Source organism: Alosa sapidissima, chromosome 4, assembly GCF_018492685.1.
Source record: "Alosa sapidissima isolate fAloSap1 chromosome 4, fAloSap1.pri, whole genome shotgun sequence".
Classification (NCBI taxonomy): Eukaryota; Metazoa; Chordata; class Actinopteri; order Clupeiformes; family Clupeidae; genus Alosa; species Alosa sapidissima.
In genome coordinates this window covers 8,035,094-8,171,815 of record NC_055960.1, presented here as the reverse complement: position 1 = coordinate 8,171,815, position 136,722 = coordinate 8,035,094, and the positions used below count along the sequence as shown (strand labels likewise).

The window sequence follows — 136,722 nt, the reverse complement described above, 5'->3', positions numbered from 1 at the left end:
CCAATATTCTATTTAACGTGTGTGTGTGTGTGTGTGTGTGTGTGTGTGTGTGTCCTCCCCTTGTGCAGGTCAGGGGACAGCAGAAGGAAGAGGTCATTAAGTGGAAATTATTTTGACATTTCAACTCTTTAACTTGCTGATGTGTTTGATTGTATATCTGTAATAAATACTGCAATCCTAGCATTTGTCTCATGTTCATACTGTTCAGAGGATTGTCAGTTGAAGACAATATGTTTATGAAAGAATATGAATGAAAACAGTATTACCGTACATCCCTGCTGAAAAAAACGGCAAGAAACCAGCTTCTGCTGGTCTTTGCTGGTTTTCTTCCAGCTATTGCTGGACTTTGCTGGTTGGGCCACCAGCTGGATATGCTGGCGTGACCATCTGAGGAAGTTGGTCATGCTGGTGTGACCAGCCTGTCTTGTGGGATACAGCTGGTGCAAGATGGTCATGCTTGTGACCAGTCTGTCAAGCTGGCCATGCTGGTTTGCTAGAATGACCAACATAAACTGGAATGGCCAGTTAAACCAGCACTATAGACCAGCAACACCAGCTAAAATGACCAGCTTGAGGTGGTACGACAAACAAAACCGGCTGAATTACCATCATAAGCTGGGAAAACCAGCCGAATTTATGTTTTCGCAAGAGTTTTGTTGGTCTAGCAGGTCAACCATCATAGGGTGGTCAAACAAGCTGGTTAACTGGTCTTGAATTTCCCCTTGAGGATCAATAAAGTATCTATCTAGCTATCTCTATCTACTGTATCTATCTAACAAGCTGGTCAACCAGCAAACCACCTTTAGCTGGTCAGGCTGGTTTTTTTCAACAGGGATGTAGAGCTCAGCATTGTCATTTTATGAAGGAATATGGTTGAAAACAATATTATGAAACAAGGAACATTGTTATATATGGCTTCACGGCATCCTGATCCATAATATCCACAAGCGGTGATCATCAGGGACTTGAGATGGTATCAAAACATATCAGTAGCAGCTCCTGCTACGGACAGGTGGTTTTTATTATGATTTTAAATTTGCCTTGCAACTTGAGCTTAATAGAAGTGGTTGAGAAGAGAAGTGGGCAAGTGGGCCACGCTGCTGAGAAGTGGGTTTGACGTCACTTGGCAATGTTTGCAGTGATTGGTATTTTCTTCTAGCTGTGGTACCTAGGTTTAAGAAGAAACACATTAACAGCAAATCTACTCCTTCCCATTGTACTTGGTACAACTCCTTTTAACCTGGATCTTTATGTTTAACCTTCTATACTAATGAGCCCATGAGTGCGTTCACATCTTTATTTGTAAGAGAATATCCTGGGGCCCTCACCCATGACTCGTCAGGGTTGACTCGGTTGGAAATCCAATAACTGCTTTGCTGCTGTACCCACAGCTGGACACAGCATTCTCATGTAGCAACATTAGTTACATTACTGAGGCCCTCCGCTGGACACAGCATTCTCATGTAGCAACATTAGTTACATTACTGAGGCCCTCTGCTGGACACAACATTCTTATTCAGTTCCATCTCTAGAAGTCCCCTGAACATTCTAAAGGGTATGAGAGGTGGGGCCTGTTGGTCACATGGCACTCAAACTAATCAGAGGGCTGAATGTGATTGATTGGTTTGGGGCCTTTATCCAGAGGGCTGAATGTGATTGGATAAAGGCCTCGGGTGCCACATTTGGACTGAAGAGTGTATAGAGCAGCAGAATGAGCAAGAACACGGAACCATTAAAGGGATTATCATCAAGAAATACAGTATACGCTCTATAGGGGGCGCTGAGTAGAAATACAGTATAAGCTCTATAGGGGGCGCTGAGTAGAAATACAGATACGCTCGATACGCTCAAATTATCGTCGTCGCAATTCAAATTCCACTGGAGCTCCAAGTGGATTTGTACGCAGCCTTACAACACTTTACAGCTCTTCGAGTCACGGTAAAATGTAATTTTTGGTACATAGCTAATTTAGATAAACTTATGGTGTAGGTGCTAGTGTTTTTTTAGGAATCCGCTGTCTTGGTTTGTATAGAAATGAATATTAAGTGACCTACACGTAAGAGGTTGGAGTCGACATACATGACGGTTGGTAATATGTGACGTTCCTGTATATTTTTTCTAAAAAAACGAGCTATGGAAAATCCATAGACAGCAAAAATCCCATTCATTTTGCCAAACTGTAGGAACGCAACCAGTAGGGGGCGATGAGATGACTTTTCCTCCCCATGTGCCCCTGTGTTTTGTGTCTGGCACCAGAGGCAAATTAACTCCTGCAAGCTCATTTCTCAGTCCAGCAGGGCCCGTATTCACAAAGAATTTTAAGGCTAAAACAGAGCCCATCTACGGAGAGCCTGGCCACTCCCTATTAAGTCCCATTGTACCGAATTTTGGTTTCTTGAATTTCCCCTTGGGGATCAATAAAGTATCTATCTATATATCTATCTATCTAGTTCCACCAGAGTTCCACTGGGGGCGATCGCCATGAGTGAAAAATGAATGGGAGTCTATGGAGCTAGACAGCAAATTTGTCTCCTTCACCTGATTGTCTTTGAGAAATCTCAGATTTGATTGTAGTTTTTACAACAACATGGGTTATAGGTCGAAAGTACTTGTCCTTTCTATTTCTTACAGGTTGGGTCGTTGTTGCCCATAACACGCTAGCATTGTGCTAATGAATGACATCATTAACACGTTTGAAAGGCTTTTTAGAACAATTAAGTGACTTTAAACAATATAATAGTCAACAGTGTGTAGGCCTATTTTATTTGCCTCCCCTGAAATATAACAAAAAAAATATTTCATATCCCGAGAAAAGTGGATTTTGAGGGGTACAGCTCCATAGACCTCCATTCATTCTGCACTTGTGGACGAGCGCCCTCACGTGGAACCAGAGAAGGAACTGCAACCAGTTCAGAAACCGGAAGTTTCGCCTTATTCACCCGGCCGGTGGTGACTACACTTGCCATAGACCTCTCCAGAATAAGTCCCGCCTCCGTAACTTCCGTATCCATCCAACTTCCGGTCGTCAAATGTCTATGGGAAATAACATGGCATTTCGAAAGATCGTACCCGTCAGACTCTGTAGGTGACAAAGTAGAAAAAGCTGGTGGGCCGATTGGCCTACACCAGGGGTGGCCAACCTGCGGCTCCTTGCCTCCTCTCGTGCGGCTCGCGGCTGCTCAACTGATGTCACTTCTCCTTGGATTTATAGTTTGTTTTTTTTTTGAAATAGCCTATATTTCTAGTAAATGAAAACAGATAGATAGATACTTTATTGATCCCCAGGGGAAATTCAAGGTCTCAGCAGCATACATACAACACAAACACATTCTTTAACAGCAGAAGAGTAATTAAAGTATATCATATATAAAAACACAACTAAGCAGTAAGGACAGTAGAAGATAAAGGATATGCTAAATATAATAAAATACAAATTATACTAACACTTAATACAATATATAAAAATATACTAAAATACAAATAACAAAATTACAAATTATACTAACACTTAATCTAAATAAATTCTAAAAACAGTATCCACATAGTGGTGATTAATAAATCAGAGGCGCTTGCAATGACTGAGGCAGGGACTGAGCCTGTGATTCTCTGTGCATAGTAAGGTATGGTAAGGTGCTCTAAGGTGCTCTGTGTGAATGAGTGTCATGGTGGTAGTGCAATGGTGATAGTGGTCATGGTGATAGTGCAAATGAGTAAGTCAACAGTGCAACAATGCAGAAATAAAGTAAAGTCTATATATCTATATATTTAACTATTTAAGAAAATGTATAAGTGTGGCCACAGTTCGGCTGTGGCATGGAGGGGGGGGGGGGGGGTATGCATATGTGCTAATGTGCTAATATAGCACGCAAACAGTGAGGCATAAAGACAGTGGTACAAGTGGCTAGTGGACAGACAGTACCAAACATGGAGGCAGACAGACTATGCAGAGAAGTCTATCTCTCCTCTTCCCGTAAGTGAGGCATTGAACAGTTCAATGGCCCTGGGGACAAATGACTTTCTCAGTCTGTCAGTTGTGCAAGGCAGTGAGCGAAGTCTCCAGCTGATCAGGCTCTTCTGTTTAACAATAGTGCTGTGGAGTGGGTGACACTCATTGTCCAAGATGTTGATCAGTTTGTTCAGGGTCCTTTTGTCAGATAGTGAAGTGATCCACTCCAGTTCAGCTCCCACTACAGAGCCAGCTTTCCTTACCAGCCTGTCAATTCGCCCCACATCCTTCTTCCTTGTGCTTCCACCCCAGCATACTACTGCATAGAAGAGGACGCTGGCAACAACAGACTGGTAGAACATCCTGAGGAGCTTACTGCACACATTGAAGGACCGCAGCCTCCTCAGGAAGTACAGCCTGCTCTGCCCTTTCTTGTAGAGTACATCAGTGTTGGCTGACCAGTCCAGTTTATTGTCCAGGTGGAGACCCAGATACTTGTAGGTGCTAACCACCTCCACATTGACCCCATCAATGTGAACTGGTAGCAGAGTGGGCTTAGACCTGCGGAAATCCACCACCATCTCCTTGGTCTTTGAAGTGTTAAGTTGAAGATGATTGAGTTTGCACCATTGCACAAAGTCCTCCACCAGGCTCCTGTACTCCTCCTCCTGCCCGTTCCTGATACACCCCACAATTGCAGTATCATCAGAAAACTTCTGCATGAAAATACTTTTCATAAGTTGATAGTACTGGCAATAGTTAGGCTGCAATATTTAAATTAAAATAATTTTACTGTCATGTTATGGATAGAAGTCTAGCCCATAAAGAAGCAGAAACATTTGTTTCTTTAGCCAGGTGTAATGCTACTGTTGCAATCAGGAAAACCCTGATGCTAAGAGTAGCCTAAATAGAAAGAGGAACACGGACATTCAAAGGGAGGATTAATCTTTTTTGTAGGCTAGCATAACCCTTCTGGTTTAACATAAACACGTTATTTTGGTTAACACGTTAGTTTGGTACTTGGTATACCAGACTTAACTGATGCATAAAGCTTCAAACCTGAACATTTCCCAAAGGCACTGACCTTCGCAAGTACAAGGTAAAGGTAGGATACATAGACGTCAGTCAGAGAAGCAGACACGGTCACATTGGCATCTTATCAGTTGTTACATCGGAGCATTTCTCATGCTAATAAGTCATTCAGTGATGGGGAATTTGTGATGTGTCAGATATCTTTGCTCTTTTGAGTTGTGTTGAATTTTTTTTTGGCTCTTCATGCTGGACTGGTTGGCCACCCCTGGCCTACACACTTCTGCCATCTAGTTTCCACTGGATTTTTTGATTGTCGGTGCCGTTTAAGTAGTAAACGATTATTAATGCTAACCGGGAGCTAGTTCCGATGTACGCGGGTGGAGGAGGGCGTTAGATCTTGCTCTTAACCAACCAGTCACAACCTAACTGATGGTCATTTTCACATGTGATTCATGCGTGGTTTCAGTGGTCTATAAATGTAAATCGTTTGCAAGGTTCAGCCTCTTTTCAACATGACTTAACTTTGGTTTGACTGTGGGAGTTTGTTGGCTGTTATTGAGATATTTGAAAAAGAAAGAAACTGCCAACGAAGACACTAAAAACATGACGAGATGAGATTTTTTTTCACGAATAACAGATCATGATAAGCAGACTAGGAATCGTATTGAGTCGATAGCTTTATTTTGCATGACCTTGATCAGAACAGTAACGTTTTCAGAATGTATTAACAACCTATCAAACATGATGATTTCACGCAGGGTTAGTGCCACCTCCGTAGACAGGCTCTGGCAAGGGCGTCAGTTTGTTTTTAGAAGTGGTGGGGACAATAACCATAAGCTTGAGTGTGGTTTGAAAAGTGCGGGGTACCCTTATGTAAGCTATTCATCCATTCAACGCTGCATTACAATATGCACAACAGTAGTGTTGCACCGGTTAAGGTTTTTTAACATCCGTACCCACCCGACCTGTCAGGAGAGTTAATCTGCACCCACTCGACCCTCAAAAATATGTACTTATTAACTACCCGAACCTGACCCGACAAAAAAAAAAAAAAATGTGCCTATAGCCTAGGCTATCCTTTGCAGTTCATATTGAGGTAGAGACAATGCTTTCTTATTAACTAAACACTAAAACAAGAAGAATTTGCACTGTATGATATGCTTCAACAAAAGGCCTTTTCACACAGAGATCACGCTAAATTTGCGGGAAGAGGAGGCGTCTTTTTGCCGCAACATGTGTCTGAAAACGAGGTGAAAATTTGCAGGCCTGCTGATCTGTTCACATTATGCGGCATTTTGGGGAGCCAGAAGGCAGGATCAGCTAGTAATGTGACGTGCAACAGGGGCGTGTGGAGTGATAGGCGAAGGCCTTATTATGCGTGGGCCTTCAAGGTCACATTCACTGAGAAACCGTTTAATACTTGTTACTTTCGAAATACTATAGCTCACTCCAAGTTGCATATGCATGCTGCACGTGAAAATGATCATTGCCCGCATTAGCCAATGAAAGAAAATACACGGAAAAACAAGCGAATCAGAAAGAGCCCTTCCCAATGACGCCGAAGGGAAACTGACTACTCATGGCCTCGCCCACCTTGGCTTGTGACCGCCTACAGGAAGACTGGAAGATTTTGCGGCTAGGGGATTGTCTCTCTGCAGCTAGTAGGAGCTAACAGCAAGTTGCCAACATGGCGGGAAAAAAAATCGTGCCTGTTTTATTTCTGACCACCAGCTCACAGCTGTAAGTACAAACAAACTTTTCCACCTAACGTCTGTTACAAAATAGCATGTTCATATTCTTCACGTTAGCATGCATGAAAAGGGTACGAGCTAGGCTTAGGCTAGCCTATATTACAGGAAGCTACACCAGGCACGTAACTGAAGTGTTCTGTTCGCGACGTGTAAAATCAGAGAATGCCTAATAGGAAGGGCTCTGGTAAAATCCATTAGAGGAATGGTCTATTTTCCCGAACGTAGCCTACAGGCCACTAACACGCCAGGTGTAGCTACTTCCATTGATTAGGCCTATTGGAAGCTAATTGTTGCAGTACATAACGCGAACGGAATGCTTCAGTTACGTGCCTGGTGTAGCTACACTCATAAGAAATTGACCACACTACCCAGAGATTTAGCTTGTTGAACCTATAATCTTCAAACCTAAGCGTTAAACCACAAATAATAATATTAGCAACAATATTTTATGCTCAACTAAGTACGGGTATTGTTCTAGTCTAAACAGGGAAAATCAAAAATACCCCTGCACTATTAGGCTAAGTTGCTATCACTAGAGCTCAGGTATTTACACTTCAGTCTAATTTGTCTTCTTGCCATTGACATACAATGATGTTTTGTTTGATTACTTGCTGTTTACTTAGTGTTTTGTATGTCTTCCAGAGCACATCCTCATGTCAGGCTACACAGCTTTCTAGCCTACATTAGGTCATCACGTTAGAAGCAAAGGTTTGTGATCTAACTTTTATTGTTGTGCTAGTTAGTTTCTAGAAGTCTTTTTCTAGTAGGCTAATACAGGTTCTTATGTGCTCGTCAATGTTTTGGAAAGTCAATTCATGGGTTTCTTCAGGTCACTTTCCACAGGTGTATAAAATCAAGCACCTCGATTATGAATGCAGACTGCATGGTGCTTGATTAATACACCTGTGTAAATGGACCTGATGAAACCCATGAATTGCATAACAGATAGAATTGATATTACTGAATGTCTTCTTGTGGGTGTGCTACTTAGTACATCATACACCTTACCACAGTCACTAAAATATTTTTGTTTCCATTGTGCCAGTACAGTTTTGTGAGATAGTGAATGTCCTGTGTACTATAAGTATATTGTAACTTGACAGTAATACACATTTATTTACTTTAGGAACCCAAACAGAATACTTCATGAAAAGTATGAGTATTGATACAAGCACTTCGGATACACCATGGGCATGGGGGCCTGCTACCTCTACTGCCATCAAGCCTGTTCATCCAAGGCCAGCTAGAAGACCTCGGGTTGATCAAGAGGAGGAGGAGGATGAAAGCGACATCTCCACAATAACACCTGATGGCTCCACCTATGGCCCAGCGCAATCAAAGAGCAATGTAATAAAATCATCACAGCCAACGAATGTGTTTTGTGTGTTGTCCCTTCGGATCCCCAGGACAATACAAGCCGAAACAACAACTCAGGCCTTTTTCCCTAAATAATCCCAGCACTATCTTACAAAGGATCTGTAGGCCAGATGTCTGCATTGTCTGGCAAAAAAAGGACATTGTTAATTCTGTGCATAGTTTGGATGTTCTTGTTTTGTGTTTGCATTATTTTAATAGACTGCAATATTACTATTTGTCAGTGTTTCATGGACCACCTAGCAAAAAAAAAAAAAACAGTAGACCTACTTCAACAGTATATTACACAATAGGCCTTCTTACTGAACCACCTTGCTTATTGTCTTTGCACCTTGCTTATGGTGTCGGAGGATTCATATGATTTAAACTGGCATAGGTTACATCAGTGTTGCAGAACTGTTTGGATTTACATACAAGTTGGTTCAATATTGCAAACAACTCATCTATTATATTTTACCACATCTACTTGTGGAACACTTGAGAGAGCTTGCGGACCACACTTTGAGTACCACTGCTGTATGTAAATATAATAAAAAGTTGTTTATAGAAAATTGACCTGTTTTGTATATTTGTTTTAGGAGTTTCATCAGTTTTTGTCCCTTTTAAGCTAAAGGTTTATCTTACCTTTCATATCTTCTGTCTCACAGAGGGCCATAGTCGTCATAGTCGAATGTTTAGTGCATTTTGAAGGGAGTACATTATGCTAAGGCAAACTGGTTCTAATCCTGGGTACAGGGTCATACAGACAACAGGGGTACTGGTGTTGCCCATTTTTCTAACCACATGAGCAATCTCCTTACGAAAAAGTAGTATAGGAATCTTATAGTATTTGGGACAAAATATTATAGTAATCTTATAGGAATAATTGGGACATACTGTAGAAGTACTACTAATAACTCTATAATATCCTGTAACCGCTATAGTTTTTCTATATAGTAGTCTTATAGTATGTCCAAATACTATAGTGTTCCTATAAGATTACTGTAATATTTAGGCTACTTTTTCTGTCATACGTGACGGAAAACAACTAGAGTAGGCTAACCTGCCAATGTCAGGCTATCAAAGCCATAGTTCTCATTACCGGAGAAGTCTTGCAGCACACATTCTCTGCTTCTGTAGGCATTCTGGTACAATTCCAGCAAAATATAGCTAGGTAGGCGTGTTTGCATTTAGATCTATATATATATTGGGCTATGACCAAGTGGTCTTTCAATGATAGTATCATGGAATTCAAACCATAACTATCTAGCTATTCCGATAGCATTAGCAGGCTAGGTCAGTGGCTGAACTGCATTTAGGGTGCTTACCTGTGTTGTGAAGTAAAATATCTACTAGGAAGATTGCAAAGACTTTTGACTGTGTAAAGAAATAGGTCTTTATTTTAAAACGTTTCCAACTGTTTATTACTTGAAAGCAAGATGACGATTGTCACAAACGTTTACCTCTTTTAGGAGAAATTTTAAGCTGACAGGCAATTGTTACCATTCTATTAAACCAACGTTCACCGACAAACGATCAGGAAGCGGTTCTTCTTCCTACTCGAATACTAGGATCAAACACATGAAGTTGTATCTCCGAAGACATTTTGTGCAACAGTTTTGACTCGAGTTTTAGCCAGGTTTTAGCACTGTAAAGTTGAATATGGAGCACAGGCAGAATCGGATGAGGACGCACTGGAGGAAGCGTCACAGTACTGTTAGCCAATCAGAGGTGAATTCATTAGCATGTCATTAATATTCATGACTAGAGGCGAAATCCAGTCGTTCCTCCCCGCCCACCTTCCCCACCAAACTAGAACAGCATGAAACAGACGCAGGAGCATTTTTTTCACCAGAACCGGCTCACAGGGCATTCATCAACACTACAGACCACTGCAACATTAATGAAGAAACCATGAGATGAGACCTTTCAGCAAGTGTGTGATTTCCAAAACCAGAACCGACTGCACTTTGGTTAGCTTGCATTTGCTTTGCTGTTGCTTAGAATGTTAGATTCTTGCGATAGATGTCTTCAGACAATAAAAAGTAATTTGGAAGGGAAATTGAAGAGAAGAGTTGCCCCCTGCATTGGCCGTGATTCCCCTTTGAAAATCAGAGGTTCACAGGCTACTGTGGCCTTGGTCAGTGGCGCCGCCAGCCGTAATCCTGTAGCCTATGCACCAGAGGTGGGACCAAGTCACTGTTTGGCAAGTCACAAGTAAGTCCCAAGTCTTAGCACTCAAGTCCAAGTCAAGTCCCAAGTGAATAGAGAGAAGGGCAAGTCGAGTCCAAGTCCAAGTCTCATCAAAGCCAAGTCGAGTCCAAGTCCAAGTCCCAATCTTTTTCAAGTCCTGAACAAGTCATCAGGTACTCTTCACTTAATAATGGCATTATTAGACTATCGATCATAATTTTAACACTTCCATCTAATCCACAGAATTTTTTTTTATAAATACAGATTAAACTACACATACACACTACAGGTGCACACTACACATACACACTACACACTACACACTAAAGGTGCACACTACACATACACACTACACACTACAGGTGCACACTATACATACACACTACACACTACAGGTGCACACTACACACTACACAATACACACTACACACTACACACACACACTACACATACACACTACAGGTGCACACTACACATACACACTACAGTTGCACACTACACACTACAGGTGCACACTACACAATACAGGTGCACACTACACACTACAGGTACACACACACACTGCGCACTACAGGTGCACACTACACATACACACTACACACTACAGGTACACACTACAGGTGCACACTACACATACACACTACACACTACAGGTACACACTACAGGTGCACACTACACATGCACACTACACATACACACTACAGGTGCACACTACACACTACAGGTACACACTACACACTACACATACACACTACACACTACAGGTACACACTACACACTACAGGTACACACTACACACTACAGGTACACACCCTACACACTATAGATACACACTACACATACACACTACACACTACACACTAAATGTACACACTACACATACACACTACACACTACAGGTGCACACTACACATATACACTACACACTACAGGTGCACACTACACACTACACAATACACACTACACACTACAGGTGCACACTACACACTACACATACACACTACACACTACAGGTACACACTACAGTTGCACACTACACACTACAGGTGCACACTACACACTACAGGTACACACACACACACTGCGCACTACAGGTGCACACTACACACTACACATACACACTACACACTACAGGTGCACACTACACATACACACTACACACTACAGGTACACACTGCAGGTGCACACTACACGTGCACACTACACATACACACTACAGGTGCACACTACACACTACAGGTACACACTACACACTACACATACACAGTACACACTACACATACACACTACACACTACAGGTGCACACTACACACTACAGGTACACACCCTACACACTATAGATACACACTACACACTACACATACACACTACAGGTGCACACTACACACTACAGGTGTACACTACACACTACACACACACACTACACACTACAGGTGCACACTACACACTACAGGTACACACTACACACTACAGGTGCACACTACACATACACACTACAGGTACACACTACAGGTGCACACTACACGTGCACACTACACATACACACTACAGGTGCACACTACACACTACAGGTACACACTACACATACACACTACACACTACACACTACAGGTGCACACTACACACTACAGGTACACACTACACACTACAGGTACACACCCTACACACTATAGATACACACTACACACTACACATACACACTACACACTACACACTACAGGTGCACACTACATGTGCACACTACACACTACAGGTGTACACTACACACTACACACACACACTACACATACACACTACACACTACAGGTGCACACTACACATACACACTACAGGTGCACACTACACACTACAGGTACACACACACACTGCACACTACAGGTGCACACTACACACTACACATACACACTACACACTACAGGTGCACACTACACACTACAGGTGCACACTACACACTACAGGTACACACCCTACACACTATAGATACACACTACACACTACAGGTGCACACTACACATACACACTACACATACACACTACAGGTGCACACTACACAATACAGGTGCACCCTACACACTACAGGTACACACACACACTGCGCACTACAGGTGCACACTACACACTACACATACACACTACACACTACAGGTGCACACTACACATACACACTACACACTACAGGTGCACACTACACGTGCACACTACACATACACACTACAGGTGCACACTACACACTACAGGTACACACTACAGGTGCACACTACACACTACAGGTACACACTACACACTACACATACACACTACACACTACAGGTACACACTACACACTACAGGTGCACACTACACACTACAGGTACACACCCTACACACTATAGATACACACTACACACTACACACTACAGGTGCACACTACAGGTGCACACTACAGGTGTACACTACACACTACACACACACACTACACATACACACTACAGGTGCACACTACACATACACACTACAGGTGCACACTACACACACTACAGGTACACACACACACTGCACACTACAGGTGCACACTACACACTACACATACACACTACACACTACAGGTGCACACTACACATACACACTACACACTACAGGTGCACACTACACGTGCACACTACACATACACACTACAGGTGCACACTACACACTACAGGTACACACTACACATACACACTACACACTACACACTACAGGTACACACTACACACTACAGGTGCACACTACAGGTGCACACTACACACTACAGGTGTACACTACACACTACACACACACACTACACATACACACTACACACTGCAGGTGCACACTACACATACACACTACAGGTGCACACTACACACTACAGGTACACACACACACTGCACACTACAGGTGCACACTACACATACACACTACACACTACAGGTGCACACTACACATACACACTACACACTACAGGTGCACACTACACACTACAGGTGCACACTACACACTACACATACACACTACAGGTACACACTACAGGTACACACTACACACTACAGGTACACACTACACACTACAGGTACACACCCTACACACTACAGATACACCCTACAGATACACACTACAGGTACACACTACACACTACAGATACACACACACTACAGATACACACTACACACTACAGATACACACTACAGATACACACAGGACCTTTTCAAGGCACTTAGGGGGCCTCAGGTTTAATGGGACCTAGAGGGCCCTACATCCAACCACATAATCTTTCCTATCTTGTGTTTTATTTATAAAGTGCGTACAGTGCATACGCATAAAATGGTAACATTTGAACACAACCCCCCCCCCCCCCACACACACACACACACACAAACACACCAACCCCCCACCAAAATCCCGTATAATTAAGCAATATAGCACGAGTGAGAGTGGGGTTGGTCATGGATATTCCCACGGGTGTTGTTCGGCCGTAGCCACGAGGCCGGAGGCCCACTCTCACTCGTGCTATATTGCTTAATTATACGTCAAATTGTGTCAAATCTTCGCATTGTATCGCGGAGTGATTTATTATTAGCTGTGCAAAGTCTGAGTTGAAATGTCCAGGGATATTCCAACTCATGGAAAGTCTCTCGGCCAATCAGAAACAAATAAATAGTTCCATAGAACCCAATTGTTGTATAATCTTTTTTGTAAACATTATATCGAATTTTATATGTGCATACACATGTAAAAAATAATAACTGACCAAAATAATTGACCAAATGGTCAGTGGTTATATTGCGTGCTATGTCAGTGTGCACCATCCCATTGTAGATCGCTGGTCTGATTTCGTTGTTTTGTCGTCCTGTGTCCAGACTATAAAGCCGGCGGACATCGCCACAGTGCGGAAGCTGGGGAAGCCGCCTCACCTGATCATGCGCATCATGGACGCAGTGCTGATCCTCTCCCCAGCGGCGCCCGGCCTCCTGTACGTACCGCACGGGGAGGCGGTGAGTGTGTTGGACCCCAGGAACCTGAAAGAGCCCGTAGAGCATCTGAGCGGAATCGGTGAAGATGAGATAAACGGGCTGTCGTTCAACGATACGGGCACCATGCTGGCTGCGGGTGACGACTCGGGCGCCGTGAGGATCGTGGAGGTGCAGAACGGGAAAGTTGTCCGCACGCTGCGCAGACACACAAACATCTGCTCATCTGTCGCCTTCCGACCGCAAAGACCGCAAAGCCTGGTGTCTGCTGGACTCGACATGCAGGTAAGGGTGTGTGTGTGTGTGCTTGGGTAATGCCTGTGTTCCATGTACTATGTACGATGTATAGTGAGTCTATGTAAAATGGTCTATAATTGTTGTAGCTTGTATGACATCTTTTTTATGTATGTGTCACCGATGCTCTCTGGTTGCCCAAAGACTTACTTACACTTACTTACTTGCTTACAACCATCACATCATACAACCATCACATCAGCAGACAAATACATCTCAATGCCCACAACTCCAGAGGAACTGTATTCAACTCGACTCCAAACACGAATGATTAGCACTGGTCAGAAGAATTGGCCTGCGCAGATCAGAGCACGGGTCACTCTGCTCCAGAGTCCTGCACAGGTCCATGCCCACACCTGCCAAGTTCAGCACCAGATCCGACCCGTCACCCGTGTTAATATCAAAACCGTTTTGGTTCTCATCCGTTACCCGCCAGCACAGATGCTCAATAGCACACACAGTAAACATGCTCAATAGCACACACAGTACACAGATGCTCAATAGCACACACAGTATAAACAGATGCTCAATAGCACACAGTATAAACAGATGCTCAATAGCACACACAGTAAACATGCTCAATAGCACACACAGTACACAGATGCTCAATAGCACACACAGTAAACAGATGCTCAATAGCACACACAGTAAACAGATGCTCAGTAGCACACACAGTAAACATGCTCAATAGCACACAGTAAACAGATGCTCAATAGCACACAGTAAACATGCTCAATTGACCGATCCCAAGCCCCGCCCCCTTTTGCTATGTCACAATGAGGACTTCGGAGGACCTCGGTCAACCTCGGTCAATTTTGAAATTTCTAGTGGCCATTCGGTATGACAATACGCCAGTTATGCGAATGCTATAATGCTTCTTTTGCGAGTAGCTTAAGTAACTAAATAACTAAAGAGCTCAAAAAGGTTCAAAGATAAGCCTGGGATACTTGTAGAAGTGACATCCGATATCCTGACCGTGTGAAACGTTAACACACATAGGCCTAACTTTGCATAACAACCTTTGCATAACTTTGGATAGGCTGCTACTTTTCAGTAAAGAAATCTGAGTGTGTACGAAAATGTTCCCTTTATTTGTGTTCATAACTAGGCTACACACAAAAACATAACTAAATATGGTTTCCACTGATGAAACGACAACATAAGCCTACGCAAAAAATTATACCTACCTTGCAGGAACTGAACTCGCATATTCATACGATTGGAAGACGCGCAAAAGAATACACCTTCAATCACGTATCGCCTTACACACAACAAGAATACTTTCAGCTTTGCTACCTTGCCATGTTTAACTTGGGATAGAAGACTGTTCACAGAAATAAGCTAATGATCATTTTTTCAACAAACGCAATAATAGCCTATACTGCGATGCATTATTGATGGCTGAACGAGAGATAGCCAATGTCTTCTAAAGATCGAATCATGTGCAGATTCAAAACTATGCAGTCTCGAAATCGCCCATATTAGACAAAGGCTACTACATTGCCCACGTTTAAATTAATTATAGCATAAGCGGGCAAGTCTAGTGCAAGACAAATCACGTCTGCAAACTGCAGATATGTCAAACGTGATAGGCATGGGTTTGAACTCGGAGTGGTTTTTTTTTTCAATACACTTGTATCATGTTTATTTGAACTCTTCCTTCTAAAGCAGCCATTCAAAATAATAAGTAGGCTATCGGCCTACCGAAGAGAAGCTATCTCTCCACCTCCCCAACATGAGCTGCTTGGCTAGTCACTCTCCCAAGTTGCGTGGGAACTTGGATCTGCAGCACTTGGTCCCGTCTTCTATTAATCCTCGAAATATGGTTAGATTTTGTTATGGACACGTCAACACCATATTTTTGCACAGACCTGTTTATTGAATCAGTCACATCTGCAGCAAATAAGGTAAACTACCTGCTCGTGATAACGTGCTAATTGTTTATCCCCAGTTAACATGCATCCCATTAAGATCCACGACACCGGATTTGTTTGTCCTCAATTTGTGGTGTTCCACCTCGTTGATAACAGCAGACATTGTGAATGTGTACATCTGCATACTGAAGGCCTTTCTGGCCTCTGTTTTTTGAATATGTCAAGATTACTTGACCCCCAGAAATCCAGCATACACTGTTGCACTCGGCTAAATGGGAGTGCTGCGTCCCCATGTTGAACACGCGTTCTCGCACACTTTCCTGCAAACTTGTCCGACTTAGCAACAGTAACTATGGGACTGACAATGGGAGGAGGGGCTTGGGATCGGTCAATAGCACACACAGTAAACAGATGCTCAGTAGCACATACAGTAAACATGCTCAATAGCACACAGTAAACAGATGCTCAATAGCACACAGTAAACATGCTCAATAGCACACACAGTAAACAGATGCTCAATAGCACACACAGTAAACATGCTCAATAGCACACACAGTAAACGTGCTCAATAGCACACACAGTAAACATGCTCAATAGCACACACAGTAAACATGCTCAATAGCACACACAGTAAACATGCTCAATAGCACACACAGTAAACAGATGCTCAATAGCACACACAGTAAACGTGCTCAATAGCACACACAGTAAACATGCTCAATAGCACACACAGTAAACAGATGCTCTGGGAGAGGGTCAGCTATGATTGGTAGCCTCTTCATCTGTAAGCGCAGGTGTTACCTTTGCCCCTAATGTGCACGTCATGGTGTTAAACTTTACTGCTATTAGATACTCCTAATGTGCACGTCATGGTGTTAAACTTTACTGCTATTAGATACTCCTAATGTGCACGTCATGGTGTTAAACTTCACTGCTATTAGATACTCCTAATGTGCACGTCATGGTGTTAAACTTTACTGCTATTAGATACTCCTAATGTGCACGTCATGGTGTTAAACTTTACTGCTATTAGATACTCCTAATGTGCACGTCATGGTGTTAAACTTTACTGCTATTAGATACTCCTAATGTGCACGTCATGGTGTTAAACTTTACTGCTATTAGATACTCCTTTACCCCTCGTGCAGGTCATGGTGTTAAACTTTAAGGGCTCAACATGCTTCTACGTCAACTCCACGGCGTAGCTATGCTGCCATTCCTACAGCGTCGTGACCATTTTATGGCAACTAAACGTGTGTGTTGCAGGTGCTGCTGTGGAACCTGCAGAAGACTCGGCCGCTGTGGGCAGTGGACCTGCAGGACTCCCATGAGCAGGCGGAACAGGCGGGTCGTCCCGGTCAGCTGTTCAACCCCCCGCTGGCCCACTGCCCATCCAGTTCAACCCCCCGCAGGCCCATCCGCCTCCTCCTGTGGGGATCTGCTGGCCTGCGCTGCCGAGGATGGCCGTCTGCACCTGCTGCGCGTGGGCACAGGGTCTCATCTGGACCACCAGGGGGCGCTACAGGGCCACAGCCAGGGCGCCTCGCAGGCCCACTTCGTCCACTTCCTGCCGCACCCCTACTGGCTGCTCTCCGCCGGCAACGACGGCCTGGTGGCCCTGTGGGACGTCAGCGCTCACGCGCGCCCCCCGGAGGCCAAGGCCAGCAACAGCAGCCGACCGCCAGCCAGCCGCAGGAAAGCCAGAATCAGGCCGAAGGGCCGACACCCACCAGCCACAGCCACGCCCCTGGGGGAGGAGCATGCAGGTGGCCCAGAGAGTGCAGCCGCGGGGGAGGGTGTGTGTGAGGGGGCCGAGGCGGGTGTGTGTGGGGCAGGCCCAGGGACACAGGAGAGTACCGGACCCGCTCTCAGCTTCACACACACGGACAAAGTGAACTGGGTCTGCCCCGCCCTGCTCCAGGGCACACCCAGCGTGGTGGTGGCCGACCAGAGCGCCGATCTATACGTGTACCCCCTGACCCTCTAGTGCTGCCCCCTACTGGCCGACCAGAGCGCCGATCTATACGTGTACCCCCTGACCCTCTAGTGCTGCCCCCTACTGGCCGACCAGAGGGCCGATCTATACGTGTACCCCCTGACCCTCTAGTGCTGCCCCCTACTGGCCGATCAGAGCGCTGATTTATACGTGTACCCCCTGACCGCGCTCTAGAGTGTGTGTTTATTAGTGAAAGGTAATAAACTGTGGGCTGCAACATTCACAAAGTATTTCTAACAGAAAGAGAGGTGATGAGTCTGTGTGTGTGTGTGTTTGTCTGTGTGTGTGTGTGTTTGTATGTATGTGTGTGTGTGATGGTGATGATGATGATGATGGTGATGACCTGATATGTGTGTGTGTGTGTGATGGTGATGATGATGGTGGTGATGACCTGACGTGTGTGTGTGTGTGTGTGTGTGTGATGGCGGCGGCGGTGATGATGGTGGTGATGTCCTGATGTGTGTGTGTGTGTGTGATGATGATGATGATGATGATGATGATGATGTGTGCCCCTGATGGAGCTCACTGCACCTGAAGTGTGTGCAGCACGAGACTCACCTGCAGCACGAGACTCACCTGCAGCAGAACTACTGGCTCCTGGTCAGTGAATCCTGATTGGCTGGGATCTTAGATCAGTGAGCCCTGATTGGCTGGGATCTTAGTTTGGGGCAACATATCAACCCGTTCAATCTTATCTGACATCACTGGCTTTGAATAAAAACAAAAACTGTGCCTCTGGCAGAAAGCCTTGTGTGTGTTATATTCTTTATGAAAGACTTGTGTGTGTGTTTGTTATATACTTTAGGAAAGTCTTGTGTGTGTGTGTGTGTGTGTTATATTTTTAAGAAAGCCTTGTGTGTGTGTGTGTGTGTTATATTTTTAGGAAAGCCTTGTGTGTGTGTGTGTGTTATATTTTTAGGAAAGCCTTGTGTTTGTGTGTGTTATATTTTTTATGATAGCCGTGTGTGTGTAGTTTTTATGTGTCTTGTGTATTTCAGTAGGTTCTTTGTTCCAGTGATGCTAATTTTGAACAGGTGTAGTATCTCACTGATAAATGATTATAAACAGGTGTAGTATCACTGATAAATGATTATAAACAGGTGTAGTTGTGTGTCACTGATAAATGATTACAAAACAGGTGTAGTGTTAGAGTGTATGTTTACTGTGTATCCATTCCATGACGAGAATATGTTCTAACTAACACACTGTAGGAGTGAGTTGAAAACGTACTCAAGTAGAAGGTTGGTCAAACAGATCTTTGCCACCATTTACTGGATTCACTCCCCCTACGCTACCCTATGCTCCGGAACAGCTGCTGTGTTCCACCACGGTACAGGTGCTGCTGTTAATTTGCATATATAAACATAAAATCTCAAAAACTTGTAATACATTTTGTCTTTGGTATGATGTCATTAATCAACTGGAGAAGTTTCATAGTGATATAAATTATTCCCCCCCCTATTAGAGTGTTGAGCACAACTTTGGCCTTTAATCTAAAAAAATAATAAAAAAAAAATATGTTCCACTCCATCCTCGGCGGAAGACTTTTAGTATATGATTCAGGAGGGTATTAGGACCAATAAAAACTATAAGGCATTTCTGTTGCAATTTTCTTTTTGGGCTAGATTGACTGGCCTAATAGGCCTATTCTAACTTTCGCACTGCACCATGGACTTCTCTTCGTCATTCACACACACAGAACACAAACACGCTGAATTAAATGCCCATGGCTGCACATGTCATTTTACATTAAGTCGTCCACTCTCAAGTGAAGGGAATAGGCCTACATTTCTTGCACATCAGACTGCCAGTAAGGCTCGCAGCGAAGGACGTTGCTGAGCACGCCCACATACCGTTTATCTAATGTGGCGCAGGCGCAACACAGCACCGAACACTTGGTAGACGCGGTCCCGTTCCCCAACGCCGCACTCTCTACAGGTGAGACACTCTACACGTTTAACTTCAGGCTCTACCGCGGTGCGACGCCAGCCTCATAGATATTGGAGCCTATCAGGTAAAGCAAGCCTCTACTTCAGACTCACTGACGAACACGTGGTAGACGCGGTCCCGTTCCCCAACGCCGCACTCTCTACAGGTGAGACACGCTACACGTTTAACTTCAGGCTCTACCGCGGTGCGACGCCAGCCTCATAGATATTGGAGCCTATCAGGTAAAGCAAGCCTCTACTTCAGACTCACTCGGGAAAAAGTTTGATAAAACAATTCACATTGTGGATTTCATAATTGTGATATGTAGATGGAATAGACGCATTAACATTCATTTATCTGGACCACAAACGAGCGCTTTCCTTTATAATTTACATTAAATCCGTCCAAATGTTTGGGAAAGTTGTTGCGTTGTGTTCAGCCGCGCAAGAGGGGCGATGTGGAGGCGTTTACCTGCATGCTGGTTAACTCGGTGTCCTCAGACTGCGCAGTAAAGTTTGCCCTTCGTAGGCCTCCGAAAACCTCGCGGACATGTTGAGATGGGGTGGGGGCCAGGAGATTCAAATGGAGAAGTTTATGTTTGCGAGCTTTAACAATTTAAAACCCAACGGTTTATCCATTGTGGCTACTTTCATCTCTGCAGACTCTTTAAAAAGTAAGCTACTACCAGTCAGCCATTCAAGTCCTTTGTGTATCTTTATGTTACAGTCCTGGTCCTTTTTGGGACAAAAGTATTGATCATAGGCCAAGTCATCCCACGCAGCTATTGATATCTGACGACACGCTGACAGGGATCCGATTGGCACGATTGCATTCATTCCTTAAATGTGAACAAACATTACACTACCAGCACACACACGTTTATTACATTAAGCACATTGGAGGCTCCACTTAGATAGATAGATAGATACTTTATTGATCCCCAAGGGAAAATTCAACTTTTATTTACCATGATCCCTAGCCTGGCGAGCCAGACCCACATTAAAATGTAGGGTCTGGGCACTCACCGTTCGCAGTGCTCAGTCCGAGGGGCGGAATAATCAGTTGTCTTTCAAATTCCCTCTGCAAGCAATAGGACGCAATAGGATATTTGTTTTCAAGTAGCAGGGAATTCAAGCCAAACCGTTGAAGCTCTGCCATCAATCATTATGTTAAGCCCACCAAACGACTCTATACACAATTTCAATGCCCTGATTAAGTTTCGATTTCTGGAGCTCACAAGCCAACGGAGAGTTGCTAGACTAGCCCTGGCAGCAAATGTAATTGTAGCCCTGCTGGGGAGCGTCTAGATTTCTAGGCTACATGATCCCCCTAACTCAGTGATTTTCAACCAGTGTGCCGTGAGAGATCAGGTGTACCGCGGGAAATTGTCCAATTTCACTTAATTGGTCCTAAACATTAACTATTTAGTTATTGCAAAGTAGGCTAGGATATTGTTGAGTAGGCTATCTGTGCCTGCAATGTAGCCTTGAGAACTGGCGGCGAAAATGGATATTAGAAAGCTACAGTGGGCAGTGCTTCGACTCACTCGCGGTCCATGCGGTATCACGCGACTTTAATTTGTATTTTTCCAGTGAGACGCTGCAACAACCCAAACAACCGGTAGATGGCTCAAGTGAGCAGGGTGTCTCGTAAAAAGAAATGGAGCCTGGAAAACCCTACACAGACTTCACTACAGACTTTAGCAGACTGGTTTAGAAATAATGTAATAGCCAGAAATATGCCTGCCCTGCCCTAATAAAGAAATATTTGGTTAACTGCGAGTGAATCCCGTTTGCAGCCGTAGACGCAGGACAAATGAAACATTCTGGTCTTCTCCGAGTGCAACGATGATAGACAGACATCATTTGGAGTATTAACCTCCGTTGCTCAGCCAAATGCCTTCCTGTTACGTCCTGTTATCACGGAGTTACAGGCGATAAACGATTTTTGATGGTCACAAGTTTACTTCATTAGGGACTGTTCGTTATTTATTTAAGGGGCTACCGGAGGAGTTTTGGGAGCATTAGTCCAAAAAGACGTGACCCTCCCTCGCCAGCAATACATTTTTCTATGACCCTCCAAAGTGATTATGAAAGAATCACTGTGAACTTTTTCCGGATTTATCGCCTACTGTATTTTAACGTTTTCACATATTTGGCCATAAGCCGTTTATCATAGGCTATCACGAAACCAAACTACAAAGGCGAACACTTTAACAGGGGGAATTAATTGGGCATGAATCATGCTGAACGCTATTTCGCTACCTTAGAATAATAAGGTTCTATCTGCGTTTTGAGTAGGTAGAATCGGGATGATTGAAACGGGGACGAATGAAACATTCCGGTTTTCTCCGAGTGCAACGACAGTCATCATTTGGACAAAACATGGAGCATATTAACCTCCGTTGCTCAGCCAAATGCCTTCCTGTTACGTCCTGGTATCACGGAGTTACAAGCGATAAACGATTTTTGATGGTCACAAGTTTACTTCATTAGTGGTTTATTTTTTTGGATTATTAAAGAGTGTTTTTCATTTAAAGGGTTGACTTCGTGCTTATTCAGTAGAGCATGTAGTGCTCTCCCCAATCCCAGACGTTCACATTGCATGTTTGTTTGTAATGGATGCAACCGCGAGATAGGCTATGCATTTGACAATGAGTTGTTAACAGAACCAAGACCTATAGCCCAGCAGCAATCTAGTGACTGATCGTTATTTATTGAAGGGGCCACCGGAGGAATTTTGAGTGCTTCAGTTGGAAGTTGCATGACCCTCTCTTGCCTGCTAGAAATTGTTCAATGACCCTCCGACAGAATTGTTAAAAAAGACATGACCCTCCCCTGCCAATTGTCTTCCGCCCGCGCCACAGCCACACACTTTGTGATAACGTTCTTAAATCAATCTTTCCCGTGAGCTTGCATACCAGTCCTTCCTTTTCAAATGTGTTGCGCCTGTTTGCACAATTTCACAAATAATCATATGTGATTAATAGTATGACAAATAATCCCTGTGCACGGGGACCGAAACAATGCATGCCAACTTTTTCCGTGTTTATCAGGTATTTTAACTTTCCCCGCTGTCTTGCCGTTTTAATGTTTTCCCGTAGAATATCCCATATTTTAATACTCTCATAACAGCCCTGCCATCGGGCCTGTCTCTGTGTTGCTCTGTTGCTACCCCTTGCCCTTCCAACGAAACAGATGTCTTCAAATAATCGTTTTCTTTGCTTGAAGGCGAACTTAGAGTGATGTTAACCTATTTAAGTTTAACGGCGCGATTGTCGCGAAAGCACGATTCATTGGCGCTTGCATGTTCGGCCTTATGTCTACGTGCGCACCTGAGGCTACTCGGCTGCAAGAGAAATAATTTCCCCTGTTTGTATGTTCACTGCAAGTTGGCCTACCATAACTTACCAACTCTGCACTGTAGACTGGCTATTTATATTTTTCTGTGAAATAAGCAAATGTATTTGTTCAACTTTATGAAGCAGAATTACGCATAGGGTACTTGGAACATAATACATTTGACAAAGGAAAGATGAATGTTGCTAGTGACAAAATATTAACTTTCAGTGTTTTACGATGTCTTTGTCATGGGGAAGTGTTTTTCCCCATGCATTTATTCTAGGTTACTGTCAGTGACTGCCGTGAGAGAAGCGGGTTCTGTGTTTCGTTCATGTCAGTGACTGACGCGAGAGAAGCGGGGTCTGTGTTGTGTTGCGTTGCGTTGCGTTAATTTATTTTCATTGGGCATACCGTGCCGTGCCGTCCACAGCTCTTCAGTTCTGACAAAGCCAAAATTACTCCTTTTGAAACAATGAGTGCAGGAAGCGCGTTTGTATGGTTATATTGCTTGACGGAGGGGGGGGGGGGGGGGTGGTGTCCCAAGCAGCTTTCAGCCATAAGGCTACTTTGAGAACATTTCAATTCACCCGACACTAATATTCAAAATGTTGAAAACTATTTCGGCATAGCCTATAAAGCAGTTTAATTAAATGGAATGTTAGTTGTAAACAAACGAGCTACTTGGTGAGGCTTGGCCTCACAGATGCGCTCGTGCCTTAGATGGCAGGAAAAATCTTCACGATAGGCCTATTAAATAACCACCCGATTCACGTTGGCTGGGGGGAAGGGGGGCCATCAGACAATTGTGCCCAGTTAATCCGGCCCATCCCCCAAAAAATCCCACCTTCCCACCTCTGACAGCTTAAAAGAAGTCAAGAGGACTCCTTACTCACAGACCTATTCACAAACCTGCTGTTTTGAAATCCTATGCAGCTACAGGAGCTTCCAATCGCGAGGAAGCAATTTTGCATTGTAGGCATAACTAACATGCAATAACGCCGCCAACAACAACCAAAACTAGGCTAATCATTGTCAACATGTACATTAAATGTAACATTATTGTGAATCAAATTAAAATGTTCTCTTTTGCAAACGTAGGCATAGTAACAGAATAATTTAATAATGTTACAAAGATACTACATCAATCCGTATGTTTCATTGGGCCACTAGGCTATTTGTTTTGCCTTGATTCATTTAGGCTAGGCCTTTTTATTCAGGGGCCGTATTCACAAAGAATTTTAAGGCTAAAAGTAGCTCCTAACTGGCGAATTTAGGAGCAACTCCTAAAAATAATGGGCGTGGCACTCCTAACTTCAGGACTCCTAATTTTTTCACAAAAAGTAATTCACGAAGCATTTTAGACCTAAAAGTAGCACCTAAGTCTGGGACAGCTTAAGTCGAGAGGACTCCTAACTCACTAAGACCTATTCATAAACAGCTTTTTTGTGGCATTTTACGTTGCGATGTTTTGAAATAGCCTATGCACAACAGGAGCTTCCAATCGCGAGGGAACAATTTTGCATTCATAAAAGGGATGCAATAACGCCACCAACAACAACCAAAACTACTCATTGTTAACATGTAAATGAAATGTAACGTTTCATTGTGAATCAAATTAAAATGTTCTCCTCTTTGCAAACTGTAGCCTAGGCATATGGTGACAGATTAATTTAATAATGTTGCAAAGGTAGGCTACTGCATCAATCCATAGGCCTATGTTTCATTAGGCTACTAAGCTATCTGTTTTGCCTTACTCTTTATTCATTTAGGCTAGGCCTTTTTATTCAGTTATTAATCATCTTCCGTCCTTCGCACTACTTGTGTAGCGCACGCATTCTCCGACCTGTCACCTGTCAGTCATCATCGGAAGAGAGGTGTTGGGAATTCCCGCGTTACAATCGTCAGCCAATCAAGGTGGTCACTTCAGTCAAGCTCGTGCATGAGTAATGACGTCATCCATAGCCACGAAGACTCACTCCTAGTTTAGGAGTTGTCTGAAAGGCTTTGTGAATAACTTTTAAGAGAAAACTCCAATCTAAAATCTGTAAGTGCGATTTAGGAGTAGCCTACTCCTAGTAGTAAGATAAAAGCCTTTGTGAATAGCCTACGGCCCCAGTTATTCATCATCTTCCGTCCTTGTGTAGCGCACGCATTCTGAGACCTGTCACTCATCATCGTAAGGGAGGTGTTTGGAATCATGCCCGCCAGCCCGCGTTACAATCATCAGCCAATCAGCCAATCAAGGTGGTCACGCTTGCCCATTTACCCAAATTAATGTTCGAATATTACTGATGATCATTGTTATTTAAGAACATGCAGTGTGCGTAGGGTACCAAAAACATCTTGCTCGTAAAAAAGCATCATAACGCACATTCTGGCGGGTCTGTTATTTACTGTAGGCTGCGCAAACCACATGCCTTTATTTTGGGCAAGCCTGCATTCATTCAACCTTTATTTATTCTCGGAGGGTCATTGAGGGAAGCCCTCATTTTCAATGAAGCCGAAATTACAGAAGCGAAGCAAAGCGCCCCACAAACAAGACAACATTCGAGGCCTTCTGTTGAAGAATTTTATATAAAGCCTGCGCTGACAGTAATCCTCCAGCCCCTGATAGGCCTACCACAGCTGTGGATAGTGTGGAATGTTCAAGTAATAACACAATCCAATGTGTGTCTCAATTGTCCCCCGCTGACCACCTCACACATTTCTCTAGATTTTGCAAAGAACTTACATGACACAATGTCATAAAATATGCCAGTTTTAGGACACAGAATAATGTTTGTAATGATGCCAGGTATTGTCGAAGGTGCATGGTGAAGTGAAATTCTTACTTTGGAAAACAAACATTTGCCGATATCATCGCCGATCATCAGAATATTGCAACAGATTCTGTGTTCTGGACTGTAGGTAACTTGTTAAGCCAGTGGTTCTCAAACTTTTATTTCATTCCCCACTTTGATCAAGGGGCATGACTGATGATAGTGGAGATAACGTGTTATCCCGAGGCTTTTGCAAGTCAGCATCTTCGACGGTAGTCTATTAAAAATATAAGTTTTCAATGTCCTAAACGGAGAGCCATACTTTATTGTTTTTAACGATCTCTATGCTACTCACAAAAATGTAGGCATGGGGACATGATGAAGTAGGTTATCCAACTGTCGTGTGTTAAATTATTGTGATTACGAGCCAGTGGTTTTCAAACATTATGCGTGACTCGGACATCTAACTAAATGCAACAGGCTCATATCGTCCTCGCATTCGCAAAAAGAGGACCAGTGTTTTGTCAAATTGCAAATAGCTATTCGTTTTAACTATTTTTTTATGATGGTAGCCTATACAAAAAGCACTTCATACTATCTTAATCTTGGAATATGGGGAGGGAAGTGGCGCGTCTGCAGTCAGCCAAATATGAATGTAATTCTGTGGCATAAAGCAGATGTAATTGTTTATTGTACAGAAAAATAAAAATGACATGTCAAGCAGTCAATTGACTACATTGCAGTCAAGAAGTAGGGCAAATTAATTTACGAAACCAAAACGTGGGTCATAGTTGTCTAAGCCTCTATTGCGTAGCCTGTTAAAAACGTCGCCAGATAGTATTAAATCGGCAACAACATTGTTTTCTGCAGAAGCCTACCCAAGGCTACAGATTAATTCTGAACAGTTATTTCTCTACTGGCTCAATTATCACACCACTGTTTTGATTTGCGTAGTTGCGTTAACCCCAACACTGACAATAATGTAGACGGCACATTTCGATTTTCGTGTAGTCAAGCCTTAAGCACCCAAGTAGCCTAAATCGAGGTAATGTTTAATTATGCATGATTTATTTTGTTATTGAATTGTAGGCTGGGATTACTCTCGGCAACAATTATGTAAGGGACGGCAGGCAGAGCGACGCACAGTGGCTGAAAGTGGTACTAAAGCTTCACGCAGCTTCACGCCGCGTAATGCGCGAATGAAGTGGTCATTTGAAAGCGATGCCCACTGTAGATACGCATTTGGCTCCAGAACATAATCATGATATGGCGGCGACAATCAAGGCCAAAGAAGTATGGAGCTAAATTTGTCTCAATCAGGCTTGGAATTTCACCATTCTGGGGGCAAGGCCACTTGGCCTTCAGTTGGGCATATTTGGTGGGGGGCACAAAGGCCCCATGTCAGGGCCCCAAGGCCAAAGTTAACTATACAGTAGTAGGCTATAAAAATGATCAAAGTTGTATTTAGCCTATTCACTGCAGTAGACCTGCATCACTGTATGAAACATTACAAAAACATGAAACATGACATATTACATAGAACTGTAAATCATCTGATCATCTAATATTTACAGATATATAGGCTATATATAACATTTATTTTATATTTGGCCTGTTATGAAATCATGTATTGAACAATTTAAGCACAGCTCAGCTTTAAGAAACTCAAATAGCCTAGATGCATGCTTAGCATTTTGTGATCATTAATGCTACTTTCACATACTCTTAGTCAGCTGTCCTCTGATTTACCAATATCTAGGCGATATTTGTAACATTTATTTTGTATTTGGCCCGTTATTAAATCATGTGGAACAGTGCAAAAGCCAAAATTTGGAGACATCCATGGATGTCGAACTTTACTGCAAATTCAAAACTGGATTACTCTGGAACGGCTAACTGTACAGGGGACTGCTTTACACCTTTGTGTTCGGTAAGGTCTCCTGTTTATTCTGATATATGGTTTGTCATGTGTTAAAAGAAGGGTTCGTAAAGTATTCCACCGAGATGAATGGGTAGGGAGATCATGGGACGCAAAACCTTCAGTAGAATGTATGATTAAATTGAATGATATTATTTACTTTTCTCGCGAACCGTTCAACACAGCAATTATCGGCTAACATTGTTTAAAAGGTGAGAAAAAGCTCTTTCATGTGATACTTGTGATGTCTGTGTGATGAATAGGCTACGTCGCGAGTAGTTCAACTGAAAAAGGGTGAATTTGGACGCACTTTCTTTCTTGCGCTGTCACTTTCTCCACTGCGTAAAAGACTAAATTAATTTGCGCTGTGAATGCCAAGATTATTTTGACAGGCCACAGGCTAAATAAAAATCGCTATTAGTAGGACGCAAAGCAGAATATTGAAAGAAGGGGGCACCAAGGCCACCGTGGCCTGTAAACCTCTGATTTTCAAAGGGGCCTCACGGCCAATGCAAGGGGCTACGACGGCCATGGCCGTCGTGGCCGCCGTGAAATTCTTTCCCTGGTCTCAATAATATTTGTATATGTGCAGAGGGGGATCCACAAATATTTCTTGATTTGCATGTGTGTTTTGATGTCTACAAATAAAAAAAATAATATTTGTAACTCGTATATTGATTTTTACAAATATAGATGTGCATTTGTAAATACAAGAAATTCACATTTATAAAACCGAAAATTTCATTTGTGAAATGTGATTCTGCATTTGTGGATCACCAGCACACGCATTCTTCGCTTTCCAAAGTTACGTGTTTTTGAGACTTTCTTCACATGAAAGTCACACAAATCCACACATAAATAGGCCTACTTTAATTCACCGGCACACAGAAATCGCAATCCAGTAGATGGCGACATCCACAAATATTTCTTGACTTGCATTTGTGTTTTGACATCCACAAATAAAAAAAAAAAAAAAAAAAAAAATCATTTATAACTTGTAAATTGGTTTTCACAATTGTAGATGTGTATTTGTAAACGAAATGGCATTGGTAAAACTGAAAATTGCCTTTGTGAAATCTAATTTTGCATTTGTGGATCACCAGCACACACAGTTTTCGTTTTCGCATTTGTGGATCAGCATTTGTGGATCACGTATTTTTGAGACAAACTTTGCGGCAGAGAAGCCACCCAGATCCACAAGTAGCCTGCTGACACTGTCTAATCCAGTAGATGGCAGTGTTGTTCTATGGGACTCGTAACCAAAGATTCTTTGCTCATAACACACAGAGCTAGCGAACCTAGTTCTTAAATCTAACAAGTTATGCCTTTTACAACAAGCTTTTTGATGGATAAGTGGTGTTTAATTTCCATAATCTTTGTTTAGTAAACGCATAAAACTGTCAGTTTGCAAGCGAAATCAAGAATTACGATCTTTGAGTTTGAGAAATATTTGTGGATCCCCCTCTGCGCATACATGTATGCAAATATTATTGAGACAAATTTAGCTCCATAAAGAAGCAACGGGTGTCTCTGATTGACGGCAAGTGTCTACACGACTCTGGGTTTTTTGAAACCGGTGAATTTATTTGATCGGTTAATGGCCTCCTTACACCAAACAACTTTGACAAGATTTGGGAAAGATTCTTAAGAGTGGAGTCTTTTGAATAAAGCTTGAATGGGAGGCATTAGTTAAAAGACTACAATCTCAAGAATCTTTCCCAAATCTTGTCAAAGTTGTTTGGTGTAAGGGGGCCATTAGGTGTTTGCCTCAAGCAATATGGCTGCCGATGACTGCTAGATAAGTAGGCCTACTTGAAAAGGAAAGATGCAGAATCTGAACTGATCTGTAAACAAATGAGATTACGCTGTGTGGAATTCTGTTACATTTTTAGTTGATGGTGTGCTGCTGTACACGGCCCTCGTATACCAGGAGCCTCCGCTCATCACCAAGATCAAAAAGGAACTGGAGCAGCTTTTAAAGGTGATGCTGCTCTCTGATGTTGCCCTGATGAACTCAGGAAAGGTCCTAGGTCATACTATCTACATGGTAATGTGGGGAAATGTTTGTTTGTGTGGAGACTGAAGTCCACCACACCGAGGACATCATGCCTCCCTCTCCCTCTTGTCAGCACAGCAGCAGGAGCATCAGGCTGAGTTAAGAGAATCAGCGCAGAATGGCCCTCACCAGGATCCTGATTGCTGGAGGGCTGCTACTCTGCCTCTACACACTCTGCTCCTCCACAGCAACGGCAGAGCCGTAAGTGTGTGTATATATATATATATATATATCACACACACACACACACACACACACACACACACACACACACACACAGCAACACCAGAGCCGTGAGTATACACCCCCCCCCCCCCCCACACACACACACACAGCAACACCAGAGCCGTGAGTATACACCCCCCCCCCCCACACACACACACACACACACAGCCACGCCAGAGCCGTCAGTATACATACACACACACACACACACAGCAACGCCAGAGCCGTGAGTATACATACCCCTTGTCCACACAGATCACCTCTTGTACCTCCTGCTGAGGCTAGCAAGGGGCATCCATCAGGTGGAGAGGGTAGTGGGGGCATCTATCAGATGGAGGGGGTAGTGGGGGCATCTATCAGATGGAGGGTAGTGGGAACCAAATGAGAGATAAAGGATGCTTTGTGGTTCCCTTTTGGAGGTGGGATGTGTAGTCTTTGGCACGCGGACAGGGTTCCGTGTAGTGCTGGGCGGTATCACCAAAAATGTATATGACGGTTTCATGGTATATGACGGAATTTTTTTTTTTCATGCCTAATCAGGTGTTCAGCATTTTCTACTGAACAGAACAGAATTCATGTGGATGTCTTGTTAGCCAACCATGACAGTCAGGATCTTTACTAGCCAGCTAGTATTGTTCAGTTCATGTCTAGAACATTTTTATTTTTAAGGTGAGATGAATGATCCGATCGCCTACTAGCCAAATAGTTACAGCTGTGGAACAATCTCTGTGGAAACTATAGAAATTTTGTGCCGGGAAATCCCTTAACGTTTTTCCTTAACTAAGGAAACCATTTATGGTATTCCGTGCAACACCCTTAAATAAATCCCTTACTTAAGGAGAAATTAAGCCTTAAGGAGAAATTGAGCCTTAAGGGTCACAAACAGGGGTCCTGTCTGAAACAGTGTCGTGCGGTGCAGCGTTCCGAACGTTGTGTAATCAAATGCACCGGTATGGCGGTATATTAAACATTCATATCATAACGAAAATATACACCGGTATTCTGTGAACCGGTATACCGCCCAGCACACCTGCAGTATACATGGAACTAGTGCTATCTCCTCATTTGCAAGCATGAGTGGCATTAAAACATCCCCTTAGTCCTGGGCTTGCCAACCTTTTTTGGCAGGTGAGCCTATTTTACATTACATTACATTACATTTGGCTGACGCTTTTTAACCAAAGCGACTAACAACATGGTAAACAGTAAGTTTTAGAACAATTCTCACAATTTTAGGACAGTTTAAAAAAAAACATTAGAGTACAGTAAGAATAAGTGCGTCGGTGAGTGCTGTTTTTAACATTTACTTGTCAGTTTAAAACGGCTGGTGAGTGCTAGGATCAGTAAGACTTGTTGTAAGTGTTGCTATGAGAGTAGATGTTCTCTAAAGAGCTGGGTCTTCAGGAGTTTTTTGAAAGTGGAAAAGGATGTCCCTGCCCTTGTAGGAACTGGCAGTGTGTTCCACCAACGAGGAACAACAGATGAGAAAAGTTTGGATTGGTTTGAGCGCACCGGTGGTAGAGCTAGACGTCGTTCGTCAGAGGAGCGCAGCGGTCTGGAGGTAGTGTAAGTCTGTATGAGGGCATTCAAGTAGGTGGGAGCAGAACCGGAGACTACTTTGTAGGCAAGCGTTAGAGACTTGAATTTGATGCGGGCCGCCATAGGTAGCCAGTGTAGCTGGATGAGCAGCGGGGTAACATGTGCCCTTTTGGGTTGGTTGTAGACCAGGCGCGCCGCCGCGTTCTGGATCATCTGAAGTGGTTTCACTGCGCAGGCTGGGAGACCTGTCAGGAGGGCATTGCAGTAGTCGAGTCGTGAGATGACTATTGCCTGAACCAGAAGTTGGGTAGCATCTTGAGTCAAGTAAGTCCTGATTTTCCGTATGTTGTAGAGTGCAAAACGGCATGACCGGGCGACTGAGGCAACATGATCCGAGAAGTTTAGTTGGTTGTCAAGAACAACTCCTAGATTTCTTGCAGTCCTGTTCGGTGAAACAGACAGGGAGTCAAATTTGATGTTGATGTCGTGGTGTATGGTAGGTTTAGCTGGGATGACCAGCAGTTCAGTCTTTGATTTTTTGATTTTGATGTCACAAAATGTTGGCGACCCATATCACAATATGAGCGCGCATCTCATCTCTGGTGTAACATCCAGTCGAGAGCGGTACTTTGATTTTTAAGCACATCAATCAAATATGTCATCCGCGCTGTCTTAAGTTTATTTTTACGTTGCTAGTACATACTAGTTTCAAGAGGTTTTTATAAATATATATTCTTATGTAACATGCTAGTACATTTTAAGATGCCTTATACTCAGCCGACCCCCATTTGAATTTCAGGCGACATGGGGTCCTGACCCCAAGGTTGGGAAACGATGCCTTAGTCATTTAATGGTCATTTAATCTGTACGAATGCTCAGAGGGGGTGTGGGGAAACACATTGCATCTCTGTAGGTCGTTCCTGGTGACCTTCCCTGCCCAGATGAGGTCAGCATCCGAAGCCAAACTGTGTGCCAGCCTCCAGAGTCCTAACGAGACTCTGCACATGTCCATATATCTGACCACCGGAGACGAGAAGAAGATGCTGCACCAGGAGACGTCAGACACAGACTTCCACCGCTGCGTCCACTTCCAGGTCAGTAGCCGGGCCAGGTACATCCACACCTGCAGGGCAGGGGCCAGGTACATACACACCTGCAGGTCCAACTACAAGCACAGGTAGACTGGGCCACAGCGTGCACTCCTCAAGCTCCAGATACGTAGCTGTGTGTGTGTGTAAAATGAGCAGGTGATTGTGCTGCCCCCTTCTGCTTAGATGTAGAGTGGCCACTCTACCTGCTGTAGGTTAGCCTGTAGTCACTACCTGCTGTAGGTTAGCCTGTGATTGTGGTCACTACCTGCTGTAGGTTAGCCTGTGGTCACTCTACCTGCTCTAGGTTAGCCTGTGATTGTGGTCACTACCTGCTGTAGGTTAGCCTGTGGTCACTCTACCTGCTCTAGGTTAGCCAGTGATCTTGTGTTTACTCTGTTGTTGAACAGGCCCCATCGGTAAATAAAGACTCTGTGCAGAGTATCAAAGTAGAGGTCCAAGGTCGTACATCTCACTGGACTTCAGAGAGTCGGGTGAAGTTCAGGCCAAAACCTGATCCTGTGACCTTCATCCAGACAGATAAACCCATATACAGTCCAGGCCAAACAGGTACGTCCTCCTATAGACGCTTGCATGTACAGCTCAGGCCAAACGGGTACGTCCAGTCATAATAGACGCTTGCATGTACAGCCCAGGCCAAACGGGTACGTCCAGTCATAATAGACGCTTGCATGTACAGCCCAGGCTAAACAGGTACGTCCTCCTATAGACGCTTGCATGTGGTCGCAGAGTCAGTTGTTGTAAACACCCAGATGGTCCAGTTCAAGGTCTGATTCTAACTCTGATTCTCACTTGCAGTGCATTTCAGAGTGGTTACCATGGATACGGAATTCATTCCCCTTCAGCAGAAGGTGAGTCCTGCTGAGTTTTCTGACTGTTTGTGTAGTGAGATAGACGTCCCCTCAGGAGCTGTACTGTAGTGAGGTAGACGTCCCCTCAGGGACTTGTGTAGCGAGGTAGGCGTCCTCTCACTTGAGCACCCATCCAAAACAAAAAACACGAGCTCCATGACGCGCAGCCTTTATTTACTTTACTTCCTATAGCAGGATTTAGTATACATCTATTAAGTAGCGTATTCTAGTCGCCTCCGCTAATACGATTAATGATCTGCCATTCACAGTGGGGCATGTTCTTCCCTGCACACATGTAAAATATGTTAAGCCTACATTTATTCTGCCTCTCATTGGTGCTTAATGGTGTCTGTTAGTCACTTAGGGCGGCGCAAACCAGAACTCTGGGTATTTCTCATATGCATGTTTCTGATATTCTAATTGACACATACTGCCCATGTTCTGCTCTTGACTTTAAAATAAGAAATGGCAGATTTTGAAGCTGCTCTGCCTGAAGCTCATAACTGCCTAACTGGCATGTGAACAGAAACAGAGTCAACAGAAATGTACGTGTGTGGGCTGAATCTCTTAGCTGAGTGCTTTTTGCTCATATTGGGGAGTTTGGCCCTCTCTCTCTGAGGCGTAATTCAACATAAAAACTGAATGTCTGTGGCTCCCTCTACTGGTAGGTCATGGTAACTGTAACTGCCGACAGCTCGGAGCAGTTCCACGCACTGCTATGTAATCACCATCCATTCCAAATATTCTCCTCTGTAGTGCTTTATAGTGTTGGTTTTTAAACACGATCATCATTTAAATAAAGATAAAAGCACTAATAATTTCTCTTCTGTCTCCACAGTACAGCCTGGTGACACTTCAGGTGTGTACATAACGGTGTTTTATATATGTATAATCCTGTGAGGGAAATTTGGTCTCTGCATTTAACCCAATCGGTGAATTAGTGAAACACAAACGGCACACAGTGAACACACAGTGAAGTGAAGCACACACTAATCCCGACGCAGTGAGCTGCCTGCTACAATGGCGGCGCTCGGGGAGCAGTGAAGGGTTAGGTGCCTTGCTCAAGGGCGCTTCAGCCGCGGCCCACTGGTCGGGGCTCGAACCGGCAACCCTCCGGTTACAAGTCCAGAGTGCTGACCAGTGGGGCCATGGCTGCCCCTCAATGTGATGATAATGATAATTATATTATGTTTATCTAATTTACTAATGATAATTATATTTATCTATCTTACGTGCCTTTATGTTTACTCCCCCACACCATACTGTGTTTCTCCCTCGGAATTATTCTGTAGATTAATACATTAGTCATCTCATATTCCACTTGAAAATATCCTTTATTAAATTCCTTTGAACTTGACCATACATATTGTGTGAGTCTAAGGAAAAAGTGCTTGTAGACTGAAATTGAACTGGTGCAACAGCAGCACAAGTTTTAGAGTTCTGTTTTCTCAAAATGTGCGGTTTCATCAGAGTATTAAACTCTGTCGCTTGTTGGCCGTTCTCAGGATCACCGTGGCAACACCATTGGCCAGTGGCTGAACGTGTCGTCGGAGCGTAAGATGCTGCAGCTGTCTCACGCCCTCAACCCAGAGGCTACCCAGGGCTACTACATGCTGTCTGTGACCGGAGAGCAGGGTACAGGGTCTCATCAGTTTCAAGTGAAACAATATGGTATGTTGTTGTTGTCTAGCGTGACACGTGTGTGTGTGTGTGTGTTAGTGGCTTCTTGTCCCAAAGTGGGCGTGTCCCTTCGTGCTAGTCCTCCTCCAGAGTCCCACTTTCATTCCAAACTGATGAACATTCCACACTCATATTCCACATTCCACACTCATATTCATGAACATTGCACACTCATATTCCACATTCCACACTCATATTCATGTGCAGATGAACATTCCACACTCATATTAATGAACATTCCACACTCATATTAATGAACATTCCACACTCATATTAATGAACATTCCACACTCATATTAATGAACATTCCACACTCATATTCATGAACATTGCACACTCATATTCCACATTCCACACTCATATTCATGTGCAGATGAACATTCCACACTCATATTCATGAACATTCCACACTCATATTCATGTGCAGATGAACATTCCACACTCATATTCATGAACATTCCACACTCATATTCATGAACATTCCACACTCATATTCCACATTCCACACTCATATTCATGTGCAGATGAACATTCCACACTCATATTAATGTGCAGATGAACATTCCACAAAAGGTTGTATATTTAGCACAAGAATATATCTGTTATAAAGTCATCCATGTATTTAGAAGACGGGTTGGAAAATTGTCTTGGCGGACAGCCACCAAATCCAGTAAGTGACGAGTCCCTGACATTTTCCCTCACTACACATTTGGCCTACAACCTTTTTAGTCTGTTCTTGTAAGATTAGCAATCCTTCAAGATGACGCGCTATACAGCTTTGTTTGTGTTTATATATAATATGTATAGCTATATAGGTTTGTCAGTATGTTTTTTAGGATGTTTTAAGAATAGTGGAAAGCCAACTGGCACGTTTAGGATAATAAAGTTTTTTTGTTACCATGGCGTCTCTTCCTCCTTTCAGTTTTACCCAAGTTTGACGTGACTCTCAACAGCCCAGAGTCAGTGAGTGTGGGAGCAGCAGAGATCCGACTGCAAGCATGTGCCAAGTAAGTGACATGGGGACGGGTCATTCTCAGGAAGTTCATGTGCTTTGCTGTCAATGTGTGAAAAACATGGATGCCACAACAAAGGTTAAAACATATGCTCACCAATCTGAAATACAACTGTGTTTGCTTAAAAATATGGTGTAAGATGCTGGTGAAAGAAGGATATGCAGATTTCAAGTGACAAAAATGGCAAATTCCCAAGTTCACATTAAAACTGCTGGACATGAAAGTCCACATAGACTACAGATGAACTACAACGTGACTACAAAAGTGACGACGAGCCCCCAACTGGGCAACTCCGGTGAAGTACAACAATAACATCTTCAAATAAAGTGATCCGGTGAAGTACAGCGGCCATTAAATGGATAAATCTTCAAACAGAGTGACTTGGGCTGCATCTAGATACATAGATAGATACTTTATTGATCCCCAGGGGAAATTCAAGAATCTCATTCATCTCAAAGCTCTCCTCGCTCCTCCTGCTAGTGCCCCGGAAATCGTTCAAAGCTTATGGTCATCGAGGACGTCTCATTTATCTAATTGTTCCAAGCTCGATGTCATCGAGGATGTCTCATTTATCTAAATGCAACCAGAGGAGGAGAGAATGAGGAGAGGAGGAGAGAGGCGACAGCGCCGATACGCGAGGAAATACGAGAGCATCCTATGGGGAAGTGTTCGGACGAAATTGTGCGATCATGGTCAAAGTCAAGTCGACTTTATTTATATAGCGCATTTCATACAGCGGTCATTCAATGTGCTTTACATAAACAAAAACAGGAATAGCTGATAAAAGCATAGAAGGGCAAGATCATAATAAAAAGAAAACGCACAAGGTAAAATCATTTAAAAATAAAGAACAATTAATAAGAAAAAAAGTAAAGTAATAAACGACAAGGTAGAATAAATATGTAGAAACAGTTTGGTCTGAAGTAAAACTGGCTACAGTTGGGGCCTTTTTTGATATCAAAAACCCAACAGTAGGTTTTACTAACAGGTTTTTCACCTGGGACCATGGAGGCATGTCTGATGGGTATTTAGGTCCTGCTCCATTTACTGATTTAGAAACAAGTAGTAGTGCTTTAAAGTCAAGTCCCTGCACTGGCTTCCAGTAAGTCACAGAATTAAGAATTGGAGTAATGTGGCCAGTTCTTTTTAGTTTTTGTTAGAATCCTAGCTGCATTTTTGTATCACCTGAAGCTGTTTGATAGTCTTTTTAGGAAGGCCTGTGAACAGTCCATTGCAGTAATCAACCCTGCTGGAGATAAATGCATGAATGAGTTTTTCTAAATCATGTTTTGACATCAGCCCTCTAAGTTTGGCAATATTTTTGAGGTGGTAAAAAGCTGATTTAGCTATCGCTTTCATGTGGCTGTTGAAATTTAGATCACTGTCAATTAATACACCCAAGATTTGTAACCGTACCCTTTGCTTTCAACCCTTTTGTGTCAAGGAGAGTGGCAACCCTAAGTCTTTCCTCCTTTTTACCAAATATAATTACTTCAATTTTTTCTTTGTTCAGCTGAAGAAAAATTTGAGACATCCAGGTGTCGATTTGTTCTATACACCGAGACATAGCTTCGTCACCAAACGACTATGGTCCTCTTGAATCTAAGCAAATGTGTGTCATCTGCCATCACCCATCTTGCAGTACAGCTGCAGTTGATGGAGGTTGTTTTCACCTGTTAAGCGTTGTGATTGTGTGGTCTTTTAGCCTTTAAGCGTTGTGCTGTGTGACCTTGTATCCCGTGTTGACCTTGTAGGCCGTGATCTTGTAACCCGTGTTGTCCCTGTTCTCAGGTACACGTTTGGGGCGCCTGTGCCAGGGAAGGCTACTCTGTCTTTGTGTCGAGAGACGGATATCCGAGGATTTGGAGGCGATGACGTTGATCCCACACAATCAGTATGTTGGGAAGAACTGGTGGAGGTAAAGATCTACTTCCACATCATAGTTATTCACTCTTCTGTAAATGTTGCCTCAATATGACTGATTTTGATATTAACGAAATGAACATTAAAATATAAATTAACATTTGTTATGTTTGCCACACATTTATTTCATTTCTGGCATTTAAAATGAAGTTATAACAGTAGGGATTAAAGGGCCAAGTAGACAGTGGTGGAGGAAGTTTACATTCTGACCTACAATTCTAGAGACTGTAATTCTGGTTATCTACTAGGGTGATCTGCTGAGTAATATCATTCAGCAAAACAGGAGAGCCTGAAGTTTAACGGGGTAGACAAGGGAAACGTCGGGTGGATCGTAATGCCAATTATGCTGATTGAACAGAAAAGTTGCTGAGAAAGGTGTCTTTATGATTAAGTTCAGTTTCACTTGCGCAGACGCATAGACATTGAATGAGCGCTCACGTTACTACCCCCCAATTGTAGGCTATGCATCTTTATTTAATCACACACAATTAAGGAATATTTCCTAATCTGGAAAATGTTACGTTTTTTCCGGCCACCGGTTCATTAATAGTCTACCATTCATTTGTGCCGCAAATGATCAGACGTGTGACAGAAGCATGGGCATAGCCTGTAACTTCGCTGATCCGCGGATAGCCCTAACGCTGCAGATAACAGACAGAGAAAGGCACAGAACACAGTTGCATGTACAGTGTAGCCATGGGTCTGGTGAATATAGCCTACCGAATGCAGATGGCTACAAGCTCACGCTTTGCCTGGTCTAGACTAGAAGCTTATGTTTCTAAGAATGCACGTAGCGCTCCAGAATCTTTGGTAGCAACCCCCCGGTAAAACAAACGTGTTTGTCAGAGAGAAAAAAAAAAACTGATCATAAAATGTATCGTAAAAAGGAACGATGGTGTTGTAGAAATGTAGCTGAGTAAAAGTACAGATAATTGCTGTAAAATGTAACGAAGTAAAAGTCAAAAGTATGCACTATAAATTTTACTTAAGTAAAGTACAAATACGTGGAAAATTTACTTAAGTACAGTAACGAAGTATTTGTACTTCGTTACATTCCACCACTGCAAGTAGACCATACTTGTCAACCCTCCTGTTTTTTCCGGGTTTCGGACCTATTTTAACTTTTTTCCCACTGCCTTCCCATCTTAATATTTTTTTCCCCGTAAAATATCCCATATTTTAATACTCTCATAACATTAGCCCTACCACCGCACCTGTCTGTCTATGTAGCCTACTGTTGTCCTGTTGCTACCCCCCTTGCCCTTCCAGCGAAGCAGATGTTTTCAAAGCATTGTTTTGCTTGCTTGAAGGCGACTTGGTGATATTAGTCTATTTAAGATAACAGCGTGGTTGTTGTGAGCATGATTTTGATGCCAATCTGTAGGCCATGTAACGGTAGACCTAGCTCTACACCTTGTTTAGTTAGTGCAGCAGTTTTGTTGTCTGATCTTCCTGTTGCTATCAGCAAGAATTCTATGTTGTTGATCTCGTATTTTGGGTGAGACGTGGGGATCTCCCTTATTTTCAACGCTCAATGTTGACAGCTATGAAGTAGACTGACAAACACTTCCTGAGGCTGTGATGATGCAGGTTTGTGGAGTGTTTAATTGTAACTGTGCTTGTTTTATGCCCACAGATGGACAAGTCTGGCTGTGGCTGTTATGTATTCTATATGGCAACATTTACACAGCAAGACTTGAACCAAAAACTGAGGGATATTCTAATATTCAAGGCCACAGTAGTTGAAGAAGGAACAGGTAAGCTAAAGGGACCCTTTTGAAAACTGTTTGTCCACCAAAGGTGCCTTGTCTATATTTCATTTTGTCTTCAGGTATCAGTCGTTCAGAGGTCAAAAACATAGATTTGGACTTCTCTCTTGGGAAACTCTCCTTTGTTGATACACCAAACGTAATTGAGGACGGGGCAGTTATGGAGGGCAAGGTAGGTGAAAAGGTCGTCTCTGCAAACACATCTGCCATGCATGCACTAGAAGTGCATGCACTAGTAGAACCTGCACTAGTAGAACAACAAAAACTAAAAGAACTGACCACATTACTCCAATTCTTAAGTCCTTGCACTGGCTTCCAGTGAGTCACAGAATTGACTTTAAAGCTCTATTGCTTGTTTATAAATCAGTAAATGGAGCAGGACCTAAATACCCGTCAGACATGCTTCAGCAGTACACACCTTCGCGTCCTCTCAGGTCCCAGGTGAAAAACCTGCTAGTAAAACCTACTGTTAGAACTAAACATGGTGAAGCAGCTTTTAGCTGCTATGCGGCTCAGCTGTGGAATCAACTTTCGGATGACATCAAAAAGGCCCCAACTGTAGCCAGTTTTAAATCTAGACTTAAGACCAAACTGTTCTCAGATGCTTTCTGCTAACTGTGCCAAGTTACAAATTCTGAATCTGCCTTGATAATTATTCTACTTTATCTTTTATTACTTTTTTTTTACTACTTTTGCCTTTGTTTTTTGCTTACTAATTATCCTTTATTTTTAAATTATTTTACCTTGTGTTTTATGTTTTCTTTTTATTATGATCTTTACCTTTTAACTATTCTTTGACTATATTGCCCTTCTATGCTTTTATTTGTTATTATTGTTTGGTTTTGTTTATGTAAAGCACATTGAATGACCTCTGTGTATGAAATGCGCTATATAAATAAACTTGACTTGACTTGACTAACCTTGCATGCAAAATAATTGCCCTTCTGGGACAAATAAAGTGTTACTACTACTTTCTCTGCAGATCAAAGCGACCCATTACAATGACACTGGCATCGCTGGGAGGATGGTCCATCTGTTCAAAGGTCCGAGATGGAATGCAGAACTTCTGCTGAACCTGACCACAGACTCCGTTGGAGTGGCCCAGTTCTCTCTCAACACAGCTCCTTTCCCAGGGGACTTTGAGCTCTTTGTAAGCTGGTCACTAGAGTCTTCTGGAAAAATCAGTGAATGCACTGCAGAAAAGCTACGTCTAGTGTCTATGTGAACGTGTTGTGTATAGATTGTGCACAAGCTAATGCTAGTATATTTGAGTCTCTGCGTGTGAGTGCGTGATGCGTATATTCTACACAAGCTACTGCTAGTGTAGTTGAATCTTTGTGTGAGTGTGTCATGTGTATATTGTACACAAGCTAGTGCTAGTGTAGTTGTGACGGTGCTTTGTGGAAGATCCAGGCATTCCTCCTTTCTCATCTCTAATGCCTCTTCCTTTCCAGGCCAGCCTAACTACAGACACCAACACATACAGACCATATAACACCCCATACTATGACTCGGCATCAAAGTCTGTGTCCAGATTAAGAACAGCATCTCCAGACTCGGCGTCCTCCAGCTCTCTGGCCATAATAGATGACAAAATAGATGATGCTCTTCAGTGTGGCAAAGACGTACCCATCACCATTAAGTACACCTTCACTGGGGAGACTTTCAACGCAGACTCTGTGGATGTCATTTATATGGTATGTGGAATACAGGTTCCATTACAGACATCTAAAGTCATTTGAATACTTTGTCATTAGGTTTCCTTGTTTGTTGCAGGTTTTATCAAGAGGACAGATTGTTCATCATGGTTTTGCTGAAGCTTCAGTGAAGGGTTCTCCACCAGTAACTCTGGGTGAGGTTTCCTTCCAGTTGTCCGTCAGTGCTGAGATGGCCCCCTCAGTGCAGGTCCTGGCCTACTGTGTCTTACCCAGTGAGACGGTTCTGGCTGACAGCAAAACCTTCTCAACGGAGAAGTGCTTCATAAACAAGGTACCACACTACAGCATGATATTGTCATGGTAGCACACTACAGCATGTTGTCATGGTAGTGCACTACAGCATGATGGTTGTCATGGAACACACTACAGCATGTTGTCATGGTAGCACACTACAGTGCAATGGTGTAATGGGAGCACACTACAGCATGTTGTTGTCATGGTAGCACAGTAGAGCATGTCATGGTAGCACGCTAGATCAAGGTAGTGGAAAGTTGTCTTTGTCCTCCTCTGCTGCTCTGTGATTGGTTGATAATATGCTGTTGTGTACACAGGTGTCGGTGCAGTTCTTCCCCCCTAAAGCGGTTCCTGGAGAGAAGAGCTCCCTGCAGCTGTCCGCCCAGCCTGGCTCTCTCTGCGGCCTCAGCGCTGTGGATCAGAGCATCTTCATCCTGGAACCTGGGAAACGCCTGAACGCTGACAAGGTTACCAGCACCATGACGACATAGATCTGACCCAGAGGGGACTGGGCCTCTGACGCTCATATGTATTACTGCCCATTACTGCCTGAAGAGAGGAGGAGGAGGAGGGGGGGGGGGGGGGGGGGGGATGATGCCTGGAGGGGGGGGGGGGGTGGTGATGATTCCTGAAGAGGGGGGGGTGATGGGGAGGAGGGGGGTGATGATGCGTTCCTCTTCCCCTCTAGGTTTTTGATCTGTTCCCGCCGATGGACTCATTTGTGGATTATGAAGTTGAAGATCCAGTAGAGTGTCTGAAAGTGAGACCGCGGCGATCTTTGTACTATCCTCCGGGACTCTCTGCAACTGATGCCTTTGCAGCTTTCCAGGTCTGAAAAATAAGCACTTGAACACAGAATAAGTCCATATCCTAATGTCCATAATATCTGTGAAGGAGGAGTCTATCTGCATCTGTGTCTGTTTTAGAGGTTGGGGCTGAAGGCTGTAACTAACCTGGTTTTGCGGACACCAGACTGCTTACTGTACCGGGGGGAGACGTACCACAAGGGATTCGGTAAGAGCACTTAAACATGAAACACACTGTAGACCTTGAATTGAGACACTGTAACCTAATTTAACAATGAGGCTCAATTTACTTGGTGTTTGTAGACCTGACCATTGACCAAGGCCTCTGATTGCTCTAATTAACACTACAGTCCTGTGTCAATGCCATCGCCATAGCAATAACAATGGCTCCCAAGCCTCTCCGAAGGCCTCCAAGCCATTTATAAAGCAGAAGATGTTATACCTACCAGTCTAAAGCAGAGAGCAGTTTGCTGTGGATGGCAGTAGTAGCACCTTATTTCCAGATCGCGTAGCGTCACAGAGAGAGAGATATGGCACATTCACTGCCTTCAGATCAGCGTAGCGTCACAGAGAGAGAGATATGGCACATTCACTGCCTTCAGATCAGCGTAGCATCACAGAGAGATATGGCACATTCACTGCCTTCAGATCAGCGTAGCGTCAGAGAGAGATATGGCACATTCACTGCCTTCAATATCAATGGGATCAGATCTCTTACGAAATTCTTACCTTTATGTCAGCAGTAATTGTTTAGGCGCAAACACAAATTCACCATTTAACAAGGGACATTCGAGGGACATTTAAAGTTTCCAATGTCGAGGGACATTTTCTAAATCTGTGAACCCCATTTTAATACCTTAATGCTGTCTGTGTGTCTGTCTGTCATTAAACAACATGTAAAGGATTTGGTCAGCGTCAGTAGGTATGGGCACTCTACCTTTCATGTCCACAGATGCAGGCAGACTATCACCTCAAGCCTCTGCTGCTGACATGGGGGGTTAATCGTGATGTGCACCGGTGCCCTGACGTGGGGGGGGAGGGGGAGAGACTGGGGGGGGGGGGGAGCAGAGAGGGCAGGTACTGCATACTGCATACTGCACATGTTGTACGAGTTTGTTTCTGCTTGATAGGGTATCCGTATCGCAAGGTGGCCTTTGGAGTTGCTGGAAATGCTGCACCAGATGCTCCAGTGCCGGAAAGTGTTGGTGTGACTGTTCGTACAATCTTCCCTGAGACGTGGATCTGGGACCTGGCAGAGGTCGGGTAAGTGGCCATGTAGAATCAGGGATCCTGTTTCCAGCACTAGTCTCCAGCCCCATAACCAGCTCCCCATATCCAGCCCCATCACCGTTGCTCTAACGTTGCTCTAACGTTGCTCTAACGTTGCTCTAACGTTGCTCTTCACAGGGGGTCTGGAGAAACACAAGTCCCTCTCACTGTCCCTGACACCATCACCACCTGGGAGATGGAGGCGTTCTGCCTGTCCCCCCAGGGCTTCGGTCTGGCCCCACCAGTTCAGCTCACAGTGTTCCAGCCCTTCTTCCTCGAGCTCTCCCTGCCCTACTCCATCATCCGTGGAGAGACCTTTGAGCTCAAAGCAACAGTTTTCAACTACCTGCCCAAGTGCATCATGGTATTACAACAGTTTTCAACTACCTGCCCCAGTGCATCATGGTATTGCAACAGTTTTCAACTACCTGCCCAAGTGCATCATGATATTGCAACATTTTTCAACTACCTGCCCAAGTGCATCATGGTATAGCAACAGATCATGCTCTGAGCATAAGGACTTTGAACTTTCTGGTAGCCAAAGTGTGTTCTGATTGAATTACTTAATTAGCTGTGTGTGTGTGTGTGTGTGTGTGTGTGTGTGTGAAAAACTCGATTCCCTCTCTAGCTTTTTATTTCAACATACCGTATTCGCCCCACAGGGTTACATTGTAGAATCATCCGACGTTGGTATGAAACATGGTGCCCATGATTTGAGTCGTCTGAACTCTTTATTTTTGTGTGTGTGTGTGTGTGTGTGTGTGTGTGTATATATATACACACACATATATACACACACACACACACACGGTATATGTGTGTATGTATGGCTCTGTAAAATACTGTGTACCGTTGCATCTCGTGTGTGTGTGTGTTAAACGAGTCCCTCTCTGGTAGGTCACAGTGACTCCAACCCCTTCATCAGACTTCACTCTGACCCCCTCCTCTGATGGCCAGTACTCCTCCTGTCTGTGTGCAGATGGGAGAAAAACCTTCAAATGGACGCTAGTGCCCTCTGTACTCGGTGAGTAACGCTGAGAGAGTTAAAGGAAAGTGGGTAACTTTATTAGACACTGGGACCCTCTGTACTCTGTGAGTAATGCTGAGAGCGTAGAGACACTGTAGTAGTGGACACTGCTGAAGCTGACCTGGGGAAACTTGCCTGCAGGAGAGATGAGCGTGACTGTGAGTGCGGCCGCTGAGCCGTCTCGGACTCTGTGTGGCAATGAAGTGGTGACCGTCCCAGAGAGAGGCCGCGTAGACGCAGTCACTCGCTCCCTCAAGGTCAAGGTAGGCATGCCAGTAGTCCTGCACAAGAACCTCTAGAGCTAAAATCACACTTCTAACATCTGTAACTTCTCTTTTGTAAGGCGGAAGGAACCGAGAAGGCAAGAAGTTTCAGCTGGCTCTTATGTCCAAAGGGTGAGCTCCAATCTTCTGTGTCTATAGTTCACGTGTTGTCCTTATGCATACTCTATGGAATGTATTAATAGATTCTTGTGTTAAAAGGAACCTGATGCTATTCTTGCATGCACTGTTATGTCCATGTATTTTGCCCAGACCTTTATTCATATTAGACCACTGGCCATTGGCCTGCTTGGCCCCCAACTCAGTTCCATGTTGTGTCCACAGGGGGCGCCCTGACGGAGGAGGTGGAGCTGACACTCCCAGGGGATGTAGTTAAGGGATCAGCCAGAGCCTCTGTGTCTGTGCTAGGTACCAACAGTCACATACAACACACGCTTCATATGCACAGCAGAGCCTTACATTGGCTGACTGACTGCTGAAACCCTAACCATGTTTGTCCAACACTCCATGCCTCCTGCAGGAGACATCTTAGGTCGTGCTCTGAAGAACATCGACAGCCTCCTGCAGATGCCTTATGGTTGTGGGGAGCAAAATATGGCCGTCCTCTCCCCAAATATCTACATTCTGCAGTACCTGCAGAACACTGGCCAGCTCACTGCAGACATTAAGGAGAAGGCCACCAACTTCCTCAAAAGCGGTGAGATGTTCTCTTCCTTTTGACAGTAGAGGGCAGTAGAGGGCACATGTCTATGTTCATTATTATGTATCCATCCTGGATAGTAAACCCCTGAACAAGATGGCACCTCTAACTTTTGAGTTCTGTGTGGTAGGCATGACTAATGACTATTTCCCATTTACCTTTGTAGCACCGGGTTGAACCCCTTTTGCCTTCAGAATTGCCTTAATTCTTTATAGCATACACTACCACTACCTCACGGGATCAAAAGAGTATACATACTTATATCTACCAGTCAAAAGTATGGACACACACACACACACACACACACACACACACACACACACACACTACATGGTACAACAATACCTACAACATCCAAAGTATGACAGAAGACAAAGCTCTCTAGAAATATATTATGACCATGTGTCACATTTCGTATTCTTCACTGTTTACCTCTATATCAAATTTGTTGATAATTGATTATTTTATTGATTTGATATTATTAAAGCCAACTTCATTCTTTTGAAGCAGTGCCTCCCTGTGGCCACACCCCTGGACACGCCCCTGATCTTTAGCAGTGCTCTCGATCACGTCTACATGCCTAAATGCATTGAGTTGCTGCCATGTGATGGGCTGAATAGATATCTGTTAATGAGCAGTTGAACACATGTGCCTAATACAGTGGCTGGTGATTTGGAACATAATAATGAGTAATATGGTTCTAATCAACAGGATACCAGAGGCAGCTGAACTATAAGCATCCTAATGGAGCATACAGCACGTTTGGAACAGGAGATGGAAACACATGGTGAGTCCATCCTGGTTCACAAAGTAAGACACCTGTAGACCACAAGACTCTTGATGTTGTTCTATCACATGCTTTTAATCTGGACATGGTTGATGTAATAGATACTGCATTCTCTGACCACAAATCGGTAACGTTTAATGCGCCGTTTCCCATGATTCAACACATGGCTACTAAAACATCACAGTGCCACTCAAGGAGGTCCTCCCCCTCTACGGCCTCAAATGCATCCTCTCCCCGATCTCTGCACTGAACAGGTGCTTTAAAGCTAATTGTGTTTCTGCATTAAAGCGTAACTCACCAAAATGCAACCTAGGGTCGTCTTGTGAATGTACCCGAGTCAAACTTTCATTTAAAAGCATAATTAGGACCGAAGCGCCACTTTTAAGATTGACAGTATTGTAATCGCCTTGTAATTATTGTATTGCCCTTTATACTGGAGTTGATGAATCATCTCTTGCAAGAGTTGGTACAAAACGCAACCGCTAGACTGCTTACCAGGACAAGGAAACGGGAACACATCACTCCAGTACTGCACTGGCTTCCTGTTAAATTTACAATCCAGTATAAAGTGGCATTGACTGTTTTTAAATCACTAAATGAGCGTGCTCCCGGTTATGTCACAAACATGCTGAACTTTTCCACTCAATAACGACCACTAGGATCTGCATCCCACGCAGAGCTGCCGAGCCAAAGCAAGGAGCGCAGCGGATGGAGTTTTGTTGGAGCGCTTTTTAATTTGGAGGCCGGAGCAGCCCCTCTGTTCCGCTCCGATTCCGCTCACACCAAGAGTCTGAGGCCCAAATTCACCCAGATTTCATTAGGGATGTGCCGATCCAGCTTTTTGCACTTCCGATCCGATACCAATATTGTAGCTTTTAGCATCGGCCGATATCGATACCGGCCGATCCAAGCATGTATTAAAGATTAAAGATATTTACTTATTTTGTTGTTATGCTCATGTTGAAAAGGGTTTTACTCTTAAGAACAACTAGCCAACTTAATTAGGTTAGTTTGAATAATCCACAGTGGTTGGTAATGAGAAGCTGACCTGTTTATTCTTAACAGGGTTAAATAAATACAAAATAATAAATAGTCAATTAACCACACAAACTGAATTGGCATCAGTGCTCTGCTCAAGAGTGTAAACCAAGGCTTAAAAAAGCCATCAGTGTAAACAATATTGTAAACAATATAAAATTACATATAAAAGCAACACACACAAAACCTGAGTAGAAAATAGTCAAATTACCACACACACTGCATTGGCTATAACAACCCAAATAACTGTCACGCCTTCTACAGTATTGCTATCTCCTCCACACTTTACTGCTCCATCTCCATACTCCAATTTCTACTGTTTGCCCTGGCTGCAGTCTGAGCATGATGGGGAGATTCTTCTTCACAAAGGTGATCATTTCAACATGCTCAGGTGTCAGCCTGCTCCTGTGCTCATCAATGATAAGTGAGACTGCGCTAAAAAGCCTCTCACTGTTGCGTTTTAAAAGCGAAACTGATGCCACAACTGGTCTGTGTTTGCTGAAGTAACCTAGGCTACATTTTTTATTACAGAAAATCAAGCAACATAGCAAGTAGGCCTATCTACACTATTTAGAGACAGGAGCTTAAGTTTACCGCGACAACAGCTGCCACTAATTCACATCGTCGTAGGCTGCGCTGATGCACAGACTAAACGGTAAAAAAAGTTATGATGGCCTACTGGAAGCTTCTGCCCTTTTGGATGTGTAGAGTTGTAGGCCTAGGTGCACTTAGTTGTTAGCGATTGACCAGGTTGCTTTTTGAAATGAAATGCGTTTGTTAGACTTTAATAGGAAAATTAAAGTGCGTGCTGTGCCTATACATTACACAACAATCTTAAATCGCGGAGATAGCTTTGCCTGTCTAACGAATGTTGTCAGCAGCAACATGCATAAGAGCCTTAATAGTAAGAGGGTCTCGCGGACACTCGCGGTCGCGGTTAACATTTAGGCTATATTAATTCAACTGACATGAAATGTTTGCTCGATAACTTTAAATTCTTAGTTGGACATGCACAGACAAGTGGGATGCTGGACAGGTCGCTAGGTGTGCTGAAAAACGCGGACCGGATTTGGGGGGAAAAGCTGAAAAACTGGAATGGATTACCTACATCGGTGCGCTGGAAAACACGGACCGGAGTTTTGAAAACAAACTGTATCGGGAGTCCGGATCGGGCCGATCCCATATTTTTTGCTAATATCGGCGGCCGATCCGATCCAAATATCGGATCGGGACATCCCTAGATTTCATGTCTTCGGAATGAAACCAAGACCGTTACATTTCAAAGATATTGGCCATAGTAAGTTCGTTAGGGATGGAGTTGCTAAATATTTTAGAAAGGAAACTGAATGTCATAGCCTAGGGCCTACTGTACAAGCGTACTATTCCTACAAAACAACTAGATACTAATAATGTAGAGCAAGAACATCCATGTGGTGGTTCCAGTGAGTAAACATTGATTTTGGAATTTAAGATGGTGTGGAATTTTGCGGAAACATGAGTGTTACGGAGAGCAAAAACGTGAGCAATTTGAATATGCTTCATATCAAGTAGCCTAAGGCTGAAGTATAACTTGGATGCTAAACCTGTGTTATTTAGGCAATTAATCCCACTGATCCTTTTAGTTTTAGGTTTATGTGTATTGACATTACCAAGCTTGTTCCTTGTTGCACTGTCGGTGTTGCATTATCTTTTACAATAAATGTTCTATGAGTGACATTGCCGTTGCTCTTAGATCTTTGGGATTTACGTTTTCTAAGGTGACAATTTGGCTTGTAGATTATTGCTTAGTATTATATTAGTAATAGTAATATTGCTTAGAATTGCTTTAAATTGCTTAGTATTATATTAGTAATAGTAATATTAGATTAGTGCTTTCAGTATCCATGCAACGCCTCTGGAACAGCTTACCACCGGAACTCTAATCGGCATCACCTGTGACTGTTTTTAAATCCCTACTAAAAACCCATCTCTTCAGCCCCAGCTGGGGCACCTGCACCGTACGGCGGCGGCCCGGGTCCGATTCCCGCCTCGTGGTCCTTTCCGGATCCCACCCCGACTCTCTCTCCCATTCACTTCCTGTCACTCTCCACCGTCCTATCATTAAACGCATAAAAAGACCAAAAATATATTTTAAAAAAATGTATTATATAATATCTAAATTTTTTTTTTAAAAAAAACATCTCTTCAGACTTGCTTTTAACAGCCACTGAGCCTGTGGAACTATGGATTTGATGCCACTTGTATTTTGTCTGTATATTTATATGTCTGTTTCTCTCGTTTTGGTTTTTGTCTGGAGGTGTCGGCTGTAGTTGATGCTTGAATCATCTTTTAAACTCTGTCTTTTTTAACTGTGAAGCACTTTGGAATGTAATGTGCTATAGAAATGAAAATGACTTGCATACAATGCTCCTAACCTTAGACCACAGCTCTTACCTCTGGACAGAAGCAAACTCAGCGTTGTGTCCATCTCTTCTCCCAGGCTCACTGCATTTGTGTTGAGGTCGTTTGGAAAAGCAAAGTCCTTTGTCTACATTGATCCAAAAGTTATAACGGATGCGAGCACTTGGCTTGGAGGAAACCTTCGACCAGATGGTGTTTTCAATATGCAGGGGAAACTCTTCAACAACAGAATGAAGGTCTGACCTGTATGATACTGGATGCTGAATTCTATTTCATTTCTACTGCTTTCAGCACCTGGATTTCAATCACATGCACGTGCAGGTCGAGTGTTTATATCAACAAAGTCACTCGTGACATGGGGTGACGCATGACCCCGTCCTGGTACTTAAGGTGTGCTCACCCCGGAAGTGACCTCTTGAAATCTTCTCGTGTGGAAGCAGGTTGTTTAGAGTGTTGGCATATTTTCGTGGACGAACGCTGGAATCTTTTCAAACCGTACAGTTGGAGCTGCGATTTTCTCGCCCTCTTATAAGACTGCGATTTGTCTACGTGACTTTCTATTATGATCGGTAAGTACACTTTTCTTTATTAATACCGTTACGAGTGAGCTCGCTCTACTGTGGCAACTAGGCCTATGTGGAATCGTTTGGGTGTTTTTTCGCCTTCTAGCGATTCAGGGTGCCTTAAATACATTTTTGTTTATTGAAATGCTTTCGCGGTCTCGCGGGCTTCTTGAGTTAATGACGGATCTTGTGTTTTCCGCAACATCTTCCTAAGTGAGTTAGAATTCAAGCGAATTCCGCTTTTGTATTGGAAGTGCTAATTTCACGTTTATGAGATTGTTTGTTCGCGTTTTCAAACGCTCTCTTCTGTTTCTTATTTCTAAACTAAGGTGGCGAGGTGAGCGCGTGTTCGCTCCTTATTTGCGCATATTTGTTTAGCCTACTGCGTTTGATAGCCTCCCTGATTTGTTGCGTTTGATTAGCCTCCCTGATGAACTGGAGGATGGCCACGATAAGTGTCCAAGCTGTCTGGGCATGGAACACTTAAGGCAGGGTTTGACAGACCAGGCTTGCATGAATTGCAGTTGCCTGAGCGTAGCTGCAAGGACTGCTAGGCTAGCCCAACTAGAATGGGGGTTAAACTCCCAACCACCCCCTGCAAGGAGCCGCATGGGATCCCCAAAAGCAGAAACGCAGAGCAGACACACGGGAGGCCTCTGCTAAGAGGAGGCTTAAACTCCCTACGCCAGATCCTTTAAACCAGAAGGTAGAAGACATGGCTTCGGAGTTCACTCAGATTAAAGCGATGCTCCTTAATCTACAAGGGGAGCACAGCCTGCTGGCGATCACGCAGCAGCCGCTTCAAGGTCTTCATCAGAGCAGCCCCCTGTGCTGTCCCCAGCTGGGGGTGCCCGAGAGGAGGATGGGCTCTCCGAGGCTCTGATAGAGAGCACATCGACGGTTGATGAGTGGGCGGATGATCTGGGAGATGTAGAGTCTTATGGCTCGTACACCCAGGATGCTTCTGGACACAGCTCACAGAAGGGCTCAGTTGCTAGCCACACATCAGCGATCAAACCCGCTGTGAAGATAGCGCTGGCACGCCTGGGCTTAGATGCAGCACCAGCGCAGGTAGGCCCCTTCTACTGCATCTTTTAGCGTGCCTCCTTCAGCTCCTTTCATTGAGGAGTTACAGAGATGCTGGGCTGACCCCAGACGTTTCTCCCATCTCCCCAGCGACTGCAGAACCCTGGCTAGTATGCAGGATGCAGCCAGTCATGGGCTGGACCGCATGCCGTTTATAGGGCCGGCACTTGCCGCCCTTATCCTTTCACCTGATGAGGCATTAAGGCCAGATGCACGTTGTCCCCGGCCACAGTGTCGCCTGACTGACGAGCTTATTGGGAAGAGCTATGACTCACCGGCGCGGGTTGCGCGCATAGGCAACTCAATGTCGCACCTTATACTGTCCCTGTCACAGACCCTCCAGTCCTCTGGAGCAGACCAGTCGGCAGAAGTGCTGAGTGAGGCCTCACTGAAAGCATTTGGGTACATGACAAGGGAACTGGGGAGACTAATGTCGTCCCTGACCCTGACACGGCGACAGATATGGCTGGCTCAGTCACCATTGTCTGAGCCCTGCAGGAAAGCCCTTTGTTGTCTCACGGTGGTTCCTGGACAACTCTTTGGGCCTGCCGCACAGCAAACGCTCGAACGCAGCCTACAGGTAACGCAAACCAGGCAGCAGTTTGCTAGCCTGCGCCGTGTATCCGTTCGGGGACAGAGGCCCGCTACGGCGGGTGATACTCTTCAGCCAATAAGGCGGACCTTTGCACAGGGGTCAACAAGGCCAGAGCGGTTTCGCCGGCCTGCTGAGAACCAACCCTCACAGGGAACGGCGCACGCCTGAATATTGCCCCTTTCGGAATAGGAGGGGGCGAGGAGGTAGACAGTGACGTCTACAGGCCGGCGGTCGGACGTTTCACCAGAGAACAGCTCAATTACTGGGAAGTGAATACAGCAGACCCCTGGGGTAGTGTCAACCCTGTCAAAAGGGTACACCATCCAGTTCAAGCACCGACCGCCGAGGTTTCAAGGGGTCAAAATGACTGAAGGACCAGGGCAAGGCTCTGGCCCTACGCCAGGAGGTTCGGGCCCTCCTGGAAAAGGGGGCCCTCCAGCAACTAGGGTCACCATCACAAGACTGTGGGTTCTATACACATATTTTTTAATTCCAAAGAAGGGGGGTGGACTTCGCCCCATACTGGATCTAAGGCTGTTGAACAGCCATCTAAAGGTATTCAAATTCCATATGCTTCACACAGCAGAGGTATTACAAAGCGTCAAGCAAGACGTCTGGTTTACAACCATAGACCTGAAAGATGCATATTTTCATATTCCAATTGCACTTCACCACAGGCAATTCCTCCGCTTCGCTTTCGAGGGGAGGTCTTACCAGTTCCGGGTCCTGCCATCGGAATCTCTCTGGCCCCCCGGACCTTAACAAGATTTGCTGCGGCAGCCCTGGCTCCGCTTCAAGGCAGAGGTATGCGCATCCTTCTTTACCTAAATGATTGCCCTTGTCTGGGAACAGAGAAGCCAGAGGCATTAAGGGACTCAGCCCTGCTAGTCGCTCATGTCACCAGGCTAGGGCTAACTGTGAATTTCGGGAAGAGCTCCCTAATCCCCAGCCAGCAGACGGTGTTCATTGGAATCGAAACTGGACTCGCAGACAATGAGGGCAACCCCATCTCAGAGGAGGGTAGGCGAGATTCTCCTCTGCATAGTGTGATTCAGGAGAGGCTGAGCTCTGACGCTCAGGTCCTTCCAGGCGCTGTTGGGCATGCTTACAGCAGCTTCTTCCGTAGTCCCCCTGGGCCTTCTTTTCTTTGAGGCCTCTCCAAATATGGATGAACAGGCTAGGGTTTCATCCAAAGCACCACAGGCACAGACTGGTGACCGTTACCACCAGTTGCCTAAAAGGGTTACAGCCATGGAAGAAGCATTCGTTCCTGACTGCCGGGGTTCGTTTAGGGATCATACCTTCTCGCAGAGAAGTGGTAGAGACCGACGCATCCCTGGCCGGATGGGGGGCTGTTTGGCAGTGCAGAACTGCCCAAGGCACATGGGACCCTTGACAGAGGGAACAAAACATAAATTTGTTGGAGCTACAGGCAGTCGCTCTTGCTCTCGAGCATTTCCTGCCAGTCTTAGCAGGGAGACATGTCCTTATAAGGACAGACAACATGTCAGTGGTTTACCATATCAACCACCAGGGGAGCACAAGGTCTCTAGCATCCCTGAGGCTGATTCAGCAGCTACTCTCATGGGCCTACCCTCGGCTATTGAGCCTGAGGGCAATGCACATCCCAGGCACACGGAATGTCACAGTGGACTTCTTGTCCAGGCAACACCCCGATCCAGGGGAATGGAGGCTGAACCTAGAAGTGGTGCACGCCATCTGGCACCAATATGGCAGAGCGGAGGTGGATCTTTTCGCCTCTCAAGCCACAACACACTGCCCCCTCTGGTTCTCACTCAGGGAGTCAACAAGCCCCTTGGGCCAGGATGCGCTGCCGCATGGGTGGCCCCAGCAGCTCCTATATGCATTCCCCCCACTCCCGCTCATACTACCCACTCTAGAGAGGATTCTCTGGGAGGGCCACCAAGTGCTGCTTGTAGCCCCCAGGTGGCCAGGGAGAGTCTGGTTCCCGGTGCTATGCAGCCTACTGGACGGACAGCCTTGGCGTCTCCCTGTGCGCATAGACCTCCTCTCTCAGCTGGGTGGCCGGATCTGGCATCCGAACCCAGCACGATTGCAACTTTGGGTGTGGCCTCTGAAGGGCCTGAACCACTGCTAGGGGCATGTGACCCTGCAGTGGTACAGACTATCCACAACTCACGGGCACCTTCCACTAATGCGCTTTACGCTAATAGGTGGAAGCTTTTTATACAATGGTGCCAAGAACATGGACAGGAGCTATCCTCAGTTTTCTACAATCGCGGTTTGATGACGGACTGGCGGCATCCACTATCAAGGTGTATGTAGCTGCAATATCAGCTAGGCATAACAAGGTAGAGGGAGTTACAGTGGGATCCCATAGTCTGGTGACCCGTTTTCTCAAGGGTGCTCAGCGACTGAGGCCCCCTCAAAGAAGGATGATACCTTCCTGGGACTTGCCGCTGGTGCTGAATGCACTGTGTCGGCACCCTTTTGAACCTCTGGGGAGGTCGGGATTAAAATGGTTGTCTTTGAAGACTGCTTTTCTCCTAGCCATGTCATTGGCGAAGAGAGTGGGAGAGCTACACGCGCTGTCTGTCAGCCGGGAGTGCCTACAATGGACTTCCGATGGCACAGGGGTGACCCTGTGGCCGAACCCGGCATTTTTACCTAAAACCTTCTCTGCAACGTATGCTAACCAGCCGCTCAGTCTGGGAGCATTCGAGCCCCCAGCCCAGGGAGAGGAACCGGGGCAAGGTGACATTCTTCTATGCCCAGTCCGAGTATTGAAAGCCTATATCGAACAGACCGCTGCCCTCCAGCAGTCACATTCATTATTCATCTGCCACACTGGACATGCGCGGGGCCTGGCTTTGTCCAAGCAACGGCTATCCAAGTGGATCGTGGAGGCCATCAGCTATGCCTACTCTGATAGTGGCTTACCGGTTCCACCTCGCGTTCGTGGTCACTCAACTCTGAGTGTAGCTGGGTCATGGTCAGTACTACGCGGAGTCCCACTTTCCGACATATGCATGGCGGCCTCATGGGCATCGACTTGCACATTTGCAAGGTTTTATAGGGTCAATAGCCACAGCCACCCTCTCAAGCCATTAAAAGGGTATGTAGATCTTCTTCGTGACCCTGTTGGAATTTGTCATCCAGGTGCTGAAAGCACCGCCTCTGGCGGTCAGTAGAAATGAAATAGAATAATTGTTACGTATGTAACCGCGGTTCTATGAATTTCGGATGACCGCCAGTCACTCGGAAGGCGAACGAGAAGATTGCCAAGAGGTCACTTCCGGGGTGAGCGCACCTTAAGTACCGGGACGGGGGTCATGCGTCACCCCATGTCACGAGTGACTTTGTTGATAAACACTCGACCTGCACGTGCATGTGATGGAAATCCAAAATTCATAGAACCGCGGTTACATACGTAACCATCGTTTTCAGTGTTGATGAGTTTTTCATTGTTTTATAGGGGGGTGTAAGCGATGATGTAACAATAACAGCTTACATCGCTGCATCAATGCTTGAGCTGAATATGAGCACTGTTACGGTAGGTAAATCTGTCTCAAACCATCTCCTCTATCAAAGGTTTCATTGAGATGCTTTATCTTTTCCATAGCTGTCTGAACATGACTAGAAAGTCATACCCCTTTTGTACCGCTCATGAGAAATATAACCTTTGACCAGAATGTTTAAAAAATAATCTATTTTTATTACTTCAGCAAGAAACCATGAGGTTCCTGAAGTCCTCCGCCAGTGACCGCTCCAACACCTACACCACCGCTCTGCTGGCCTACACCTTCAGCCTCGCTGGGGAAGCAGACCTCCGAGCTGAGCTGCTGAAACACTTGGACAGCGTAGCGACCTCTGCTGGTAGGACACGTTGTGCAGTGTGCCAGAACCGACATAGATGAGCAAACACGTGCATCTGCTGCCTTTATCTCCTACGGCTCATGTCTTTATCTCATACGGCTCATGTTTATCTCATACGGCTCATGTCTTCAACGAGAAGATATGATCACATATCGCCAGTACTAAAATCACTACACTGGCTCCCAGTAAAACAAAGAATTGATTTTAAAATACTTCTTATTGTTTTTAAATCATTGAATGGCTTAGCCCCATCATATATCTCTGATATGATCACTGCATATACTCCAGCCAGATGCCTACGGTCCTCAAGCAAAGGTCTCCCCGAGAATCCCGAGAATAAATACTAGTTCCGCTCATGGTGCTTTTAGTCACTATGCCCCTACTCTCTGGAACTCCCTACCTTCTGAACTGAAATCTTCCCAATCAGTGAACTCTTTTAAAAACAGACTGAAAACATATTTATTTGCCTCAGCTTTTGGTTAAAATTGAAGGTCTTTCCAAGTTGGTGTGGCGACTTTCATTTTTATTACTTTTATCAGAAATTCTTATTTCTAGTACCATTTTTTTATTTTACTATTAATGTGTTTTAATGTCTATTTGATAATGTTTTCTAAAAGCACATTGGAGTCTGTGTATGCATATGAAATGTGCTATATAAATAAACTTGAATTGAATGTCTATCTCCTACGGCTCATGTCTTCTCAGGGAGTCTCCTGCACTGGTCTCAGTCCTCATCAGAGCAAGCTGATTCCCTGGCAGTGGAGACGAGTGCTTATGTGCTGTTAGCTGTTCTCACCAAACCCGCCCTGACGGCTGCAGACCTGGGCTATGCTTCCAGGATCGTCAACTGGCTGGTGAAGCAGCAGAATCCGTATGGAGGCTTCTCTTCCACACAGGTGCTCCACACACCTTTCCTTTCTAAGCTGTTTGTGTGTGTGTGTGTGTGTGTGTGTGTGTGTGCTGACGGCTGGGTGTGTGTGTGTGTGTGTGTGTGCTGACGGCTGGGTGTGTGTGTGTGTGTGTGTGTGCTGACTGCTGTGTGTGTGTGTGTGTGTGTGTGTGTGTGTGCTGACTGCTGTGTGTGTGTGTGTGTGTGCTGACTGCTGTGTGTGTGTGTGTGTGTGTGCTGACTGCTGGGTGTGTGTGTGTGTGTGTGCTGACTGCTGTGTGTGTGTGTGTGTGTGTGTGTGTGCTGACTGCTGTGTGTGTGTGTGTGTGTGTGCTGACTGCTGGGTGTGTGTGTGTGTGTGTGTGTGTGTGTGTGTGTGCTGACGGCTGGGTGTGTGTGTGTGTGTGTGTGTGCTGACTGCTGTGTGTGTGTGTGTGTGTGTGTGTGTGTGCTGACTGCTGTGTGTGTGTGTGTGTGTGTGTGCTGACTGCTGTGTGTGTGTGTGTGTGTGTGTGTGTGTGTGTGTGTGTGTGTGTGTGTGTGTGTGTGTGTGCTGACTGCTGTGTGTGTGTGTGTGCTGACTGCTGTGTGTGTGTGTGTGTGTGTGTGTGTGTGTGTGTGCTGACTGCTGTGTGTGTGTGTGTGTGTGTGTGTGCTGGGTGTGTGTGTGTGTGTGTGTGTGTGTGTGCTGACGGCTGGGTGTGTGTGTGTGTGTGTGTGTGCTGACTGCTGTGTGTGTGTGTGTGTGCTGACTGCTGGGTGTGTGTGTGTGTGTGTGCTGACGGCTGGGGGTGTGTGTGTGTGTGTGTGTGTGTGTGCTGACGGCTGGGTGTGTGTTCTCTCAGGACACGGTGGTGGCACTGCAGGCTCTGGCTCTGTATGCCACCAAGGTCTTCAGCCCACATGGCTCCGGCACAGTGACCGTGCGGTCAGCAGGGGGCGACACACACCAGTTTGATGTGAACCAGCACAACACACTGCTGTACCAGGAGAGGGCGCTGCGCCACGTTCCTGGGAAGTACAGCGTGGACGTGAAGGGCTCTGCATGCGCTTCTGTGGGGGTCAGTGGAAAAGAACTTGTTTCTAAACTATTGATGATGGATACTCTGTCCGTGACATTTCTTCACATCTCTCGCCCTCTTCAACAGGTCGCTCTCTTCTACAACATCCCCACTCCCAGTAAACATTCAACCCTGAGCATTAAGACTCAAGCCAAGCCTCTGACTGAGGGACAGTGCAACAAGGCCGATGGGCAACAGGCCTTCAGCCTCCACATCACAGTCCAGTATGTGTGTGTGTGTGTGTGTGTGTGTGGGCAGCAGGCCTTCACAGTACAGTATGGAGCTCCATGCAGCGCCTGCTTCTGCTCTCTTTGACTGAACTAGTCTGACCGCATCCGTTCTAATAGTTATTCCTCCTTTCTTGTGCAGATACACATCCGTTCTAATAGTTATTCCTCCTTTCTTGTGCAGATATAACGGACCACTGCAGAGCACGAACATGGTGATAATAGATGTGAAAATCTTATCTGGCTTCACTGCTGACGCTGAAAAAGTAAGTTGTCCCTCCTACATCTGTTGCTCTGTGTGCACCATCCATAATGTTGCTGATGGAGGCTGTGTTGTGTGTGTGTGTGTGTGTGTGCACCATCCATAATGTTGCTGATGGAGGCTGTGTTGGTGTGTGTGTGCACCATCCATAATGTTGCTGATGGAGGCTGTGTTTGTGTGTGTGCACCATCCATAATGTTGCTGATGGAGGCTGTGTTGGTGTGTGTGCATCATCCATAATGTTGCTGATGGAAGCTGTGTTGGTGGGCGTGTGTGTGTGTGTGTGTGTGTGCACCATCCATAATGTTGCTGATGGAAGCTGTGTGTGTGTGTGTGTGTGTGTGTGCGCGCGCCATCCATAATGTTGCTGATGGAGGCTGTGTTGGTGTGTGTGTGTGTGCGCACCATCCATAATGTTGCTGATGGAGGCTGTGTTGGTGTGTGTGCACCATCCATAATGTTGCTGATGGAAGCTGTGTGTGTGTGTGTGCACCATCCATAATGTTGCTGATGGAAGCTGTGTTGGTGTGTGTGCACCATCCATAATGTTGCTGATGGAGGCTGTGTGCACCATCCATAATGTTGCTGATGGACGCTGTGTTGGTGTGTGTGCATCATCCATAATGTTGCTGATGGAAGCTGTGTTGGTGGGCGTGTGTGTGTGTGTGTGTGTGTGCACCATCCATAATGTTGCTGATGGAAGCTGTGTGTGTGTGTGTGTGTGTGTGCGCGCGCCATCCATAATGTTGCTGATGGAGGCTGTGTTGGTGTGTGTGTGTGCGCACCATCCATAATGTTGCTGATGGAGGCTGTGTTGGTGTGTGTGCACCATCCATAATGTTGCTGATGGAAGCTGTGTGTGTGTGTGTGCACCATCCATAATGTTGCTGATGGAAGCTGTGTTGGTGTGTGTGCACCATCCATAATGTTGCTGATGGAGGCTGTGTGCACCATCCATAATGTTGCTGATGGACGCTGTGTTGGTGTGTGTGTGCACCATCTATAATGTTCTGTGTTTTAACAGCTTCAGGGCAGCATGTTTGTGGACCGAGTTGACAGGAAAGATGACCACATCCTTGTGTATCTGTCAGAGGTAAGGCCATCTGTAAGAATCCTGGTTTTCACTGAAACATGCTGCACCTACTTGCGCTCTGTCCATCTGATGTGATGTGTTTCTTTTGATTTCCAAACAGGTTCGAAAGGATATACCTGTTGACTACGAACTGACCATCCAACAGGATTTGCCAGTCACCAACCTGAAGCCAGCAGGGGTCAAGGTGTATGACTACTACCAGACCAGTAAGACTCCATAGACCAAGACCAGCATTACATATATGTATAATTACATTGCCATGGATACAGCAGTGCTAGTAAGCCCCTGACCAATGAAATCTCTCTCTCTCAATCAGGTGACCAAGCTGAGGCTGAGTACTCCTCCCCTTGTGCAGGTCAGTTAGTCTGCTGAGTCCTCTAAAGAACAACAACAGGTCCCAATATTCTATTTAACGTGTGTGTGTGTGTGTGTGTGTGTGTGTGTGTGTGTGTGTGTGTCCTCCCCTTGTGCAGGTCAGGGGACAGCAGAAGGAAGAGGTCATTAAGTGGAAATTATTTTGACATTTCAACTCTTTAACTTGCTGATGTGTTTGATTGTATATCTGTAATAAATACTGCAATCCTAGCATTTGTCTCATGTTCATACTGTTCAGAGGATTGTCAGTTGAAGACAATATGTTTATGAAAGAATATGAATGAAAACAGTATTACCGTACATCCCTGCTGAAAAAAACGGCAAGAAACCAGCTTCTGCTGGTCTTTGCTGGTTTTCTTCCAGCTATTGCTGGACTTTGCTGGTTGGGCCACCAGCTGGATATGCTGGCGTGACCATCTGAGGAAGTTGGTCATGCTGGTGTGACCAGCCTGTCTTGTGGGATACAGCTGGTGCAAGATGGTCATGCTTGTGACCAGTCTGTCAAGCTGGCCATGCTGGTTTGCTAGAATGACCAACATAAACTGGAATGGCCAGTTAAACCAGCACTATAGACCAGCAACACCAGCTAAAATGACCAGCTTGAGGTGGTACGACAAACAAAACCGGCTGAATTACCATCATAAGCTGGGAAAACCAGCCGAATTTATGTTTTCGCAAGAGTTTTGTTGGTCTAGCAGGTCAACCATCATAGGGTGGTCAAACAAGCTGGTTAACTGGTCTTGAATTTCCCCTTGAGGATCAATAAAGTATCTATCTAGCTATCTCTATCTACTGTATCTATCTAACAAGCTGGTCAACCAGCAAACCACCTTTAGCTGGTCAGGCTGGTTTTTTTCAACAGGGATGTAGAGCTCAGCATTGTCATTTTATGAAGGAATATGGTTGAAAACAATATTATGAAACAAGGAACATTGTTATATATGGCTTCACGGCATCCTGATCCATAATATCCACAAGCGGTGATCATCAGGGACTTGAGATGGTATCAAAACATATCAGTAGCAGCTCCTGCTACGGACAGGTGGTTTTTATTATGATTTTAAATTTGCCTTGCAACTTGAGCTTAATAGAAGTGGTTGAGAAGAGAAGTGGGCAAGTGGGCCACGCTGCTGAGAAGTGGGTTTGACGTCACTTGGCAATGTTTGCAGTGATTTGGTATTTTCTTCTAGCTGTGGTACCTAGGTTTAAGAAGAAACACATTAACAGCAAATCTACTCCTTCCCATTGTACTTGGTACAACTCCTTTTAACCTGGATCTTTATGTTTAACCTTCTATACTAATGAGCCCATGAGTGCGTTCACATCTTTATTTGTAAGAGAATATCCTGGGGCCCTCACCCATGACTCGTCAGGGTTGACTCGGTTGGAAATCCAATAACTGCTTTGCTGCTGTACCCACAGCTGGACACAGCATTCTCATGTAGCAACATTAGTTACATTACTGAGGCCCTCCGCTGGACACAGCATTCTCATGTAGCAACATTAGTTACATTACTGAGGCCCTCTGCTGGACACAACATTCTTATTCAGTTCCATCTCTAGAAGTCCCCTGAACATTCTAAAGGGTATGAGAGGTGGGGCCTGTTGGTCACATGGCACTCAAACTAATCAGAGGGCTGAATGTGATTGATTGGTTTGGGGCCTTTATCCAGAGGGCTGAATGTGATTGGATAAAGGCCTCGGGTGCCACATTTGGACTGAAGAGTGTATAGAGCAGCAGAATGAGCAAGAACACGGAACCATTAAAGGGATTATCATCAAGAAATACAGTATACGCTCTATAGGGGGCGCTGAGTAGAAATACAGTATAAGCTCTATAGGGGGCGCTGAGTAGAAATACAGATACGCTCGATACGCTCAAATTATCGTCGTCGCAATTCAAATTCCACTGGAGCTCCAAGTGGATTTGTACGCAGCCTTACAACACTTTACAGCTCTTCGAGTCACGGTAAAATGTAATTTTTGGTACATAGCTAATTTAGATAAACTTATGGTGTAGGTGCTAGTGTTTTTTTAGGAATCCGCTGTCTTGGTTTGTATAGAAATGAATATTAAGTGACCTACACGTAAGAGGTTGGAGTCGACATACATGACGGTTGGTAATATGTGACGTTCCTGTATATTTTTTCTAAAAAAACGAGCTATGGAAAATCCATAGACAGCAAAAATCCCATTCATTTTGCCAAACTGTAGGAACGCAACCAGTAGGGGGCGATGAGATGACTTTTCCTCCCCATGTGCCCCTGTGTTTTGTGTCTGGCACCAGAGGCAAATTAACTCCTGCAAGCTCATTTCTCAGTCCAGCAGGGCCCGTATTCACAAAGAATTTTAAGGCTAAAACAGAGCCCATCTACGGAGAGCCTGGCCACTCCCTATTAAGTCCCATTGTACCGAATTTTGGTTTCTTGAATTTCCCCTTGGGGATCAATAAAGTATCTATCTATATATCTATCTATCTAGTTCCACCAGAGTTCCACTGGGGGCGATCGCCATGAGTGAAAAATGAATGGGAGTCTATGGAGCTAGACAGCAAATTTGTCTCCTTCACCTGATTGTCTTTGAGAAATCTCAGATTTGATTGTAGTTTTTACAACAACATGGGTTATAGGTCGAAAGTACTTGTCCTTTCTATTTCTTACAGGTTGGGTCGTTGTTGCCCATAACACGCTAGCATTGTGCTAATGAATGACATCATTAACACGTTTGAAAGGCTTTTTAGAACAATTAAGTGACTTTAAACAATATAATAGTCAACAGTGTGTAGGCCTATTTTATTTGCCTCCCCTGAAATATAACAAAAAAAATATTTCATATCCCGAGAAAAGTGGATTTTGAGGGGTACAGCTCCATAGACCTCCATTCATTCTGCACTTGTGGACGAGCGCCCTCACGTGGAACCAGAGAAGGAACTGCAACCAGTTCAGAAACCGGAAGTTTCGCCTTATTCACCCGGCCGGTGGTGACTACACTTGCCATAGACCTCTCCAGAATAAGTCCCGCCTCCGTAACTTCCGTATCCATCCAACTTCCGGTCGTCAAATGTCTATGGGAAATAACATGGCATTTCGAAAGATCGTACCCGTCAGACTCTGTAGGTGACAAAGTAGAAAAAGCTGGTGGGCCGATTGGCCTACACCAGGGGTGGCCAACCTGCGGCTCCTTGCCTCCTCTCGTGCGGCTCGCGGCTGCTCAACTGATGTCACTTCTCCTTGGATTTATAGTTTTTTTTTTTTTTGAAATAGCCTATATTTCTAGTAAATGAAAACAGATAGATAGATACTTTATTGATCCCCAGGGGAAATTCAAGGTCTCAGCAGCATACATACAACACAAACACATTCTTTAACAGCAGAAGAGTAATTAAAGTATATCATATATAAAAACACAACTAAGCAGTAAGGACAGTAGAAGATAAAGGATATGCTAAATATAATAAAATACAAATTATACTAACACTTAATACAATATATAAAAATATACTAAAATACAAATAACAAAATTACAAATTATACTAACACTTAATCTAAATAAATTCTAAAAACAGTATCCACATAGTGGTGATTAATAAATCAGAGGCGCTTGCAATGACTGAGGCAGGGACTGAGCCTGTGATTCTCTGTGCATAGTAAGGTATGGTAAGGTGCTCTAAGGTGCTCTGTGTGAATGAGTGTCATGGTGGTAGTGCAATGGTGATAGTGGTCATGGTGATAGTGCAAATGAGTAAGTCAACAGTGCAACAATGCAGAAATAAAGTAAAGTCTATATATCTATATATTTAACTATTTAAGAAAATGTATAAGTGTGGCCACAGTTCGGCTGTGGCATGGAGGGGGGGGGGGGGGGGTATGCATATGTGCTAATGTGCTAATATAGCACGCAAACAGTGAGGCATAAAGACAGTGGTACAAGTGGCTAGTGGACAGACAGTACCAAACATGGAGGCAGACAGACTATGCAGAGAAGTCTATCTCTCCTCTTCCCGTAAGTGAGGCATTGAACAGTTCAATGGCCCTGGGGACAAATGACTTTCTCAGTCTGTCAGTTGTGCAAGGCAGTGAGCGAAGTCTCCAGCTGATCAGGCTCTTCTGTTTAACAATAGTGCTGTGGAGTGGGTGACACTCATTGTCCAAGATGTTGATCAGTTTGTTCAGGGTCCTTTTGTCAGATAGTGAAGTGATCCACTCCAGTTCAGCTCCCACTACAGAGCCAGCTTTCCTTACCAGCCTGTCAATTCGCCCCACATCCTTCTTCCTTGTGCTTCCACCCCAGCATACTACTGCATAGAAGAGGACGCTGGCAACAACAGACTGGTAGAACATCCTGAGGAGCTTACTGCACACATTGAAGGACCGCAGCCTCCTCAGGAAGTACAGCCTGCTCTGCCCTTTCTTGTAGAGTACATCAGTGTTGGCTGACCAGTCCAGTTTATTGTCCAGGTGGAGACCCAGATACTTGTAGGTGCTAACCACCTCCACATTGACCCCATCAATGTGAACTGGTAGCAGAGTGGGCTTAGACCTGCGGAAATCCACCACCATCTCCTTGGTCTTTGAAGTGTTAAGTTGAAGATGATTGAGTTTGCACCATTGCACAAAGTCCTCCACCAGGCTCCTGTACTCCTCCTCCTGCCCGTTCCTGATACACCCCACAATTGCAGTATCATCAGAAAACTTCTGCATGAAAATACTTTTCATAAGTTGATAGTACTGGCAATAGTTAGGCTGCAATATTTAAATTAAAATAATTTTACTGTCATGTTATGGATAGAAGTCTAGCCCATAAAGAAGCAGAAACATTTGTTTCTTTAGCCAGGTGTAATGCTACTGTTGCAATCAGGAAAACCCTGATGCTAAGAGTAGCCTAAATAGAAAGAGGAACACGGACATTCAAAGGGAGGATTAATCTTTTTTGTAGGCTAGCATAACCCTTCTGGTTTAACATAAACACGTTATTTTGGTTAACACGTTAGTTTGGTACTTGGTATACCAGACTTAACTGATGCATAAAGCTTCAAACCTGAACATTTCCCAAAGGCACTGACCTTCGCAAGTACAAGGTAAAGGTAGGATACATAGACGTCAGTCAGAGAAGCAGACACGGTCACATTGGCATCTTATCAGTTGTTACATCGGAGCATTTCTCATGCTAATAAGTCATTCAGTGATGGGGAATTTGTGATGTGTCAGATATCTTTGCTCTTTTGAGTTGTGTTGAATTTTTTTTTGGCTCTTCATGCTGGACTGGTTGGCCACCCCTGGCCTACACACTTCTGCCATCTAGTTTCCACTGGATTTTTTGATTGTCGGTGCCGTTTAAGTAGTAAACGATTATTAATGCTAACCGGGAGCTAGTTCCGATGTACGCGGGTGGAGGAGGGCGTTAGATCTTGCTCTTAACCAACCAGTCACAACCTAACTGATGGTCATTTTCACATGTGATTCATGCGTGGTTTCAGTGGTCTATAAATGTAAATCGTTTGCAAGGTTCAGCCTCTTTTCAACATGACTTAACTTTGGTTTGACTGTGGGAGTTTGTTGGCTGTTATTGAGATATTTGAAAAAGAAAGAAACTGCCAACGAAGACACTAAAAACATGACGAGATGAGATTTTTTTTCACGAATAACAGATCATGATAAGCAGACTAGGAATCGTATTGAGTCGATAGCTTTATTTTGCATGACCTTGATCAGAACAGTAACGTTTTCAGAATGTATTAACAACCTATCAAACATGATGATTTCACGCAGGGTTAGTGCCACCTCCGTAGACAGGCTCTGGCAAGGGCGTCAGTTTGTTTTTAGAAGTGGTGGGGACAATAACCATAAGCTTGAGTGTGGTTTGAAAAGTGCGGGGTACCCTTATGTAAGCTATTCATCCATTCAACGCTGCATTACAATATGCACAACAGTAGTGTTGCACCGGTTAAGGTTTTTTAACATCCGTACCCACCCGACCTGTCAGGAGAGTTAATCTGCACCCACTCGACCCTCAAAAATATGTACTTATTAACTACCCGAACCTGACCCGACAAAAAAAAAAAAAAATGTGCCTATAGCCTAGGCTATCCTTTGCAGTTCATATTGAGGTAGAGACAATGCTTTCTTATTAACTAAACACTAAAACAAGAAGAATTTGCACTGTATGATATGCTTCAACAAAAGGCCTTTTCACACAGAGATCACGCTAAATTTGCGGGAAGAGGAGGCGTCTTTTTGCCGCAACATGTGTCTGAAAACGAGGTGAAAATTTGCAGGCCTGCTGATCTGTTCACATTATGCGGCATTTTGGGGAGCCAGAAGGCAGGATCAGCTAGTAATGTGACGTGCAACAGGGGCGTGTGGAGTGATAGGCGAAGGCCTTATTATGCGTGGGCCTTCAAGGTCACATTCACTGAGAAACCGTTTAATACTTGTTACTTTCGAAATACTATAGCTCACTCCAAGTTGCATATGCATGCTGCACGTGAAAATGATCATTGCCCGCATTAGCCAATGAAAGAAAATACACGGAAAAACAAGCGAATCAGAAAGAGCCCTTCCCAATGACGCCGAAGGGAAACTGACTACTCATGGCCTCGCCCACCTTGGCTTGTGACCGCCTACAGGAAGACTGGAAGATTTTGCGGCTAGGGGATTGTCTCTCTGCAGCTAGTAGGAGCTAACAGCAAGTTGCCAACATGGCGGGAAAAAAAATCGTGCCTGTTTTATTTCTGACCACCAGCTCACAGCTGTAAGTACAAACAAACTTTTCCACCTAACGTCTGTTACAAAATAGCATGTTCATATTCTTCACGTTAGCATGCATGAAAAGGGTACGAGCTAGGCTTAGGCTAGCCTATATTACAGGAAGCTACACCAGGCACGTAACTGAAGTGTTCTGTTCGCGACGTGTAAAATCAGAGAATGCCTAATAGGAAGGGCTCTGGTAAAATCCATTAGAGGAATGGTCTATTTTCCCGAACGTAGCCTACAGGCCACTAACACGCCAGGTGTAGCTACTTCCATTGATTAGGCCTATTGGAAGCTAATTGTTGCAGTACATAACGCGAACGGAATGCTTCAGTTACGTGCCTGGTGTAGCTACACTCATAAGAAATTGACCACACTACCCAGAGATTTAGCTTGTTGAACCTATAATCTTCAAACCTAAGCGTTAAACCACAAATAATAATATTAGCAACAATATTTTATGCTCAACTAAGTACGGGTATTGTTCTAGTCTAAACAGGGAAAATCAAAAATACCCCTGCACTATTAGGCTAAGTTGCTATCACTAGAGCTCAGGTATTTACACTTCAGTCTAATTTGTCTTCTTGCCATTGACATACAATGATGTTTTGTTTGATTACTTGCTGTTTACTTAGTGTTTTGTATGTCTTCCAGAGCACATCCTCATGTCAGGCTACACAGCTTTCTAGCCTACATTAGGTCATCACGTTAGAAGCAAAGGTTTGTGATCTAACTTTTATTGTTGTGCTAGTTAGTTTCTAGAAGTCTTTTTCTAGTAGGCTAATACAGGTTCTTATGTGCTCGTCAATGTTTTGGAAAGTCAATTCATGGGTTTCTTCAGGTCACTTTCCACAGGTGTATAAAATCAAGCACCTCGATTATGAATGCAGACTGCATGGTGCTTGATTAATACACCTGTGTAAATGGACCTGATGAAACCCATGAATTGCATAACAGATAGAATTGATATTACTGAATGTCTTCTTGTGGGTGTGCTACTTAGTACATCATACACCTTACCACAGTCACTAAAATATTTTTGTTTCCATTGTGCCAGTACAGTTTTGTGAGATAGTGAATGTCCTGTGTACTATAAGTATATTGTAACTTGACAGTAATACACATTTATTTACTTTAGGAACCCAAACAGAATACTTCATGAAAAGTATGAGTATTGATACAAGCACTTCGGATACACCATGGGCATGGGGGCCTGCTACCTCTACTGCCATCAAGCCTGTTCATCCAAGGCCAGCTAGAAGACCTCGGGTTGATCAAGAGGAGGAGGAGGATGAAAGCGACATCTCCACAATAACACCTGATGGCTCCACCTATGGCCCAGCGCAATCAAAGAGCAATGTAATAAAATCATCACAGCCAACGAATGTGTTTTGTGTGTTGTCCCTTCGGATCCCCAGGACAATACAAGCCGAAACAACAACTCAGGCCTTTTTCCCTAAATAATCCCAGCACTATCTTACAAAGGATCTGTAGGCCAGATGTCTGCATTGTCTGGCAAAAAAAGGACATTGTTAATTCTGTGCATAGTTTGGATGTTCTTGTTTTGTGTTTGCATTATTTTAATAGACTGCAATATTACTATTTGTCAGTGTTTCATGGACCACCTAGCAAAAAAAAAAAAAACAGTAGACCTACTTCAACAGTATATTACACAATAGGCCTTCTTACTGAACCACCTTGCTTATTGTCTTTGCACCTTGCTTATGGTGTCGGAGGATTCATATGATTTAAACTGGCATAGGTTACATCAGTGTTGCAGAACTGTTTGGATTTACATACAAGTTGGTTCAATATTGCAAACAACTCATCTATTATATTTTACCACATCTACTTGTGGAACACTTGAGAGAGCTTGCGGACCACACTTTGAGTACCACTGCTGTATGTAAATATAATAAAAAGTTGTTTATAGAAAATTGACCTGTTTTGTATATTTGTTTTAGGAGTTTCATCAGTTTTTGTCCCTTTTAAGCTAAAGGTTTATCTTACCTTTCATATCTTCTGTCTCACAGAGGGCCATAGTCGTCATAGTCGAATGTTTAGTGCATTTTGAAGGGAGTACATTATGCTAAGGCAAACTGGTTCTAATCCTGGGTACAGGGTCATACAGACAACAGGGGTACTGGTGTTGCCCATTTTTCTAACCACATGAGCAATCTCCTTACGAAAAAGTAGTATAGGAATCTTATAGTATTTGGGACAAAATATTATAGTAATCTTATAGGAATAATTGGGACATACTGTAGAAGTACTACTAATAACTCTATAATATCCTGTAACCGCTATAGTTTTTCTATATAGTAGTCTTATAGTATGTCCAAATACTATAGTGTTCCTATAAGATTACTGTAATATTTAGGCTACTTTTTCTGTCATACGTGACGGAAAACAACTAGAGTAGGCTAACCTGCCAATGTCAGGCTATCAAAGCCATAGTTCTCATTACCGGAGAAGTCTTGCAGCACACATTCTCTGCTTCTGTAGGCATTCTGGTACAATTCCAGCAAAATATAGCTAGGTAGGCGTGTTTGCATTTAGATCTATATATATATTGGGCTATGACCAAGTGGTCTTTCAATGATAGTATCATGGAATTCAAACCATAACTATCTAGCTATTCCGATAGCATTAGCAGGCTAGGTCAGTGGCTGAACTGCATTTAGGGTGCTTACCTGTGTTGTGAAGTAAAATATCTACTAGGAAGATTGCAAAGACTTTTGACTGTGTAAAGAAATAGGTCTTTATTTTAAAACGTTTCCAACTGTTTATTACTTGAAAGCAAGATGACGATTGTCACAAACGTTTACCTCTTTTAGGAGAAATTTTAAGCTGACAGGCAATTGTTACCATTCTATTAAACCAACGTTCACCGACAAACGATCAGGAAGCGGTTCTTCTTCCTACTCGAATACTAGGATCAAACACATGAAGTTGTATCTCCGAAGACATTTTGTGCAACAGTTTTGACTCGAGTTTTAGCCAGGTTTTAGCACTGTAAAGTTGAATATGGAGCACAGGCAGAATCGGATGAGGACGCACTGGAGGAAGCGTCACAGTACTGTTAGCCAATCAGAGGTGAATTCATTAGCATGTCATTAATATTCATGACTAGAGGCGAAATCCAGTCGTTCCTCCCCGCCCACCTTCCCCACCAAACTAGAACAGCATGAAACAGACGCAGGAGCATTTTTTTCACCAGAACCGGCTCACAGGGCATTCATCAACACTACAGACCACTGCAACATTAATGAAGAAACCATGAGATGAGACCTTTCAGCAAGTGTGTGATTTCCAAAACCAGAACCGACTGCACTTTGGTTAGCTTGCATTTGCTTTGCTGTTGCTTAGAATGTTAGATTCTTGCGATAGATGTCTTCAGACAATAAAAAGTAATTTGGAAGGGAAATTGAAGAGAAGAGTTGCCCCCTGCATTGGCCGTGATTCCCCTTTGAAAATCAGAGGTTCACAGGCTACTGTGGCCTTGGTCAGTGGCGCCGCCAGCCGTAATCCTGTAGCCTATGCACCAGAGGTGGGACCAAGTCACTGTTTGGCAAGTCACAAGTAAGTCCCAAGTCTTAGCACTCAAGTCCAAGTCAAGTCCCAAGTGAATAGAGAGAAGGGCAAGTCGAGTCCAAGTCCAAGTCTCATCAAAGCCAAGTCGAGTCCAAGTCCAAGTCCCAATCTTTTTCAAGTCCTGAACAAGTCATCAGGTACTCTTCACTTAATAATGGCATTATTAGACTATCGATCATAATTTTAACACTTCCATCTAATCCACAGAATTTTTTTTTATAAATACAGATTAAACTACACATACACACTACAGGTGCACACTACACATACACACTACACACTACACACTAAAGGTGCACACTACACATACACACTACACACTACAGGTGCACACTATACATACACACTACACACTACAGGTGCACACTACACACTACACAATACACACTACACACTACACACACACACTACACATACACACTACAGGTGCACACTACACATACACACTACAGTTGCACACTACACACTACAGGTGCACACTACACAATACAGGTGCACACTACACACTACAGGTACACACACACACTGCGCACTACAGGTGCACACTACACATACACACTACACACTACAGGTACACACTACAGGTGCACACTACACATACACACTACACACTACAGGTACACACTACAGGTGCACACTACACATGCACACTACACATACACACTACAGGTGCACACTACACACTACAGGTACACACTACACACTACACATACACACTACACACTACAGGTACACACTACACACTACAGGTACACACTACACACTACAGGTACACACCCTACACACTATAGATACACACTACACATACACACTACACACTACACACTAAATGTACACACTACACATACACACTACACACTACAGGTGCACACTACACATACACACTACACACTACAGGTGCACACTACACACTACACAATACACACTACACACTACAGGTGCACACTACACACTACACATACACACTACACACTACAGGTACACACTACAGTTGCACACTACACACTACAGGTGCACACTACACACTACAGGTACACACACACACACTGCGCACTACAGGTGCACACTACACACTACACATACACACTACACACTACAGGTGCACACTACACATACACACTACACACTACAGGTACACACTGCAGGTGCACACTACACGTGCACACTACACATACACACTACAGGTGCACACTACACACTACAGGTACACACTACACACTACACATACACAGTACACACTACACATACACACTACACACTACAGGTGCACACTACACACTACAGGTACACACCCTACACACTATAGATACACACTACACACTACACATACACACTACAGGTGCACACTACACACTACAGGTGTACACTACACACTACACACACACACTACACACTACAGGTGCACACTACACACTACAGGTACACACTACACACTACAGGTGCACACTACACATACACACTACAGGTACACACTACAGGTGCACACTACACGTGCACACTACACATACACACTACAGGTGCACACTACACACTACAGGTACACACTACACATACACACTACACACTACACACTACAGGTGCACACTACACACTACAGGTACACACTACACACTACAGGTACACACCCTACACACTATAGATACACACTACACACTACACATACACACTACACACTACACACTACAGGTGCACACTACATGTGCACACTACACACTACAGGTGTACACTACACACTACACACACACACTACACATACACACTACACACTACAGGTGCACACTACACATACACACTACAGGTGCACACTACACACTACAGGTACACACACACACTGCACACTACAGGTGCACACTACACACTACACATACACACTACACACTACAGGTGCACACTACACACTACAGGTGCACACTACACACTACAGGTACACACCCTACACACTATAGATACACACTACACACTACAGGTGCACACTACACATACACACTACACATACACACTACAGGTGCACACTACACAATACAGGTGCACCCTACACACTACAGGTACACACACACACTGCGCACTACAGGTGCACACTACACACTACACATACACACTACACACTACAGGTGCACACTACACATACACACTACACACTACAGGTACACACTGCAGGTGCACACTACACGTGCACACTACACATACACACTACAGGTGCACACTACACACTACAGGTACACACTACAGGTGCACACTACACACTACAGGTACACACTACACATACACACTACACACTACAGGTACACACTACACACTACAGGTGCACACTACACACTACAGGTACACACCCTACACACTATAGATACACACTACACACTACACACTACAGGTGCACACTACAGGTGCACACTACAGGTGTACACTACACACTACACACACACACTACACATACACACTACAGGTGCACACTACACATACACACTACAGGTGCACACTACACACACTACAGGTACACACACACACTGCACACTACAGGTGCACACTACACACTACACATACACACTACACACTACAGGTGCACACTACACATACACACTACACACTACAGGTGCACACTACACGTGCACACTACACATACACACTACAGGTGCACACTACACACTACAGGTACACACTACACATACACACTACACACTACAGGTACACACTACACACTACAGGTGCACACTACAGGTGCACACTACACACTACAGGTGTACACTACACACTACACACACACACTACACATACACACTACACACTGCAGGTGCACACTACACATACACACTACAGGTGCACACTACACACTACAGGTACACACACACACTGCACACTACAGGTGCACACTACACATACACACTACACACTACAGGTGCACACTACACATACACACTACACACTACAGGTGCACACTACACACTACAGGTGCACACTACACACTACACATACACACTACAGGTACACACTACAGGTACACACTACACACTACAGGTACACACTACACACTACAGGTACACACCCTACACACTACAGATACACCCTACAGATACACACTACAGGTACACACTACACACTACAGATACACACACACTACAGATACACACTACACACTACAGATACACACTACAGATACACACAGGACCTTTTCAAGGCACTTAGGGGGCCTCAGGTTTAATGGGACCTAGAGGGCCCTACATCCAACCACATAATCTTTCCTATCTTGTGTTTTATTTATAAAGTGCGTACAGTGCATACGCATAAAATGGTAACATTTGAACACAACCCCCCCCCCCCCCACACACACACACACACACAAACACACCAACCCCCCACCAAAATCCCGTATAATTAAGCAATATAGCACGAGTGAGAGTGGGGTTGGTCATGGATATTCCCACGGGTGTTGTTCGGCCGTAGCCACGAGGCCGGAGGCCCACTCTCACTCGTGCTATATTGCTTAATTATACGTCAAATTGTGTCAAATCTTCGCATTGTATCGCGGAGTGATTTATTATTAGCTGTGCAAAGTCTGAGTTGAAATGTCCAGGGATATTCCAACTCATGGAAAGTCTCTCGGCCAATCAGAAACAAATAAATAGTTCCATAGAACCCAATTGTTGTATAATCTTTTTTGTAAACATTATATCGAATTTTATATGTGCATACACATGTAAAAAATAATAACTGACCAAAATAATTGACCAAATGGTCAGTGGTTATATTGCGTGCTATGTCAGTGTGCACCATCCCATTGTAGATCGCTGGTCTGATTTCGTTGTTTTGTCGTCCTGTGTCCAGACTATAAAGCCGGCGGACATCGCCACAGTGCGGAAGCTGGGGAAGCCGCCTCACCTGATCATGCGCATCATGGACGCAGTGCTGATCCTCTCCCCAGCGGCGCCCGGCCTCCTGTACGTACCGCACGGGGAGGCGGTGAGTGTGTTGGACCCCAGGAACCTGAAAGAGCCCGTAGAGCATCTGAGCGGAATCGGTGAAGATGAGATTAACGGGCTGTCGTTCAACGATACGGGCACCATGCTGGCTGCGGGTGACGACTCGGGCGCCGTGAGGATCGTGGAGGTGCAGAACGGGAAAGTTGTCCGCACGCTGCGCAGACACACAAACATCTGCTCATCTGTCGCCTTCCGACCGCAAAGACCGCAAAGCCTGGTGTCTGCTGGACTCGACATGCAGGTAAGGGTGTGTGTGTGTGTGCTTGGGTAATGCCTGTGTTCCATGTACTATGTACGATGTATAGTGAGTCTATGTAAAATGGTCTATAATTGTTGTAGCTTGTATGACATCTTTTTTATGTATGTGTCACCGATGCTCTCTGGTTGCCCAAAGACTTACTTACACTTACTTACTTGCTTACAACCATCACATCATACAACCATCACATCAGCAGACAAATACATCTCAATGCCCACAACTCCAGAGGAACTGTATTCAACTCGACTCCAAACACGAATGATTAGCACTGGTCAGAAGAATTGGCCTGCGCAGATCAGAGCACGGGTCACTCTGCTCCAGAGTCCTGCACAGGTCCATGCCCACACCTGCCAAGTTCAGCACCAGATCCGACCCGTCACCCGTGTTAATATCAAAACCGTTTTGGTTCTCATCCGTTACCCGCCAGCACAGATGCTCAATAGCACACACAGTAAACATGCTCAATAGCACACACAGTACACAGATGCTCAATAGCACACACAGTATAAACAGATGCTCAATAGCACACAGTATAAACAGATGCTCAATAGCACACACAGTAAACATGCTCAATAGCACACACAGTACACAGATGCTCAATAGCACACACAGTAAACAGATGCTCAATAGCACACACAGTAAACAGATGCTCAGTAGCACACACAGTAAACATGCTCAATAGCACACAGTAAACAGATGCTCAATAGCACACAGTAAACATGCTCAATTGACCGATCCCAAGCCCCGCCCCCTTTTGCTATGTCACAATGAGGACTTCGGAGGACCTCGGTCAACCTCGGTCAATTTTGAAATTTCTAGTGGCCATTCGGTATGACAATACGCCAGTTATGCGAATGCTATAATGCTTCTTTTGCGAGTAGCTTAAGTAACTAAATAACTAAAGAGCTCAAAAAGGTTCAAAGATAAGCCTGGGATACTTGTAGAAGTGACATCCGATATCCTGACCGTGTGAAACGTTAACACACATAGGCCTAACTTTGCATAACAACCTTTGCATAACTTTGGATAGGCTGCTACTTTTCAGTAAAGAAATCTGAGTGTGTACGAAAATGTTCCCTTTATTTGTGTTCATAACTAGGCTACACACAAAAACATAACTAAATATGGTTTCCACTGATGAAACGACAACATAAGCCTACGCAAAAAATTATACCTACCTTGCAGGAACTGAACTCGCATATTCATACGATTGGAAGACGCGCAAAAGAATACACCTTCAATCACGTATCGCCTTACACACAACAAGAATACTTTCAGCTTTGCTACCTTGCCATGTTTAACTTGGGATAGAAGACTGTTCACAGAAATAAGCTAATGATCATTTTTTCAACAAACGCAATAATAGCCTATACTGCGATGCATTATTGATGGCTGAACGAGAGATAGCCAATGTCTTCTAAAGATCGAATCATGTGCAGATTCAAAACTATGCAGTCTCGAAATCGCCCATATTAGACAAAGGCTACTACATTGCCCACGTTTAAATTAATTATAGCATAAGCGGGCAAGTCTAGTGCAAGACAAATCACGTCTGCAAACTGCAGATATGTCAAACGTGATAGGCATGGGTTTGAACTCGGAGTGGTTTTTTTTTTCAATACACTTGTATCATGTTTATTTGAACTCTTCCTTCTAAAGCAGCCATTCAAAATAATAAGTAGGCTATCGGCCTACCGAAGAGAAGCTATCTCTCCACCTCCCCAACATGAGCTGCTTGGCTAGTCACTCTCCCAAGTTGCGTGGGAACTTGGATCTGCAGCACTTGGTCCCGTCTTCTATTAATCCTCGAAATATGGTTAGATTTTGTTATGGACACGTCAACACCATATTTTTGCACAGACCTGTTTATTGAATCAGTCACATCTGCAGCAAATAAGGTAAACTACCTGCTCGTGATAACGTGCTAATTGTTTATCCCCAGTTAACATGCATCCCATTAAGATCCACGACACCGGATTTGTTTGTCCTCAATTTGTGGTGTTCCACCTCGTTGATAACAGCAGACATTGTGAATGTGTACATCTGCATACTGAAGGCCTTTCTGGCCTCTGTTTTTTGAATATGTCAAGATTACTTGACCCCCAGAAATCCAGCATACACTGTTGCACTCGGCTAAATGGGAGTGCTGCGTCCCCATGTTGAACACGCGTTCTCGCACACTTTCCTGCAAACTTGTCCGACTTAGCAACAGTAACTATGGGACTGACAATGGGAGGAGGGGCTTGGGATCGGTCAATAGCACACACAGTAAACAGATGCTCAATAGCACACACCGTAAACAGATGCTCAGTAGCACATACAGTAAACATGCTCAATAGCACACAGTAAACAGATGCTCAATAGCACACAGTAAACATGCTCAATAGCACACACAGTAAACAGATGCTCAATAGCACACACAGTAAACATGCTCAATAGCACACACAGTAAACGTGCTCAATAGCACACACAGTAAACATGCTCAATAGCACACACAGTAAACATGCTCAATAGCACACACAGTAAACAGATGCTCAATAGCACACACAGTAAACGTGCTCAATAGCACACACAGTAAACATGCTCAATAGCACACACAGTAAACAGATGCTCTGGGAGAGGGTCAGCTATGATTGGTAGCCTCTTCATCTGTAAGCGCAGGTGTTACCTTTGCCCCTAATGTGCACGTCATGGTGTTAAACTTTACTGCTATTAGATACTCCTAATGTGCACGTCATGGTGTTAAACTTTACTGCTATTAGATACTCCTAATGTGCACGTCATGGTGTTAAACTTCACTGCTATTAGATACTCCTAATGTGCACGTCATGGTGTTAAACTTTACTGCTATTAGATACTCCTAATGTGCACGTCATGGTGTTAAACTTTACTGCTATTAGATACTCCTAATGTGCACGTCATGGTGTTAAACTTTACTGCTATTAGATACTCCTAATGTGCACGTCATGGTGTTAAACTTTACTGCTATTAGATACTCCTTTACCCCTCGTGCAGGTCATGGTGTTAAACTTTAAGGGCTCAACATGCTTCTACGTCAACTCCACGGCGTAGCTATGCTGCCATTCCTACAGCGTCGTGACCATTTTATGGCAACTAAACGTGTGTGTTGCAGGTGCTGCTGTGGAACCTGCAGAAGACTCGGCCGCTGTGGGCAGTGGACCTGCAGGACTCCCATGAGCAGGCGGAACAGGCGGGTCGTCCCGGTCAGCTGTTCAACCCCCCGCTGGCCCACTGCCCATCCAGTTCAACCCCCCGCAGGCCCATCCGCCTCCTCCTGTGGGGATCTGCTGGCCTGCGCTGCCGAGGATGGCCGTCTGCACCTGCTGCGCGTGGGCACAGGGTCTCATCTGGACCACCAGGGGGCGCTACAGGGCCACAGCCAGGGCGCCTCGCAGGCCCACTTCGTCCACTTCCTGCCGCACCCCTACTGGCTGCTCTCCGCCGGCAACGACGGCCTGGTGGCCCTGTGGGACGTCAGCGCTCACGCGCGCCCCCCGGAGGCCAAGGCCAGCAACAGCAGCCGACCGCCAGCCAGCCGCAGGAAAGCCAGAATCAGGCCGAAGGGCCGACACCCACCAGCCACAGCCACGCCCCTGGGGGAGGAGCATGCAGGTGGCCCAGAGAGTGCAGCCGCGGGGGAGGGTGTGTGTGAGGGGGCCGAGGCGGGTGTGTGTGGGGCAGGCCCAGGGACACAGGAGAGTACCGGACCCGCTCTCAGCTTCACACACACGGACAAAGTGAACTGGGTCTGCCCCGCCCTGCTCCAGGGCACACCCAGCGTGGTGGTGGCCGACCAGAGCGCCGATCTATACGTGTACCCCCTGACCCTCTAGTGCTGCCCCCTACTGGCCGACCAGAGCGCCGATCTATACGTGTACCCCCTGACCCTCTAGTGCTGCCCCCTACTGGCCGACCAGAGGGCCGATCTATACGTGTACCCCCTGACCCTCTAGTGCTGCCCCCTACTGGCCGATCAGAGCGCTGATTTATACGTGTACCCCCTGACCGCGCTCTAGAGTGTGTGTTTATTAGTGAAAGGTAATAAACTGTGGGCTGCAACATTCACAAAGTATTTCTAACAGAAAGAGAGGTGATGAGTCTGTGTGTGTGTGTGTTTGTCTGTGTGTGTGTGTGTTTGTATGTATGTGTGTGTGTGATGGTGATGATGATGATGATGGTGATGACCTGATATGTGTGTGTGTGTGTGATGGTGATGATGATGGTGGTGATGACCTGACGTGTGTGTGTGTGTGTGTGTGTGTGATGGCGGCGGCGGTGATGATGGTGGTGATGTCCTGATGTGTGTGTGTGTGTGTGATGATGATGATGATGATGATGATGATGATGTGTGCCCCTGATGGAGCTCACTGCACCTGAAGTGTGTGCAGCACGAGACTCACCTGCAGCACGAGACTCACCTGCAGCAGAACTACTGGCTCCTGGTCAGTGAATCCTGATTGGCTGGGATCTTAGATCAGTGAGCCCTGATTGGCTGGGATCTTAGTTTGGGGCAACATATCAACCCGTTCAATCTTATCTGACATCACTGGCTTTGAATAAAAACAAAAACTGTGCCTCTGGCAGAAAGCCTTGTGTGTGTTATATTCTTTATGAAAGACTTGTGTGTGTGTTTGTTATATACTTTAGGAAAGTCTTGTGTGTGTGTGTGTGTGTGTTATATTTTTAAGAAAGCCTTGTGTGTGTGTGTGTGTGTTATATTTTTAGGAAAGCCTTGTGTGTGTGTGTGTGTTATATTTTTAGGAAAGCCTTGTGTTTGTGTGTGTTATATTTTTTATGATAGCCGTGTGTGTGTAGTTTTTATGTGTCTTGTGTATTTCAGTAGGTTCTTTGTTCCAGTGATGCTAATTTTGAACAGGTGTAGTATCTCACTGATAAATGATTATAAACAGGTGTAGTATCACTGATAAATGATTATAAACAGGTGTAGTTGTGTGTCACTGATAAATGATTACAAAACAGGTGTAGTGTTAGAGTGTATGTTTACTGTGTATCCATTCCATGACGAGAATATGTTCTAACTAACACACTGTAGGAGTGAGTTGAAAACGTACTCAAGTAGAAGGTTGGTCAAACAGATCTTTGCCACCATTTACTGGATTCACTCCCCCTACGCTACCCTATGCTCCGGAACAGCTGCTGTGTTCCACCACGGTACAGGTGCTGCTGTTAATTTGCATATATAAACATAAAATCTCAAAAACTTGTAATACATTTTGTCTTTGGTATGATGTCATTAATCAACTGGAGAAGTTTCATAGTGATATAAATTATTCCCCCCCCTATTAGAGTGTTGAGCACAACTTTGGCCTTTAATCTAAAAAAATAATAAAAAAAAAATATGTTCCACTCCATCCTCGGCGGAAGACTTTTAGTATATGATTCAGGAGGGTATTAGGACCAATAAAAACGATAAGGCATTTCTGTTGCAATTTTCTTTTTGGGCTAGATTGACTGGCCTAATAGGCCTATTCTAACTTTCGCACTGCACCATGGACTTCTCTTCGTCATTCACACACACAGAACACAAACACGCTGAATTAAATGCCCATGGCTGCACATGTCATTTTACATTAAGTCGTCCACTCTCAAGTGAAGGGAATAGGCCTACATTTCTTGCACATCAGACTGCCAGTAAGGCTCGCAGCGAAGGACGTTGCTGAGCACGCCCACATACCGTTTATCTAATGTGGCGCAGGCGCAACACAGCACCGAACACTTGGTAGACGCGGTCCCGTTCCCCAACGCCGCACTCTCTACAGGTGAGACACTCTACACGTTTAACTTCAGGCTCTACCGCGGTGCGACGCCAGCCTCATAGATATTGGAGCCTATCAGGTAAAGCAAGCCTCTACTTCAGACTCACTGACGAACACGTGGTAGACGCGGTCCCGTTCCCCAACGCCGCACTCTCTACAGGTGAGACACGCTACACGTTTAACTTCAGGCTCTACCGCGGTGCGACGCCAGCCTCATAGATATTGGAGCCTATCAGGTAAAGCAAGCCTCTACTTCAGACTCACTCGGGAAAAAGTTTGATAAAACAATTCACATTGTGGATTTCATAATTGTGATATGTAGATGGAATAGACGCATTAACATTCATTTATCTGGACCACAAACGAGCGCTTTCCTTTATAATTTACATTAAATCCGTCCAAATGTTTGGGAAAGTTGTTGCGTTGTGTTCAGCCGCGCAAGAGGGGCGATGTGGAGGCGTTTACCTGCATGCTGGTTAACTCGGTGTCCTCAGACTGCGCAGTAAAGTTTGCCCTTCGTAGGCCTCCGAAAACCTCGCGGACATGTTGAGATGGGGTGGGGGCCAGGAGATTCAAATGGAGAAGTTTATGTTTGCGAGCTTTAACAATTTAAAACCCAACGGTTTATCCATTGTGGCTACTTTCATCTCTGCAGACTCTTTAAAAAGTAAGCTACTACCAGTCAGCCATTCAAGTCCTTTGTGTATCTTTATGTTACAGTCCTGGTCCTTTTTGGGACAAAAGTATTGATCATAGGCCAAGTCATCCCACGCAGCTATTGATATCTGACGACACGCTGACAGGGATCCGATTGGCACGATTGCATTCATTCCTTAAATGTGAACAAACATTACACTACCAGCACACACACGTTTATTACATTAAGCACATTGGAGGCTCCACTTAGATAGATAGACAGATAGATAGATACTTTATTGATCCCCAAGGGAAAATTCAACTTTTATTTACCATGATCCCTAGCCTGGCGAGCCAGACCCACATTAAAATGTAGGGTCTGGGCACTCACCGTTCGCAGTGCTCAGTCCGAGGGGCGGAATAATCAGTTGTCTTTCAAATTCCCTCTGCAAGCAATAGGACGCAATAGGATATTTGTTTTCAAGTAGCAGGGAATTCAAGCCAAACCGTTGAAGCTCTGCCATCAATCATTATGTTAAGCCCACCAAACGACTCTATACACAATTTCAATGCCCTGATTAAGTTTCGATTTCTGGAGCTCACAAGCCAACGGAGAGTTGCTAGACTAGCCCTGGCAGCAAATGTAATTGTAGCCCTGCTGGGGAGCGTCTAGATTTCTAGGCTACATGATCCCCCTAACTCAGTGATTTTCAACCAGTGTGCCGTGAGAGATCAGGTGTACCGCGGGAAATTGTCCAATTTCACTTAATTGGTCCTAAACATTAACTATTTAGTTATTGCAAAGTAGGCTAGGATATTGTTGAGTAGGCTATCTGTGCCTGCAATGTAGCCTTGAGAACTGGCGGCGAAAATGGATATTAGAAAGCTACAGTGGGCAGTGCTTCGACTCACTCGCGGTCCATGCGGTATCACGCGACTTTAATTTGTATTTTTCCAGTGAGACGCTGCAACAACCCAAACAACCGGTAGATGGCTCAAGTGAGCAGGGTGTCTCGTAAAAAGAAATGGAGCCTGGAAAACCCTACACAGACTTCACTACAGACTTTAGCAGACTGGTTTAGAAATAATGTAATAGCCAGAAATATGCCTGCCCTGCCCTAATAAAGAAATATTTGGTTAACTGCGAGTGAATCCCGTTTGCAGCCGTAGACGCAGGACAAATGAAACATTCTGGTCTTCTCCGAGTGCAACGATGATAGACAGACATCATTTGGAGTATTAACCTCCGTTGCTCAGCCAAATGCCTTCCTGTTACGTCCTGTTATCACGGAGTTACAGGCGATAAACGATTTTTGATGGTCACAAGTTTACTTCATTAGGGACTGTTCGTTATTTATTTAAGGGGCTACCGGAGGAGTTTTGGGAGCATTAGTCCAAAAAGACGTGACCCTCCCTCGCCAGCAATACATTTTTCTATGACCCTCCAAAGTGATTATGAAAGAATCACTGTGAACTTTTTCCGGATTTATCGCCTACTGTATTTTAACGTTTTCACATATTTGGCCATAAGCCGTTTATCATAGGCTATCACGAAACCAAACTACAAAGGCGAACACTTTAACAGGGGGAATTAATTGGGCATGAATCATGCTGAACGCTATTTCGCTACCTTAGAATAATAAGGTTCTATCTGCGTTTTGAGTAGGTAGAATCGGGATGATTGAAACGGGGACGAATGAAACATTCCGGTTTTCTCCGAGTGCAACGACAGTCATCATTTGGACAAAACATGGAGCATATTAACCTCCGTTGCTCAGCCAAATGCCTTCCTGTTACGTCCTGGTATCACGGAGTTACAAGCGATAAACGATTTTTGATGGTCACAAGTTTACTTCATTAGTGGTTTATTTTTTTGGATTATTAAAGAGTGTTTTTCATTTAAAGGGTTGACTTCGTGCTTATTCAGTAGAGCATGTAGTGCTCTCCCCAATCCCAGACGTTCACATTGCATGTTTGTTTGTAATGGATGCAACCGCGAGATAGGCTATGCATTTGACAATGAGTTGTTAACAGAACCAAGACCTATAGCCCAGCAGCAATCTAGTGACTGATCGTTATTTATTGAAGGGGCCACCGGAGGAATTTTGAGTGCTTCAGTTGGAAGTTGCATGACCCTCTCTTGCCTGCTAGAAATTGTTCAATGACCCTCCGACAGAATTGTTAAAAAAGACATGACCCTCCCCTGCCAATTGTCTTCCGCCCGCGCCACAGCCACACACTTTGTGATAACGTTCTTAAATCAATCTTTCCCGTGAGCTTGCATACCAGTCCTTCCTTTTCAAATGTGTTGCGCCTGTTTGCACAATTTCACAAATAATCATATGTGATTAATAGTATGACAAATAATCCCTGTGCACGGGGACCGAAACAATGCATGCCAACTGTTTCCGTGTTTATCACGTATTTTAACTTTCCCCGCTGTCTTGCCGTTTTAATGTTTTCGCGTAGAATATCCCATATTTTAATACTCTCATAACAGCCCTGCCATCGGGCCTGTCTCTGTGTTGCTCTGTTGCTACCCCTTGCCCTTCCAACGAAACAGATGTCTTCAAATAATCGTTTTCTTTGCTTGAAGGCGAACTTAGAGTGATGTTAACCTATTTAAGTTTAACGGCGCGATTGTCGCGAAAGCACGATTCATTGGCGCTTGCATGTTCGGCCTTATGTCTACGTGCGCACCTGAGGCTACTCGGCTGCAAGAGAAATAATTTCCCCTGTTTGTATGTTCACTGCAAGTTGGCCTACCATAACTTACCAACTCTGCACTGTAGACTGGCTATTTATATTTTTCTGTGAAATAAGCAAATGTATTTGTTCAACTTTATGAAGCAGAATTACGCATAGGGTACTTGGAACATAATACATTTGACAAAGGAAAGATGAATGTTGCTAGTGACAAAATATTAACTTTCAGTGTTTTACGATGTCTTTGTCATGGGGAAGTGTTTTTCCCCATGCATTTATTCTAGGTTACTGTCAGTGACTGCCGTGAGAGAAGCGGGTTCTGTGTTTCGTTCATGTCAGTGACTGACGCGAGAGAAGCGGGGTCTGTGTTGTGTTGCGTTGCGTTGCGTTAATTTATTTTCATTGGGCATACCGTGCCGTGCCGTCCACAGCTCTTCAGTTCTGACAAAGCCAAAATTACTCCTTTTGAAACAATGAGTGCAGGAAGCGCGTTTGTATGGTTATATTGCTTGACGGAGGGGGGGGGGGGGTGGTGTCCCAAGCAGCTTTCAGCCATAAGGCTACTTTGAGAACATTTCAATTCACCCGACACTAATATTCAAAATGTTGAAAACTATTTCGGCATAGCCTATAAAGCAGTTTAATTAAATGGAATGTTAGTTGTAAACAAACGAGCTACTTGGTGAGGCTTGGCCTCACAGATGCGCTCGTGCCTTAGATGGCAGGAAAAATCTTCACGATAGGCCTATTAAATAACCACCCGATTCACGTTGGCTGGGGGGAAGGGGGGCCATCAGACAATTGTGCCCAGTTAATCCGGCCCATCCCCCAAAAAATCACACCTTCCCACCTCTGACAGCTTAAAAGAAGTCAAGAGGACTCCTTACTCACAGACCTATTCACAAACCTGCTGTTTTGAAATCCTATGCAGCTACAGGAGCTTCCAATCGCGAGGAAGCAATTTTGCATTGTAGGCATAACTAACATGCAATAACGCCGCCAACAACAACCAAAACTAGGCTAATCATTGTCAACATGTACATTAAATGTAACATTATTGTGAATCAAATTAAAATGTTCTCTTTTGCAAACGTAGGCATAGTAACAGAATAATTTAATAATGTTACAAAGATACTACATCAATCCGTATGTTTCATTGGGCCACTAGGCTATTTGTTTTGCCTTGATTCATTTAGGCTAGGCCTTTTTATTCAGGGGCCGTATTCACAAAGAATTTTAAGGCTAAAAGTAGCTCCTAACTGGCGAATTTAGGAGCAACTCCTAAAAATAATGGGCGTGGCACTCCTAACTTCAGGACTCCTAATTTTTTCACAAAAAGTAATTCACGAAGCATTTTAGACCTAAAAGTAGCACCGAAGTCTGGGACAGCTTAAGTCGAGAGGACTCCTAACTCACTAAGACCTATTCATAAACAGCTTTTTTGTGGCATTTTACGTTGCGATGTTTTGAAATAGCCTATGCACAACAGGAGCTTCCAATCGCGAGGGAACAATTTTGCATTCATAAAAGGGATGCAATAACGCCACCAACAACAACCAAAACTACTCATTGTTAACATGTAAATGAAATGTAACGTTTCATTGTGAATCAAATTAAAATGTTCTCCTCTTTGCAAACTGTAGCCTAGGCATATGGTGACAGATTAATTTAATAATGTTGCAAAGGTAGGCTACTGCATCAATCCATAGGCCTATGTTTCATTAGGCTACTAAGCTATCTGTTTTGCCTTACTCTTTATTCATTTAGGCTAGGCCTTTTTATTCAGTTATTAATCATCTTCCGTCCTTCGCACTACTTGTGTAGCGCACGCATTCTCCGACCTGTCACCTGTCAGTCATCATCGGAAGAGAGGTGTTGGGAATTCCCGCGTTACAATCGTCAGCCAATCAAGGTGGTCACTTCAGTCAAGCTCGTGCATGAGTAATGACGTCATCCATAGCCACGAAGACTCACTCCTAGTTTAGGAGTTGTCTGAAAGGCTTTGTGAATAACTTTTAAGAGAAAACTCCAATCTAAAATCTGTAAGTGCGATTTAGGAGTAGCCTACTCCTAGTAGTAAGATAAAAGCCTTTGTGAATAGCCTACGGCCCCAGTTATTCATCATCTTCCGTCCTTGTGTAGCGCACGCATTCTGAGACCTGTCACTCATCATCGTAAGGGAGGTGTTTGGAATCATGCCCGCCAGCCCGCGTTACAATCATCAGCCAATCAGCCAATCAAGGTGGTCACGCTTGCCCATTTACCCAAATTAATGTTCGAATATTACTGATGATCATTGTTATTTAAGAACATGCAGTGTGCGTAGGGTACCAAAAACATCTTGCTCGTAAAAAAGCATCATAACGCACATTCTGGCGGGTCTGTTATTTACTGTAGGCTGCGCAAACCACATGCCTTTATTTTGGGCAAGCCTGCATTCATTCAACCTTTATTTATTCTCGGAGGGTCATTGAGGGAAGCCCTCATTTTCAATGAAGCCGAAATTACAGAAGCGAAGCAAAGCGCCCCACAAACAAGACAACATTCGAGGCCTTCTGTTGAAGAATTTTATATAAAGCCTGCGCTGACAGTAATCCTCCAGCCCCTGATAGGCCTACCACAGCTGTGGATAGTGTGGAATGTTCAAGTAATAACACAATCCAATGTGTGTCTCAATTGTCCCCCGCTGACCACCTCACACATTTCTCTAGATTTTGCAAAGAACTTACATGACACAATGTCATAAAATATGCCAGTTTTAGGACACAGAATAATGTTTGTAATGATGCCAGGTATTGTCGAAGGTGCATGGTGAAGTGAAATTCTTACTTTGGAAAACAAACATTTGCCGATATCATCGCCGATCATCAGAATATTGCAACAGATTCTGTGTTCTGGACTGTAGGTAACTTGTTAAGCCAGTGGTTCTCAAACTTTTATTTCATTCCCCACTTTGATCAAGGGGCATGACTGATGATAGTGGAGATAACGTGTTATCCCGAGGCTTTTGCAAGTCAGCATCTTCGACGGTAGTCTATTAAAAATATAAGTTTTCAATGTCCTAAACGGAGAGCCATACTTTATTGTTTTTAACGATCTCTATGCTACTCACAAAAATGTAGGCATGGGGACATGATGAAGTAGGTTATCCAACTGTCGTGTGTTAAATTATTGTGATTACGAGCCAGTGGTTTTCAAACATTATGCGTGACTCGGACATCTAACTAAATGCAACAGGCTCATATCGTCCTCGCATTCGCAAAAAGAGGACCAGTGTTTTGTCAAATTGCAAATAGCTATTCGTTTTAACTATTTTTTTATGATGGTAGCCTATACAAAAAGCACTTCATACTATCTTAATCTTGGAATATGGGGAGGGAAGTGGCGCGTCTGCAGTCAGCCAAATATGAATGTAATTCTGTGGCATAAAGCAGATGTAATTGTTTATTGTACAGAAAAATAAAAATGACATGTCAAGCAGTCAATTGACTACATTGCAGTCAAGAAGTAGGGCAAATTAATTTACGAAACCAAAACGTGGGTCATAGTTGTCTAAGCCTCTATTGCGTAGCCTGTTAAAAACGTCGCCAGATAGTATTAAATCGGCAACAACATTGTTTTCTGCAGAAGCCTACCCAAGGCTACAGATTAATTCTGAACAGTTATTTCTCTACTGGCTCAATTATCACACCACTGTTTTGATTTGCGTAGTTGCGTTAACCCCAACACTGACAATAATGTAGACGGCACATTTCGATTTTCGTGTAGTCAAGCCTTAAGCACCCAAGTAGCCTAAATCGAGGTAATGTTTAATTATGCATGATTTATTTTGTTATTGAATTGTAGGCTGGGATTACTCTCGGCAACAATTATGTAAGGGACGGCAGGCAGAGCGACGCACAGTGGCTGAAAGTGGTACTAAAGCTTCACGCAGCTTCACGCCGCGTAATGCGCGAATGAAGTGGTCATTTGAAAGCGATGCCCACTGTAGATACGCATTTGGCTCCAGAACATAATCATGATATGGCGGCGACAATCAAGGCCAAAGAAGTATGGAGCTAAATTTGTCTCAATCAGGCTTGGAATTTCACCATTCTGGGGGCAAGGCCACTTGGCCTTCAGTTGGGCATATTTGGTGGGGGGCACAAAGGCCCCATGTCAGGGCCCCAAGGCCAAAGTTAACTATACAGTAGTAGGCTATAAAAATGATCAAAGTTGTATTTAGCCTATTCACTGTAGTAGACCTGCATCACTGTATGAAACATTACAAAAACATGAAACATGACATATTACATAGAACTGTAAATCATCTGATCATCTAATATTTACAGATATATAGGCTATATATAACATTTATTTTATATTTGGCCTGTTATGAAATCATGTATTGAACAATTTAAGCACAGCTCAGCTTTAAGAAACTCAAATAGCCTAGATGCATGCTTAGCATTTTGTGATCATTAATGCTACTTTCACATACTCTTAGTCAGCTGTCCTCTGATTTACCAATATCTAGGCGATATTTGTAACATTTATTTTGTATTTGGCCCGTTATTAAATCATGTGGAACAGTGCAAAAGCCAAAATTTGGAGACATCCATGGATGTCGAACTTTACTGCAAATTCAAAACTGGATTACTCTGGAACGGCTAACTGTACAGGGGACTGCTTTACACCTTTGTGTTCGGTAAGGTCTCCTGTTTATTCTGATATATGGTTTGTCATGTGTTAAAAGAAGGGTTCGTAAAGTATTCCACCGAGATGAATGGGTAGGGAGATCATGGGACGCAAAACCTTCAGTAGAATGTATGATTAAATTGAATGATATTATTTACTTTTCTCGCGAACCGTTCAACACAGCAATTATCGGCTAACATTGTTTAAAAGGTGAGAAAAAGCTCTTTCATGTGATACTTGTGATGTCTGTGTGATGAATAGGCTACGTCGCGAGTAGTTCAACTGAAAAAGGGTGAATTTGGACGCACTTTCTTTCTTGCGCTGTCACTTTCTCCACTGCGTAAAAGACTAAATTAATTTGCGCTGTGAATGCCAAGATTATTTTGACAGGCCACAGGCTAAATAAAAATCGCTATTAGTAGGACGCAAAGCAGAATATTGAAAGAAGGGGGCACCAAGGCCACCGTGGCCTGTAAACCTCTGATTTTCAAAGGGGCCTCACGGCCAATGCAAGGGGCTACGACGGCCATGGCCGTCGTGGCCGCCGTGAAATTCTTTCCCTGGTCTCAATAATATTTGTATATGTGCAGAGGGGGATCCACAAATATTTCTTGATTTGCATGTGTGTTTTGATGTCTACAAATAAAAAAAATAATATTTGTAACTCGTATATTGATTTTTACAAATATAGATGTGCATTTGTAAATACAAGAAATTCACATTTATAAAACCGAAAATTTCATTTGTGAAATGTGATTCTGCATTTGTGGATCACCAGCACACGCATTCTTCGCTTTCCAAAGTTACGTGTTTTTGAGACTTTCTTCACATGAAAGTCACACAAATCCACACATAAATAGGCCTACTTTAATTCACCGGCACACAGAAATCGCAATCCAGTAGATGGCGACATCCACAAATATTTCTTGACTTGCATTTGTGTTTTGACATCCACAAATAAAAAAAAAAAAAAAAAAAAAATCATTTATAACTTGTAAATTGGTTTTCACAATTGTAGATGTGTATTTGTAAACGAAATGGCATTGGTAAAACTGAAAATTGCCTTTGTGAAATCTAATTTTGCATTTGTGGATCACCAGCACACACAGTTTTCGTTTTCGCATTTGTGGATCAGCATTTGTGGATCACGTATTTTTGAGACAAACTTTGCGGCAGAGAAGCCACCCAGATCCACAAGTAGCCTGCTGACACTGTCTAATCCAGTAGATGGCAGTGTTGTTCTATGGGACTCGTAACCAAAGATTCTTTGCTCATAACACACAGAGCTAGCGAACCTAGTTCTTAAATCTAACAAGTTATGCCTTTTACAACAAGCTTTTTGATGGATAAGTGGTGTTTAATTTCCATAATCTTTGTTTAGTAAACGCATAAAACTGTCAGTTTGCAAGCGAAATCAAGAATTACGATCTTTGAGTTTGAGAAATATTTGTGGATCCCCCTCTGCGCATACATGTATGCAAATATTATTGAGACAAATTTAGCTCCATAAAGAAGCAACGGGTGTCTCTGATTGACGGCAAGTGTCTACACGACTCTGGGTTTTTTGAAACCGGTGAATTTATTTGATCGGTTAATGGCCTCCTTACACCAAACAACTTTGACAAGATTTGGGAAAGATTCTTAAGAGTGGAGTCTTTTGAATAAAGCTTGAATGGGAGGCATTAGTTAAAAGACTACAATCTCAAGAATCTTTCCCAAATCTTGTCAAAGTTGTTTGGTGTAAGGGGGCCATTAGGTGTTTGCCTCAAGCAATATGGCTGCCGATGACTGCTAGATAAGTAGGCCTACTTGAAAAGGAAAGATGCAGAATCTGAACTGATCTGTAAACAAATGAGATTACGCTGTGTGGAATTCTGTTACATTTTTAGTTGATGGTGTGCTGCTGTACACGGCCCTCGTATACCAGGAGCCTCCGCTCATCACCAAGATCAAAAAGGAACTGGAGCAGCTTTTAAAGGTGATGCTGCTCTCTGATGTTGCCCTGATGAACTCAGGAAAGGTCCTAGGTCATACTATCTACATGGTAATGTGGGGAAATGTTTGTTTGTGTGGAGACTGAAGTCCACCACACCGAGGACATCATGCCTCCCTCTCCCTCTTGTCAGCACAGCAGCAGGAGCATCAGGCTGAGTTAAGAGAATCAGCGCAGAATGGCCCTCACCAGGATCCTGATTGCTGGAGGGCTGCTACTCTGCCTCTACACACTCTGCTCCTCCACAGCAACGGCAGAGCCGTAAGTGTGTGTATATATATATATATATATATATCACACACACACACACACACACACACACACACAGCAACACCAGAGCCGTGAGTATACACCCCCCCCCCCCCCACACACACACACACAGCAACACCAGAGCCGTGAGTATACACCCCCCCCCCCCCCCACACACACACACACACACAGCCACGCCAGAGCCGTCAGTATACATACACACACACACACACACAGCAACGCCAGAGCCGTGAGTATACATACCCCTTGTCCACACAGATCACCTCTTGTACCTCCTGCTGAGGCTAGCAAGGGGCATCCATCAGGTGGAGAGGGTAGTGGGGGCATCTATCAGATGGAGGGGGTAGTGGGGGCATCTATCAGATGGAGGGTAGTGGGAACCAAATGAGAGATAAAGGATGCTTTGTGGTTCCCTTTTGGAGGTGGGATGTGTAGTCTTTGGCACGCGGACAGGGTTCCGTGTAGTGCTGGGCGGTATCACCAAAAATGTATATGACGGTTTCATGGTATATGACGGAATTTTTTTTTTTCATGCCTAATCAGGTGTTCAGCATTTTCTACTGAACAGAACAGAATTCATGTGGATGTCTTGTTAGCCAACCATGACAGTCAGGATCTTTACTAGCCAGCTAGTATTGTTCAGTTCATGTCTAGAACATTTTTATTTTTAAGGTGAGATGAATGATCCGATCGCCTACTAGCCAAATAGTTACAGCTGTGGAACAATCTCTGTGGAAACTATAGAAATTTTGTGCCGGGAAATCCCTTAACGTTTTTCCTTAACTAAGGAAACCATTTATGGTATTCCGTGCAACACCCTTAAATAAATCCCTTACTTAAGGAGAAATTAAGCCTTAAGGAGAAATTGAGCCTTAAGGGTCACAAACAGGGGTCCTGTCTGAAACAGTGTCGTGCGGTGCAGCGTTCCGAACGTTGTGTAATCAAATGCACCGGTATGGCGGTATATTAAACATTCATATCATAACGAAAATATACACCGGTATTCTGTGAACCGGTATACCGCCCAGCACACCTGCAGTATACATGGAACTAGTGCTATCTCCTCATTTGCAAGCATGAGTGGCATTAAAACATCCCCTTAGTCCTGGGCTTGCCAACCTTTTTTGGCAGGTGAGCCTATTTTACATTACATTACATTACATTTGGCTGACGCTTTTTAACCAAAGCGACTAACAACATGGTAAACAGTAAGTTTTAGAACAATTCTCACAATTTTAGGACAGTTTAAAAAAAAACATTAGAGTACAGTAAGAATAAGTGCGTCGGTGAGTGCTGTTTTTAACATTTACTTGTCAGTTTAAAACGGCTGGTGAGTGCTAGGATCAGTAAGACTTGTTGTAAGTGTTGCTATGAGAGTAGATGTTCTCTAAAGAGCTGGGTCTTCAGGAGTTTTTTGAAAGTGGAAAAGGATGTCCCTGCCCTTGTAGGAACTGGCAGTGTGTTCCACCAACGAGGAACAACAGATGAGAAAAGTTTGGATTGGTTTGAGCGCACCGGTGGTAGAGCTAGACGTCGTTCGTCAGAGGAGCGCAGCGGTCTGGAGGTAGTGTAAGTCTGTATGAGGGCATTCAAGTAGGTGGGAGCAGAACCGGAGACTACTTTGTAGGCAAGCGTTAGAGACTTGAATTTGATGCGGGCCGCCATAGGTAGCCAGTGTAGCTGGATGAGCAGCGGGGTAACATGTGCCCTTTTGGGTTGGTTGTAGACCAGGCGCGCCGCCGCGTTCTGGATCATCTGAAGTGGTTTCACTGCGCAGGCTGGGAGACCTGTCAGGAGGGCATTGCAGTAGTCGAGTCGTGAGATGACTATTGCCTGAACCAGAAGTTGGGTAGCATCTTGAGTCAATTAAGTCCTGATTTTCCGTATGTTGTAGAGTGCAAAACGGCATGACCGGGCGACTGAGGCAACATGATCCGAGAAGTTTAGTTGGTTGTCAAGAACAACTCCTAGATTTCTTGCAGTCCTGGTCGGTGAAACAGACAGGGAGTCAAATTTGATGTTGATGTCGTGGTGTATGGTAGGTTTAGCTGGGATGACCAGCAGTTCAGTCTTTGATTTTTTGATTTTGATGTCACAAAATGTTGGCGACCCATATCACAATATGAGCGCGCATCTCATCTCTGGTGTAACATCCAGTCGAGAGCGGTACTTTGATTTTTAAGCACATCAATCAAATATGTCATCCGCGCTGTCTTAAGTTTATTTTTACGTTGCTAGTACATACTAGTTTCAAGAGGTTTTTATAAATATATATTCTTATGTAACATGCTAGTACATTTTAAGATGCCTTATACTCAGCCGACCCCCATTTGAATTTCAGGCGACATGGGGTCCTGACCCCAAGGTTGGGAAACGATGCCTTAGTCATTTAATGGTCATTTAATCTGTACGAATGCTCAGAGGGGGTGTGGGGAAACACATTGCATCTCTGTAGGTCGTTCCTGGTGACCTTCCCTGCCCAGATGAGGTCAGCATCCGAAGCCAAACTGTGTGCCAGCCTCCAGAGTCCTAACGAGACTCTGCACATGTCCATATATCTGACCACCGGAGACGAGAAGAAGATGCTGCACCAGGAGACGTCAGACACAGACTTCCACCGCTGCGTCCACTTCCAGGTCAGTAGCCGGGCCAGGTACATCCACACCTGCAGGGCAGGGGCCAGGTACATACACACCTGCAGGTCCAACTACAAGCACAGGTAGACTGGGCCACAGCGTGCACTCCTCAAGCTCCAGATACGTAGCTGTGTGTGTGTGTAAAATGAGCAGGTGATTGTGCTGCCCCCTTCTGCTTAGATGTAGAGTGGCCACTCTACCTGCTGTAGGTTAGCCTGTAGTCACTACCTGCTGTAGGTTAGCCTGTGATTGTGGTCACTACCTGCTGTAGGTTAGCCTGTGGTCACTCTACCTGCTCTAGGTTAGCCTGTGATTGTGGTCACTACCTGCTGTAGGTTAGCCTGTGGTCACTCTACCTGCTCTAGGTTAGCCAGTGATCTTGTGTTTACTCTGTTGTTGAACAGGCCCCATCGGTAAATAAAGACTCTGTGCAGAGTATCAAAGTAGAGGTCCAAGGTCGTACATCTCACTGGACTTCAGAGAGTCGGGTGAAGTTCAGGCCAAAACCTGATCCTGTGACCTTCATCCAGACAGATAAACCCATATACAGTCCAGGCCAAACAGGTACGTCCTCCTATAGACGCTTGCATGTACAGCTCAGGCCAAACGGGTACGTCCAGTCATAATAGACGCTTGCATGTACAGCCCAGGCCAAACGGGTACGTCCAGTCATAATAGACGCTTGCATGTACAGCCCAGGCTAAACAGGTACGTCCTCCTATAGACGCTTGCATGTGGTCGCAGAGTCAGTTGTTGTAAACACCCAGATGGTCCAGTTCAAGGTCTGATTCTAACTCTGATTCTCACTTGCAGTGCATTTCAGAGTGGTTACCATGGATACGGAATTCATTCCCCTTCAGCAGAAGGTGAGTCCTGCTGAGTTTTCTGACTGTTTGTGTAGTGAGATAGACGTCCCCTCAGGAGCTGTACTGTAGTGAGGTAGACGTCCCCTCAGGGACTTGTGTAGCGAGGTAGGCGTCCTCTCACTTGAGCACCCATCCAAAACAAAAAACACGAGCTCCATGACGCGCAGCCTTTATTTACTTTACTTCCTATAGCAGGATTTAGTATACATCTATTAAGTAGCGTATTCTAGTCGCCTCCGCTAATACGATTAATGATCTGCCATTCACAGTGGGGCATGTTCTTCCCTGCACACATGTAAAATATGTTAAGCCTACATTTATTCTGCCTCTCATTGGTGCTTAATGGTGTCTGTTAGTCACTTAGGGCGGCGCAAACCAGAACTCTGGGTATTTCTCATATGCATGTTTCTGATATTCTAATTGACACATACTGCCCATGTTCTGCTCTTGACTTTAAAATAAGAAATGGCAGATTTTGAAGCTGCTCTGCCTGAAGCTCATAACTGCCTAACTGGCATGTGAACAGAAACAGAGTCAACAGAAATGTACGTGTGTGGGCTGAATCTCTTAGCTGAGTGCTTTTTGCTCATATTGGGGAGTTTGGCCCTCTCTCTCTGAGGCGTAATTCAACATAAAAACTGAATGTCTGTGGCTCCCTCTACTGGTAGGTCATGGTAACTGTAACTGCCGACAGCTCGGAGCAGTTCCACGCACTGCTATGTAATCACCATCCATTCCAAATATTCTCCTCTGTAGTGCTTTATAGTGTTGGTTTTTAAACACGATCATCATTTAAATAAAGATAAAAGCACTAATAATTTCTCTTCTGTCTCCACAGTACAGCCTGGTGACGCTTCAGGTGTGTACATAACGGTGTTTTATATATGTATAATCCTGTGAGGGAAATTTGGTCTCTGCATTTAACCCAATCGGTGAATTAGTGAAACACAAACGGCACACAGTGAACACACAGTGAAGTGAAGCACACACTAATCCCGACGCAGTGAGCTGCCTGCTACAATGGCGGCGCTCGGGGAGCAGTGAAGGGTTAGGTGCCTTGCTCAAGGGCGCTTCAGCCGCGGCCCACTGGTCGGGGCTCGAACCGGCAACCCTCCGGTTACAAGTCCAGAGTGCTGACCAGTGGGGCCATGGCTGCCCCTCAATGTGATGATAATGATAATTATATTATGTTTATCTAATTTACTAATGATAATTATATTTATCTATCTTACGTGCCTTTATGTTTACTCCCCCACACCATACTGTGTTTCTCCCTCGGAATTATTCTGTAGATTAATACATTAGTCATCTCATATTCCACTTGAAAATATCCTTTATTAAATTCCTTTGAACTTGACCATACATATTGTGTGAGTCTAAGGAAAAAGTGCTTGTAGACTGAAATTGAACTGGTGCAACAGCAGCACAAGTTTTAGAGTTCTGTTTTCTCAAAATGTGCGGTTTCATCAGAGTATTAAACTCTGTCGCTTGTTGGCCGTTCTCAGGATCACCGTGGCAACACCATTGGCCAGTGGCTGAACGTGTCGTCGGAGCGTAAGATGCTGCAGCTGTCTCACGCCCTCAACCCAGAGGCTACCCAGGGCTACTACATGCTGTCTGTGACCGGAGAGCAGGGTACAGGGTCTCATCAGTTTCAAGTGAAACAATATGGTATGTTGTTGTTGTCTAGCGTGACACGTGTGTGTGTGTGTGTGTTAGTGGCTTCTTGTCCCAAAGTGGGCGTGTCCCTTCGTGCTAGTCCTCCTCCAGAGTCCCACTTTCATTCCAAACTGATGAACATTCCACACTCATATTCCACATTCCACACTCATATTCATGAACATTGCACACTCATATTCCACATTCCACACTCATATTCATGTGCAGATGAACATTCCACACTCATATTAATGAACATTCCACACTCATATTAATGAACATTCCACACTCATATTAATGAACATTCCACACTCATATTAATGAACATTCCACACTCATATTCATGAACATTGCACACTCATATTCCACATTCCACACTCATATTCATGTGCAGATGAACATTCCACACTCATATTCATGAACATTCCACACTCATATTCATGTGCAGATGAACATTCCACACTCATATTCATGAACATTCCACACTCATATTCATGAACATTCCACACTCATATTCCACATTCCACACTCATATTCATGTGCAGATGAACATTCCACACTCATATTAATGTGCAGATGAACATTCCACAAAAGGTTGTATATTTAGCACAAGAATATATCTGTTATAAAGTCATCCATGTATTTAGAAGACGGGTTGGAAAATTGTCTTGGCGGACAGCCACCAAATCCAGTAAGTGACGAGTCCCTGACATTTTCCCTCACTACACATTTGGCCTACAACCTTTTTAGTCTGTTCTTGTAAGATTAGCAATCCTTCAAGATGACGCGCTATACAGCTTTGTTTGTGTTTATATATAATATGTATAGCTATATAGGTTTGTCAGTATGTTTTTTAGGATGTTTTAAGAATAGTGGAAAGCCAACTGGCACGTTTAGGATAATAAAGTTTTTTTGTTACCATGGCGTCTCTTCCTCCTTTCAGTTTTACCCAAGTTTGACGTGACTCTCAACAGCCCAGAGTCAGTGAGTGTGGGAGCAGCAGAGATCCGACTGCAAGCATGTGCCAAGTAAGTGACATGGGGACGGGTCATTCTCAGGAAGTTCATGTGCTTTGCTGTCAATGTGTGAAAAACATGGATGCCACAACAAAGGTTAAAACATATGCTCACCAATCTGAAATACAACTGTGTTTGCTTAAAAATATGGTGTAAGATGCTGGTGAAAGAAGGATATGCAGATTTCAAGTGACAAAAATGGCAAATTCCCAAGTTCACATTAAAACTGCTGGACATGAAAGTCCACATAGACTACAGATGAACTACAACGTGACTACAAAATTGACGACGAGCCCCCAACTGGGCAACTCCGGTGAAGTACAACAATAACATCTTCAAATAAAGTGATCCGGTGAAGTACAGCGGCCATTAAATGGATAAATCTTCAAACAGAGTGACTTGGGCTGCATCTAGATACATAGATAGATACTTTATTGATCCCCAGGGGAAATTCAAGAATCTCATTCATCTCAAAGCTCTCCTCGCTCCTCCTGCTAGTGCCCCGGAAATCGTTCAAAGCTTATGGTCATCGAGGACGTCTCATTTATCTAATTGTTCCAAGCTCGATGTCATCGAGGATGTCTCATTTATCTAAATGCAACCAGAGGAGGAGAGAATGAGGAGAGGAGGAGAGAGGCGACAGCGCCGATACGCGAGGAAATACGAGAGCATCCTATGGGGAAGTGTTCGGACGAAATTGTGCGATCATGGTCAAAGTCAAGTCGACTTTATTTATATAGCGCATTTCATACAGCGGTCATTCAATGTGCTTTACATAAACAAAAACAGGAATAGCTGATAAAAGCATAGAAGGGCAAGATCATAATAAAAAGAAAACGCACAAGGTAAAATCATTTAAAAATAAAGAACAATTAATAAGAAAAAAAGTAAAGTAATAAACGACAAGGTAGAATAAATATGTAGAAACAGTTTGGTCTGAAGTAAAACTGGCTACAGTTGGGGCCTTTTTTGATATCAAAAACCCAACAGTAGGTTTTACTAACAGGTTTTTCACCTGGGACCATGGAGGCATGTCTGATGGGTATTTAGGTCCTGCTCCATTTACTGATTTAGAAACAAGTAGTAGTGCTTTAAAGTCAAGTCCCTGCACTGGCTTCCAGTAAGTCACAGAATTAAGAATTGGAGTAATGTGGCCAGTTCTTTTTAGTTTTTGTTAGAATCCTAGCTGCATTTTTGTATCACCTGAAGCTGTTTGATAGTCTTTTTAGGAAGGCCTGTGAACAGTCCATTGCAGTAATCAACCCTGCTGGAGATAAATGCATGAATGAGTTTTTCTAAATCATGTTTTGACATCAGCCCTCTAAGTTTGGCAATATTTTTGAGGTGGTAAAAAGCTGATTTAGCTATCGCTTTCATGTGGCTGTTGAAATTTAGATCACTGTCAATTAATACACCCAAGATTTGTAACCGTACCCTTTGCTTTCAACCCTTTTGTGTCAAGGAGAGTGGCAACCCTAAGTCTTTCCTCCTTTTTACCAAATATAATTACTTCAATTTTTTCTTTGTTCAGCTGAAGAAAAATTTGAGACATCCAGGTGTCGATTTGTTCTATACACCGAGACATAGCTTCGTCACCAAACGACTATGGTCCTCTTGAATCTAAGCAAATGTGTGTCATCTGCCATCACCCATCTTGCAGTACAGCTGCAGTTGATGGAGGTTGTTTTCACCTGTTAAGCGTTGTGATTGTGTGGTCTTTTAGCCTTTAAGCGTTGTGCTGTGTGACCTTGTATCCCGTGTTGACCTTGTAGGCCGTGATCTTGTAACCCGTGTTGTCCCTGTTCTCAGGTACACGTTTGGGGCGCCTGTGCCAGGGAAGGCTACTCTGTCTTTGTGTCGAGAGACGGATATCCGAGGATTTGGAGGCGATGACGTTGATCCCACACAATCAGTATGTTGGGAAGAACTGGTGGAGGTAAAGATCTACTTCCACATCATAGTTATTCACTCTTCTGTAAATGTTGCCTCAATATGACTGATTTTGATATTAACGAAATGAACATTAAAATATAAATTAACATTTGTTATGTTTGCCACACATTTATTTCATTTCTGGCATTTAAAATGAAGTTATAACAGTAGGGATTAAAGGGCCAAGTAGACAGTGGTGGAGGAAGTTTACATTCTGACCTACAATTCTAGAGACTGTAATTCTGGTTATCTACTAGGGTGATCTGCTGAGTAATATCATTCAGCAAAACAGGAGAGCCTGAAGTTTAACGGGGTAGACAAGGGAAACGTCGGGTGGATCGTAATGCCAATTATGCTGATTGAACAGAAAAGTTGCTGAGAAAGGTGTCTTTATGATTAAGTTCAGTTTCACTTGCGCAGACGCATAGACATTGAATGAGCGCTCACGTTACTACCCCCCAATTGTAGGCTATGCATCTTTATTTAATCACACACAATTAAGGAATATTTCCTAATCTGGAAAATGTTACGTTTTTTCCGGCCACCGGTTCATTAATAGTCTACCATTCATTTGTGCCGCAAATGATCAGACGTGTGACAGAAGCATGGGCATAGCCTGTAACTTCGCTGATCCGCGGATAGCCCTAACGCTGCAGATAACAGACAGAGAAAGGCACAGAACACAGTTGCATGTACAGTGTAGCCATGGGTCTGGTGAATATAGCCTACCGAATGCAGATGGCTACAAGCTCACGCTTTGCCTGGTCTAGACTAGAAGCTTATGTTTCTAAGAATGCACGTAGCGCTCCAGAATCTTTGGTAGCAACCCCCCGGTAAAACAAACGTGTTTGTCAGAGAGAAAAAAAAAAACTGATCATAAAATGTATCGTAAAAAGGAACGATGGTGTTGTAGAAATGTAGCTGAGTAAAAGTACAGATAATTGCTGTAAAATGTAACGAAGTAAAAGTCAAAAGTATGCACTATAAATTTTACTTAAGTAAAGTACAAATACGTGGAAAATTTACTTAAGTACAGTAACGAAGTATTTGTACTTCGTTACATTCCACCACTGCAAGTAGACCATACTTGTCAACCCTCCTGTTTTTTCCGGGTTTCGGACCTATTTTAACTTTTTTCCCACTGCCTTCCCATCTTAATATTTTTTTCCCCGTAAAATATCCCATATTTTAATACTCTCATAACATTAGCCCTACCACCGCACCTGTCTGTCTATGTAGCCTACTGTTGTCCTGTTGCTACCCCCTTGCCCTTCCAGCGAAGCAGATGTTTTCAAAGCATTGTTTTGCTTGCTTGAAGGCGACTTGGTGATATTAGTCTATTTAAGATAACAGCGTGGTTGTTGTGAGCATGATTTTGATGCCAATCTGTAGGCCATGTAACGGTAGACCTAGCTCTACACCTTGTTTAGTTAGTGCAGCAGTTTTGTTGTCTGATCTTCCTGTTGCTATCAGCAAGAATTCTATGTTGTTGATCTCGTATTTTGGGTGAGACGTGGGGATCTCCCTTATTTTCAACGCTCAATGTTGACAGCTATGAAGTAGACTGACAAACACTTCCTGAGGCTGTGATGATGCAGGTTTGTGGAGTGTTTAATTGTAACTGTGCTTGTTTTATGCCCACAGATGGACAAGTCTGGCTGTGGCTGTTATGTATTCTATATGGCAACATTTACACAGCAAGACTTGAACCAAAAACTGAGGGATATTCTAATATTCAAGGCCACAGTAGTTGAAGAAGGAACAGGTAAGCTAAAGGGACCCTTTTGAAAACTGTTTGTCCACCAAAGGTGCCTTGTCTATATTTCATTTTGTCTTCAGGTATCAGTCGTTCAGAGGTCAAAAACATAGATTTGGACTTCTCTCTTGGGAAACTCTCCTTTGTTGATACACCAAACGTAATTGAGGACGGGGCAGTTATGGAGGGCAAGGTAGGTGAAAAGGTCGTCTCTGCAAACACATCTGCCATGCATGCACTAGAAGTGCATGCACTAGTAGAACCTGCACTAGTAGAACAACAAAAACTAAAAGAACTGACCACATTACTCCAATTCTTAAGTCCTTGCACTGGCTTCCAGTGAGTCACAGAATTGACTTTAAAGCTCTATTGCTTGTTTATAAATCAGTAAATGGAGCAGGACCTAAATACCCGTCAGACATGCTTCAGCAGTACACACCTTCGCGTCCTCTCAGGTCCCAGGTGAAAAACCTGCTAGTAAAACCTACTGTTAGAACTAAACATGGTGAAGCAGCTTTTAGCTGCTATGCGGCTCAGCTGTGGAATCAACTTTCGGATGACATCAAAAAGGCCCCAACTGTAGCCAGTTTTAAATCTAGACTTAAGACCAAACTGTTCTCAGATGCTTTCTGCTAACTGTGCCAAGTTACAAATTCTGAATCTGCCTTGATAATTATTCTACTTTATCTTTTATTACTTTTTTTTTACTACTTTTGCCTTTGTTTTTTGCTTACTAATTATCCTTTATTTTTAAATTATTTTACCTTGTGTTTTATGTTTTCTTTTTATTATGATCTTTACCTTTTAACTATTCTTTGACTATATTGCCCTTCTATGCTTTTATTTGTTATTATTGTTTGGTTTTGTTTATGTAAAGCACATTGAATGACCTCTGTGTATGAAATGCGCTATATAAATAAACTTGACTTGACTTGACTAACCTTGCATGCAAAATAATTGCCCTTCTGGGACAAATAAAGTGTTACTACTACTTTCTCTGCAGATCAAAGCGACCCATTACAATGACACTGGCATCGCTGGGAGGATGGTCCATCTGTTCAAAGGTCCGAGATGGAATGCAGAACTTCTGCTGAACCTGACCACAGACTCCGTTGGAGTGGCCCAGTTCTCTCTCAACACAGCTCCTTTCCCAGGGGACTTTGAGCTCTTTGTAAGCTGGTCACTAGAGTCTTCTGGAAAAATCAGTGAATGCACTGCAGAAAAGCTACGTCTAGTGTCTATGTGAACGTGTTGTGTATAGATTGTGCACAAGCTAATGCTAGTATATTTGAGTCTCTGCGTGTGAGTGCGTGATGCGTATATTCTACACAAGCTACTGCTAGTGTAGTTGAATCTTTGTGTGAGTGTGTCATGTGTATATTGTACACAAGCTAGTGCTAGTGTAGTTGTGACGGTGCTTTGTGGAAGATCCAGGCATTCCTCCTTTCTCATCTCTAATGCCTCTTCCTTTCCAGGCCAGCCTAACTACAGACACCAACACATACAGACCATATAACACCCCATACTATGACTCGGCATCAAAGTCTGTGTCCAGATTAAGAACAGCATCTCCAGACTCGGCGTCCTCCAGCTCTCTGGCCATAATAGATGACAAAATAGATGATGCTCTTCAGTGTGGCAAAGACGTACCCATCACCATTAAGTACACCTTCACTGGGGAGACTTTCAACGCAGACTCTGTGGATGTCATTTATATGGTATGTGGAATACAGGTTCCATTACAGACATCTAAAGTCCTTTGAATACTTTGTCATTAGGTTTCCTTGTTTGTTGCAGGTTTTATCAAGAGGACAGATTGTTCATCATGGTTTTGCTGAAGCTTCAGTGAAGGGTTCTCCACCAGTAACTCTGGGTGAGGTTTCCTTCCAGTTGTCCGTCAGTGCTGAGATGGCCCCCTCAGTGCAGGTCCTGGCCTACTGTGTCTTACCCAGTGAGACGGTTCTGGCTGACAGCAAAACCTTCTCAACGGAGAAGTGCTTCATAAACAAGGTACCACACTACAGCATGATATTGTCATGGTAGCACACTACAGCATGTTGTCATGGTAGTGCACTACAGCATGATGGTTGTCATGGAACACACTACAGCATGTTGTCATGGTAGCACACTACAGTGCAATGGTGTAATGGGAGCACACTACAGCATGTTGTTGTCATGGTAGCACAGTAGAGCATGTCATGGTAGCACGCTAGATCAAGGTAGTGGAAAGTTGTCTTTGTCCTCCTCTGCTGCTCTGTGATTGGTTGATAATATGCTGTTGTGTACACAGGTGTCGGTGCAGTTCTTCCCCCCTAAAGCGGTTCCTGGAGAGAAGAGCTCCCTGCAGCTGTCCGCCCAGCCTGGCTCTCTCTGCGGCCTCAGCGCTGTGGATCAGAGCATCTTCATCCTGGAACCTGGGAAACGCCTGAACGCTGACAAGGTTACCAGCACCATGACGACATAGATCTGACCCAGAGGGGACTGGGCCTCTGACGCTCATATGTATTACTGCCCATTACTGCCTGAAGAGAGGAGGAGGAGGAGGGGGGGGGGGGGTGATGCCTGGAGAGAGGGAGGGGGGGGGGGGGTGGTGATGATTCCTGAAGAGGGGGGGGTGATGGGGAGGAGGGGGGTGATGATGCGTTCCTCTTCCCCTCTAGGTTTTTGATCTGTTCCCGCCGATGGACTCATTTGTGGATTATGAAGTTGAAGATCCAGTAGAGTGTCTGAAAGTGAGACCGCGGCGATCTTTGTACTATCCTCCGGGACTCTCTGCAACTGATGCCTTTGCAGCTTTCCAGGTCTGAAAAATAAGCACTTGAACACAGAATAAGTCCATATCCTAATGTCCATAATATCTGTGAAGGAGGAGTCTATCTGCATCTGTGTCTGTTTTAGAGGTTGGGGCTGAAGGCTGTAACTAACCTGGTTTTGCGGACACCAGACTGCTTACTGTACCGGGGGGAGACGTACCACAAGGGATTCGGTAAGAGCACTTAAACATGAAACACACTGTAGACCTTGAATTGAGACACTGTAACCTAATTTAACAATGAGGCTCAATTTACTTGGTGTTTGTAGACCTGACCATTGACCAAGGCCTCTGATTGCTCTAATTAACACTACAGTCCTGTGTCAATGCCATCGCCATAGCAATAACAATGGCTCCCAAGCCTCTCCGAAGGCCTCCAAGCCATTTGTAAAGCAGAAGATGTTATACCTACCAGTCTAAAGCAGAGAGCAGTTTGCTGTGGATGGCAGTAGTAGCACCTTATTTCCAGATCGCGTAGCGTCACAGAGAGAGAGATATGGCACATTCACTGCCTTCAGATCAGCGTAGCGTCAGAGAGAGAGATATGGCACATTCACTGCCTTCAGATCAGCGTAGCGTCACAGAGAGAGAGATATGGCACATTCACTGCCTTCAGATCAGCGTAGCGTCAGAGAGAGATATGGCACATTCACTGCCTTCAATATCAATGGGATCAGATCTCTTACGAAATTCTTACCTTTATGTCAGCAGTAATTGTTTAGGCGCAAACACAAATTCACCATTTAACAAGGGACATTCGAGGGACATTTAAAGTTTCCAATGTCGAGGGACATTTTCTAAATCTGTGAACCCCATTTTAATACCTTAATGCTGTCTGTGTGTGTCTGTCTGTCGTTAAACAACATGTAAAGGATTTGGTCAGCGTCAGTAGGTCAGTAGGTATGGGCACTCTACCTTTCATGTCCACAGATGCAGGCAGACTATCACCTCAAGCCTCTGCTGCTGACATGGGGGGTTAATCGTGATGTGCACCGGTGCCCTGACGTGGGGGGGGGAGGGGGAGAGACTGGGGGGGGGGAGCAGAGAGGGCAGGTACTGCATACTGCATACTGCACATGTTGTACGAGTTTGTTTCTGCTTGATAGGGTATCCGTATCCCAAGGTGGCCTTTGGAGTTGCTGGAAATGCTGCACCAGATGCTCCAGTGCCGGAAAGTGTTGGTGTGACTGTTCGTACAATCTTCCCTGAGACGTGGATCTGGGACCTGGCAGAGGTCGGGTAAGTGGCCATGTAGAATCAGGGATCCTGTTTCCAGCACTAGTCTCCAGCCCCATAACCAGCTCCCCATATCCAGCCCCATCACCGTTGCTCTAACGTTGCTCTAACGTTGCTCTAACGTTGCTCTAACGTTGCTCTAACGTTGCTCTAACGTTGCTCTTCACAGGGGGTCTGGAGAAACACAAGTCCCTCTCACTGTCCCTGACACCATCACCACCTGGGAGATGGAGGCGTTCTGCCTGTCCCCCCAGGGCTTCGGTCTGGCCCCACCAGTTCAGCTCACAGTGTTCCAGCCCTTCTTCCTCGAGCTCTCCCTGCCCTACTCCATCATCCGTGGAGAGACCTTTGAGCTCAAAGCAACAGTTTTCAACTACCTGCCCAAGTGCATCATGGTATTGCAACAGTTTTCAACTACCTGCCCCAGTGCATCATGGTATTGCAACAGTTTTCAACTACCTGCCCAAGTGCATCATGATATTGCAACATTTTTCAACTACCTGCCCAAGTGCATCATGGTATAGCAACAGATCATGCTCTGAGCATAAGGACTTTGAACTTTCTGGTAGCCAAAGTGTGTTCTGATTGAATTACTTAATTAGCTGTGTGTGTGTGTGTGTGAAACTCGATTCCCTCTCTAGCTTTTTATTTCAACATACTGTATTCGCCCCACAGGGTTACATTGTAGAATCATCCGACGTTGGTATGAAACATGGTGCCCATGATTTGAGTCGTCTGAACTCTTTATTTTTGTGTGTGTGTGTGTGTGTGTGTGTGTGTGTGTGTGTGTGTATGTATATATACACACACACACACACACACACACACATATATACACACACACACACACACACACACGGTATATGTGTGTATGTATGGCTCTGTAAAATACTGTGTACCGTTGCATCTCGTGTGTGTGTGTGTTAAACGAGTCCCTCTCTGGTAGGTCACAGTGACTCCAACCCCTTCATCAGACTTCACTCTGACCCCCTCCTCTGATGGCCAGTACTCCTCCTGTCTGTGTGCAGATGGGAGAAAAACCTTCAAATGGACGCTAGTGCCCTCTGTACTCGGTGAGTAACGCTGAGAGAGTTAAAGGAAAGTGGGTAACTTTATTAGACACTGGGACCCTCTGTACTCTGTGAGTAATGCTGAGAGCGTAGAGACACTGTAGTAGTGGACACTGCTGAAGCTGACCTGGGGAAACTTGCCTGCAGGAGAGATGAGCGTGACTGTGAGTGCGGCCGCTGAGCCGTCTCGGACTCTGTGTGGCAATGAAGTGGTGACCGTCCCAGAGAGAGGCCGCGTAGACGCAGTCACTCGCTCCCTCAAGGTCAAGGTAGGCATGCCAGTAGTCCTGCACAAGAACCTCTAGAGCTAAAATCACACTTCTAACATCTGTAACTTCTCTTTTGTAAGGCGGAAGGAACCGAGAAGGCAAGAAGTTTCAGCTGGCTCTTATGTCCAAAGGGTGAGCTCCAATCTTCTGTGTCTATAGTTCACGTGTTGTCCTTATGCATACTCTATGGAATGTATTAATAGATTCTTGTGTTAAAAGGAACCTGATGCTATTCTTGCATGCACTGTTATGTCCATGTATTTTGCCCAGACCTTTATTCATATTAGACCACTGGCCATTGGCCTGCTTGGCCCCCAACTCAGTTCCATGTTGTGTCCACAGGGGGCGCCCTGACGGAGGAGGTGGAGCTGACACTCCCAGGGGATGTAGTTAAGGGATCAGCCAGAGCCTCTGTGTCTGTGCTAGGTACCAACAGTCACATACAACACACGCTTCATATGCACAGCAGAGCCTTACATTGGCTGACTGACTGCTGAAACCCTAACCATGTTTGTCCAACACTCCATGCCTCCTGCAGGAGACATCTTAGGTCGTGCTCTGAAGAACATCGACAGCCTCCTGCAGATGCCTTATGGTTGTGGGGAGCAAAATATGGCCGTCCTCTCCCCAAATATCTACATTCTGCAGTACCTGCAGAACACTGGCCAGCTCACTGCAGACATTAAGGAGAAGGCCACCAACTTCCTCAAAAGCGGTGAGATGTTCTCTTCCTTTTGACAGTAGAGGGCAGTAGAGGGCACATGTCTATGTTCATTATTATGTATCCATCCTGGATAGTAAACCCCTGAACAAGATGGCACCTCTAACTTTTGAGTTCTGTGTGGTAGGCATGACTAATGACTATTTCCCATTTACCTTTGTAGCACCGGGTTGAACCCCTTTTGCCTTCAGAATTGCCTTAATTCTTTATAGCATACACTACCACTACCTCACGGGATCAAAAGAGTATACATACTTATATCTACCAGTCAAAAGTATGGACACACACACACACACACACACACACACACACACACACTACATGGTACAACAATACCTACAACATCCAAAGTATGACAGAAGACAAAGCTCTCTAGAAATATATTATGACCATGTGTCACATTTCGTATTCTTCACTGTTTACCTCTATATCAAATTTGTTGATAATTGATTATTTTATTGATTTGATATTATTAAAGCCAACTTCATTCTTTTGAAGCAGTGCCTCCCTGTGGCCACACCCCTGGACACGCCCCTGATCTTTAGCAGTGCTCTCGATCACGTCTACATGCCTAAATGCATTGAGTTGCTGCCATGTGATGGGCTGAATAGATATCTGTTAATGAGCAGTTGAACACATGTGCCTAATACAGTGGCTGGTGATTTGGAACATAATAATGAGTAATATGGTTCTAATCAACAGGATACCAGAGGCAGCTGAACTATAAGCATCCTAATGGAGCATACAGCACGTTTGGAACAGGAGATGGAAACACATGGTGAGTCCATCCTGGTTCACAAAGTAAGACACCTGTAGACCACAAGACTCTTGATGTTGTTCTATCACATGCTTTTAATCTGGACATGGTTGATGTAATAGATACTGCATTCTCTGACCACAAATCGGTAACGTTTAATGCGCCGTTTCCCATGATTCAACACATGGCTACTAAAACATCACAGTGCCACTCAAGGAGGTCCTCCCCCTCTACGGCCTCAAATGCATCCTCTCCCCGATCTCTGCACTGAACAGGTGCTTTAAAGCTAATTGTGTTTCTGCATTAAAGCGTAACTCACCAAAATGCAACCTAGGGTCGTCTTGTGAATGTACCCGAGTCAAACTTTCATTTAAAAGCATAATTAGGACCGAAGCGCCACTTTTAAGATTGACAGTATTGTAATCGCCTTGTAATTATTGTATTGCCCTTTATACTGGAGTTGATGAATCATCTCTTGCAAGAGTTGGTACAAAACGCAACCGCTAGACTGCTTACCAGGACAAGGAAACGGGAACACATCACTCCAGTACTGCACTGGCTTCCTGTTAAATTTACAATCCAGTATAAAGTGGCATTGACTGTTTTTAAATCACTAAATGAGCGTGCTCCCGGTTATGTCACAAACATGCTGAACTTTTCCACTCAATAACGACCACTAGGATCTGCATCCCACGCAGAGCTGCCGAGCCAAAGCAAGGAGCGCAGCGGATGGAGTTTTGTTGGAGCGCTTTTTAATTTGGAGGCCGGAGCAGCCCCTCTGTTCCGCTCCGATTCCGCTCACACCAAGAGTCTGAGGCCCAAATTCACCCAGATTTCATTAGGGATGTGCCGATCCAGCTTTTTGCACTTCCGATCCGATACCAATATTGTAGCTTTTAGCATCGGCCGATATCGATACCGGCCGATCCAAGCATGTATTAAAGATTAAAGATATTTACTTATTTTGTTGTTATGCTCATGTTGAAAAGGGTTTTACTCTTAAGAACAACTAGCCAACTTAATTAGGTTAGTTTGAATAATCCACAGTGGTTGGTAATGAGAAGCTGACCTGTTTATTCTTAACAGGGTTAAATAAATACAAAATAATAAATAGTCAATTAACCACACAAACTGAATTGGCATCAGTGCTCTGCTCAAGAGTGTAAACCAAGGCTTAAAAAAGCCATCAGTGTAAACAATATTGTAAACAATATAAAATTACATATAAAAGCAACACACACAAAACCTGAGTAGAAAATAGTCAAATTACCACACACACTGCATTGGCTATAACAACCCAAATAACTGTCACGCCTTCTACAGTATTGCTATCTCCTCCACACTTTACTGCTCCATCTCCATACTCCAATTTCTACTGTTTGCCCTGGCTGCAGTCTGAGCATGATGGGGAGATTCTTCTTCACAAAGGTGATCATTTCAACATGCTCAGGTGTCAGCCTGCTCCTGTGCTCATCAATGATAAGTGAGACTGCGCTAAAAAGCCTCTCACTGTTGCGTTTTAAAAGCGAAACTGATGCCACAACTGGTCTGTGTTTGCTGAAGTAACCTAGGCTACATTTTTTATTACAGAAAATCAAGCAACATAGCAAGTAGGCCTATCTACACTATTTAGAGACAGGAGCTTAAGTTTACCGCGACAACAGCTGCCACTAATTCACATCGTCGTAGGCTGCGCTGATGCACAGACTAAACGGTAAAAAAAGTTATGATGGCCTACTGGAAGCTTCTGCCCTTTTGGATGTGTAGAGTTGTAGGCCTAGGTGCACTTAGTTGTTAGCGATTGACCAGGTTGCTTTTTGAAATGAAATGCGTTTGTTAGACTTTAATAGGAAAATTAAAGTGCGTGCTGTGCCTATACATTACACAACAATCTTAAATCGCGGAGATAGCTTTGCCTGTCTAACGAATGTTGTCAGCAGCAACATGCATAAGAGCCTTAATAGTAAGAGGGTCTCGCGGACACTCGCGGTCGCGGTTAACATTTAGGCTATATTAATTCAACTGACATGAAATGTTTGCTCGATAACTTTAAATTCTTAGTTGGACATGCACAGACAAGTGGGATGCTGGACAGGTCGCTAGGTGTGCTGAAAAACGCGGACCGGATTTGGGGGGAAAAGCTGAAAAACTGGAATGGATTACCTACATCGGTGCGCTGGAAAACACGGACCGGAGTTTTGAAAACAAACTGTATCGGGAGTCCGGATCGGGCCGATCCCATATTTTTTGCTAATATCGGCGGCCGATCCGATCCAAATATCGGATCGGGACATCCCTAGATTTCATGTCTTCGGAATGAAACCAAGACCGTTACATTTCAAAGATATTGGCCATAGTAAGTTCGTTAGGGATGGAGTTGCTAAATATTTTAGAAAGGAAACTGAATGTCATAGCCTAGGGCCTACTGTACAAGCGTACTATTCCTACAAAACAACTAGATACTAATAATGTAGAGCAAGAACATCCATGTGGTGGTTCCAGTGAGTAAACATTGATTTTGGAATTTAAGATGGTGTGGAATTTTGCGGAAACATGAGTGTTACGGAGAGCAAAAACGTGAGCAATTTGAATATGCTTCATATCAAGTAGCCTAAGGCTGAAGTATAACTTGGATGCTAAACCTGTGTTATTTAGGCAATTAATCCCACTGATCCTTTTAGTTTTAGGTTTATGTGTATTGACATTACCAAGCTTGTTCCTTGTTGCACTGTCGGTGTTGCATTATCTTTTACAATAAATGTTCTATGAGTGACATTGCCGTTGCTCTTAGATCTTTGGGATTTACGTTTTCTAAGGTGACAATTTGGCTTGTAGATTATTGCTTAGTATTATATTAGTAATAGTAATATTGCTTAGAATTGCTTTAAATTGCTTAGTATTATATTAGTAATAGTAATATTAGATTAGTGCTTTCAGTATCCATGCAACGCCTCTGGAACAGCTTACCACCGGAACTCTAATCGGCATCACCTGTGACTGTTTTTAAATCCCTACTAAAAACCCATCTCTTCAGCCCCAGCTGGGGCACCTGCACCGTACGGCGGCGGCCCGGGTCCGATTCCCGCCTCGTGGTCCTTTCCGGATCCCACCCCGACTCTCTCTCCCATTCACTTCCTGTCACTCTCCACCGTCCTATCATTAAACGCATAAAAAGACCAAAAATATATTTTAAAAAAATTTATTATATAATATCTAAAAATTTTTTTAAAAAAAACCATCTCTTCAGACTTGCTTTTAACAGCCACTGAGCCTGTGGAACTATGGATTTGATGCCACTTGTATTTTGTCTGTATATTTATATGTCTGTTTCTCTCGTTTTGGTTTTTGTCTGGAGGTGTCGGCTGTAGTTGATGCTTGAATCATCTTTTAAACTCTGTCTTTTTTAACTGTGAAGCACTTTGGAATGTAATGTGCTATAGAAATGAAAATGACTTGCATACAATGCTCCTAACCTTAGACCACAGCTCTTACCTCTGGACAGAAGCAAACTCAGCGTTGTGTCCATCTCTTCTCCCAGGCTCACTGCATTTGTGTTGAGGTCGTTTGGAAAAGCAAAGTCCTTTGTCTACATTGATCCAAAAGTTATAACGGATGCGAGCACTTGGCTTGGAGGAAACCTTCGACCAGATGGTGTTTTCAATATGCAGGGGAAACTCTTCAACAACAGAATGAAGGTCTGACCTGTATGATACTGGATGCTGAATTCTATTTCATTTCTACTGCTTTCAGCACCTGGATTTCAATCACATGCACGTGCAGGTCGAGTGTTTATATCAACAAAGTCACTCGTGACATGGGGTGACGCATGACCCCGTCCTGGTACTTAAGGTGTGCTCACCCCGGAAGTGACCTCTTGAAATCTTCTCGTGTGGAAGCAGGTTGTTTAGAGTGTTGGCATATTTTCGTGGACGAACGCTGGAATCTTTTCAAACCGTACAGTTGGAGCTGCGATTTTCTCGCCCTCTTATAAGACTGCGATTTGTCTACGTGACTTTCTATTATGATCGGTAAGTACACTTTTCTTTATTAATACCGTTACGAGTGAGCTCGCTCTACTGTGGCAACTAGGCCTATGTGGAATCGTTTGGGTGTTTTTTCGCCTTCTAGCGATTCAGGGTGCCTTAAATACATTTTTGTTTATTGAAATGCTTTCGCGGTCTCGCGGGCTTCTTGAGTTAATGACGGATCTTGTGTTTTCCGCAACATCTTCCTAAGTGAGTTAGAATTCAAGCGAATTCCGCTTTTGTATTGGAAGTGCTAATTTCACGTTTATGAGATTGTTTGTTCGCGTTTTCAAACGCTCTCTTCTGTTTCTTATTTCTAAACTAAGGTGGCGAGGTGAGCGCGTGTTCGCTCCTTATTTGCGCATATTTGTTTAGCCTACTGCGTTTGATAGCCTCCCTGATTTGTTGCGTTTGATTAGCCTCCCTGATGAACTGGAGGATGGCCACGATAAGTGTCCAAGCTGTCTGGGCATGGAACACTTAAGGCAGGGTTTGACAGACCAGGCTTGCATGAATTGCAGTTGCCTGAGCGTAGCTGCAAGGACTGCTAGGCTAGCCCAACTAGAATGGGGGTTAAACTCCCAACCACCCCCTGCAAGGAGCCGCATGGGATCCCCAAAAGCAGAAACGCAGAGCAGACACACGGGAGGCCTCTGCTAAGAGGAGGCTTAAACTCCCTACGCCAGATCCTTTAAACCAGAAGGTAGAAGACATGGCTTCGGAGTTCACTCAGATTAAAGCGATGCTCCTTAATCTACAAGGGGAGCACAGCCTGCTGGCGATCACGCAGCAGCCGCTTCAAGGTCTTCATCAGAGCAGCCCCCTGTGCTGTCCCCAGCTGGGGGTGCCCGAGAGGAGGATGGGCTCTCCGAGGCTCTGATAGAGAGCACATCGACGGTTGATGAGTGGGCGGATGATCTGGGAGATGTAGAGTCTTATGGCTCGTACACCCAGGATGCTTCTGGACACAGCTCACAGAAGGGCTCAGTTGCTAGCCACACATCAGCGATCAAACCCGCTGTGAAGATAGCGCTGGCACGCCTGGGCTTAGATGCAGCACCAGCGCAGGTAGGCCCCTTCTACTGCATCTTTTAGCGTGCCTCCTTCAGCTCCTTTCATTGAGGAGTTACAGAGATGCTGGGCTGACCCCAGACGTTTCTCCCATCTCCCCAGCGACTGCAGAACCCTGGCTAGTATGCAGGATGCAGCCAGTCATGGGCTGGACCGCATGCCGTTTATAGGGCCGGCACTTGCCGCCCTTATCCTTTCACCTGATGAGGCATTAAGGCCAGATGCACGTTGTCCCCGGCCACAGTGTCGCCTGACTGACGAGCTTATTGGGAAGAGCTATGACTCACCGGCGCGGGTTGCGCGCATAGGCAACTCAATGTCGCACCTTATACTGTCCCTGTCACAGACCCTCCAGTCCTCTGGAGCAGACCAGTCGGCAGAAGTGCTGAGTGAGGCCTCACTGAAAGCATTTGGGTACATGACAAGGGAACTGGGGAGACTAATGTCGTCCCTGACCCTGACACGGCGACAGATATGGCTGGCTCAGTCACCATTGTCTGAGCCCTGCAGGAAAGCCCTTTGTTGTCTCACGGTGGTTCCTGGACAACTCTTTGGGCCTGCCGCACAGCAAACGCTCGAACGCAGCCTACAGGTAACGCAAACCAGGCAGCAGTTTGCTAGCCTGCGCCGTGTATCCGTTCGGGGACAGAGGCCCGCTACGGCGGGTGATACTCTTCAGCCAATAAGGCGGACCTTTGCACAGGGGTCAACAAGGCCAGAGCGGTTTCGCCGGCCTGCTGAGAACCAACCCTCACAGGGAACGGCGCACGCCTGAATATTGCCCCTTTCGGAATAGGAGGGGGCGAGGAGGTAGACAGTGACGTCTACAGGCCGGCGGTCGGACGTTTCACCAGAGAACAGCTCAATTACTGGGAAGTGAATACAGCAGACCCCTGGGGTAGTGTCAACCCTGTCAAAAGGGTACACCATCCAGTTCAAGCACCGACCGCCGAGGTTTCAAGGGGTCAAAATGACTGAAGGACCAGGGCAAGGCTCTGGCCCTACGCCAGGAGGTTCGGGCCCTCCTGGAAAAGGGGGCCCTCCAGCAACTAGGGTCACCATCACAAGACTGTGGGTTCTATACACATATTTTTTAATTCCAAAGAAGGGGGGTGGACTTCGCCCCATACTGGATCTAAGGCTGTTGAACAGCCATCTAAAGGTATTCAAATTCCATATGCTTCACACAGCAGAGGTATTACAAAGCGTCAAGCAAGACGTCTGGTTTACAACCATAGACCTGAAAGATGCATATTTTCATATTCCAATTGCACTTCACCACAGGCAATTCCTCCGCTTCGCTTTCGAGGGGAGGTCTTACCAGTTCCGGGTCCTGCCATCGGAATCTCTCTGGCCCCCCGGACCTTAACAAGATTTGCTGCGGCAGCCCTGGCTCCGCTTCAAGGCAGAGGTATGCGCATCCTTCTTTACCTAAATGATTGCCCTTGTCTGGGAACAGAGAAGCCAGAGGCATTAAGGGACTCAGCCCTGCTAGTCGCTCATGTCACCAGGCTAGGGCTAACTGTGAATTTCGGGAAGAGCTCCCTAATCCCCAGCCAGCAGACGGTGTTCATTGGAATCGAAACTGGACTCGCAGACAATGAGGGCAACCCCATCTCAGAGGAGGGTAGGCGAGATTCTCCTCTGCATAGTGTGATTCAGGAGAGGCTGAGCTCTGACGCTCAGGTCCTTCCAGGCGCTGTTGGGCATGCTTACAGCAGCTTCTTCCGTAGTCCCCCTGGGCCTTCTTTTCTTTGAGGCCTCTCCAAATATGGATGAACAGGCTAGGGTTTCATCCAAAGCACCACAGGCACAGACTGGTGACCGTTACCACCAGTTGCCTAAAAGGGTTACAGCCATGGAAGAAGCATTCGTTCCTGACTGCCGGGGTTCGTTTAGGGATCATACCTTCTCGCAGAGAAGTGGTAGAGACCGACGCATCCCTGGCCGGATGGGGGGCTGTTTGGCAGTGCAGAACTGCCCAAGGCACATGGGACCCTTGACAGAGGGAACAAAACATAAATTTGTTGGAGCTACAGGCAGTCGCTCTTGCTCTCGAGCATTTCCTGCCAGTCTTAGCAGGGAGACATGTCCTTATAAGGACAGACAACATGTCAGTGGTTTACCATATCAACCACCAGGGGAGCACAAGGTCTCTAGCATCCCTGAGGCTGATTCAGCAGCTACTCTCATGGGCCTACCCTCGGCTATTGAGCCTGAGGGCAATGCACATCCCAGGCACACGGAATGTCACAGTGGACTTCTTGTCCAGGCAACACCCCGATCCAGGGGAATGGAGGCTGAACCTAGAAGTGGTGCACGCCATCTGGCACCAATATGGCAGAGCGGAGGTGGATCTTTTCGCCTCTCAAGCCACAACACACTGCCCCCTCTGGTTCTCACTCAGGGAGTCAACAAGCCCCTTGGGCCAGGATGCGCTGCCGCATGGGTGGCCCCAGCAGCTCCTATATGCATTCCCCCCACTCCCGCTCATACTACCCACTCTAGAGAGGATTCTCTGGGAGGGCCACCAAGTGCTGCTTGTAGCCCCCAGGTGGCCAGGGAGAGTCTGGTTCCCGGTGCTATGCAGCCTACTGGACGGACAGCCTTGGCGTCTCCCTGTGCGCATAGACCTCCTCTCTCAGCTGGGTGGCCGGATCTGGCATCCGAACCCAGCACGATTGCAACTTTGGGTGTGGCCTCTGAAGGGCCTGAACCACTGCTAGGGGCATGTGACCCTGCAGTGGTACAGACTATCCACAACTCACGGGCACCTTCCACTAATGCGCTTTACGCTAATAGGTGGAAGCTTTTTATACAATGGTGCCAAGAACATGGACAGGAGCTATCCTCAGTTTTCTACAATCGCGGTTTGATGACGGACTGGCGGCATCCACTATCAAGGTGTATGTAGCTGCAATATCAGCTAGGCATAACAAGGTAGAGGGAGTTACAGTGGGATCCCATAGTCTGGTGACCCGTTTTCTCAAGGGTGCTCAGCGACTGAGGCCCCCTCAAAGAAGGATGATACCTTCCTGGGACTTGCCGCTGGTGCTGAATGCACTGTGTCGGCACCCTTTTGAACCTCTGGGGAGGTCGGGATTAAAATGGTTGTCTTTGAAGACTGCTTTTCTCCTAGCCATGTCATTGGCGAAGAGAGTGGGAGAGCTACACGCGCTGTCTGTCAGCCGGGAGTGCCTACAATGGACTTCCGATGGCACAGGGGTGACCCTGTGGCCGAACCCGGCATTTTTACCTAAAACCTTCTCTGCAACGTATGCTAACCAGCCGCTCAGTCTGGGAGCATTCGAGCCCCCAGCCCAGGGAGAGGAACCGGGGCAAGGTGACATTCTTTTATGCCCAGTCCGAGTATTGAAAGCCTATATCGAACAGACCGCTGCCCTCCAGCAGTCACATTCATTATTCATCTGCCACACTGGACATGCGCGGGGCCTGGCTTTGTCCAAGCAACGGCTATCCAAGTGGATCGTGGAGGCCATCAGCTATGCCTACTCTGATAGTGGCTTACCGGTTCCACCTCGCGTTCGTGGTCACTCAACTCTGAGTGTAGCTGGGTCATGGTCAGTACTACGCGGAGTCCCACTTTCCGACATATGCATGGCGGCCTCATGGGCATCGACTTGCACATTTGCAAGGTTTTATAGGGTCAATAGCCACAGCCACCCTCTCAAGCCATTAAAAGGGTATGTAGATCTTCTTCGTGACCCTGTTGGAATTTGTCATCCAGGTGCTGAAAGCACCGCCTCTGGCGGTCAGTAGAAATGAAATAGAATAATTGTTACGTATGTAACCGCGGTTCTATGAATTTCGGATGACCGCCAGTCACTCGGAAGGCGAACGAGAAGATTGCCAAGAGGTCACTTCCGGGGTGAGCGCACCTTAAGTACCGGGACGGGGGTCATGCGTCACCCCATGTCACGAGTGACTTTGTTGATAAACACTCGACCTGCACGTGCATGTGATGGAAATCCAAAATTCATAGAACCGCGGTTACATACGTAACCATCGTTTTCAGTGTTGATGAGAGTTTTTCATTGTTTTATAGGGGGGTGTAAGCGATGATGTAACAATAACAGCTTACATCGCTGCATCAATGCTTGAGCTGAATATGAGCACTGTTACGGTAGGTAAATCTGTCTCAAACCATCTCCTCTATCAAAGGTTTCATTGAGATGCTTTATCTTTTCCATAGCTGTCTGAACATGACTAGAAAGTCATACCCCTTTTGTACCGCTCATGAGAAATATAACCTTTGACCAGAATGTTTAAAAAATAATCTATTTTTATTACTTCAGCAAGAAACCATGAGGTTCCTGAAGTCCTCCGCCAGTGACCGCTCCAACACCTACACCACCGCTCTGCTGGCCTACACCTTCAGCCTCGCTGGGGAAGCAGACCTCCGAGCTGAGCTGCTGAAACACTTGGACAGCGTAGCGACCTCTGCTGGTAGGACACGTTGTGCAGTGTGCCAGAACCGACATAGATGAGCAAACACGTGCATCTGCTGCCTTTATCTCCTACGGCTCATGTCTTTATCTCATACGGCTCATGTCTTCAACGAGAAGATATGATCACATATCGCCAGTACTAAAATCACTACACTGGCTCCCAGTAAAACAAAGAATTGATTTTAAAATACTTCTTATTGTTTTTAAATCATTGAATGGCTTAGCCCCATCATATATCTCTGATATGATCACTGCATATACTCCAGCCAGATGCCTACGGTCCTCAAGCAAAGGTCTCCCCGAGAATCCCGAGAATAAATACTAGTTCCGCTCATGGTGCTTTTAGTCACTATGCCCCTACTCTCTGGAACTCCCTACCTTCTGAACTGAAATCTTCCCAATCAGTGAACTCTTTTAAAAACAGACTGAAAACATATTTATTTGCCTCAGCTTTTGGTTAAAATTGAAGGTCTTTCCAAGTTGGTGTGGCGACTTTCATTTTTATTACTTTTATCAGAAATTCTTATTTCTAGTACCATTTTTTTATTTTACTATTAATGTGTTTTAATGTCTATTTGATAATGTTTTCTAAAAGCACATTGGAGTCTGTGTATGCATATGAAATGTGCTATATAAATAAACTTGAATTGAATGTCTATCTCCTACGGCTCATGTCTTCTCAGGGAGTCTCCTGCACTGGTCTCAGTCCTCATCAGAGCAAGCTGATTCCCTGGCAGTGGAGACGAGTGCTTATGTGCTGTTAGCTGTTCTCACCAAACCCGCCCTGACGGCTGCAGACCTGGGCTATGCTTCCAGGATCGTCAACTGGCTGGTGAAGCAGCAGAATCCGTATGGAGGCTTCTCTTCCACACAGGTGCTCCACACACCTTTCCTTTCTAAGCTGTTTGTGTGTGTGTGTGTGTGTGTGTGTGTGTGTGTGTGTGTGTGTGTGTGTGTGCTGACGGCTGGGTGTGTGTGTGTGTGTGTGTGCTGACGGCTGGGTGTGTGTGTGTGTGTGTGTGCTGACTGCTGGGTGTGTGTGTGTGTGTGTGTGTGCTGACGGCTGGGTGTGTGTGTGTGTGTGTGTGTGTGTGTGCTGACGGCTGGGTGTGTGTGTGTGTGTGTGTGTGCTGACTGCTGTGTGTGTGTGTGTGTGTGCTGACTGCTGGGTGTGTGTGTGTGTGTGTGTGCTGACGGCTGGGTGTGTGTGTGTGTGTGTGTGTGTGTGTGCTGACGGCTGGGTGTGTGTTCTCTCAGGACACGGTGGTGGCACTGCAGGCTCTGGCTCTGTATGCCACCAAGGTCTTCAGCCCACATGGCTCCGGCACAGTGACCGTGCGGTCAGCAGGGGGCGACACACACCAGTTTGATGTGAACCAGCACAACACACTGCTGTACCAGGAGAGGGCGCTGCGCCACGTTCCTGGGAAGTACAGCGTGGACGTGAAGGGCTCTGCATGCGCTTCTGTGGGGGTCAGTGGAAAAGAACTTGTTTCTAAACTATTGATGATGGATACTCTGTCCGTGACATTTCTTCACATCTCTCGCCCTCTTCAACAGGTCGCTCTCTTCTACAACATCCCCACTCCCAGTAAACATTCAACCCTGAGCATTAAGACTCAAGCCAAGCCTCTGACTGAGGGACAGTGCAACAAGGCCGATGGGCAACAGGCCTTCAGCCTCCACATCACAGTCCAGTATGTGTGTGTGTGTGTGTGTGTGTGTGGGCAGCAGGCCTTCACAGTACAGTATGGAGCTCCATGCAGCGCCTGCTTCTGCTCTCTTTGACTGAACTAGTCTGACCGCATCCGTTCTAATAGTTATTCCTCCTTTCTTGTGCAGATACACATCCGTTCTAATAGTTATTCCTCCTTTCTTGTGCAGATATAACGGACCACTGCAGAGCACGAACATGGTGATAATAGATGTGAAAATCTTATCTGGCTTCACTGCTGACGCTGAAAAAGTAAGTTGTCCCTCCTACATCTGTTGCTCTGTGTGCACCATCCATAATGTTGCTGATGGAGGCTGTGTTGTGTGTGTGCACCATCCATAATGTTGCTGATGGAAGCTGTGTTGGTGGGCGTGTGTGTGTGTGTGTGTGTGTGTGTGCACCATCCATAATGTTGCTGATGGAAGCTGTGTGTGTGTGTGTGTGTGTGCGCGCACCATCCATAATGTTGCTGATGGAGGCTGTGTTGGTGTGTGTGTGTGCGCACCATCCATAATGTTGCTGATGGAAGCTGTGTTGGTGTGCGTGTGTGTGTGTGTGTGCACCATCCATAATGTTGCTGATGGAGGCTGTGTTGGTGTGTGTGCACCATCCATAATGTTGCTGATGGAAGCTGTGTGTGTGTGTGTGTGTGTGTGCACCATCCATAATGTTGCTGATGGAAGCTGTGTTGGTGTGTGTGCACCATCCATAATGTTGCTGATGGAGGCTGTGTGCACCATCCATAATGTTGCTGATGGACGCTGTGTTGGTGTGTGTGTGCACCATCCATAATGTTCTGTGTTTTAACAGCTTCAGGGCAGCATGTTTGTGGACCGAGTTGACAGGAAAGATGACCACATCCTTGTGTATCTGTCAGAGGTAAGGCCATCTGTAAGAATCCTGGTTTTCACTGAAACATGCTGCACCTACTTGCGCTCTGTCCATCTGATGTGATGTGTTTCTTTTGATTTCCAAACAGGTTCGAAAGGATATACCTGTTGACTACGAACTGACCATCCAACAGGATTTGCCAGTCACCAACCTGAAGCCAGCAGGGGTCAAGGTGTATGACTACTACCAGACCAGTAAGACTCCATAGACCAAGACCAGCATTACATATATGTATAATTACATTGCCATGGATACAGCAGTGCTAGTAAGCCCCTGACCAATGAAATCTCTCTCTCTCAATCAGGTGACCAAGCTGAGGCTGAGTACTCCTCCCCTTGTGCAGGTCAGTTAGTCTGCTGAGTCCTCTAAAGAACAACAACAGGTCCCAATATTCTATTTAACGTGTGTGTGTGTGTGTGTGTGTGTGTGTGTGTGTGTGTCCTCCCCTTGTGCAGGTCAGGGGACAGCAGAAGGAAGAGGTCATTAAGTGGAAATTATTTTGACATTTCAACTCTTTAACTTGCTGATGTGTTTGATTGTATATCTGTAATAAATACTGCAATCCTAGCATTTGTCTCATGTTCATACTGTTCAGAGGATTGTCAGTTGAAGACAATATGTTTATGAAAGAATATGAATGAAAACAGTATTACCGTACATCCCTGCTGAAAAAAACGGCAAGAAACCAGCTTCTGCTGGTCTTTGCTGGTTTTCTTCCAGCTATTGCTGGACTTTGCTGGTTGGGCCACCAGCTGGATATGCTGGCGTGACCATCTGAGGAAGTTGGTCATGCTGGTGTGACCAGCCTGTCTTGTGGGATACAGCTGGTGCAAGATGGTCATGCTTGTGACCAGTCTGTCAAGCTGGCCATGCTGGTTTGCTAGAATGACCAACATAAACTGGAATGGCCAGTTAAACCAGCACTATAGACCAGCAACACCAGCTAAAATGACCAGCTTGAGGTGGTACGACAAACAAAACCGGCTGAATTACCATCATAAGCTGGGAAAACCAGCCGAATTTATGTTTTCGCAAGAGTTTTGTTGGTCTAGCAGGTCAACCATCATAGGGTGGTCAAACAAGCTGGTTAACTGGTCTTGAATTTCCCCTTGAGGATCAATAAAGTATCTATCTAGCTATCTCTATCTACTGTATCTATCTAACAAGCTGGTCAACCAGCAAACCACCTTTAGCTGGTCAGGCTGGTTTTTTTCAACAGGGATGTAGAGCTCAGCATTGTCATTTTATGAAGGAATATGGTTGAAAACAATATTATGAAACAAGGAACATTGTTATATATGGCTTCACGGCATCCTGATCCATAATATCCACAAGCGGTGATCATCAGGGACTTGAGATGGTATCAAAACATATCAGTAGCAGCTCCTGCTACGGACAGGTGGTTTTTATTATGATTTTAAATTTGCCTTGCAACTTGAGCTTAATAGAAGTGGTTGAGAAGAGAAGTGGGCAAGTGGGCCACGCTGCTGAGAAGTGGGTTTGACGTCACTTGGCAATGTTTGCAGTGATTGGTATTTTCTTCTAGCTGTGGTACCTAGGTTTAAGAAGAAACACATTAACAGCAAATCTACTCCTTCCCATTGTACTTGGTACAACTCCTTTTAACCTGGATCTTTATGTTTAACCTTCTATACTAATGAGCCCATGAGTGCGTTCACATCTTTATTTGTAAGAGAATATCCTGGGGCCCTCACCCATGACTCGTCAGGGTTGACTCGGTTGGAAATCCAATAACTGCTTTGCTGCTGTACCCACAGCTGGACACAGCATTCTCATGTAGCAACATTAGTTACATTACTGAGGCCCTCCGCTGGACACAGCATTCTCATGTAGCAACATTAGTTACATTACTGAGGCCCTCTGCTGGACACAACATTCTTATTCAGTTCCATCTCTAGAAGTCCCCTGAACATTCTAAAGGGTATGAGAGGTGGGGCCTGTTGGTCACATGGCACTCAAACTAATCAGAGGGCTGAATGTGATTGATTGGTTTGGGGCCTTTATCCAGAGGGCTGAATGTGATTGGATAAAGGCCTCGGGTGCCACATTTGGACTGAAGAGTGTATAGAGCAGCAGAATGAGCAAGAACACGGAACCATTAAAGGGATTATCATCAAGAAATACAGTATACGCTCTATAGGGGGCGCTGAGTAGAAATACAGTATAAGCTCTATAGGGGGCGCTGAGTAGAAATACAGATACGCTCGATACGCTCAAATTATCGTCGTCGCAATTCAAATTCCACTGGAGCTCCAAGTGGATTTGTACGCAGCCTTACAACACTTTACAGCTCTTCGAGTCACGGTAAAATGTAATTTTTGGTACATAGCTAATTTAGATAAACTTATGGTGTAGGTGCTAGTGTTTTTTTAGGAATCCGCTGTCTTGGTTTGTATAGAAATGAATATTAAGTGACCTACACGTAAGAGGTTGGAGTCGACATACATGACGGTTGGTAATATGTGACGTTCCTGTATATTTTTTCTAAAAAAACGAGCTATGGAAAATCCATAGACAGCAAAAATCCCATTCATTTTGCCAAACTGTAGGAACGCAACCAGTAGGGGGCGATGAGATGACTTTTCCTCCCCATGTGCCCCTGTGTTTTGTGTCTGGCACCAGAGGCAAATTAACTCCTGCAAGCTCATTTCTCAGTCCAGCAGGGCCCGTATTCACAAAGAATTTTAAGGCTAAAACAGAGCCCATCTACGGAGAGCCTGGCCACTCCCTATTAAGTCCCATTGTACCGAATTTTGGTTTCTTGAATTTCCCCTTGGGGATCAATAAAGTATCTATCTATATATCTATCTATCTAGTTCCACCAGAGTTCCACTGGGGGCGATCGCCATGAGTGAAAAATGAATGGGAGTCTATGGAGCTAGACAGCAAATTTGTCTCCTTCACCTGATTGTCTTTGAGAAATCTCAGATTTGATTGTAGTTTTTACAACAACATGGGTTATAGGTCGAAAGTACTTGTCCTTTCTATTTCTTACAGGTTGGGTCGTTGTTGCCCATAACACGCTAGCATTGTGCTAATGAATGACATCATTAACACGTTTGAAAGGCTTTTTAGAACAATTAAGTGACTTTAAACAATATAATAGTCAACAGTGTGTAGGCCTATTTTATTTGCCTCCCCTGAAATATAACAAAAAAAATATTTCATATCCCGAGAAAAGTGGATTTTGAGGGGTACAGCTCCATAGACCTCCATTCATTCTGCACTTGTGGACGAGCGCCCTCACGTGGAACCAGAGAAGGAACTGCAACCAGTTCAGAAACCGGAAGTTTCGCCTTATTCACCCGGCCGGTGGTGACTACACTTGCCATAGACCTCTCCAGAATAAGTCCCGCCTCCGTAACTTCCGTATCCATCCAACTTCCGGTCGTCAAATGTCTATGGGAAATAACATGGCATTTCGAAAGATCGTACCCGTCAGACTCTGTAGGTGACAAAGTAGAAAAAGCTGGTGGGCCGATTGGCCTACACCAGGGGTGGCCAACCTGCGGCTCCTTGCCTCCTCTCGTGCGGCTCGCGGCTGCTCAACTGATGTCACTTCTCCTTGGATTTATAGTTTTTTTTTTTTTTGAAATAGCCTATATTTCTAGTAAATGAAAACAGATAGATAGATACTTTATTGATCCCCAGGGGAAATTCAAGGTCTCAGCAGCATACATACAACACAAACACATTCTTTAACAGCAGAAGAGTAATTAAAGTATATAATATAAAAACACAACTAAGCAGTAAGGACAGTAGAAGATAAAGGATATGCTAAATATACTAAAATACAAATTATACTAACACTTAATACAATATATAAAAATATACTAAAATACAAATAACAAAATTACAAATTATACTAACACTTAATCTAAATAAATTCTAAAAACAGTATCCACATAGTGGTGATTAATAAATCAGAGGCGCTTGCAATGACTGAGGCAGGGACTGAGCCTGTGATTCTCTGTGCATAGTAAGGTATGGTAAGGTGCTCTAAGGTGCTCTGTGTGAATGAGTGTCATGGTGGTAGTGCAATGGTGATAGTGGTCATGGTGATAGTGCAAATGAGTAAGTCAACAGTGCAACAATGCAGAAATAAAGTAAAGTCTATATATCTATATATTTAACTATTTAAGAAAATGTATAAGTGTGGCCACAGTTCGGCTGTGGCATGGAGGGGGGGGGGGGGGTATGCATATGTGCTAATGTGCTAATATAGCACGCAAACAGTGAGGCATAAAGACAGTGGTACCAAACATGGAGGGGATGAAGAGGCAGACAGACTATGCAGAGAAGTCTATCTCTCCTCTTCCCTTAAGTGAGGCATTGAACAGTTCAATGGCCCTGGGGACAAATGACTTTCTCAGTCTGTCAGTTGTGCAAGGCAGTGAGCGAAGTCTCCAGCTGATCAGGCTCTTCTGTTTAACAATAGTGCTGTGGAGTGGGTGACACTCATTGTCCAAGATGTTGATCAGTTTGTTCAGGGTCCTTTTGTCAGATAGTGAAGTGATCCACTCCAGTTCAGCTCCCACTACAGAGCCAGCTTTCCTTACCAGCCTGTCAATTCGCCCCACATCCTTCTTCCTTGTGCTTCCACCCCAGCATACTACTGCATAGAAGAGGACGCTGGCAACAACAGACTGGTAGAACATCCTGAGGAGCTTACTGCACACATTGAAGGACCGCAGCCTCCTCAGGAAGTACAGCCTGCTCTGCCCTTTCTTGTAGAGTACATCAGTGTTGGCTGACCAGTCCAGTTTATTGTCCAGGTGGAGACCCAGATACTTGTAGGTGCTAACCACCTCCACATTGACCCCATCAATGTGAACTGGTAGCAGAGTGGGCTTAGACCTGCGGAAATCCACCACCATCTCCTTGGTCTTTGAAGTGTTAAGTTGAAGATGATTGAGTTGGCACCATTGCACAAAGTCCTCCACCAGGCTCCTGTACTCCTCCTCCTGCCCGTTCCTGATACACCCCACAATTGCAGTATCATCAGAAAACACTTTTCATAAGTTGATAGTACTGGCAATAGTTAGGCTGCAATATTTAAATTAAAATAATTTTACTGTCATGTTATGGATAGAAGTCTAGCCCATAAAGAAGCAGAAACATTTGTTTCTTTAGCCAGGTGTAATGCTACTGTTGCAATCAGGAAAACCCTGATGCTAAGAGTAGCCTAAATAGAAAGAGGAACACGGACATTCAAAGGGAGGATTAATCTTTTTTGTAGGCTAGCATAACCCTTCTGGTTTAACATAAACACGTTATTTTGGTTAACACGTTAGTTTGGTACTTGGTATACCAGACTTAACTGATGCATAAAGCTTCAAACCTGAACATTTCCCAAAGGCACTGACCTTCGCAAGTACAAGGTAAAGGTAGGATACATAGACGTCAGTCAGAGAAGCAGACACGGTCACATTTGACAGTCACATTGGCATCTTATCAGTTGTTACATCGGAGCATTTCTCATGCTAATAAGTCATTCAGTGATGGGGAATTTGTGATGTGTCAGATATCTTTGCGGCTCTTTTGAGTTGTGTTGAATTTTTTTTTTGGCTCTTCATGCTGGACTGGTTGGCCACCCCTGGCCTACACACTTCTGCCATCTAGTTTCCACTGGATTTTTTGATTGTCGGTGCCGTTTAAGTAGTAAACGATTATTAATGCTAACCGGGAGCTAGTTCCGATGTACGCCGGCGGAGGAGGGCGTTAGATCTTGCTCTTAACCAACCAGTCACAACCTAACTGATGGTCATTTTCACATGTGATTCATGCGTGGTTTCAGTGGTCTATAAATGTAAATCGTTTGCAAGGTTCAGCCTCTTTTCAACATGACTTAACTTTGGTTTGACTGTGCGAGTTTGTTGGCTGTTATTGAGATATTTGAAAAAGAAAGAAACTGCCAACGAAGACACTAAAAACATGACGAGATGAGATTTTTTTTTCACGAATAACAGATAATGATAAGCAGACTAGGAATCGTATTGAGTCGATAGCTTTATTTTGCATGACCTTGATCAGAACAGTAATGTTTTCAGAATGTATTAACAACCTATCAAACATGATGATTTCACGCAGGGTTAGTGCCACCTCCGTAGACAGGCTCTGGCAAGGGCGTCAGTTTGTTTTTAGAAGTGGTGGGGACAATAACCATAAGCTTGAGTGTGGTTTGAAAAGTGCGGGGTACCCTTATGTAAGCTATTGATCCATTCAACGCTGCATTACAATATGCACAACAGTAGTGTTGCACCGGTTAAGGTTTTTTAACATCCGCACCCACCCGACCTGTCAGGAGAGTTAATCTGCACCCACTCGACCCTCAAAAATATGCACTGATTAACTACCCGAACCTGACCCGACCCGACAAAAAAAAAAAAAAATGTGCCTATAGCCTAGGCTATCCTTTGCAGTTCATATTGAGGTAGAGACAATGCTTTCTTATTAACTAAACACTAAAACAAGAAGAATTTGCACTGTATGATATGCTTCAACAAAAGGCCTTTTCACACAGAGATCACGCTAAATTTGCGGGAAGAGGAGACGTCTTTTTGCCGCAACATGTGTCTGAAAACGAGGTGAAAATTTGCAGGCCTGCTGATCTGTTCACATTATGCCGCATTTTGGGGAGCCAGAAGGCAGGATCAGCTAGTAATGTGACGTGCAACAGGGGCGTGTGGAGTGATAGGCGAAGGCCTTATTATGCGTGGGCCTTCAAGGTCACATTCACTGAGAAACCGTTTAATACTTGTTACTTTCGAAATACTATAGCTCACTCCAAGTTGCATATGCATGCTGCACGTGAAAATGATCTTCTACCCCCATTGCCCGCATTAGCCAATGAAAGAAAATACACGGAAAAACAAGCGAATCAGAAAGAGCCCTTCCCAATGACGCCGAAGGGAAACTGACTACTCATGGCCTCGCCCACCTTGGCTTGTGACCGCCTACAGGAAGACTGGAAGATTTTGCGGCTAGGGGATTGTCTCTCTGCAGCTAGTAGGAGCTAACAGCAAGTTGCCAACATGGCGGAAAAAAAATCGTGCCTGTTTTATTTCTGGCAATAACACATCAATGTTGCATGCCTTGCCTTAGAAACATGAGTTGAGGAAGAAATGGTTCGGATTTATCGTTGGAACACCACCACCGAAGTAGTGCAACATTAGTTCTGTGTTCCAATCATTTCGACCACACTCACTGCCTTAGAAAGTGGTTTTGCATTGATGTTCTGAAAACCTGGTTCTGTACCGTCATGACGATCGACCACCAGCTCACAGGCTGTAAGTACAAACAAACTTTTCCACCTAACGTCTGTTACAAAATAGCATGTTCATATTCTTCACGTTAGCATGCATGAAAAGGGTACGAGCTAGGCTTAGGCTAGCCTATATTACAGGAAGCTACACCAGGCACGTAACTGAAGTGTTCTGTTCGCGACGTGTAAAATCAGAGAATGCCTAATAGGAAGGGCTCTGGTAAAATCCATTAGAGGAATGGTCTATTTTCCCGAACGTAGCCTACAGGCCACTAACACGCCAGGTGTAGCTACTTCCATTGATTAGGCCTATTGGAAGCTAATTGTTGCAGTACATAACGCGAACGGAATGCTTCAGTTACGTGCCTGGTGTAGCTACACTCATAAGAAATTGACCACACTACCCAGAGATTTAGCTTGTTGAACCTATAATCTTCAAACCTAAGCGTTAAACCACAAATAATAATATTAGCAACAATATTTTATGCTCAACTAAGTACGGGTATTGTTCTAGTCTAAACAGGGAAAATCAAAAATACCCCTGCACTATTAGGCTAAGTTGCTATCACTAGAGCTCAGGTATTTACACTTCAGTCTAATTTGTCTTCTTGCCATTATTACATTGACATACAATGATGTTTTGTTTGATTACTTGCTGTTTACTTAGTGTTTTGTATGTCTTCCAGAGCACATCCTCATGTCAGGCTACACAGCTTTCTAGCCTACATTAGGTCATCACGTTAGAAGCAAAGGTTTGTGATCTAACTTTTATTGTTGTGCTAGTTAGTTTCTAGAAGTCTTTTTCTAGTAGGCTAATACAGGTTCTTATGTGCTCGTCAATGTTTTGGAAAGTCAATTCATGGGTTTCTTCAGGTCACTTTCCACAGGTGTATAAAATCAAGCACCTCGATTATGAATGCAGACTGCATGGTGCTTGATTAATACACCTGTGTAAATGGACCTGATGAAACCCATGAATTGCATAACAGATAGAATTGATATTACTGAATGTCTTCTTGTGGGTGTGCTACTTAGTACATCATACACCTTACCACAGTCACTAAAATATTTTTGTTTCCATTGTGCCAGTACAGTTTTGTGAGATAGTGAATGTCCTGTGTACTATAAGTATATTGTAACTTGACAGTAATACACATTTATTTACTTTAGGAACCCAAACAGAATACTTCATGAAAAGTATGAGTATTGATACAAGCACTTCGGATACACCATGGGCATGGGGGCCTGCTACCTCTACTGCCATCAAGCCTGTTCATCCAAGGCCAGCTAGAAGACCTCGGGTTGATCAAGAGGAGGAGGAGGATGAAAGCGACATCTCCACAATAACACCTGATGGCTCCACCTATGGCCCAGCGCAATCAAAGAGCAATGCAATAAAATCATCACAGCCAACGAATGTGTTTTGTGTGTTGTCCCTTCGGATCCCCAGGACAATACAAGCCGAAACAACAACTCAGGCCTTTTTCCCTAAATAATCCCAGCACTATCTTACAAAGGATCTGTAGGCCAGATGTCTGCATTGTCTGGCAAAAAAAGGACATTGTTAATTCTGTACATAGTTTGGATGTTCTTGTTTTGTGTTTGAATTATTTTAATAGACTGCAATATTACTATTTGTCAGTGTTTCATGGACCACCTAGCAAAAAAAAAAAAAACAGTAGACCTACTTCAACAGTATATTACACAATAGGCCTTCTTACTGAACCACCTTGCTTATTGTCTTTGCACCTTGCTTATGGTGTCGGAGGATTCATATGATTTAAACTGGCATAGGTTACATCAGTGTTGCAGAACTGTTTGGATTTACATACAAGTTGGTTCAATATTGCAAACAACTCATCTATTATATTTTACCACATCTACTTGTGGAACACTTGAGAGAGCTTGCGGACCACACTTTGAGTACCACTGCTGTATGTAAATATAATAAAAAGTTGTTTATAGAAAATTGACCTGTTTTGTATATTTGTTTTAGGAGTTTCATCAGTTTTTGTCCCTTTTAAGCTAAAGGTTTATCTTACCTTTCATATCTTCTGTCTCACAGAGGGCCATAGTCGTCATAGTCGAATGTTTAGTGCATTTTGAAGGGAGTACATTATGCTAAGGCAAACTGGTTCTAATCCTGGGTACAGGGTCATACAGACAACAGGGGTACTGGTGTTGCCCATTTTTCTAACCACATGAGCAATCTCCTTACGAAAAAGTAGTATAGGAATCTTATAGTATTTGGGACAAAATATTATAGTAATCTTATAGGAATAATTGGGACATACTGTAGAAGTACTACTAATAACTCTATAATATCCTGTAACCGCTATAGTTTTTCTATATAGTAGTCTTATAGTATGTCCAAATACTATAGTGTTCCTATAAGATTACTGTAATATTTAGTCCCAAAATACTATAAGATTCCTATAGTAGGCTACTTTTTCTGTCATACGTGACGGAAAACAACTAGAGTAGGCTAACCTGCCAATGTCAGGCTATCAAAGCCATAGTTCTCATTACCGGAGAAGTCTTGCAGCACACATTCTCTGCTTCTGTAGGCATTCTGGTACAATTCCAGCAAAATATAGCTAGGTAGGCGTGTTTGCATTTAGATCTATATATATATTGGGCTATGACCAAGTGGTCTTTCAATGATAGTATCATGGAATTCAAACCATAACTATCTAGCTATTCCGATAGCATTAGCAGGCTAGGTCAGTGGCTGAACTGCATTTAGGGTGCTTACCTGTGTTATGAAGTAAAATATCTACTAGGAAGATTGCAAAGACTTTTGACTGTGTAAAGAAATAGGTCTTTATTTTAAAACGTTTCCAACTGTTTATTACTTGAAAGCAAGATGACGATTGTCACAAACGTTTACCTCTTTTAGGAGAAATTTTAAGCTGACAGGCAATTGTTACCATTCTATTAAACCAACGTTCACCGACAAACGATCAGGAAGCGGTTCTTCTTCCTACTCGAATACTAGGATCAAACACATGAAGTTGTATCTCCGAAGACATTTTGTGCAACAGTTTTGACTCGAGTTTTAGCCAGGTTTTAGCACTGTAAAGTTGAATATGGAGCACAGGCAGAATCGGATGAGGACGCACTGGAGGAAGCGTCACAGTACTGTTAGCCAATCAGAGGTGAATTCATTAGCATGTCATTAATATTCATGACTAGAGGCGAAATCCAGTCGTTCCTCCCCGCCCACCTTCCCCACCAAACTAGAACAGCATGAAACAGACGCAGGAGCATTTTTTTCACCAGAACCGGCTCACAGGGCATTCATCAACACTACAGACCACTGCATCATTAATGAAGAAACCATGAGATGAGACCTTTCAGCAAGTGTGTGATTTCCAAAACCAGAACCGACTGCACTTTGGTTAGCTTGCATTTGCTTTGCTGTTGCTTAGAATGTTAGATTCTTGCGATAGATGTCTTCAGACAATAAAAAGTAATTTGGAAGGGAAATTGAAGAGAAGAGTTGCCCCCTGCATTGGCCGTGATTCCCCTTTGAAAATCAGAGGTTCACAGGCTACTGTGGCCTTGGTCAGTGGCGCCGCCAGCCGTAATCCTGTAGCCTATGCACCAGAGGTGGGACCAAGTCACTGTTTGGCAAGTCACAAGTAAGTCCCAAGTCTTAGCACTCAAGTCCAAGTCAAGTCCCAAGTGAATAGAGAGAAGGGCAAGTCGAGTCCAAGTCCAAGTCTCATCAAAGCCAAGTCGAGTCCAAGTCCAAGTCCCAATCTTTTTCAAGTCCTGAACAAGTCATCAGGTACTCTTCACTTAATAATGGCATTATTAGACTATCGATCATAATTTTAACACTTCCATCTAATCCACAGAATTTTTTTTTATAAATACAGATTAAACTACACATACACACTACACATACACACTACACACTACACACTAAAGGTGCACACTACACATACACACTACACAATACACACTACACACTACAGGTGCACACTACACACTACACACACACACTACACATACACACTACAGGTGCACACTACACATACACACTACACACTAAAGGTGCACACTACACATACACACTACACACTACAGGTGCACACTACACACTACACAATACACACTACAGGTGCACACTACACACTACACACACACACACTACACATACACACTACACACTACAGGTGCACACTACACATACACACTACAGTTGCACACTACACACTACAGGTGCACACTACACAATACAGGTGCACACTACACACTACAGGTACACACACACACTGTGCACTACAGGTGCACACTACACATACACACTACACACTACAGGTACACACTACAGGTGCACACTACACATACACACTACAGGTACACACTACAGGTGCACACTACACGTGCACACTACACATACACACTACAGGTGCACACTACACACTACAGGTACACACTACACATACACACTACACACTACACACTACAGGTACACACTACACACTACAGGTACACACCCTACACACTATAGATACACACTACAGGTGCACACTACACACTACAGGTGCACACTACACATACACACTACACATACACACTACAGGTGCACACTACACATACACACTACACATACACACTACAGGTGCACACTACACATACACACTACACACTAAAGGTGCACACTACACATACACACTACACACTACAGGTGCACACTACACACACACACTACACACTACAGGTGCACACTACACACTACACAATACACACTACACACTACAGGTGCACACTACACACTACACACACACACTACACATACACACTACACACTACAGGTGCACACTACACACACACACTACAGTTGCACACTACACAATACAGGTGCACACTACACACTACAGGTACACACACACACTGCGCACTACAGGTGCACACTACACACCACACATACACACTACACACTACAGGTACACACTGCAGGTGCACACTACACATACACACTACAGGTGCACACTACACACTACAGGTACACACTACACACTACACATACACACTACACACTACAGGTACACACTGAGATTAACGGGCTGTCGTTCAACGATACGGGCACCATGCTGGCTGCGGGTGACGACTCGGGCGACGTGAGGATCGTGGAGGTGCAGAACGGGAAAGTTGTCCGCACGCTGCGCAGACACACAAACATCTGCTCATCTGTCGCCTTCCGACCGCAAAGACCGCAAAGCCTGGTGTCTGCTGGACTCGACATGCAGGTAAGGGTGTGTGTGTGTGTGCTTGGGTAATGCCTGTGTTCCATGTACTATGTACGATGTATAGTGAGTCTATGTAAAATGGTCTATAATTGTTGTAGCTTGTATGACATCTTTTTTATGTATGTGTCGCCGATGCTCTCTGGTTGCCCAAAGACTTACTTACACTTACTTACTTGCTTACAACCATCACATCATACAACCATCACATCAGCAGACAAATACATCTCAATGCCCACAACTCCAGAGGAACTGTATTCAACTCGACTCCAAACACGAATGATTAGCATTGGTCAGAAGAATTGGCCTGCGCAGATCAGAGCACGGGTCACTCTGCTCCAGAGTCCTGCACGGGTCCATGCCCACACCTGCCAAGTTCAGCACCAGATCCGACCCGTCACCCGTGTTAATATCAAAACCGTTTTGGTTCTCATCCGCTACCCGCCAGCACAGATGCTCAATAGCACACACAGTAAACATGCTCAATAGCACACACAGTAAACATGCTCAATAGCACACACAGTACACAGATGCTCAATAGCACACACAGTATAAACAGATGCTCAATAGCACACAGTATAAACAGATGCTCAATAGCACACACAGTAAACATGCTCAATAGCACACACAGTACACAGATGCTCAATAGCACACACAGTATAAACAGATGCTCAATAGCACACACAGTAAACAGATGCTCAATAGCACACACAGTAAACAGATGCTCAATAGCACACACAGTAAACAGATGCTCAGTATAGCACACACAGTAAACAGATGCTCAATAGCACACACCGTAAACAGATGCTCAGTAGCACATACAGTAAACATGCTCAATAGCACACAGTAAACAGATGCTCAATAGCACACAGTAAACATGCTCAATAGCACACACAGTAAACATTCTCAATAGCACACACAGTAAACATGCTCAGTAGCACACACAGTAAACGTGCTCAATAGCACACACAGTAAACGTGCTCAGTAGCACACACAGTAAACAGATGCTCTGGGAGAGGGTCAGCTATGATTGGTAGCCTCTTCATCTGTAAGCGCAGGTGTTACCTTTGCCCCTAATGTGCACGTCATGGTGTTAAACTTTACTGCTATTAGATACTCCTAATGTGCACGTCATGGTGTTAAACTTTACTGCTATTAGATACTCCTAATGTGCACGTCATGGTGTTAAACTTTACTGCTATTAGATACTCCTAATGTGCACGTCATGGTGTTAAACTTCACTGCTATTAGATACTCCTAATGTGCACGTCATGGTGTTAAACTTCACTGCTATTAGATACTCCTAATGTGCACGTCATGGTGTTAAACTTTACTGCTATTAGATACTCCTTTACCCCTCGTGCAGGTCATGGTGTTAAACTTTAAGGGCTCAACATGCTTCTACGTCAACTCCATGGCGTAGCTATGCTGCCATTCCTACAGCGTCGTGACCATTTTATGGCAACTAAACGTGTGTGTTGCAGGTGCTGCTGTGGAACCTGCAGAAGACTCGGCCGCTGTGGGCAGTGGACCTGCAGGACTCCCATGAGCAGGCGGAACAGGCGGGTCGTCCCGGTCAGCTGTTCAACCCCCCGCTGGCCCACTGCCCATCCAGTTCAACCCCCCGCAGGCCCATCCGCCTCCTCCTGTGGGGATCTGCTGGCCTGCGCTGCCGAGGACGGCCGTCTGCACCTGCTGCGCGTGGGCACAGGGTCTCATCTGGACCACCAGGGGGCGCTACAGGGCCACAGCCAGGGCGCCTCGCAGGCCCACTTCGTCCACTTCCTGCCGCACCCCTACTGGCTGCTCTCCGCCGGCAACGACGGCCTGGTGGCCCTGTGGGACGTCAGCGCTCACGCGCGCCCCCCGGAGGCCAAGGCCAGCAACAGCAGCCGACCGCCAGCCAGCCGCAGGAAAGCCAGAATCAGGCCGAAGGGCCGACGCCCACCAGCCACAGCCACGCCCCTGGGGGAGGAGCATGCAGGAGGCCCACAGAGTGCAGCCGCGGGGGAGGGTGTGTGTGAGGGGGCCGAGGCGGGTGTGTGTGGGGCAGGCCCAGGGACACAGGAGAGTACCGGACCCGCTCTCAGCTTCACACACACGGACAAAGTGAACTGGGTCTGCCCCGCCCTGCTCCAGGGCACACCCAGCGTGGTGGTGGCCGACCAGAGCGCCGATCTATACGTGTACCCCCTGACCCTCTAGTGCTGCCCCCTACTGGCCGACCAGAGCGCCGATCTATACGTGTACCCCCTGACCCTCTAGTGCTGCCCCCTACTGGCCGACCAGAGGGCCGATCTATACGTGTACCCCCTGACCCTCTAGTGCTGCCCCCTACTGGCCGATCAGAGCGCTGATTTATACGTGTACCCCCTGACCGCGCTCTAGAGTGTGTGTTTATTAGTGAAAGGTAATAAACTGTGGGCTGCAACATTCACAAAGTATTTCTAACAGAAAGAGAGGTGATGAGTCTGTGTGTGTGTGTGTTTGTCTGTGTGTGTGTGTGTTTGTATGTATGTGTGTGTGTGATGGTGATGATGATGATGATGGTGATGACCTGATATGTGTGTGTGTGTGTGATGGTGATGATGATGGTGGTGATGACCTGACGTGTGTGTGTGTGTGTGTGTGTGTGTGTGATGGCGGCAGCGGTGATGATGGTGGTGATGTCCTGATGTGTGTGTGTGTGTGTGATGATGATGATGATGATGATGATGATGTGTGCCCCTGATGGAGCTCACTGCACCTGAAGTGTGTGCAGCACGAGACTCACCTGCAGCACGAGACTCACCTGCAGCAGAACTACTGGGTCCTGGTCAGTGAATCCTGATTGGCTGGGATCTTAGATCAGTGAGCCCTGATTGGCTGGGATCTTAGATCAGTGAGCCCTGATTGGTTGGGATCTTAGTTTGGGGCAACATATCAACCCATTCAATCTTATCTGACATCACTGGCTTTGAATAAAAACAAAAACTGTGCCTCTGGCAGAAAGCCTTGTGTGTGTTATATTCTTTATGAAAGACTTGTGTGTGTGTTTGTTATATACTTTAGGAAAGTCTTGTGTGTGTGTGTGTGTGTGTTATATTTTTAAGAAAGCCTTGTGTGTGTGTGTGTGTGTGTGTTATATTTTTAGGAAAGCCTTGTGTGTGTGTGTGTGTTATATTTTTAGGAAAGCCTTGTGTTTGTGTGTGTTATATTTTTTATGATAGCCGTGTGTGTGTAGTTTTTATGTGTCTTGTGTATTTCAGTAGGTTCTTTGTTCCAGTGATGCTAATTTTGAACAGGTGTAGTATCTCACTGATAAATGATTATAAACAGGTGTAGTATCACTGATAAATGATTATAAACAGGTGTAGTTGTGTGTCACTGATAAATGATTACAAAACAGGTGTAGTGTTAGAGTGTATGTTTACTGTGTATCCATTCCATGACGAGAATATGTTCTAACTAACACACTGTAGGAGTGAGTTGAAAACGTACTCAAGTAGAAGGTTGGTCAAACAGATCTTTGCCACCATTTACTGGATTCACTCCCCCTACGCTACCCTATGCTCCGGAACAGCTGCTGTGTTCCACCACGGTACAGGTGCTGCTGTTAATTTGCATATATAAACATAAAATCTCAAAAACTTGTAATACATTTTTTCTTTGGTATGATGTCATTAATCAACTGGAGAAGTTTCATAGTGATATAAATTATCCCCCCCCCTATTAGAGTGTTGAGCACAACTTTGGCCTTTAATCTAAAAAAATAATTAAAAAAAAATATGTTCCACTCCATCCTCGGCGGAAGACTTTTAGTATATGATTCAGGAGGGTATTAGGACCAATAAAAA

At 44.5% G+C, this 136,722-nt stretch overlaps 6 protein-coding genes across 18 annotated transcripts in view; all 6 read left to right on the top strand.

Moving 5' to 3' along the window:
• The window catches only part of LOC121706380 (alpha-2-macroglobulin-like protein 1), a 38,717-nt gene extending 38,537 nt beyond the window's left edge, over positions 1 to 180 (top strand). For all 6 annotated transcript variants that reach the window (XM_042088055.1, XM_042088052.1, XM_042088054.1 and 3 more), the window contains exon 37: positions 69 to 180. In XM_042088055.1, coding sequence (XP_041943989.1) covers positions 69 to 100 — 32 coding nt within the window. In that variant the 3' untranslated portion in view covers positions 101 to 180. The remainder of the gene's footprint in view (positions 1 to 68) is intronic.
• A 13,858-nt stretch (positions 181 to 14,038) lies between these two features.
• Positions 14,039 to 18,397, top strand: LOC121706939 (WD repeat-containing protein 53-like). Its single transcript, XM_042089093.1, has 4 exons — positions 14,039 to 14,527; positions 17,677 to 17,806; positions 17,904 to 18,176; positions 18,246 to 18,397. Exons 1-4 carry the CDS (start codon positions 14,039 to 14,041, stop codon positions 18,395 to 18,397), a joined length of 1,044 nt encoding a protein of 347 aa, XP_041945027.1.
• A 1,797-nt stretch (positions 18,398 to 20,194) lies between these two features.
• LOC121706375 (alpha-2-macroglobulin-like protein 1) lies at positions 20,195 to 60,997 on the top strand. Of its 8 annotated transcripts, none has more exons than XM_042088030.1 (37): positions 20,195 to 20,344; positions 30,246 to 30,334; positions 30,488 to 30,610; positions 33,087 to 33,267; positions 33,672 to 33,831; positions 34,081 to 34,133; positions 34,972 to 34,992; positions 35,639 to 35,804; positions 36,736 to 36,820; positions 38,618 to 38,744; positions 40,386 to 40,506; positions 40,581 to 40,690; positions 41,501 to 41,668; positions 41,973 to 42,215; positions 42,295 to 42,507; positions 42,788 to 42,937; positions 43,159 to 43,299; positions 43,397 to 43,484; positions 44,407 to 44,539; positions 44,684 to 44,909; positions 45,443 to 45,569; positions 45,714 to 45,835; positions 45,916 to 45,967; positions 46,178 to 46,261; positions 46,374 to 46,550; positions 47,265 to 47,340; positions 50,858 to 51,014; positions 56,480 to 56,557; positions 56,730 to 56,880; positions 57,586 to 57,776; positions 58,615 to 58,830; positions 58,918 to 59,054; positions 59,242 to 59,323; positions 60,344 to 60,412; positions 60,513 to 60,618; positions 60,729 to 60,767; positions 60,886 to 60,997. In XM_042088030.1, exons 3-37 carry the CDS (start codon positions 30,528 to 30,530, stop codon positions 60,915 to 60,917), a joined length of 4,365 nt encoding a protein of 1,454 aa, XP_041943964.1. In that variant the 5' UTR covers positions 20,195 to 20,344; positions 30,246 to 30,334; positions 30,488 to 30,527; the 3' UTR covers positions 60,918 to 60,997. The 8 variants fall into 8 exon arrangements, with proteins under 8 accessions (XP_041943964.1, XP_041943959.1, XP_041943958.1 ...); XM_042088025.1 differs by having other exon boundaries at positions 30,483 to 30,610; XM_042088024.1 differs by having other exon boundaries at positions 20,304 to 20,501.
• A 13,859-nt stretch (positions 60,998 to 74,856) lies between these two features.
• On the top strand, positions 74,857 to 79,217 carry LOC121706935 (WD repeat-containing protein 53-like). Its single transcript, XM_042089086.1, has 4 exons — positions 74,857 to 75,345; positions 78,497 to 78,626; positions 78,724 to 78,996; positions 79,066 to 79,217. Exons 1-4 carry the CDS (start codon positions 74,857 to 74,859, stop codon positions 79,215 to 79,217), a joined length of 1,044 nt encoding a protein of 347 aa, XP_041945020.1.
• A 1,921-nt stretch (positions 79,218 to 81,138) lies between these two features.
• Positions 81,139 to 95,816, top strand: LOC121706934 (alpha-2-macroglobulin-like protein 1). The gene is made up of 7 exons (XM_042089085.1): positions 81,139 to 81,240; positions 91,070 to 91,158; positions 91,312 to 91,434; positions 93,899 to 94,079; positions 94,484 to 94,643; positions 94,893 to 94,945; positions 95,784 to 95,816. Exons 3-7 carry the CDS (start codon positions 91,352 to 91,354, stop codon positions 95,814 to 95,816), a joined length of 510 nt encoding a protein of 169 aa, XP_041945019.1. The 5' UTR covers positions 81,139 to 81,240; positions 91,070 to 91,158; positions 91,312 to 91,351.
• A 613-nt stretch (positions 95,817 to 96,429) lies between these two features.
• On the top strand, positions 96,430 to 120,910 carry LOC121706383 (alpha-2-macroglobulin-like protein 1). The gene is made up of 30 exons (XM_042088064.1): positions 96,430 to 96,616; positions 97,548 to 97,632; positions 99,430 to 99,556; positions 101,197 to 101,317; positions 101,392 to 101,501; positions 102,312 to 102,479; positions 102,784 to 103,026; positions 103,106 to 103,318; positions 103,599 to 103,748; positions 103,969 to 104,109; positions 104,207 to 104,294; positions 105,227 to 105,359; positions 105,526 to 105,751; positions 106,303 to 106,429; positions 106,574 to 106,695; positions 106,776 to 106,827; positions 107,038 to 107,121; positions 107,234 to 107,410; positions 108,119 to 108,194; positions 111,712 to 111,868; positions 117,336 to 117,413; positions 117,586 to 117,736; positions 118,422 to 118,612; positions 118,996 to 119,211; positions 119,299 to 119,435; positions 119,623 to 119,704; positions 120,263 to 120,331; positions 120,432 to 120,537; positions 120,648 to 120,686; positions 120,799 to 120,910. The coding sequence occupies exons 1-30, from the start codon at positions 96,505 to 96,507 to the stop codon at positions 120,828 to 120,830; spliced, it is 3,813 nt and encodes a 1,270-aa protein (XP_041943998.1). The 5' UTR covers positions 96,430 to 96,504; the 3' UTR covers positions 120,831 to 120,910.
• The last annotated feature ends 15,812 nt before the right edge of the window (positions 120,911 to 136,722 follow it).

Excerpts from the sequence above, each read along its gene's own strand:
- LOC121706375 (XM_042088030.1), top strand. The coding sequence starts at position 30,528 with ATGGCCCTCACCAGGATCCTGATTGCTGGAGGGCTGCTACTCTGCCTC. Across the intron at positions 34,993-35,638 it reads ACAGCCTGGTGACACTTCAG|GATCACCGTGGCAACACCAT; the intron begins GTGTGTACATAA and ends GGCCGTTCTCAG. Across the intron at positions 46,551-47,264 it reads CACCAACTTCCTCAAAAGCG|GATACCAGAGGCAGCTGAAC; the intron begins GTGAGATGTTCT and ends TCTAATCAACAG.
- LOC121706939 (XM_042089093.1), top strand. The coding sequence starts at position 14,039 with ATGGTCAGTGGTTATATTGCGTGCTATGTCAGTGTGCACCATCCCATT. Across the intron at positions 17,807-17,903 it reads GCTGGCCCACTGCCCATCCA|GGTCTCATCTGGACCACCAG; the intron begins GTTCAACCCCCC and ends GCGTGGGCACAG. Across the intron at positions 18,177-18,245 it reads CCTGGGGGAGGAGCATGCAG|GCCCAGGGACACAGGAGAGT; the intron begins GTGGCCCAGAGA and ends TGTGTGGGGCAG.
- LOC121706934 (XM_042089085.1), top strand. The coding sequence starts at position 91,352 with ATGGCCCTCACCAGGATCCTGATTGCTGGAGGGCTGCTACTCTGCCTC. Across the intron at positions 91,435-93,898 it reads TCCACAGCAACGGCAGAGCC|GTCGTTCCTGGTGACCTTCC; the intron begins GTAAGTGTGTGT and ends GCATCTCTGTAG. Across the intron at positions 94,644-94,892 it reads ATACAGTCCAGGCCAAACAG|TGCATTTCAGAGTGGTTACC; the intron begins GTACGTCCTCCT and ends TCTCACTTGCAG.
- LOC121706935 (XM_042089086.1), top strand. The coding sequence starts at position 74,857 with ATGGTCAGTGGTTATATTGCGTGCTATGTCAGTGTGCACCATCCCATT. Across the intron at positions 75,346-78,496 it reads CTGCTGGACTCGACATGCAG|GTGCTGCTGTGGAACCTGCA; the intron begins GTAAGGGTGTGT and ends TGTGTGTTGCAG. Across the intron at positions 78,997-79,065 it reads CCTGGGGGAGGAGCATGCAG|GCCCAGGGACACAGGAGAGT; the intron begins GTGGCCCAGAGA and ends TGTGTGGGGCAG.
- LOC121706383 (XM_042088064.1), top strand. The coding sequence starts at position 96,505 with ATGCTGCAGCTGTCTCACGCCCTCAACCCAGAGGCTACCCAGGGCTAC. Across the intron at positions 119,212-119,298 it reads CTGCATGCGCTTCTGTGGGG|GTCGCTCTCTTCTACAACAT; the intron begins GTCAGTGGAAAA and ends CCTCTTCAACAG. Across the intron at positions 119,436-119,622 it reads AGCCTCCACATCACAGTCCA|ATATAACGGACCACTGCAGA; the intron begins GTATGTGTGTGT and ends TTTCTTGTGCAG.